General features: G+C 57.0%; 7 protein-coding genes across 25 annotated transcripts; 2 read left to right on the top strand and 5 right to left on the bottom strand.

Moving 5' to 3' along the window:
• Window positions 1-16,070: 16,070 nt before the first annotated feature.
• DIAPH1 (diaphanous related formin 1) lies at window positions 16,071-49,199 on the bottom strand. Of its 14 annotated transcripts, none has more exons than XM_086621697.1 (16): window positions 49,170-49,199; window positions 48,220-48,334; window positions 47,590-47,661; window positions 46,845-46,992; window positions 45,887-46,132; window positions 43,891-44,006; window positions 43,198-43,318; window positions 42,603-42,778; window positions 40,460-40,785; window positions 33,666-33,825; window positions 30,488-30,690; window positions 21,221-21,551; window positions 20,917-21,044; window positions 18,190-18,237; window positions 17,335-17,483; window positions 16,071-16,215 (listed from the first exon to the last, which is right to left on the bottom strand). In XM_086621697.1, exons 13-16 carry the CDS (start codon window positions 20,920-20,922, stop codon window positions 16,194-16,196), a joined length of 225 nt encoding a protein of 74 aa, XP_086477823.1. In that variant the 5' UTR covers window positions 20,923-21,044; window positions 21,221-21,551; window positions 30,488-30,690; window positions 33,666-33,825; window positions 40,460-40,785; window positions 42,603-42,778; window positions 43,198-43,318; window positions 43,891-44,006; window positions 45,887-46,132; window positions 46,845-46,992; window positions 47,590-47,661; window positions 48,220-48,334; window positions 49,170-49,199; the 3' UTR covers window positions 16,071-16,193. The 14 variants fall into 13 exon arrangements, 3 of the variants coding, with proteins under 3 accessions (XP_086477823.1, XP_086477822.1, XP_086477820.1); XR_015222598.1 differs by having other exon boundaries at window positions 30,488-30,640; window positions 45,872-46,132; XR_015222597.1 differs by having other exon boundaries at window positions 30,488-30,640.
• A 2,224-nt stretch (window positions 49,200-51,423) lies between these two features.
• HDAC3 (histone deacetylase 3) lies at window positions 51,424-67,457 on the bottom strand. 6 transcript variants are annotated; one of them, XR_015222611.1, is made up of 16 exons: window positions 67,395-67,457; window positions 67,189-67,271; window positions 61,151-61,293; window positions 59,676-59,757; window positions 58,856-58,912; window positions 58,704-58,759; window positions 55,883-56,016; window positions 55,524-55,604; window positions 55,361-55,434; window positions 54,772-54,836; window positions 54,335-54,424; window positions 54,160-54,218; window positions 53,660-53,739; window positions 53,114-53,271; window positions 51,977-52,832; window positions 51,424-51,543 (listed from the first exon to the last, which is right to left on the bottom strand). XR_015222611.1 is itself a non-coding variant. In XM_086621753.1 (15 exons), exons 1-15 carry the CDS (start codon window positions 67,447-67,449, stop codon window positions 52,763-52,765), a joined length of 1,287 nt encoding a protein of 428 aa, XP_086477879.1. In that variant the 5' UTR covers window positions 67,450-67,457; the 3' UTR covers window positions 51,552-52,762. The 6 variants fall into 6 exon arrangements, 2 of the variants coding, with proteins under 2 accessions (XP_086477879.1, XP_086477880.1); XR_015222613.1 differs by lacking the exon at window positions 51,424-51,543 and adding an exon at window positions 51,552-51,895; XR_015222612.1 differs by lacking the exon at window positions 51,424-51,543 and having other exon boundaries at window positions 51,552-52,617; window positions 52,700-52,832.
• Window positions 67,458-70,165: 2,708 nt separating this feature from the next.
• On the top strand, window positions 70,166-82,365 carry RELL2 (RELT like 2). Its single transcript, XM_086621664.1, has 7 exons — window positions 70,166-70,227; window positions 73,370-73,583; window positions 75,167-75,232; window positions 75,310-75,376; window positions 75,644-75,832; window positions 79,874-80,444; window positions 82,324-82,365. Exons 1-7 carry the CDS (start codon window positions 70,189-70,191, stop codon window positions 82,363-82,365), a joined length of 1,188 nt encoding a protein of 395 aa, XP_086477790.1. The 5' UTR covers window positions 70,166-70,188.
• A 1,355-nt stretch (window positions 82,366-83,720) lies between these two features.
• On the bottom strand, window positions 83,721-89,028 carry FCHSD1 (FCH and double SH3 domains 1). The gene is made up of 19 exons (XM_086621575.1): window positions 89,008-89,028; window positions 88,595-88,692; window positions 88,279-88,324; window positions 87,344-87,417; window positions 86,943-87,087; window positions 86,726-86,862; window positions 86,575-86,638; window positions 86,342-86,470; window positions 86,039-86,161; window positions 85,858-85,953; window positions 85,670-85,777; window positions 85,472-85,576; window positions 85,031-85,261; window positions 84,860-84,943; window positions 84,603-84,759; window positions 84,313-84,518; window positions 84,093-84,189; window positions 83,951-84,018; window positions 83,721-83,786 (listed from the first exon to the last, which is right to left on the bottom strand). Exons 1-19 carry the CDS (start codon window positions 89,026-89,028, stop codon window positions 83,721-83,723), a joined length of 2,055 nt encoding a protein of 684 aa, XP_086477701.1.
• Window positions 89,029-90,922: 1,894 nt separating this feature from the next.
• On the top strand, window positions 90,923-93,086 carry LOC104372408 (proteinase-activated receptor 3). Its single transcript, XM_086621756.1, has 2 exons — window positions 90,923-91,019; window positions 92,062-93,086. The coding sequence occupies exons 1-2, from the start codon at window positions 90,923-90,925 to the stop codon at window positions 93,084-93,086; spliced, it is 1,122 nt and encodes a 373-aa protein (XP_086477882.1).
• An 804-nt stretch (window positions 93,087-93,890) lies between these two features.
• Window positions 93,891-112,637, bottom strand: ARAP3 (ArfGAP with RhoGAP domain, ankyrin repeat and PH domain 3). Its single transcript, XM_086621840.1, has 33 exons — window positions 111,565-112,637; window positions 110,858-110,916; window positions 110,459-110,532; window positions 110,156-110,226; window positions 105,554-105,826; window positions 105,233-105,302; window positions 104,370-104,490; window positions 103,965-104,149; window positions 103,032-103,138; window positions 102,723-102,922; window positions 102,501-102,586; window positions 102,146-102,328; window positions 101,740-101,902; window positions 101,346-101,477; window positions 101,119-101,272; window positions 100,884-100,986; window positions 100,446-100,644; window positions 100,292-100,355; window positions 99,809-99,972; window positions 99,440-99,652; window positions 99,171-99,276; window positions 98,509-98,656; window positions 98,246-98,314; window positions 97,913-97,987; window positions 97,674-97,788; window positions 97,384-97,512; window positions 97,063-97,196; window positions 96,814-96,896; window positions 96,570-96,605; window positions 95,828-95,891; window positions 95,585-95,722; window positions 95,213-95,251; window positions 93,891-94,574 (listed from the first exon to the last, which is right to left on the bottom strand). The coding sequence occupies exons 1-33, from the start codon at window positions 112,635-112,637 to the stop codon at window positions 93,891-93,893; spliced, it is 5,514 nt and encodes a 1,837-aa protein (XP_086477966.1).
• A 7,787-nt stretch (window positions 112,638-120,424) lies between these two features.
• Window positions 120,425-125,203, bottom strand: LOC104373864 (START domain-containing protein 10). The gene is made up of 6 exons (XM_086621638.1): window positions 125,039-125,203; window positions 121,655-121,802; window positions 121,442-121,545; window positions 121,239-121,356; window positions 120,926-120,978; window positions 120,425-120,637 (listed from the first exon to the last, which is right to left on the bottom strand). Exons 1-6 carry the CDS (start codon window positions 125,201-125,203, stop codon window positions 120,425-120,427), a joined length of 801 nt encoding a protein of 266 aa, XP_086477764.1.
• Between the last annotated feature and the right edge of the window lie 9,120 nt (window positions 125,204-134,323).

Genomic DNA, 134,323 nt, shown 5'->3' with positions numbered 1-134,323 from the left:
TATATATATGCTTATATCCTTCTTATACCCGTATAGACCAACGTCGATGTGTTACACGCAAGTTTTATACTCTAATATTTATATTGCTTTTTTTTCTTTGGGGAAAAAAAAAATAATAAAATGGTTTCTTCTGAAGAAATGGTATTTTTTTTGATGGGAAGTGGGGTGAGGGCACAGGTGGGGACTGTCCATGCCGGTGCCACTGTGCCCGGGCTGTTGGTGGAGCGGGGGTGGTGGTTCAGCCCCAGCCTGGCTCTGGCATTGGGGCTGCTCTGGGGGCACCCCCGTCCTCGAGACCCCCAGGCAGGGGGTGACGTGGCTGTGGGTGACATCGGTGTGCTCCCGGCTGGCGTTTTTGGGGAAGGGCAGGACAGACCGTGGCACACCCCACCCAGGAGACCATGGTGTCTGTGGCTACAGCCCCGAGGAGATCCGGTTGCCCTTCCCCACCACTGCGAGGGCTCCGGTCACCCTTCCTCAATCCCAGGGGGATCCCATCACTCTTCCCCAATCCCGGGGGGATCTCATCACCCTTTCCCAGACCCAGAGGGAATCCGGTCACCCTTCCCCACCACCACTAAAGCTCCACTCTCCCTTCCCCAACCTGGGGTCATTCGCATCTCATGGTGCCCGGGCTCCCTTCTCTGCTCTTGGGGGGGTGGTGGGGGATGGTGGGGAGGTCAAGACAAGCCCCCCCCCCCCCCCCCCCCCCCCCCCCCCCTCCGTGGGGGGGGGTCTGATACGAGCCGGGGGAAGAAACATCCCATGACTCAGTGTCACAATTGCGGAGGGAAAAATAAGCAGCTGCTGCCCAGATGTGACGGGGAGGGGGGAGGGGGCGGGGGCAGAGCAGCCTCTGAGACAGATGAATGGACAGACACGGAGGGGGGGAGGGGCTGGTGTTCCCTCCTCCATTAGCAACTGCGCAGGGCACAGCCCACTCCCCCCCCCCCCCCCCCCCCCCCCCCCCCCCGCCCCCCGCATTCCCATCCTCCCCCCCCCCAGTGCCTCCATCCGGGCTGCAGCTCCGTGGCCCCCCCCCCCCCCCCCCCGAGGCTGCCCTCACACACGGCGACCACCACCCAACCCCCTCCCCCCCGCCCCTTGCAGACAAACAGACGCTCCCCAAATCCCTCTGCATCCCACAGAGACACCCCCCCCCCAAATTCTGCTGCACTCCCCCCAGACCCCTGGAAATCCCCGTGCACTTCTCACAGGGATCCCCCACCCAATCCCCCCAAAAATTCCCCTGCACCCCGCAGAGCCAACCCTCCCCCCCCCCCCCGGGACAGCCCTGCTCACATGCGTGTGCCCACACACACGTGTGCACATGGGAGGGGGTTCCAACCAGAGCACCCACCTTTGGGGCAGGAGGGCCAAGAGCACGGGGTGGGGGGAGTCATGGTGGTGACAGGACAGGGACGTGGTGCAGTGGGGGCCCCGTCACCCCGTGCCCGCTGTCCCCAGCTGCCATCCCTCGCATGACGGAGCACCCGGAGCACGTTGGGGCAGCTCCAGGGGGGGACAACGATGGGGATCGATCCCACTGACCGACCCACTGCCAACAGAGCCCAGGGCTGAGCACGTCCAGGTGCCACCCAGCACCTGCCCCAGTTGGGGCGACATGGTCCTAGGGCCATGGGCATTGCCACCCCCTTTGCCAGTGATGCCACCGGGCACCTGGAGCTGGGTGATGGGGGCTGCGGGTGGAAGAGAAGGGGATGGTCAAGCCAGCAGGTCCCTGGCCAGGTGATGGCCGCTGCTGGCAGGGAACAAAGGCTTTGTGGAGCTGCGGGTTACGGGTCTGGCTTTAGGAGCCTTCAGCTGGTTCCTTGAGCCCCATCGTGTCCCCAGCTGCTGGTGTCGGTGGGAGGGTGTGTATTTAATTCCATTTTATTTCTCCTCTCTGTTCCATTCAAATCACCCCAGGGCACCAAGGAACCCGGGAAGGGAAAGGGACGGAGACACAAACCTGGCCAATTAGTGCTGATGAAGGGAAGCCAGTCAGCTGTGCTAATTAACAGGGACACGTGGGAGCGGGAACATGTTCATCACAGGAGGTGAGCTGATGGAGGGCTGCCTGAGGAGATGAGGAGATGGGAAAAGGGTGGGGGGCAACAGAAACAGAGGCCAAGTCACAGCCCTGACAAAGGGGACGCAAAGAGGGTGACAAGATGGAGCCACTGGCAGCTGCTGGGGCTGAGTGACCATATCCTGTTCCAGGGAAGAGTGACGTGGCCTTGGAAAGGAGGGAACAATCCTGGATGTGGGATGGGAGTGGTTTCACCTCCAGCCATGATGGGGGCTGAGGGGCTTTGTGGCTGGAGTGGGACCATGTGCCTGGTGCTGGGGTGGGGGGGGGTTGAGTGCCTGTATCCCACCCTCCTTCCAAACCAGGTGTCCGTGGGGAGTGAGTGTGTATTCACCAGCAAACTTCCGAGGTGGCCCAGCTGGTGAGCAGACGGGGGACCGTGGGTGGGTGAGGGCCCGTGCTGGGATGCTCTGACCATCCCTCAACTGCCAGAGGGGCTCGTAACCTCTTCCACCCTGATCCCCTCCTGCTGCTCCTTTGCTCCACTTTTCTTCCTCCTCCATCTCCTTCTTTCCCTCTCCACATCAGGAGCAGCTCAGTACCTCTTCTCCCTCTCCCGCTGTCCCTTGTCACCCCCTCCAGGTACATCCGTGGCATGGGACCAGGGGAACCCCGGGCTGATCCACAGGCAGCTGAGCTGGAAGCCCTCGGTGGTGCAGGAACGGGTCACACTGGGGCTGGAGCCCCCATTGTTGGTTCCTGGGGATTGTCCCCAGCTCACTGCTGGCTCCTGGTGGGGCCGGAGCCTGCGGATGCTGTGAGCAGCGATGGCCTTGCATCACCAGGTCACAGGATCATTGTTCACAACAGTCCCTTTTTTTTTTTTTTTTTTGGCCAGTTGACCTTGAAAAACCAAAGCAAAACATCAGTGAAAACAAAACAAAAAAAAGGGAATGGAGCAAACCCAGTTTTCCGCTGGATTTGTGAGCTGAGCTGACCCGTCGTCGCTCAGTCGCGCCGAGGGCTGGGTGGGCAGCTGGTGTCCTGCCCGCTGACGTGCTCCTTGGCACCAGGCTGTGGTCACGAGCTGAGTCCCATCAGACAGTTCCTCCAGCCGTGACCTCACCCAGCAAAAAAAAAATAACCAAAAAAGCTGAATTTTTGCACAGCTTTCTGTCACCCACCCCTTTGGGATCCCCGAGGTCACCCTGGGTCTGACAAAGCCACTGGGAGCTGCAGGGTTAAACGGGGCTTTGTGCACGGAGCTGGATTTTGAGTCCGTCCTGAGCAGAAGAAACCCCAGGGAGCTGGTGGCAGCGGGTGGGGGGGCCTCTCCTCCCAGAAACACGTCAGCGGGGAGGGGAGCGGGTGCCATCGAAAGGAAATCTGGGGCTAGAAAAGGTCTAAAAGGGACTCGCTGTGGCGAGGAGAGCGGGTGTCCGTAGTGGGGTGGTGGCCCTGGGAAAACCCTTCCCGCAGCCCACGCCACCCAATTCCCCGCCACCCCCTCCCTGTAACATCCCCCCCACCCCGGGATTTTTTTCCCCCCGACGCAGCCGGCTCCTCTCCAGCCTCACATTCCCGGGTGCGAACGAAAGATGTTTCACCATCCTCCGTGTCCCTTCCTGCTCCATAAATCCACTTCCCACCACTTTGATTTATTGGTTTGTTGGGTTTTTTTTTAACAGCTTAAGACCAGCGTGCGGAGATGGAATAAAATTTGCCTTTTCCTGGCTGAAACCTTGTGCCTGTGGCGAAGGAGAGGGCGGAGGCAGGGCACTGCCTGCCCTTTGCCCGCCTCGCCGGGGCTGGGTGGCTGCCAGGAGCTCATCTGTCCTGCAGAAGAGCAGGACCAGCCACGTGCTGGGCTGCAGAAGACCAGGCGAAATAGGCAGAAGATTTGGGAAGATTTTGGGTTTTTGCCCTTTGCCTGACTTTGCAGTGGCCTTGGCCGTGCAGTGGCATGAGCTGCTTGGAACCCGCTCTGTCTGTTTGTCCGTCTGTTCTCCTCTCCGTGCTGGTGGAGCTCAGCCCCGGGGAGCCGACGGCAGCTGCGGCCAAGACCTGAAGTCATGGAGCTGGGGAGAGCGGAAGGGAAGGAGAGGAGATGCTGCGGGCACTGCTGTCCAGCCACAATGCGGCAGGAGGGGCTCAGCACCAAGGGGACACTGTTGTCCCCCCCGCTGGAGCCCACCCACTCTGCTGGAACTCACTGGGGGTGAGACCTGCCAGGGTGAAGGTCACCGAGGTGCTGGTAGAGGAGTCAGCCCATGCGGGTGGTCCCTGGGTCTGATGCTGTCTCTGCATTAGGGGACACCCCTCCACGGCCCCGGAGCGCCGTGCTGGCCCCCCTAAACCCATCCCAGGGAATCTCTGGGGACACACAGCCAGGTGTGTCGGAAAGCTGCTGTGCCTGGGGTGGGGAGGGGATTTTTGGCACCCTCTCCACTCCGACGAGCAGCGATCCTGAGCCAAACCACCCAGGGCTTTGCCAGGGCAGCTGGGAGCAGGAGGGTGACCAGAGACAGCCATGTTGGGGCATGTCCCCCTTTCAAGGGACAGGGACATGGGTGGCATGGTGCTGGGGACATCTCATAGGCTGCCAGCTTTGGACTGGGGAGCAGAGACACGGCCCAGGGACCTTCACTCCTGTCCCACATGGGATTTGAGGGGGGCCCTCCTGGGTGAACCCGGAGTGACGCAGCCCGGCTGGCACCGGGATGGGAAAGCAGCCAGCGAAGCCGTGCCAGAGGGAAAGGACCCCCCAGCGCTGCCCCGGCTCCTGAGGGCTTTGGGGAACAGCACCCACCACCCATCCTTGTGGCAGCTGCACATCTGGTCCCCAGCATGTGGATGGGTCCCAGGGGTGGCAGAGTGGGGACCTCAGGATCATCCCCATCATCTCCAGACCAGGTCATAGCTGGGGGGTCCCTGTGAGCTGCAAAGGGGCAACAAGGGGGGGCTTGGACCCCCTCCCTAAAGATAAACGGAGAAGGAGGGTCCTTGCTGCTGCAGAGGGAGACGGGCTGGGTGCCAGGGAGGGAGAGTGGCCAGACGGGAGGAGAGGAAGAGGAAGAGGCAGACAAAGGTGCTTTGTGCCTGGCAGCATCCGGGGTGGGGGAAGGGGGAGAAGGATCAGGGAGAAGGGTCTGCCGATGGCAGACAGGGGTCTGGGCTGGCTCCCTCTGACCCCACGGTCCCCAGAGCGGGGCGCGTGAGATAACAGTGCGGGAAGAAAATATTATCTTGTGCTGTTAATAAATAAAAAATTACTTCAAAACCCAGTGCTTAGTTATCTCTGGCCCCTCCTTTTCCAAGTTCTGTTCCAGGTTCTGCGTTACGATGTACACGTCAGCCCAGCGGCACGTGGAGGTAATTTAGAAATTAATAAATACACCGGGGGGGCCACGATCAGAGCACCCGGAGCCTGCGGCGCTACGTGGTGCTGGTGGGTTCCTCGTGGTGGCAGAGCCCAGCTGTCCTCCCCCACCGCTGCAGCTCCCCAGGACCGTGCAGCTCTTCTCCCCGCCGAAGCTCCCCGGTCTCTGCTGGCCCCCGCAGAGCTTTGGGGTGTCCCCACCCCAGAATTGGGCATCTCTGCAGCCCCCCAAGCCTGGCTTCCCTCCATCCCCCTGGTCCCTCCGGTCAGGCTCAGCGCCAGGTTTAGACAATTATTTGATCACAGCTCCTTTTTTTCCCCGTTTTTGCAGGACACCGCGGGCACATGGAGCCGTGGGGCAACCCAGGAGACCCCGCTCCCTGCCCCACTACCCCAGTTCGGGGCCTCCCGCTCCCCAATTAGCAACTTGCCATTGACGAGCTCATCAAAAGGCTGTTAAAAAAAATTAAAAAGAACTGAAATTTAACACAAACTAGGGCAATAATCAGGTCTCTGCCCTCATTTTGGAATCATTCCCGTAGTCCTCTGTGTGTCCATGTCTGCGGGGACCATCTCCCGAAAGCCCTGTGGAGCGAGCGCCATCCATCCATCCCCCACCCTCTGCAGCGACGGGCACACATCGAAGAGGAAAAGGGGCTGGGGAAGAGGCAGGGATATTTTGGGACACAAGCCTGGCTCATGGCCATGTCCCCCCAGGACTGAGCCTATGGGGGGACAGGGAATGAGGATGAGGAGGAGATGCTGGTGGCAGCTCACTGCAGCTGCTGCAATGTGCACTTGGCCCCAGGACGAGGAACATGGCCCGGGCTCGGTTGTCCACGTCTCTTGCCCTCGGCTCCAGCCTCCCACACAAGACCAGTTGCAAGGACAAACCTCCTCCTGCGTCACCAAGCCAGGGCCACCGGCACGTGGCAAAGCATTTGTCCCTCCGAAGGGGCCATCTGGGAGAGTGTCCTTCATCCCAGCAGGGACCTGCAGCCCGGCCCATTTCTGGCTGGGTCAACCTCTAAACTCAGCTGGTGGCCGGGCTGGTGCTGCTCAGCTGAGAGTGAGGGCAGGAGGACTCGTCCACAGGGTCACCAGGAGGGACACTGCTGGCACAGAGCTGCCACATGGCCACGGACGGCTTGAGTGGTGCGACCAGGGCTCTGCTTACTGTTTCATCCCCAGGGAATGTCCATCCATCACAGCAAGTATTTAGATAATAGCGGTGGCTCCAGTCCTCACCAGCTTCTCACCCACATGGATTTCAGCTTGGGTGATGTTTGGGCAGCGGGGACACCTCCATCGCCCAGACCCCGCTCACATCTAGGCTCTCAGGCGCCGGAACAGGTTTGCCTGTGTGGCCCGTGCGAACCTCATGAAGATCAACAAGGCCAAGTGCAAGGTCCTGCACGTGGGTCGGGGCAATCCCAAGCACAAGTACAGGCTGGGTGGAGAATGGATTGAGAGCAGCCCTGAGGAGAAGCACTTGGGGGTGTTGGTTCATGAGAAGCTCAACATGAGCCGGCACCGTGTGCTGGCAGCCCAGAAAGCCAACCGTGTCCTGGGCTGCATCCAAAGCAGCGTGGGCAGCAGGGCGAGGGAGGGGATTCTGCCCCTCTGCTCTGCTCTCCTGAGACCCCCTGCAGTGCTGCGTTCAGCTCTGGGGTCCCCAACACAAGAAGGACGTGGAGCTGCTGGAGCGGGTCCAGAGAAGGCCACGAAGATGATCCAAGGGCTGGAGCACCTCTGCTATGGAGACAGGCTGAGAGAGTTGGGGCTGTTCAGCCTGGAGAAGAGAAGGTTCCGGGGAGACCTTCCAGCAGCCTTCCAGGACCTGAAGGGGGCCTACAGGAAAGCTGGAGAGGGACTTTTTACAAGGGTGTGTAGTGACAGGACAAGGGGCAACGGATTTAAACTGAAAGAGGGGAGATCTAGATTGGATCTAAGGAAGAAATTTTCCACTCAGAGGGTGGTCAGGCACTGGCACAGGTTGCCCAGAGAAGCTGTGGCTGCCCCATCCCTGGAAGTGTTCAAGGCCAGGTTGGATGAGGCTTTGAGCAACCTGGTGTAGTGGAAGGTGTCCCTGCCCATAGCAGGGGGGTTGGAACTAGATCATCTTGAAGGTCCCTTCCAACCCAAACCGTTCTGTGATTCTACGAACAGGACTTCCAGCCTCCTCCTGGCACACGATGACAGCACCCAGCCCACCGCAGGCAGCCGCGACGTTACTCCAGCTCCCCAGCAGCCCACCCCAACCCAGACCAGGTCCCTGCAGCTCAGTGCTACAAGGCTCCAGGTTCATCTCTGCACCAGCAAAGTTACGAGATGGAGTCAAGATTACATTTTTGGACCAAAAATAACCTTTATTTCTCCATTTTTCATACATACAGGCTGCCAGGAGAACACAGTGCTCCCAGAGCATCACCTGCCACAGTTGCACAGCCATGAAAAAGGGCTTTACGTTAAGGAAAACACAAGCTCTCAGGTGAGGCTCCAGGCTGGCCCAGGTGCAGCTCACACATCCCCATTCCTCTTTCATTTTGCAGCTTTCCGAGGCTGCTGAACGCAGCCGTGGGTGTTTGGTTGCACAAAGGCAACTCCTGCCTGCCCTTCCCAGGGCAGAGCCCACCACCACCCTGACATGAGGGTGGCCCAGCTCTTGGCCCCCAGGGAGCCCTCCGACACCCCAGGCACCGAGAAGGCAGAGGGACCGATGCCTTAATTGTCCTCCCTGCCCCTTCTGACTCCCTCATCCCTTCCTGGAGTGGGATGGGAATGGGTCAAGCTTCTTCTTGACCACCACCCTTCTGGTGGGACACAAAACGCATCCGAAGTGGGGACTGGGCATCGTGCCCCACACAAAGAGCCCCGCCGAGCGCAGCCGCCACCGCCGCGAGGGGACCGGTGGCCATGCCACACGAAGGGACCGGTGGCCATGCCACGTGCCAGGCTGACCTGGCACAGGGGCACACACTCTCCTCGGCTCACCCCGCTTTTTATTCGTGCTTCCAACCCACGATGTGATAACAAGCCCCAGGAATGCCTGAAATGCTACGAAAAATAGCATTGTAGTATTATTGAATATAAAAGTGCATTAAAATGAAAAGCTGCAAAGGTTTGCCGTGACCCCAGGAGGGACCAGTGCTCCCAGCAGCGCTTGGGTGGGCCAGTAGGAAAGAGCCTGCCCTGCCTGCCTCCCAGCCATGCTGAAAGGCTCCCCCAGATCCCAGCTCGGCTCGTGCTGGCTCACCCCTCCCTGGGTGGGTCTCCCAGATCGCAGGGTGCCAACCTGCCTTCTTTCCGACAGCGTTCCCAGCCACCTTATTACTTTCTCCATCTTCCTGGTACCCCAGCTCCTATTTGGGTTGGGATCATCCCGCCTTTTCCTTTAGGGATGCAGCAACCACCAAGCTGTGTACTGGTCCCAGGTGATGCTGGGCTGTTATGGGTCACTCCATTACTTCAACATTACAAATATGTTCCTGAGAACAAGAAAACAACTCAACGCCTGGAAGCTGAAACTGGGGCAGAGCTGTCCCCGCTGTGGACTATCGCACCAAGAGCCAGCACCCTGCAAGACAAGACCTGGGGTCCCTGCTTTGGCACCCCAGCACCCAGCTACGTGGAGGGAGGGCTGTGGCTTTACCCCCTGGCCCTGCCGTTCTGCCCAGTCTGCTCCAACATGAGAACTGCAGCTGATGTTCCTCCTCCTCCCCTTGGCTCCTCGCCTTTGACCCTTCGGGTGTCTACAATGGCAGACCAAAGACTGGACAAGGAGAGCTAAAATGACACAAAAACTGGCACAAACGGCCCCAAGAGCAAGAAGGAAAATAAATTACCCTTCACAGCCATGCACAGATCCCAGAGTGAAACTTTTACTTACTGAAAGCTCTCGCAGGTCCAACTTTCTGCCTTTGTCCAGGGGCAACGTCTAGCTTGAGCAGCCGATGATCTCCATGATCTCCTCACCATCTCCTCCATCTCTTGTCATCTCGCTGGCTTCGGTGGTCTTGCCTGGTTCTGAAAACAAGGTAGTGTTAAAAACAGGGGGGAGAAGCACCTCCAGACCAGCTCTGGTGCAGACCACCTTCCTCGTGGGCAGCGGCTGGCTGGGCTGGAGGAGCTACCTGACCTCAGGACACTGGGGAACTGAGGAGTTCCCACCACGGGGTCCAGGGCTCCAAAAGGCACCACGTTAAGGGGTGAAGACAGCTGGAGGCCTGAACCCAACTCCAGACAGCAGGTGTAGCTCCCCAACCAGCAACACCGTCACCCAACTGGGACCCCACACCTCTGGACACAACCTCCTTAGGTGGCCTCTGTGCACCCCACGGGAGAGGACAGCGGTGGTGTGACGCAGGATGCTGCCCGCTGGGCTCTCGCAGGGGTGTGCCAGTGGATGATTACAGCCCCCCGGATCCCTCCCATGCTCCGCTCTTATCCCGATCACCCCGGCTTCGCCTTCCAGACGCAGCCGAGCGCCAGCATCCCAGTAACAGGACCCAGACAGCGTCTACCCTTAAGAAGCCTTTACAGCTCAAGGCCTGAGCTCATCCGGCTCCTGATGCCCCACTCCAGACCGCGGCCCCGAATCGGAGCGGCCACCAAGCACGGCCGGGCACCGGGGCAGCCGGTGGCCGGTGAGCGTGGCCAGCTGAGCACCGGCACCGGCTCCTGCCTTCGGTGCCTCTGAAGATGTATTTTTCTCATTGGGAGGGGGATGGCAGGAGGGAGGGGGAAGCAGCTCAGGAATATTAAAGCAGCAGCTGAATTAGTGCCCAGCCACTGCAGGCAGGAGAAATTAACTCTTTCAGGACCGAGAAGCTTCCACGCTGTCATCCCACCTCCTGAAATACCAAGGGCAGGCGCATGAAATCATGCGGAGATGAGCTACAGGCTCCCGTAGATGATTTAAAAGTCTTTTGGAGATGCTTTTAAATAACTACTGCAAGTCCAGTACCCCTCTCTCACCCTCTCCATGCCCTGGAGCACCCCTAAAACTACCCTTCCCCTCTCCTTGTCACATCGGCCTCTCCCTGCCCCACTGTCCAGCCACAGCCCCACGCCGTGTCCGTTTTGCCAGTGGGGTGGTGGGCAGGAGACATCATGTATAGGTCTGTCCTTCACCCCTCCTAAAGTAAAAAAGGCAAGAGGAAGGTGGGCTGTGCTCCAGAGACAGCACTTCTGCCTTGTGCATGGCATGTCTGACACACACAGATCACTGGAAGGGACCAAAAGCCTCCAAAGCCAGACACGGACCATGTCCCTTCCCCTTCCAGGTCTGCTGGCAACGCATCCCCTGCACAGTGGGTGTTTTTCAGCACTGGACCCCGGTGCGTGGGTGCTGCTGCTGGGGCTGGACCCCCTGGCCATCAGATTCGTGCTGCCGGGTTCCCCGAGAGCTGCTCTCCCATCTCAGGCCGGTGGCAATCTGGGAACCGAAGCATTTGGTTTGTGCAGCCAACACAGGCAGCACTCAGAGCTGCCAGGCTTTGTGCACTCATCCCCCCGGGGCTACGGCAGAAGGAGAAGGGGAAGGAGGAGGGGAAGAGATGTCCCCCCCCCCAGCTGCCAGCTGGACCGTAGCACAGCTAGAGAGAGCTGAAAGCAGGAGCCTGTCCTCAATGCGCTCCTTGTCTTCTTCATCCCTCAGCAAAGCCTCCTCTCCCCAACTCTGACCCAGCAGCCCCTTCTCCCCCCGGGCTCTTCCACATCCCCCAGCCTCTCTCCGGAGCCCCATCCCACAGAAGCTTGTCACTCTTCTGAGCAGAACCATCCTCTTCCCGCAGCCTCACTGTCCCCCCCAGCCAAATCTCTTCCCAACACCCTGCATGAAGCCAGCAGAACGCTCCCTCCCTCCTTCCAAACATTCCCTCACGCCCCCACCGACACTCATCTTTCTCATCCGGTGAAATTTTCTCACGTCCTCCCACCTTTTTCTTCCATAAATGTATTCGGTTGCTTTTTTTAATCCCTGTAAACCATCTGCAAGGTTCTATAAAGAGGCGGGCTCCGAAACTACAGCTTGGCATTCCAGCCTGCCCTTTCCATTCATTCAAGCTCTTGCCGAAGAGGCACAAACATCTCCAGTTTATCATTCCATATGCCTCCTTTGTGTCCCTGCTCTGGATTAAGAAGCCCCAGATCTACCCCAGTCATCGTTGCTGCCTCCCTCTGCACCTTATCTAGCTCAGCACCTCCCTCCTCGGGCAGGGGAACCAGAACTGCCGGCAGAATGACCCATTTAAACCGAAACAAAACAAAAAAAATCAACTGCTGTGGTTGCTTTTCCTTCCTCTCCTTCCTTTCCCAGGGATTTCTAGATCTCAGAGGGGGATTTTAGGTTTTAACTACTGCAGAGCACCCGGCTGGCATTGCCATGGACACCCTGTAAACCACCGTGTTTTGCTCCAAGTGGTCAGCTTGGAGCATCCCCCTGGCTCAAGGAGTCGAAAGGGAAAGGCACACAGGGCAAGACAACCCCCTTGAGATGCTTTAAGTCACCCGGCAGCCAGATGAGGTCCTGCTGCGGTTAGTCTTTGGGTTTTTCCTACTGAAATATTATCAGGAGTATTCCTGCAATTCACAGTCTTCCTGACGTCTTTTGTTTCCTGCCTTAGCCCCGTAAATAACAGGTTAGCAGTCATGGAGGAACCTCCTCTCTCATCCCATGGGACCTTAGCTGTTTTAGGAGACCACAAGAGATCATTTTGGAAAGCCAGGTGGGCTTTATCAACTGGCTTCTCATGACAGTCGTCAGGAAAACACCGGAGCTACCGAAAATTAACAGTAATTTGGGCAATGAGTATTTATGGCTTGACCAAAGGAAACCCAAGCCCAAAGCCGCTATTTTTGGTCAACCCTGGCAGATGTGACTTGAGGCTGCAGTGGCTCTGCAGAGGACTGGCAAGATGCTTTCAGAAAGACTTGGAAATGGCTTCTTCCTTCCACAGGAGACACAGATTTTTGTCGTGGTGTGACGAAAAGGCTGGAACTGGCAAAGGCTGGAACTTAACCCCTGCTCGGTTTGGGGTTAGCACCACGTGGGTCAAATACGAGCATCCTCCTTCCCACAGGCAACAGCCTGAGCAATGGGGTGAGGGCGAAGGTATCTACTCTGTGCCCCACAGCTTCATCCTGTTTGAGGAAGAGGAGTCCCCTCGCATCCAGCTCAACCCTCACTGTCTTTCCCTTGGATTCCGGGGCCGGCGGCGACGGCTTTGTGATTGATTTTCCGCCTTCCCTTCGCTGCGTGGTGAGGAGCAGATGGCACACGCCTGACGTCGAGGCGACAGAAAAGGACCCCGGTTGAGTCACTTGGACCACAAACCAATTCTGAATCATCTGGCTGAAGCTCCGAGGGTAGGATGAGCGTCGAGCCGGGCCGGAGGAGGACACTGAGCTATTGTGTGCGTGCTCTGCCGTGGTCCGCACGCCCTTCTCCATGAGCTGGCCGCAGCAGTCCCCTTTCGCTGACCTCGCTCCCCCACAACGGGTCCTTTAAGCTACTGAGCAGAAGCCTGGTGGCTTTTCCCATTCCTTTATGGTCTAGGGATGGAGCTGCTCATGGCTGAATAGATCCAGCTGCCTGGCCAGGAGGGGAGCCGGAGATCAGAGGTGACACGGCTCGCACGTTGAGCTCCTCGGCAGCCGTGACGGATGGAGAAACGTCCTGACAACCGGTGATGGAGAAGCACAATACGTCCCACTGGGAGAGCTCCTGGAGACCACAAAGCGCCAGGCAGGAGGCTCATGGGGAGGAGGACTTGGAGAAGCACCAGCCCCAAGGAGATCCTCTGCAAACACCGGCACTCGGAGCACCACGTGGCAATGCCAAAACCAGCACAGGCTCGGGACCTGGTGTGGGCAGCTCAGCCCACGCAGCCGCTCGCTCACTCCCTGCAGAGGGTGGGGGCAGAACGGGAAGGGTTAAAGCGAGAAAACTCGTGGGCTGAGATAAAGGCAGTTTAGTAGGTGAAGCAACAGCTAAAGCGGGCGAGCAAAGCAAAATAAGGAATTCATTCAGCGCTTCCCGCGGGCAGGCAGGTGTTCAGCCGCTTAGGGGCTGGTGGCATTTAAGTGCCCACGGGGGTTAAACCAGGACAGGCACCGTACTGAAATCACCTTCAGAAAAGGGCAAAAGAGGGGAAAACCTGGGGAGCAAGGAAAGGAAATACCTCAGCGAGAGGCAGAGTTTGGGCTCGCATGCCTGGGATACGCCCCCCCTGCTCTACCCCGACAAGGGGACCCCTCCTGGCCCTTGCACCCTGGGGGCAGCGACTCAGGGCCCCTTGTTCTTGCAGGTTTGGGAAGGGAAAGCCTCCCCCACCTCCAAGGGAAGCTGGGTCTGAAATGGCTGTGAAGGCAGTGAGCATCCCCCGGGGTTTTGATTACAGCTTCCTGCGACCAGAGCACACGGCGCTGCGCTGGGCAAGGGCCAGAGGGGCAAAACCAAGTCCGGGAGATGCCAATGGGACACAGGGCACCTCGTCTGTCGTGGTTTAGCCGGGCTGGCAACTAAATGCCAGGCAGCCGCTTGCTCATCCTCCCCCAGCCCCAGGGGATGGGAACAAAATTAAAGGGGAAAAGGGAAGGAAATCCGTGGGTTAAGAATGATTTAATAATAATAATAAATGAATGCATATATGTATAATAATATATACAAACAAGTGAGGCACAGCGTAACTGCTCACGAACCAGTGACCAAGGCCTGTCCTGTCCTGCTAAACGATCTCAAAACAGATAAGTGCCGACACCGCGATCCCAGATGAGCAAGAAACCCAAAAAATGAGAGAAAGCGTGCACACTGCGAGAGTCCAAAAGAGAGAATCCTCGGAATAGGGTCTCGGAAGGGCAAAGGCCCTTCTTCCCAGTCAACTTCCATCTCTATACTGGGCACAACACTGCATGATATGGAATACTTCATTGGCCAATTTAGCCCTCAATCCTAAGCCTAAATTCAAATCCTAAGGGGAGTCAATGTGCCCTTTTTCCTGGCCATGCTCCCCCCCAGCCCGTTGTGCTCCTGCACACTGGAAAAACATGGGAAGCTGAAAAGTCCTTGATGTCTCAGCACCAACCATAAACATCCGTGCGCTGTCAACATTCTTCTCATAGCAAATCCCAGACTAAATCCAAAACACAGAGCTCTTCTAGATGCTAAAAAGAACTAACTCTGTCCCAGCTGAAACCAGGACAGTCACCAACAGCCAAGGTGACGTATTAGAGCACACGTGGTGCCGTGGTCATACGTACCCACAGGTTTTGGGCTGCTGCCACCCACAGCCACAGTCCCATCACCTGTGGGGGATCACAGATGTCCTGCATGTCCAACAGCACCAAGACACGTCTGCCACGTGGACACCAGGCTGAGCAGGGTCCAACAGGACAGCAAGGCTACGCTAACCACGCGTTAGCCTTGGACTCAGCTGAGGCCAAAAGGCAGAACACCCCGTTACTTCAAACCCCTGCCCCTTTCTGCACGTAAAAGATGAGCAAACATCCCATCGCCACCGCAGGCTGTCGAAATCAAGTTGGAGATTTCTCTCCATGCTTCTCCTGACCCTCCTCCTCCTAAATTTGAGACAGAAAAGTTGAAGCTTCATCTCTACTCTGGTTTTCTGTTTCCAAACGCTTGGCTGAGATCATCCTCCCCCACCCTGCTGGTCTGGTCACTGGGCTTGCAGCCACTCCTGTGGCACTGATTTAGAGCCACGTGTCCTCCCTCCCACTTTGGGTCCTGTTTTTCTCTGTTTTCTTTTCCACCCTGAGCACATCATATCACCTCTACCCAGAAGCTCCCATACAGGGAACACTTTCAGCAGCACGTGAGCTGCTTTAACATCACTTCACACTGTTCTCCTCAAACCCCTGTCATTTCTGAGCCTGCTTCCAAGCTCTTCCAGACCCTCTTGATCTCTCTTCCTTGTGCCCCTAACATGGCACAAGCCCCTTCTCTCTCTCTTTTCCTGCAGCTGCTGGCACCTGGGGACATCTCCATATATTCCACTACCACCTCAACTCTTTCCATCCCTTTCTGGTAGAAGCATAACAGTCCTGTCTTGACCACACTCATGCACTTAAAAGGTACAATTCTGCTGCCTTAGCCTGGAAGACAACTTTTAGCAGGGCCTGTAGTGGTAGGAGAGGGGTAATGGTCTTAAACTAAAAGAGGGTAGGTAGAGACTAGGTATAAGGAAGAAATTTTTTATGATGAGGGTGGTGAAACACTGCCACAGGTTGCTCAGAGAGGTGGTAGATGCCCCATCCCTGGAAACATTCAAGGTCAGGTTGGACAGGGCTCTGAGCAACCCGATGTAGTTGAAGATGTCTCTGCTCACTGACAGGGGTTGAAGTAGGTGAGGTTTAAAGATCCCTTCCAACCTGAAGAAAAAGCCTGGTGTCCCAGCCCACGTCACTGGGAGGGAGAATGGACAATGGCAGGGGGGAAGTGAAAGGTGCTGTGTCAGCCAGCACAAATGGAGGGGTGCAGAAGTTATTCTGGATACAGATTACAAGGATGTAACATGCCAGCAACTGCAGCAATACCAGCTGGGTATGTGAACCATGCCATGGTTTCCCTGACAGCTGCGAGGAAGGAACAAACACCAAAAAGTAATAGTAGGCACCGTTTTTTCCTTCCCTTACCAGCCCTGGAGCTCCCTGCAGGAAGAAGCTCAGAGGTGGCACAGCCTGGAGAGCAGCACCCACCCTGCCACGCTCCTCCGCTCCAGCAGGACAGGCCACCAGACTGCAAAGCTTCCTGTAAACCATCCGTCATTCCGGCCCCGTTAGCCACCTGCAAAGAGAACACAGGACCCCGTGACATTCACGTGGCAGGAACAGGGAACGGAGCCCAGCAGCCGGACTCCTCCACGGAGGCTTTGTGAGCAACAGCCTCACGCCCTGCTCTGCTACAGAAAACAGCAGCTTTTGCCTCTTGTGTCATGGAAAGGGACAATAAATACTCCACGTCCCGTTCCTCCGCGTCTCTTGGGTATGGGGTAAAATCCAGCGGGACTTCACTCCGTACATGCTTTGAGGGAATGTTTGTCATGGGAATGATGGGGGGTGGGAAGGCATCCACCTCCCCCCACTCTGGATGGGAGGGAATGGATTAGGACCCAGCCTGCCTGGCAACACCTTCCTCCCAAGAGGAGGAGGGGGTGGGAATGGCTCCGCCAGGATTTTTGGGCACGTTGTCTAAAGCCTTTCACTTCCTCAGAGATCCCAGCTGTTGGGCTATTTGCTGCCGACGGAGGCCTCAGTGGCTCCTCCGCTGATCTCCCCCAGGGTCTTCTCCTGCTCTGCTCTGCTCAGTTGTCTCCATGCTCCTCTCCAATGAGCATCCCGGGTTGCTAACACCCCCATGCCCTCTAATCTCCCTTTCGCTCCCGTGATGGTGCTCAGGCCACTAAGGAGATTAGCCCGGGCTCGGCTGCTCGCCCTCCCTAGCAACAAGGATGTCACCCCTCGGGGAGCCACGTGCAGGGGTGACACATGTGGTGCCACCACCCCAGTGACAGCGCAGCTCCGGTGCCCTCTCCCGTCCAGCCACAGACCCAGAGGAGCTGCCCAGAGCCGCAGCACAGGATACATGCTGGGACTAGGAATTGGTAGGACGTTCCCCCCACCCATCCCAAGCTGGGAACCTGGGAGACCTGCTCCCATCCTCACCTGCTGTCCCCTCTTGTTTGGGTGGGAACCTCCCAAGCTCGGAAACAAGAGGGGCCAGGACATGGAGCCTCCCTGCATCACCCCCCCCCCCCCCCCCCCCCGCCCCCAGCTTTGTGCTCCAACAGCACAGCAGCGGATTTTTAAAAGGCCATTAACCCCCCGGTCCTAAATAAACCAGCACATTCCCTCTGCCTCTGCGGAGCCAGGCGGGGGTTGTGAGCTCCAGGCACAAATCACTCACCACAAGCCTTTCAGAGGAGCTTCCTGGGGCAGTTGGCTGCCCCGCACACCGGCCACCGGCACGGCACTGAGATGGTTAACGTTGAACGCAGGCACGGGCTCTCTGCAGATCTCCGTTTCCGTGACAACAACTCCTGATGAAACCCAGAGCTATAAAATCCCATTAAACATCTGTGAGAGCCTGCCCGTGCTGCCTGCACTGCCTGCGCCGGCTGCCACCTGCCGGCAAACCGCCCCCCCCCAGGCTGACCCACATCGCCCACGCCGGAGCAGTGCTGGTGGCACCCAGCACCCCAGAAACACGGCTGAGGGGAGAAGGGACAGCACCAGCATGTCGGAGGGAAGCCTGGGGCATGAAATTTGGCTATGAGACTTGGCTTTTGGGCTAGCGAAGGGAGCCTGCAAGGATTGAAGGTGGGGGCATACACCCCACAAGTCACCGGAGCTTTGGGGGGCTCCTAGGAGGGGCACAACACCCATCACTGTGACTTGGGCTGGCAGAGATAGTGCTCTTGGAGCAAACCAGTCCAAATTCACCCGTGAGGACTCTCAAAGTTCAGAGGGCTGGTTTGAGCGATGGCATTAAGCCACGGGCATCTACTAGGGCTTTCTAGTTTCTTAAACTTACCCATCCTGCTTGTGCCAAGCTCAAGTGGAGGGTCTGGGCTGCTGAGAAGGGTCTCTGAGAATGAGACAGGGTGGTGGCCCAACAGGGACTTCAGACTGGACTCAGCCCAAGCTGGACAATGGGACTGAGGAAGGATGTTGGGATGCTGGCAGTTGGGGTCCCTGCCTCACCTCTGTGCTTCATTTCCTCCCCTCCAGTTTTAGCTTCTAAACACCCTTTGTACTTTACCTGATTTGAGAAGTTCAGGCTTTTCCCTCTCCGTGCTTCCACCACCGCCTGCAATAGGAAAAGGCATCAGGAGAAGGTGAGCAGGGAGGTGCTACACGTTTAAGGTGATGCTCCTGATGGCAGAGCTCAACCGACGTGTTCCTGCTGTGGGTAAGAAAAGCAGCACTGAGTTTAGTCTGGTATCACACAAAGGGCTCTCTGGGTAGTGGGCAAACAGGGCTCTGGCACTCAGGAGATCCTAAGGAGTTACTACTCCTCATAGGGGATAAGCCACACCTACACAAACCAAGATGTAACCCTTATTATACAATCAGGCTCCTGCACCTGAAGCTGACTGCAGGAGTGCTCAGCTGCAGATATTTATTTGTTGGATCTTCCCCCCAGCTGTACCCCCAGTTTCTCCCCCCTGAGCTCCTGGGTTCAGACACGCAGAAGCTGCAGCTTTTCCTTCCATTTGCAAGTGCTGCTGAGTCACTTATATCCTGGGAAAAAGCCTCTCCTCTGCTTGGGGAAGGATGGGGCAGGAAGCAAGCAGGGAGCAAACTGTGCCTTCTTCATTCCTCCCCTCCCGCCCCATCATCTAAATCCATCGCTGGGTACGGGAGGGAAAACAGTCAGAGGGACTGGCAGCAGCAGGAGCCCTGGAAACTCTGGCATCTGTGGGAGTCAGGGGAATCCAAAGGGGCCACGGATGGAAAGCTGACACACAAAGAAAATACTCTTTTTGAGCTACAATCGCTGGCACAGCTGCTGGCCAGACCCCCTTCCGAAAGCTGAAACACACCAGCAAGGGGATGGAAACCATTAACTTGTTCGTTTGCATGATTTAACCGTTTCCATCTCCCTCTGCCCCTTGGATAAGCTCAGATTTCTTAAGATTTCCAGCACCCCGATGCTGCAGTGCCTGGGGCTCCCCCCATGCAGCAGCCAGGGGTTGGGAGAACCACTAACGGAGAAGACAGGGCTCCCTCTCCCCTCCTCCTCAAATGCTTTTAGAAGCAGCAGCCATGGGCGCCCGGCTTTTCTGCCGGAGTAGATGCCCAGGAAAGAAGCCAAACAGCACCCAGGAGAAAACCGGAGCGGTTTGACGCTCCTTTCAAAGCGCTGAGGCTCGGCAAGCCCACGGCCTCAGAAGGGAATAGGAAAAAACCCTAAAGTCTTGCAAACGAAGCAGCTGGCTGAAAAGTACGGGGTGATCCAGGAACGATGCTGAGGCAGGGTGGAGAGCTGGGACACAGCCCTGCTAGACACTGAGCATGCCTTCAGCGGGCTGGCTAGTTCTGCTGCGGCAAGCCAAGCCCTTGGGGCTCCTGGGCTCAGCGACAGCGAGGGTCTGCAGCCTCATCCGTGCGTGCTCTGGATCAGGACCACCTTGTCAGAGGCAGCGAAGCAGCAGGAGGGAGGGAGGGAGGAATGTGAGAGCTTGCAAAGCATCTCACTGCGGGAGTTCAAGCTGCCAGGAGGAGGAGATGCGTTTCAGGAAACGCGAAGAGGCAGGAAATCAAGGCAGAGGGACAGTAATTGAGTCCATATGTTGGAAGCAAAGAACACATCCGGTAGCAGAGAGGAGACCGAGGGAGAAAGCCCACGCTGGGGGGACAGCACTGGGCGCCTGCGGAGTCACGGCAACCTCCTGCACCGAGCAGAAGGTTGAATTCAGACTGGTCACGACTGCTGAGATGGGTCACTTGCTGCTGGCATGGGCTTTCAGGTCCTTGCCTACATGGACAGGAAGCTTCTGACCTTAATGCTAGTCACATCCTCACGTACCAATGCTGCAAAAAGGTGAAGGAAATGGCTGATTTATTATAAAGTGACAGATCTACACTCGTGTCCCTGAGCACCTATGGAGCTAGGAAGGAAAGTGGCCAAGAGTAACATCAGAACATGGTTTTGCAGTTCACTGGGCAGTGCCAGGAGTGATGCCAGGTCCGCTCTGCTCCCAGAAAGCCGTATGGCTTTGGTGCAGGGGTACCTGCTGCTGTAGGATTCACTCACTCAGAGGTAAAGGCACAGATGGGGCGATGAACGAGGAACCTGAGTCTGCACAAGCCATCGTGGGGCCACCCCACAGAGGTTATCCCGCTGGTTTGGGTACTCCCAGGTTCAGGCTACAGCGCCGGGAAAGCTCCTAAGGCTGTTTTTGGCCTCTCCTCCTCCCCCCTTTTAAAATACAATTGCAAAGAAATCCGAACCGTATGTGGTTGGAATAGAGGAGCTTAATGCCAGACTCCTGCACTAACAGAGCACAGCGTACCGGTTTGGGAAGGGAGGAGAAGAGCTCTGATGCCAATACCCTCCGGGTCTCCCAAGAAAACAAGGGAGGAGACGGAGCGCGGGACGACAGCTCTGCACGGCCGTACAGGCTTCTGGCGTGCCGTGCCAATCGCCGCATTTCATACGGGCAAAACGCCTCTCGAGAAGGCCCTCAGGTTTGGCACGGTCCTCTGCACCCTCGTCGGCTTTGCGCGTCGCCGAAGATGGGTTTGCTGGGACTTGGCCAACACTGAAGTGTAAAGCTCTGCAGGTAAATCCACAAATTGCTGCTCTCAAGACTTGTCCTCTCAGCACAGAAGGACAGTCATACCACCCACGCTGTCCCTGAGTCTCCATCCCTGGGAATCCAGCTCCAGAGCATTTCTCTTCACCTGTAGCTCTCCTTATCAGCAGGGCTTTGCATCCAGCCCAAAACTTCTGCTGTCACAAACACCCAATCGCACCCCATACCTGCATTCGTATCTGCCAGCGTGCTCTGTTGCTGTCACTCCTGGCATTCCTTCTCCACCTCCTCCTTGACCAGGTTTGCACAGCGTATCATCTGTTTCATGCTGCTTCTGATTCTCCGTGACAGCTTGCTGCAGAACAGGAGAAACAGCTGCTTAGGGGCTGCAGAATGGTTGGGTGGGGGGAAAAAATCCACACGAAAGCAGTTAAGTTCCCTCTTTGGAAGAGGGGGTGTAAGAAGCATGGCAGATCTGGGCAGTGAAGGAAACCCTAAAGAATTAAGAAGAGGAAAAGGCATCTTGCTCACCGGAAACCTATTTCTGAAGTTATTCAGTTCTATGAAGATGCTACCAAGAGTCATTTTCTGGGGGTCAAACAGAAAGTACTGGCCCAGTATCATACAGGGGTCCTCTGTGTTCGAGTACATCATTTGCAACTTCTCATACTGTGTCCTGGTATCCTTAAAAAAAAGCTGTGAAAGTCAAGGACCATAAACCAAACATCAGGTGGAAAACATCAGGCTGAGCAACGGAGCACAGAGTACTGCAACATTCTTCTCATCTGTGGTTCCTCTCCACTCAAAGGTTTCAGCAGTAGCACAGATGCCACCACCACCAGACCATGATGGTCTTCTCAGCCTGGAGAAGAGAAGGCTCTGGGGAGATTTCCAGCAGCCTTCTAGTACCTAAAGGGGCTACAAGAAAGCTGGAGAGGGGCTTTGGACAAGGGTGCGGAGTGACAGGTCAAGGGGCAATGGCTTTAAACTGAAAGAGAGGAGATTTAGAGTGGATATAAGGAAGAAATTTTTTACACTGAGGGTGGTGAGGCACTGGCACAGGTTGCCCAGAGAAGCTGTGGCTGCCCCATCCCTGGCAGTGTTCAAGGCCAGGTTGGATGGGGCTTTGAGCAACCTGATCTAGTGGAGAGTGTCCCTGCCCATGGCAGGGGGGTTGGAACTGGATGATCTTTGAGGTCCCTTCCAACCCAAACCATTCTGTGATTCTGTGATTCTAACTTTGCTGAGATGCATGAATCCCTTCTGCCATAGCTCACATCCAGTTGGAAACATTTTCTTCCTAAAACCAAAAGGATATTGTCTTTTTTTTTTTCCCCCACAAATTCATCGCACTCATCTGCGTTGGCCAGAAAGTTCTGAATGTTACATTGCACATTCAAAATCTGTCCTTTTGTTATGTTTAAGCTTTTCTTCAAGTTCTTAGCAGACATTAAAAGAAAAAATAAGACAACATAAAAATAGAGAAGGACATTCCTAAAATATTTGCTTTAAGCAGGAGCATAGTTTCTACTCTTCAACTGTCATCAGGACTCCAGACATAACCCCCAGAAAATGCCTTTGACCCCACTGCCAGAATTGGGGTTCACCCCTCGTTTAGACCCCAGCAAATCACCCCCGTGCACTGACAATGAACTGCTTCAGACAACACCTCGGTGCTCCCGGAGCCTCAGCAGCAGCAGATCTCCCAGAAAACACGGTCCTTGCTGCTCCTGGCTGGTGTGTGTGCTCAGCCCAAGGGCAAAACTGGCTCACACCTACTCTCACGGGTATCCCACAGGCAGATGGGAGAGCTCTGCGGTGTGAGCACAAACCAAACCAGCACCAAGGCTCTCCTGGTATTTTGGTATTGAGGGATACACACGACAGGAAAGGTCCGTGCGCTTTAACCAACTCCGGTCTCTAAAATGAGATAAAAAGGTGATTTCTTTGGACATGGCATTTAAAGCTGTTTAAAGACTGACAGCCCCAGAGAAGGGTGCGAAGATGCTGTGAAGCCACCTGCCCACTCCAGCGCAGCACAGCGGGGTCGGCTCAGCAGCTCCGGGACAAGGGATGGCACGGAGTTCTACTGGAGATGTTACTGTATGTTAGAAGAAGACTTATTAGCTGACAGTAAATATTAGACCAGGTAAGACAAAGAGCAGAGCACCAGGGGGAGCAGTCAGGTGTTTGGCAGAGAGCTTTCACCCTCTGTCGGAGGGACGGATACATCTGTGGTCCGCATCCTGCTGCTGCCTCTGGCTTTCCTTCCTCCCTGGATACTGACTCAGCCTTTTATCACAGGACAAAACAATGGGTATCCTTCCTTCCAGTCATCGCATCCGCTCGTCTCGTCCATGCTTCTTTCCTTCACCACCCTGTACAGTGGAGCCCCGGCTCTAACAGGAAAAAAAGTTTCTGCTGTATCCCCACAAATAAGGCATCTTTGGGATGCAGCCACGGACACAGCAATGAGCCCAAACTGTCTCCACTCAGGGCAGCTGAGATCCAAACCCCTGTTCCCCAGCCACAGCAAACATCTCACCTTCACTGGGATCACTTTGGAGCCCAGCACTTTGTGTCTTGGAGCTGGTCACGAGAAAAACTGGTCAGGAAACCAGGACTATAGAGAAGGCACCGAAAGGCCAGCCAGGGGGTATCTCCAGGTGCTGGAAACCCCCTGGGTGTATTTCCCAGCCACCTACATGCAGGTGGGCAGGAAATAAACCCAGAAGGTACTAAGCAGTTCCCCAGCTGCCCACAGAAAAGCACTTGCCTTGCAGAGAGCTGATTCCTCTAGTTCCATACCAACCTGCTCCAGAGTCCCCAGAGCTATCCCAGAGCAATCCCCCCACACTGGGTCCTGCTGTTAGCTGAAGAGATCGAACCCACGCACCGTATCGTGCTCAGGCCCACTCTACCAAGCCAAAAAATTAAATAATTAAGTCTTAGTGCCAGAGGCAGCAGGTAAGTGAGTAGGTGCAGGATGCTGCACGGCGCTTTCCTTGCCACCGCCAGCTCCTGCGTGTAAGATCAAACGCAGCCAGCATCAAAGCGACGCCCGCCGTCCCGCAGGCTTCAGACCTACCCAGCACTTGTCTCCTGCTGACCCGAGCCAGCGCCCAGCACAGCGACAAGCACAGAAATCAGCTGGGAGGAGAAGGCAGAAAGATGTGTTTAAACAGAGATAAAGGGATGCTTCCCGGGATGAGCACCCACCGAGTCTAAACGGACCCTCACCAAGCACATCTGTGTCACAGGGTCCTGCGGCGGCACAGGAACATCTCTGAGGCGGCTCGCTAGGTGAGACCTGCTGCTTTTTGGGCTCCTACACAACTGAACACACTGAAGAACAACTGCTTGTTATTTGTGCTGCTTCCCAACTTATTACAGCAACCAGAGTGATTCTCTGAACAGGTGGGTTCTGTCTCTGGAGCAGTTTTGCATTCAGATCCCATCCTCAGGCAAGCGATCGGGCAGGAGAATCACAGAATGGTTTGGGTTGGGAGGGACCTTCAAGACCATCTAGTTCCAACCCCCCTGCCATAGGCAGGGACACCTTCCACTACACCAGGTTGCTCAAAGCCCCATCCAACCTGGCCTTGAACACTGCCAGGGATGGGGCAGCCACAACTTCTCTGGACAACCTGTTCCAGTGCCTCACCACCCTCAGAGGGAAGAAATTCTTCCTAAGATCTAATCTAAATCCACTCTCTTTAGAAAACCTCAGACTGAGTGAAGGTTATCATGGCCAGGAATGGGCTTTGAAGGTTATTCAGGAGTAGAGGAGGAGGAGGAAGGAGACTAAGTTCAGGCTGAAGACACTGGACAGCTTACACACAACTGGGCACAGGAGATGCTTCCAGGAAGAGCATCAGCAAGGGCTGAGCGATGGCAGAGTCATCGTCCTTCCTGGAGAGGGTCCTTCTAAGCCCCGAGTGCACCTTAACTGTAAAGATGGTACTTGGATCAATAAAAGTAAAACAAAATTACAGGAACTGGCATTTCTGAGGTATTTCATCCTTCCTGTACTTCTCAAACTTTTATAGAGGTTCCAGCGTTAGGAACAAGATCAGATTTATTTTCCACTGCCCCGCTTCCGACAAGCGGCAGTGCTCTCATTTGAGGCCACGGTCTTAACTCCTCCTCGGTGCAGGATTCGACAGACCTGGGGTCCTGCTCTTCCCAGTCCCCACCTCGCTCTCTTCTTGCCCATTATCCCACAGCAAGGCTAAACGGGACTGGGAAAACTTAACGGTTCTGCTAAAGGAGGTTTTTTAGATCTGGAAATTCAAAGATTTCTTGCACTCACTGAATAAAGGGAAAAAAAAAACATATTTGTGATGAGAGTTTCCTACTGGCATTGCATGGCCAAATTTTTCTTTTTTTTTTTTTTTTTGAATTAAACGTGGCAGGAGAAAATGACTTATTCTGTTGGAGTTTTACCAGATGCTTTTGCATTTCAAACATCCGATCTCTCCTATGTGGACAACCCAGAGTTGTATGTCTTAAACAGGACAACCAAAGTCCTCTCAAGATGTTTTGGGAAGACAAATAAGGAGCTCTTAATGCTTCTTTTTAATTCCTGCCTTTAAAAAGAGCGAGGTGTGGGTGCGAAGCCAAGCAACCACACACTTTATGAAAGCTTGTACACAGGGAACAAGGACAGGGAGCACAGGTTTCCTAGAACACATCTAAGGATGGATACTGTGTGCATCTTAAAAATCCATCAAGTCCAAAATTTACTCATCTAGATTCTCCCCACTGCAAAGTGAGATGATAAAGGTGCCTTCTCTACAGGAGGAGAGAGTAAGTCTGTTTGGAAACTTAGGTAACAAAGCTGGTACTGGTCTAAGCAGTTAAAGCCATCAGTAGCTGTTTAACAAAACAAACAAACAAATTAAGCACAGAACTTAAATTCATCACTGTTTGGTCATCAGGATGCTAAAAACCATTATCAGGAAGCAGGATGAGGAAGAAAAGGAGACTACAGAAACAAAGGCCCTGCTGTTAGACAGGGTGTTTGGCAGATCGAGACCTTCTGGTGTTAATTACCCCGACAGCGTGTAAGGGGTCACAAAACCAGACCTAGACCTGAGACTAACCCTGAGCCCACACAGCCCTTAAGCCTCTCCCTTTTCTTCCCGAAATCATCTTTTCACTTACAGCCCAGGTCTGCCGTGCTGTGCGAAGCAGTGGGAAGCAATTAGAACAGAAGAGTTAATTACCACTGATGGGAAAGCTGATCTTCCTTTTCCTGCCCTGGCTTTGTGCTGTGAGCTGTAATCCGGCACCCAGGCCCTCGGTAGATAACAAAAGGAGACCAAGGTCATTAGAGCAACCACTAAACATCACCCCAGGATGGGCAGCACTAAGCTCAATGAGCAATTAGCGCTCCAAAATCTGCACCTAATCAAAGCCTGCTCTGATCAACACGCTCAGCCCAAGCACCGACAATGGGGAGATGGAGCAACACCTCAAGAATACAAAGAGTTGCTGTAGGAAAAGTAATTTGGGGGACTCTGCTGTACTGGAGAAAGTGCTAATTCAGAGAGAGTCCTGCAGTTTCTCGTCCCAGGTGGCCACTGGGGAGAGTTTTCACTTTCGCTTTTCTCTCTTCTTCCTTTTATTACCCCCCTCACCCTCAAAAAGGAAACTTTTACTGCTGTAGTTGATGTTTACCACTAGCACCAGACCCTGAGAATAAACCTGTGTGCACGTCAGCCTGTCCCGTCATCGTCTGTGCAACACTAGGCAGAGAAAATGCAGAGACGCTGCAGGGAGCGTGAAGCAGGAGGTGGAGTGGGGGCATCACACAAGGAACAAAACAGTGAAAATGCAATTTTTCTGTTAGGGGCAGATGCTGACGTGATCTCTGACTAGAGTAAGTCACTTACCAGAACCCCAAACTGTTCATGCTCTGCCAGAACTGCCTTTTTCTGAGTTCCCCCAGCTGTGGCAGCAGCTGGAGCAAGTTCTGCAAGAGAAGTGCACAAACCAGAGGGACAGAGCTGCCTGGACCTGCACCAGGGTGAAGTCCAAGAGATGCAGAGTACAAACAGCTCCCTGACTACATGCCTCTCCCATCCTTACACCAAAAGGCAGGTGCAGAAATGCACCACGCTAGCGCTCAGCACAGTCTCACCCAGCTCTAGGACTGCAGTCTTGATCTTTTCATAAGGCAAGTGGAAAAACCCCAGGAAAATATTGGCCAGGGCCCAGGGAGAAGCATGGGTCAAGTTTTAGGAACAACTCCCTGACGAGCACCAAAGAGAAGTGGTTTCTGACCTGGTCCTAATAGCAGAGGATTGTCCAAACTCAGTAACTGCCGCTCCTTCCCCTTTTTTCTTAAGAGGTTCTTTCTTCTCTCACCCTCCTGGTCTTTCTTTTCTGAGTACAGCAAACCCAGGAAAGCCATGAGCTGTCGAAGGAGTTATCCCTTGGGTGACCACGCAGCTTTTCTTTGTGCAACAGCTGACCAGAACCAGAACTGCCCTTCTGATCAGCACCAAAGCTCTGGCTGCTCCATGCAACATGTCTTTACAAAAGGGCAGGGAAAGATCAGAGCGCTGCTCTCCCTGGTGTTCACAGACACGGACACGGGCGACTCTTCCCACAAAGAGTGGGACGACCTCGCTAAAGACATCTATTGTCTGAAGCTTCTGCAGAGACTTCAGGCCCGACAATGTCCACCAGCACATCAAAGCTCAGTGCGAGACACAACACCGAAGGATTTGTGGAGCGATATGATGGGGAAGCAATTCAGGAGATGTGTTTGCAGGTTTGGTGCTGGAAGAGCGACTGAAAGATGCCCAGCACCGTCACAGTCCCTGGACTGTCCTGCCCTTTGTTAACTGTCCCCTCCTCAGCGTTGCACGGGGGTCAGGCTGTCACAGACACCCCCTTCTCTGGGAGCACAAACAAGCCCACCAACACTCCTGGGACTCCCACAGAGGAGCATGGAAAAGGTTTGCACCGACTGCCTCTGCCGGCTCCACGCCACGAGAGCGATGACTGAGGCATCCCACTGCTCGGATGCCTAAAAACTCACTGCTTCACTGCGGGCTGGAACAAGCAGGGGGGTCTGTGCCCATCCCAGGGTGACTACGAAAGCCAAGACACCCCTTCCTGCTGTACCCCAACCACGAGGAGGGGGAGAAGCAGCACAGAAGCCCAACCCTGACCAGCTCTGCCGGGCGCTCGCTCTCCGATACTGCGGGCGAGGGGGCTGCAGGAGCCCGTAGCACCCCCAGCGCCGTCCCCCACCCCGCTCACCAGTCCCCGAAGCACCACACTGCCCAGTAACAAGGCAGAGGAGGACGAGCATCCCTCCCTCGGAGCCGACCTATGGCCGTGCCGCTCCTCCGTGCCTCCTCCCGCAGCCGCGCTGACGCCCGGGGCCAGCGAGCAGCCAGCACGGCTGCCGCCGGCCCAGAAATCGCTGACCTATTTTCGTACGTGTGGGCAATGCACAAGATCACAAACAAAGGGCGCTTCAGCTTAGGGTATTTAAAGGAAAAGATACTCATCTAATTACCCCCAGAAACCACAGCGGCTCTTAGGACGTTTATTATCTTCCTGAGAAGGATCCTTGTGCACGGCTGTGGGAAGGAAAAAACAAACCCAGCGCAGAGCAGTTGGGTAAAAGTAAAACAAAAAGCTCCATTAAGCTGCAAAATCACATTTTTAGGAAAGCAACAAAAAGGGATGTAAGAACTGGAGAATAATCTGGGTCTAGGACTCGATAAGCACAAGAGCAACCAGGGCTCACCTACGGGGCAGGAACACATGTGTATAAAAAGGAGTGACTGAGCAGCCCCGCAGGGATGTCCCCCACCTCTCTGCCACCGATGGATGAGCTGCTGGTGGCAGACTCATCTAAAGAGACTTTCAACAAGTCAGCTTTCCCAGGGAATTTTGTTCCAAGATTGCTGACGGACTTGGGCGAAACAGCAAAGTATTTGATCCACAACCACAGGCAGGTTTTGGAGCTGGCAGCTTCAGCTGGTTTGAGGTTAGTTGAAAGCATTCACATCAGCTACCCTCTCCCTGCACGTACATGCAAGGGTGAGGATCTCAGGTATTGTGGCATCTGTTGGTCCAGAAGAAAACCCTTAAACCGCACTCTTTAGCCTGAAAAAGCCCCCAAGCAAACCCAGGAGCCCTACAGAGGTTCACAAAACACTCTCCTGCCTCGTGGAAGGCAGAGATGTGCTGTGCTCACCACAGAGCCAGAACCTGCAAAGAGGCAGCCACCAGGAGCGGATCACGGATGCACGAGTCCGTCTCCGAGCCCTCAGCATCTTTGTAGAGTTGGTTTAGCAAAATTCGCTGTTGGAGAAGGCTCCAACTCGCTTTGCCGGCTTGTTTCACAGCCTGGGTTGGGAAATGCCTGCTCCACTGCACGGCACGAAGGATGCAGTGACACAGAACACAAAACACGGTTCCTACAAACAGAGATGCTGACAATAGCTCCTCAATATCAGATGCCAGCAGCTCTCCTGGGGCTCTCAGCCACAGCTGGGAAAGGTGCCGCTGCCAGGATCCGTTGGTAACAAACCCGGGGCAACAAGCCCACCCCCCCACAATGTGCGCAGGCAGGAAGGCAAAAAAAGAGCAAGAATAGATCTCAGCTGCCTGAACAATGGAAACAGGAAAGTCCCTCTTGTCTGGGGAGCCCGGAGAAGAGCAGCTCTGCAGCAAAACCTCAGCTCCATCCCATTTCCAGGCAGGCTGCGGGGGCTGCTCAGCCTCCTATGGAGACAGGGGTTAAAAAAAAAAAAAAAAAATCAAAGCAATATTGCAGCTAGAGCATCCTGCGACAGTGAGGGAGGAGGGAGGGAAGGAGGGCACCATTCAGCCTTGGGAGCTGGCAAAGGGCGGGGGGGGGGCTCCAAGCACTATTTCATCTAAACCACCAGCTCTCTCTGCAGCCCCCCTCCCCAATTCCAGCATCCCCCCCTACAGAGCCCATCGCCCTGCATCCCCCTGGGTACAAGTTGGGGCTCGCTGCCTCCCTCCACCCCAGCCCTGGTGCCGAGAAAGCCGCCGCCACGCTTCGCCTCGGCACATCCTGCTCTCCTCCATCCTACTTCCCCCCTGCCCGCTTTCCAATCTTTTTATTTTCTGCGTCAGAAACATAAAATGGAGACTGCAGGGAAGGAAAACACTTCCCCTAAGATGGCTGAGGGAGAAGAAGGATTTGCACGGCGGTGCACGAGCACCCTCTGCTGCTGGATGAGCTGCTTGGGGGGGGGAAAACACCTCTCCAGCCTTGTTTCAGCCCCATAAGCTCCAGGCAGAAAAAGAAACTTCAACCAGCCCTTCCTGGGTCATTGAAATTATCATTATAGCCAAAATATTTGCTTAAAAGGCTTCAGCAGCCTTGTCACCTCCTGAGCACCCCTGGTTGCCTCTCCCCACCACCCCGTTTATATTCTGCTTTTCCTTTCTGTGTTACATTCACAATCCTTAGGAAAAGGACAGTATTTTATAATAAACTCAGCATATTTCACACATACAACTCCCCACAACTAATGTCGCCGCCCTCCACACTTATATATTTTTCTAGGTTTGAGAAAAGCACTAAATTTCATTTGTATTAAGTTCCACACCAGGGTGAGTGCCCAAACCTTGGTGTTACCTCTCGTGGGAATATGCCCAGGCCCAGGGATGGGAGAAAGGGCTGAAGATGGACATGGGGGGAGAAGCAGCACCCACCTCATGAGGGTGATCAGATGGTGTCCCTAGGAAAGGTTCAGAGACCAAACGGTACGTGCAAAACTAGTACAAGGATACCTTGCAAGTTGTTCCCTGAGCATCCGACTTCCAAGCCAGGAGTATGTCAGCACAGGGCCAAATCCAGCTGAATCTGAGGCTGGAATTCCCATGTGAATCTTGCAGGAAGTTTTTCCAGGATCAGTTCGAAAAGGTCCAAAAAGCATCACTTGGCTATGAGATGAAAAAAAAATAGATCCAGGATCTCAAGTCCTTTGCTGCAACTGAAACAAATGCAGAAGAGGATGAGGAAGAAAAGCAAGGAGTTTTAAAAAAAAAAAATAAAGACAGAGCAAAAGCATTTATATAGGTAACTGCAGATAAAATCCTAGTACCAAAGGATGAAATTCAGCCAGGAGCAGGGTGCCCAGCACACGTTTTGGCACTGTAACTGCACACATCCAGCCTGACAAGCACCAGTTCTGGGGTACCAGAGCTCACACGCCACAAAGTCACAAATAAAAGGTCCCACCGGCTACATAACTAACTACAAAAATACTTTAAAAGACCTTTTTTAGGATAGAATAGTCTTTTTTGTGGGATCAGGGCGAGGCTGACCCAGAGCTGGAGCTCTGCAGTGATGCTCCTGCTGCAGCAGCATGTCTGGGTGCAGACGGAGTGCCGGACACCGGGATGGGACACCCAGGGAGGCTTGATTTTATTACTGTCATTTCTACAGCTGCAAAAACTACAGGCACGTCCCCCTGCATGGCAGGAGACAAGCAGGGCTGGCACTGGGACGTTAGGGAGCTCGGCAGGGGGATCAGCATCACGGGTGCACCGAAGAGCGGGCATTTTCACAGCGCTGCCGCGTAGCAAGGGGTATCAAAAGCTGAAGTGCCAGACCACCCTCACCCCGTGAGCAACAGGGGACCAAAAATCATCACTTTGGGGCTACTAAACATGGGTGTATTCCCAGCACACCCTAAGTGACTCAGTCTGGGAGTGCTGGGAAAGCCTGAGTGAGACATCAGGGTGGATCCTGGCCTGGTAAGACGGTGCCACAGGGCAGGAGCGATGGAGACAGGCAGAGCTTGGTGGGAGTCCAGGACTGGGGTACACTGGCACTGCTGGGAAGCTGCCTGAGCCTCTAATGTCAGCAGGGAAGGGTGTTCAGGGGGTGCAGGAACACAAGAGCACTACACCAGCGTCACAGCACTGGCTCAGGGCACAGGGCAGGAATGGGGGGCAGTGGAGAGAAGTGGGCAGCCCCACACCAGAGGGATGGAGAAGGGCTTGCACAATGCTCCAGAGATCCCTGCTCCATTTAATAGCCCAAAACACTGCTAATCACTGCTCCTGCTCAAAAACTGCCTAATTAAGCCCCCAAAAGGCTGGTGATGCCGGCTGGGGGGCAAGCACTGCTTTTGTGTGCCAGGGCAGGTGACTCCTCCCTGCAACCTCCCCCTCCCCATTCCCCCCCAGCAGCAGATGGAGACCCCCTCCCAATTATAGTCTTGTCACAGGCAGCAAAAAAGAAAGACAAATCACCCAAAGAAGGCTGTCTGACAGGACAAAGGCTCCTTTAAATGGGAGCTGAGCTGGTTTTTTCCAAGTTCAGAGCGGGGACGGAGGGAGGGGGGCACAGCAGAAGGCGGGGGGTGGGGGGGCCCGGGTTGCCAGCAGTGCAGGGCAGGATGCGTGCGCAGCCAGCATTTCCTCTCTTTGTCTGGAAAAGGAGGTCACGGGGGGGGTGAGGGGGATATGGGGGGGATGCAGGGGAGGATGCGGGGGCTGCGTCAGCCCCACGTCAGAAAAGCAGCTGATCCCTTCTCCCAATCCCAATCCTCTGACCTCATCTCCAGGAACGGAGCCAACATGGCTCAACTGCGCACATCTGGCGGATGAAAACAGCACTGCAAGGGACCTGGAAATATTACCAGGCAGCAAGGGGATTCCAGTGAAAACCCCCCAATTTTCAAGGCCAGACAAGCCCCAAGACCTGACATTAAGGTGAAAAAAAATCCTAGGGCACCCCTGGCCCTAACCTGGGGTTCACCCAGGGGCCTCTCGAAGCTCAAATTGCAAATAAAATCACCCCCTGGTGCTGACACCCCAGTGCAAACATCAGGGATGCGTGCTGTGGGCACAGCCTGGCTCCCAGTACCTCCCAGTAAGCACCACACACCCGCAGAGAGCCCACCAGTAACACCCCAAGTGCTTCTTACAGTGGCAGCAGCCTGGCAGAAGCCCGGGATGGGCAGGAGCAGCACCCCCAGAGCTGGGCACACCCGTCACCCGCAGCACCCCTAAAAGCGAGCACTGGCAGTGCCAGCACCGACGGGGACACCAGCAGCTCCCTGTTCCCCAGGAGGCAGCCCTGGGTCACAGCCTGACCTCTTTTCTACCAGTCCTTACTTTTCTACAAGTCCTCTGTTAGAAAAGCCACCTCCACCTGACAAAACATCTGCACCAGGACGTCTGGTGCAGCTGAAGCAGCGCCTGGGCACTGGGTGGGTGTCCTGGGAATGGCACTGCGATGGCAGGGAATGTGCTGCTTGCCCTGAAGTGTAAGGAAAAGTCAATCCAAGACATAGGGGCAACACCATCGTCTATCATGAGATGAAAACGTCGACTGTTAAAACATGCAGCTGTGCTACAGAAAGGTTCTGAGCTGGTTGTGGTTCTTCTTTCCAAACTCTGACACATGTAGGTGGGAAACAGTGGGAACAAACACCCCCCAGAGCAGCCACCTGTACTTATAGACTGCATATGTGCGATGAGGAGTGACTTCTGTTTCTAGAAACTCCAGGGTACACACTCAAAACTCTCTCCTAGGGCATGATACGGGGAGTGGACACCCCACGTATTCTGCAGAGATGAAATAGTTCACAAGATTTAGGGAGAAAGGTCTCCCAACAGGTTCTGTCTCCTTTGAAAAGCAAATGAATGTCCAGTTTCCCACCAGCACTGCTCCCAGAGCCCTGCCAAAGTACACTGACACTGTTAGTACGTGTTCCCCAACACTGCTCCAGGAGGAACGAGGAAGTGGGAGCAGGGAGAAGGTTAACACATAACAGCCACCAGCTCCAACAAGGGAAATCCTGCCTTGATACAAGGAATTTTCACAAGGGTGGTTAAACATCAGAGAAGGGAGCCCAGCTATGTCTGGTGAGCTGGGGCAATTTCTGACCTTGAAGAGCCTCGAACTTGACTGCAAAAGGCCCTGAGCAATCTCTAACTTTCGGGTTAGCCTTACCTGGAGCAGGACGGAGGGACCCTTTGAATCCGAATCATTCTGCGACGCTGGAAGGACACTTGGTGAGCTCTCCTCATCCTCCTCAGCAGACGCTTTTGAACCAGGATTTACCAGCTCCCAGCTTTGTGGACAGACCTCTTCATTTTGTCTGAGGATATTCCTGAGCAAAAGAGAAAGAGAGAAGTTTCCATCTCTATTCACTGCTGTTTCTCAGCCAACGTTGGCACAATAGGTTGCTTGACAAAGAGAGAAGCTACAGCTGCAGAATCCTGAAGGCCTCTGCCTCACTGGAGAGAGGTGATGGAGCTGGGGACACTGGGCTGGAAAAGGAAAAGGGAGGGAGGTATTAGGTAGAGTAGACGTTTGTGCCAAGGATCTCTGCAGCAAGACATCTGTGAGCACAGGGGAGAATTGCCTCCCAGTATCCTGGAAATCTAAGGACACAATTAAGTGCATTTGTGAGCACCTTGAGGGTCCAGCAAACCAGCAACAGACATTTTGTGAGCTAATCCACACTGCTGGGCAGCATTTACAGGAAACCCCAAAGTTCCATTCTCAAGAGAAACTTTGCTTTGGGTCCACACAAGGGGTTCAGGACCCTGACCCTGAGCTGGGTGTATAAAGTCATAGAATCATGGAATGGTTTGGGTTGGAAGGGACCTCAAAGATCATCTAGTTCCAACCACCCTGCCACGGGCAGGGACACCCTCCACTGCACCAAAGCCTCATCCAACCTGGCCTTGAACACTTCCAGGGATGGGGCATCTACAACTTCTCTGAGCAACCTGTTCCAGTGCGTCACCACAACAGTCCCACTGTCTGTTAATGGTAGCTCACATTTCCATCTGTTAGGAGCGAAATACCTTTCTGGATCTGGCCTTTTGGAGCTAAGGAGTCACTGACTTCCAACAACACTCTGGATTTTATTAGATGGATAAGGAATTGGCTGGATGGCTGCACACAAAGAGTTAGTCAACAGCTCCATGTCCAAATGCAAACCAGTAGCGAGTTGTGTCCCTTGCGGGTCCATACTGGGACCTGTACTATTTAATATCTTCATCAGTAACATAAAACAGTGGGATTGAGTGCACCTGCAGCTTGGTCTCATCTGCAGACTTGCAGAGCTGTGCCGTTGATTTGCTTGAGGGAAGGGATGCCACCCAGAGGGATCAGGAGAGGCTGGAGGAACGGGCACATACGAACCTCAAGAAGTTCAACAAGGGCAAGTGCAAGGTCCTGCATGTGGGTTGGGGCAATCTCCAGTTTCAATACAGCCTGGGGATGAAGGGACTGAGAGCAGCCTGGTGGAGAAGGACTTGGGGGTACTGGCAGGTGAAAAGATTGACATGAGCCGGCACTGTGCGCTGGCAGCCCAGAAAGCCAACCGTGTCCTGGGCTGCATCACCAGCAGTGTGGCCAGCAGGTCGAGGGAGGGGATTCTCTCCCTCTACCCTGCTCTGGTGAGACCCCCCCTGGAGCACCGCATCCAGCTCTGGGGTCACCAGCACAAGGCAGACATGGACCTGTGAGAGCCTGTCCAGAGGAGGCCACGGAAATGGTCCGAGGGCTGGAGCACCTCTGCTATGGAGAGGGGCTGAGAGAGTTGGGGCTGTTCAGCCTGGAGAAGAGAAGGCTCCGGGGAGACCTTACTGAGGCATTTCAGTATATTAAGGGGGCATCTAAGAAAGATTGAGAGAGACTTTCTACCAGAGCCTGTTGTGGTAGGACAAGGGTTTTAAACTGAAAGAGGGGAAGGTTAGACTGGACATAAGGAAGAAATGTTTTACAATGAGGGTGGTGAGACACTAAAACAGGTTGCCCAGGGAAGCTGTAGAAGCCTCATCCCTGGAAGGGTTCAAGGTCAGGCTGGACAAGGCTTTGAGCATCTAATGGAAGATGTCCCTGCACATAAGGTTGGAAGGTTGGACTAGATGGACTGAAGGTCCCTCCAACCCAAACCATTCTATGGTCACTCAATATTACCACCTCCTGTCTCTCTACATGACACCTACCAGAAAAGAAAACAGAGAAACAGGAAGGGCCGTAAAGAGAAATCCTGCTGTCCCTGCAGCTGGTGCCACCACCGAGGCAGGTCCTGGGCCGTGGCCTTCAGCAGCCACAGGAGTCAGGGCTGGCCCTGGGGCAAAGCACCCAACAACAGCTTTTGTTTTCCTGGCACTGCAGGTGCTGCAGAGCCCATCCAGAGCACACGGGGGTCAGGGCCTCTCCAGATACCCCCGTCTCTGGCAGGCCAGCCGTGCTTCTTGAGGGCAGGAGGACAGCAGAGGACAACCAAGACATGCCACTGCTCACTCCCGACCCTTCATCTCTTCCCACAACACCCACATGTCCATCCACAGCCCTTACTGGTCCTACAGACACTCTGCCCCTGCAACATTCTCCAGGGACACCTTCTGCTCCCAGCACATCCCTCTGACATTGCCCAGACCTCAAGGAGGAAACAGAACGTGTTCCCTGGTGTCTGCCTGCTAAAGGGAAAAACCCTGAAGCTTCGAGGAAGGAGACAAAAGCACTTTTAAAGCAGAGTAACTGGAGAAAACGAGGCCACTGGAGAAAGCACCCAACCAGGGCAAACCCGAGCTCCTTCTCCAGAGAGCCCTGCCTGCAGCAGAAGCGGGGCAGAGACCAGGGCAGCTCCGGAGAACAAACTGCTCTCCCAGACCCATCCCCAAAGCAGGTAACGATCCCTCACCCGTGGGGTTGTTTGCTGCCAAGTTGTCCCTTGGCTCGGCACAAAGGGAGGCAGGTGGCTGTGAACCACTTCTCCGCTCCCCAAACCCTCAGTCCCTAAAAGGTCAGACAAGGGGAGGAGATGACCCCACCATGGCCGTGATGCACCTTGGCCCGGGAGTGGGACACCCGGCCTGGGCAGTGACGGTGCCTGAAGATGCCACAGGGAAATATTTCTCCTGGTGCCCTTGTCCTCCGAGGGGTGGGGAAGGTGGGAACATGGGTTTGGGGGGGGTGTGAAAGTCCCATGTGGCCAAGCAGCACACCCCAAAATCAGCCCCTGCCAGTGTCAGCCTGTGCTGGCAGCAGCTCCCCCTGCTCAGACCAACAGCCTGGGTGTCCTCTGTGGGGGAAACCAGGCATGGGACAGCACCCAGAGCACTCCTGCTAACTGGGCTGGAAAACATGCAGCGATGGCATTGCCAGGTCTGTTCCTAAAGGTCTGGTGGTCCATTTCGGCCAGGCTGCCCCGATGTCCTCTGAAACATCAGGTATGAGCTTCTGGGAGGAGCAGGACACCAGGTAAAAGCAGCCACTGATCTGCCCTGACGCCAATGCCACGTCTCAGGAGCACAATTTGCTACAGAAACGCTCCCCCCACTTCAGAACCGTGTCCCTCCCTGTCCCCTAACTCCATCTCCGGTCCCCGTCGCAGCTTTCTCCCCTCACTGCTCACTCAGGCTGGATACATTTGGCAACGCTGCACCTGGGTTTGCTCTGGGGAAGTAAGAGGGAGGGAAACTGAGGCAGGATGGAGCTGCAAAGGACCCATCTCAACGCAGCTGAGGACAGGGAGAGAGTCCATGGGAGACAGTCCCATTCCTTACAGAAGCAAAGGACAGGACAGAGCCCCAAAACAAGGACTTTTCCCATCCTGACTTCCCACTCACACATCTGGATGCACAAAACTTTTCCCAGCTAATCCTACACCTCCTGTGGAACAGCCTGAGGGCCAGGAAAAATTGCAGTCTGTTTAGTTAACTCTGGGTTCCTGCATTTTGGGGCTGGGTAGGGCTCAAGGCCTGGTACAGCTCTCAGCATGGGGGGCACAAGTCCACCCCACCATCTTCCACACCATCCCCAGCTCCAATTTGCTCAGCTGGCAGCAGACTGGGCTGAGGAGCAGCAGTGCCCGGCCTGCAGCTAATGCTGAGCCCAATTAATTAAAGATATGATGGGAAATGAAGGGAGATTTAACAGGCACAGACAGCAACGGGAGCTGGTGATGGCTGCTAAGGTAGGTGGCTTCTTGGAAAGCTGGAGAGAAGCTTTTTACCAGGGCCTGTTGTGACGGGATAAGGGTTGAAACTGAAAGAGGGGAGGGTTAGACTGGACACAAGGAAGAAATATTTTACAAGGAGGTGCTGAAGCACTGGAACAGGTTGCCCAGGGAAGTTGTGGTCACCCCATCCCTGGAAGTGTTCAAGGCCAGGTTCGATTTGGCTTAGAGAAACCTGGTGTAGTGGAAGGTGTCCCTGCCCATAGTGGAGGGGAGAGTTAAGTGGATCCTCTTTGAAGGTCCCTCCAACCCAAACCATTCTATGGTCACTCAATATTACCACCTCCTGCCTCTCTACATGACACCTACCAGAAAAGAAAACTGAGAAATACTGAAGGAACTTTATCCACAGGCTCTTTACCATGGAAAAAACCCAAGACTGAAAAGCATGGCATGCTCTTGAATGAAGTCTTTGGAGCAGCACACCTGAGGCTCACGCACCCCGGCTGCTCCCTGTGCCAACACAGCTGGGGCAGCACTGCCCCAGGGCACAGCTCAGCTCTGCAGGGTGGCAGCACTTACGGGCTCACACAAAACAGGAGAGAAAAGAGTTTCATGTCACTCTATGAGCAAGGAGGAAAGAAAATGAATTGCTCCCACGGAGGAAATCTCCGGGTGACGGGGCTGTTCTGCCGCTGGAGTCAGTGCGGAGAAAGGGCAGGGCCACCCTGGCCACAGCTCTGGTCGCCCAGCTGGCCACGCTCTCCGTGGCAGAGCATTTGCTGGGCCAGCGTGGAAGCTCACGCAGGAAAGGCCCGGACGTGCAGCAGCGGGCAAACTCTGCTCCCGGGCAGCGCGGTGACACTCGTGCCACAAACCTGCCTCTGACGGGCTCTGCAGGTGCTGCCTCGCGCTGGCACCCCCAGACCCCTCCGAGAGCACAGCAGGACTCTGCTCCCCCAAAAATCCACCGCCGCGACTGGAAGCTCACGCTGACACTCTGAAGCAGGGCTGCAAGCACAGGCTGCAGCAGGGACACAAAGCCTCCATCGTAACCAAGAGATCCATGTGCCACCTGGTGTCCCAAAGCAGCTCTGCACCGTCACCCCAGCTGCTGAGATACCGAGGTTGTCACCTGTCTAAAACGTAAATAAGAGCACCTTTGGGACAAGCAGCACCCTGCTCTGCTGCAGGAACACCGAGTGCCACCCTACCTGTCCCAAACACCCCGAGCTCCGAGTCCGGCAACACGGATCTCCAGGAAAGCCCTGAGTGTTTGCCTGCAGGCAGGTTCATTCTGTCCTGGTAGGAACCTGTTTGCCAGGCTCCCAAGTCCTATGGACACCTCAAACCATTAAACTTAGCTCAAAAAAACATAACAAGGACACTCAGAAAATATTAGAAAACAAAAGAAGAGGGGAAACACAAAGCAGGTCTTCCAAGACCAGCAGCAGAGTGAGGAGCTGCTGAGAAAAAAGCAGCAGGAAGGGCCGTAAAGAGAAATCCTGCTGTCCCTGCAGCTGGTGCCACCACCGAGGCAGGTCCTGGGCCGTGGCCTTCAGCAGCCACAGGAGTCAGGGCTGGCCACAACAATAGCCACACCCTTTGGAACAGGTTTCCCTGATAATCATGCAGTTCTCTTCTAATGACAGAGAAGAAAACCTGAAAGGCACTAAACTTGTCTCCCCTTCCACCATTTTAAGGAACATAAGGTCGGGGATGTCTGTGTGCATTGCTTTTCAAGCCCTTCTATCCATACATACATCCCCTCTATTGCACTGCTGCACTCTTAGGACGTAACGTAGTCCCAAATTCTGTCCTCAGGGCAGGGGCAAGGCCCCTCCAAAGCGCAGGGCCTGGAGCTGCAGGCAGAGCGAGGTGCAGAGAGCCCAGGGAAAGGAGTGCTCCATCTCCCCAACACGATGCGCACACACAGCACCCGGATCCTGCTGCTCTCCTGCCTCGTGCACAAAGGTGGGGAGATCCCTCCACAAATGCTTAGCAGTGAGAGAGATGTTACAGAGAGCACCCAGAGATGGGGGATGGAGAGCCCCAAACATCTACCTGGTAATGCAGGAGGAAGGAGAAGAGAGAAAACCAGTGAGAAAAGCAGTAATTGGCTGTACGCAGTGCCAAGTGGACATCTCTGCCAGGCAGCCTACTCTTAACACAACTGTTGGGACAGGAAATCAAGCATAAGGAAGAGGGACGGTGCAGAAGGAAAATGCACCCTGCCTGCAGCTAACCCAGCTCTACCTCACAGGCTGCTCGTGAGTCACACCAAGATGCAGGCATCTTAGCCAGGAGATCTCTCCCTTCCCTCATAGATAAAGAGGATTTCATCATCTGGAAGAGCCTTCAGGTCTTCACAGAATGGTCTGGGTTGGAAGGGACCTCAAAGATCATCCAGTTCCAACCCCCCTGCCATGATTCATGAGATCTTACTAAGGACCGTCAGCTTATTAAGCCAGTTTACACAGGAGAGACACTTCATGTCAATGATGAAGACCCTCCAGTCCACCAGAGCCTTCAAGGGTGGCAGAGGAAAGCACATGCCAGTATGCTGCAAGCTGGGCCTCCTGCATGGTCTCTGGAGGACCAAGCACTTCAGGTCCCCGTGTGCTCTGCCCTGCCCTCTCTGCAGGCAAAGGCAAAGACGAAATCACCTCCTTCTACAAAAAAGTGGATTTTCTACAGAGTACAGAAAGCAGGGCCATGAAACCCCTCACCCAGGGTGGTGCAAGGAGATGAGACACAAGGGGAGGGATGAGCTTACTGGTGTGAAAAAACAAGTGTACTGTGGCCTTTAAAATGTAGGTCCTACCTTTTGATCTTCACCGTTGTACAGCTGGCTGAGAATCTTCTTTGGAGACGATCCCCATGGAAGCAGCAGAGGTGCACAGGCTCTCCCAAATCCAAAGCCAAGGGCAGGAGGTGCAATACCCATTGCAGGTGGAGGCGGTGGGATGTCAGAACAACCGAGGAGCAGAGGAGCTGGTGGGATGTCTCCAGAAACGGTCCCTGGTAGTGGATGGGTGGTAGTGGCTGGATGTTCCCTGTGGTACCTGGAAGCAAAGTTGCAGGCAGGGGAGAAAAACGCGAAGCTGTTTCCCTCTTGGTGTCTTCAAGCTCTTCTTTCAGCCTCTCCACCTAAAGCACAAAAAAGAACATGCTGGAGGTCAGTCCACGCCCAGTTGCCCAGAGCAAACAGGGTACCACCCTGAAGTATGTCCCAAATGATCAGGTCTATCTCAAAGCTCCATCCTTTCCCTCACAAGATGCTGCCAACTTCCCTTGTCAATAAAAAAAAGCAGAAGGCAGCATAACAGGTGACCTGTACGATCGTTTGGGGACTTGACGCCCTCCTCAAGTGAATACATGAGTTCCTTGGTGATCTACGTCCTTGAATATCAAACAGGGTGCTAGAGACACAGCGTGGCATGGAAAGGAAACTCCAATTCTCTGCACTAGCTGCTAATCCCAGGGTCAGGGAGGATAAAAAGGGAAGAAAGCGTGTGGACCTGTAGGACAGCCAAAGCCTGTGCTCTGTGGTGCACCCACACCACCGTCAGCCTGTAGCCCTCCCTGTCTGACACCTTGGAGATCTCAACAGACCTTCTTAGTGCCACACAACCCCTTTTCACCATGTGCCCTCCTCTCCTCTCTCAGCTTTTGGCATCAGGCAGTACAAACCCGGTGAGATAAAATCTCTTGCCCACAGTATCCAGCATCTCAGACAGGAGAGGTGTCCCCTGGTCAGCTCAACCCTGCCTCGTGACGGGGGAGAGGCAGAGCAGGAGCTGCCACAACCAACTGCCCAGTCTCAAGTAGTCCAAGAACTACAGCAAAATTAGCTGAACATTTCCCTCTCTGCAATCTGTGCTTTCTCTTCTTGTCGAAGGTAAACAGCCAGAGGGAGAAAGCTCAATAATGGAGACGTTTTTCTTCCTCTCCTCCATCAGAGGAGCTGCTTATAAAAGTATGTAGTCACCAAGAAAGGGATTTCTACAGAGCTTTGATTTCAAGACCATTTGTTTTGTATAAACAATTGCAAGAAGCTTTATCTTGCTGTCTGTTATTTTTCTCAGGGGTAAAGAACTCAATGTTTTTTTAAAAAATAACCACTGTGCATTTTCTATTCTATCAGATAAAGGACTTTGGAGCAGAAATGTCCACATCCAAATCAAGTTTCCTTAACTGGTTGCTCTTTGTTCCCCAGAGAGCAAAGCCAAGAACACACAGGCTGCCTGGGCTTCAGGCAGAGCACGGCACTCGGCGCAGCAAGCGGAGACTGCTTGAACCGAGGACGTCAGCTAACACTGGGCATCCTGAAAAACCACAATCACAACATTTCTCCTTTTTCCTTCACCACACTTCTTGTTAACACAGAAAAAGCAACTCTGAGAATAAGCTTGTCGACTTCTGGGGGGAGTCTGTGAGTCCAGGGAAAAGCCAAGACACTCTAGGGTCAGTCCCACATACGCCAGGTCTCTCCAGGGCAGATCTGGGGGATGCTGAGCTGAAAGAAGCATGCAAGGGGAACGCTGGACAAAGTACAGGAGGAAAGATTCAAGGCAGATCCCTCTATCAGTGTTAAATCTAGGATTCAAACCTCTTCAGAGCACAGCAAAACACCAGAGCTGCCTGTGGAGCAGAAGAGCAGGACAACAATTGGCGCAAGGACAATCCTGCTGGCTTCAGGTCTACGGATCCCCCTGAGAGAAAAAGCAGCAGGGAGCACCCAGAAGCAGCACCAGTGTCATTCAGCCTCTTCACCTTTCTCCTCTCTCCACCTGTTTAAGCAAAAGTGGCTCAGAGCCTCCTGAGGGCACTTCCCAAATTTGTTTCTCCTCCTTCCAATGTCACCTTTGTCTGGAGAGGGACAGAGCAATTTGAGGAGAACACAGTCTCTGACCTGCTGTAACCCATCCCCAACTCATCAGCCCGTGTCTCAGCCCAACATGGACCTCCTCACTCAGATGGGAGACTTTGCTTGCCAGCTCCTGCTTCTCTGCAGTCATCTGCTGCTTCTCCACGTCCAGCATCTCCTTCCCACCACGTGCATCAAGTAGTTTCTCCTCAAAGTCCCTTTTTGTCTTCGCTTCAACCTGCAGCTCCTCCGTGCAGTCAGTTCCGAGTCCAGCTGCAGAGGCAACAAACAGGGCTGAGCAGGGATGTGTAAGGAGCAGGTGTGTCTATAGGGATGAGGGGGAGCTTCCTTGCTTTTCCTAAAAAGCTCTCGATACTTCAGCCACCCAGTCCTCACGCAGTACTCCAGTCACAATCAGAGAGGAGGATTCATGCCTCTGCCTAACCCAGGAGGCCAAAAAAACCTCCTAACAGCCCATCTCCAGTCCGGCGGCGTTGGCCCCAAGTTTCCCAAGGCACACGTTCACACTGGAACACAAGAAGTGACACCTTTCTTGCTGGGAAAGATTCACTACAGATCTGGCCCGGTCTGGAGGCAGCTGCTCGCACCGCTGGGATGGGAATGGCATTTTTCAATTCCACCCCATCACAGCTTCCATTATTTCCTGCCAGACCGAAACTGTGGGGGACTACCTGACTGCCTGCGAGCTCAAGAGGTAGGGGAGCCCCACGCCCACAGCTCAAATAAACCTTTGTCTCCAGTTCCACCACTCTGCTTCAAATTTCTTCACCTTGGTTTTATCAATCGAGGTCTCTGAAAAGAAAAGGAAGGGAAATACAATTAAGAAAAGCACTGGTGGAAAGACCCTCCCCTTTTCCTTTTCCAAAACATCCCAGAAGCCTCATGATGCCCCATGCCACTCACTGCAAGGCCCTTGCTGGAGAAACCCCATCTGCCCACCATCTGCTACTGCAGAACCTCTGCCTGAAGACTGATGTGCTCTTCTTTTAGGAAAGACACCATGGGATAATGGTTTCTTCTGGAAGCTGCTGTCAATATAAAGCACTGAATCCTGGTAGCACTCCCCACCCAAACACAGCACGGGTGGAATCTCTGTGCCCAAGCAACAGGAGATGTGCTCCAAATGGAGCAGTGAAGCTCTCCCTCGATCCCCATCCCACCTGCAGGGGTGGGACAGGAGTGGGTGTGCTGAAAACGAACACCATAAGACGGCTCAGCTCAAGGAAAAACATGGAGAGAAGGAAGCAAGAAACTCTGATGGCCAACAGCTCCAGTGAGTACAGGGATGAAGTAACAGGGTTTGCTGTAGGACCATGACCTGATGGGGCTGGTTCAGTTGAGCTATAATCAGCGAAAGCACTTACCTGTCACTGCTCAGGGTTCACACCAAGGTGCCTGCACTTGAGGTCGGGGTCAGCTCCATTCTTGTACACCATGACTGGGGGAGATACATTCATCAACCAGCTTATAATAGCGAGGTCTGCAGCAGAAGATGACAAAGCAACAAAGCATTAACATTCCTGCAAGCAGCCAGGTTCAAATAAGGAAAGGTCTCACAATGAAGTATTTGACCTAGATTTTTCATAGACATGCCCAAGGGTAACTTTTCAAGATTTCAGAGAACATGAACGAGGAAAACGTGGAATGGCTTCTTCACACAGGACAAGCAAGCAAGGTAGGACCTCTCCAGGGAGAGGGAGAGTGAACGGGAGGAACAACAGAGGTTTAAACCCATGAATTGTAGAGGTATGGAAGGGATGGGGAGGATTCTGCTGTTCACCCTCTATTGAAACCAGACTGGGGCCATCCTGCAAGATCAAGAATTGGGTTCAAAAAAACCAAGAGTTTTGAATAGGAGTTGGACTCCATGATCCTCATGGGTACCTTTCAATTTGAGATATTCTATGATAGGAGCAGGGAGCTCTTCACATGATGGGCAGGGAAGCTAAGGCTCTCCTGCCCTGGATCTTAGAGATGCTCAGAGATGACACAGCTTCAAGGAGGGATCAGGCAGGTTTATGGAAAATAAATCCACTCAGGGTTACCAGGTACATTGAAACTACACCTGACTCAAACAGTCTTGGAGCAACATGAACTTGGAAGCCAGAAGATGCCTCTCCAGGCACCAGGTTTTGGTCACTGTCACAGGCAGGATACAGGACTGGACATTCAAGGAGACCAAGTAATCAAATATTTAGTCTGAACCTCTACGTTAAGTTCTTTTAAACAACAAGCTTGCTTTTTAGGTCTCTCATTTCTCAAAGTCTCTGACAGAAGCAATAAAACATCAAGAGATCAACAGCGAGTAGACTCTATAGCAGTCAACCCTCAGCTTTCCCAGTTCTGAAAGTCAACTTCTTTCAAAATGGAGAGCATAAACCAGAAACGTAAAAAATCCACAATAATCTGACCACAGGAAGTCGTGGACTCTGCAACCATTTGCAAGGAAGCACACAAATAACTAGATACAAAAGGAGCTTGTTCTACACACAGACCTGCTGGATTACGCCCTTGGTGCATTTAAGCACAGTGGTAGACATATGGAGAGGGTACATGTATAGACACAGAAAAGAAAGGGATATGTAAATATTAACTTTTTCATTTATTTTGGAACTAATTTCATGTAACTTCAACCTTTCAACAACCCTTCAGGTGAGCACCACCTTCTGCACAGGGATTTCCCTGAGGATCCGCTGCATGATACTTCTTCTTTCCCTTCTTTCCCCTAAAAATACTATAGTCTTACAAGCCTTCCTCACAACTGAAAAGAGTAAAGACACAAAAAAAGGAGCCACAGCAGCTGTGAAAACCAGAAAGCAACGCTGCAATTCGTGAAAGAGCCTTTTGGCAAAGCCGTGCTCTCCAGCCCAGTATCTTCTGGCACCAAGGTCATCTCACAAAATTGGAGTTTATTTTTCGGATTTTAACACCTCCTCAGACAGAACACACTGACTCTCTGCTAGTTTTCTCTCTTGCAAAGAGACATTTTTAAAAATATTGAGAAATATCCAAAACATCCACTATGCATCAAGGTTTCCTTTATAGTAAAAACTTTAGTTTGAGTAAAAAAGAGCATCTGCAGGAACTTTTGGAAAGTTGTATTAAAAGAAAAGATTCCATTGCTAGCTCCACAAGTCCATGGTTCCCTCGTTCCTGTAAAACCAAGCTATGGAAGTTGGTCAAATGGTGAAAAAAAGGGACAGCTGACTCTTTATTACAATTTTAGGTTGGCTTAATTACTGCCTGATCAACCACTTCCCTGAAGGCTTCCTGCAAGGCTCCAATGAGCGACCAAACCAAGAACTGTGGTGTGACATGCTACCACCAGTAAGGTTTGACACTTACTGTCTAGGCACGTACATTTCTTTCAACTTCTCCAAAAGACTCTGTTTTATGCCCTGTTTCAACTTCAGAAGCTTCTGAAATTTGTATTTAGAAGTCAGGTTGGAGTCATCGCATTGCAGAGCCTGGTGATGCCAGTGTGGAGGAGGCAGCGAAGGTCAGGAATACTCACAGGACGCAGGTAACAGCACCCCACCTCCCCCAGACCATCACGTCCTTCTCCATCAGAGGCTGCTGCTCCTCCTCGCTCAGGTTCATCTCCAGCTGTTGAAGAAAAGCATTTCAGTTTTTAAACACCCACACTCATGGAGTGAGCAAGTTCAGCAAGCAAAGCAGCATTTCCAACACAAGCTATTACTAAAGTGTGGTGGTAAACACGACTACTATTAAACTTACCTAATACCCATCGGATTTTAGTCTAATTAGAAAGCTAAAATCTACTTTGAGAGAAATAAGAGATGTGGCTCTACCCAAAACCTGCTCTCAGTCCATTGAGGCAAGTTTATTTTTCTCTTTTCCCTAAACCCTGTCCTAAACAAATTACTCCTCCAAAGCTGTTTCCCAGGTTTCAAAGAAAGGAACATGCAGTAGTTCACCTGCTATCAAAAAACCCCCCCAAAAAAAACCCCAAAAGGTACTCAGAGCTAGGAATGGAAAATATTTACAAAACGCTGTAAAGGCAAATTAACCAAATAGCACATGTTAACAGGAAAATCTAGGAGCACAATTAGAAAGCAAAATTGTCCTCAGCAACTCAGCCTCCACCAAGGACCACAAACCCTGAGGCTGACCATGGCTGGTAAATGAGTTTTCCTGCCCCCAACGCCTCTCAGTAGCCCATCCTGAGGTCAAGAAAAGAAAAAGCAACACACTTCAAAGACATACAGCTCCAGTCAAAGGTAATTTTTGACTTCTGTAAACAAACTGGCCTGGCCAGTTGTAATACTTGCTTATACAAGACACTGATTTCACCCACCTCCATCCAGAAAAAGTTTTGTCCTGCTGAGCAAGCGTGGAGTCTTGTGGACTAACCAGGGCATCGGTTTGTACAATTATCCGTGGCTCTGGAGCTGCCCAAAGGCACTCGTGCTCTTGCTGCTGCAGGTTCTTGCTCTGTGTGGGCACTAAGGAAGCCATTTCTGGTTATTTAAACTGGTAAAGCACAGCAGAGCATCCTGTTTATGACCTGCTAGAAGTTATCCCCCAGGCAGAGCAGGAACAAGGGTAGAGCTTGTATATTTAAGAGGCATTTGAGTTGCATTACCTATGCTAAACATTTCACTAGGCTGGAGCTGAACTTCTAACTCCTGGGTAGGAATCCTACAGATTTCCTTTACTTTTGTCCATAAAACACTACCTAATTTACAGACAGAAATCCAAAGACCTACAATAAGCTTTTTAAATGGAGCACAGCAAATAAAAAGCAATTAAACAAACTCAGAACACCCCAGGTGAAGCCCTGAGGCACTAAAGATGAATGAAATGTCTCCCTTCAGTCCAAGCCAAATAAAAGGGACAAGAAGAACAACAAGAAGGATGACAGAGGGTGACACCAGGGCCAGTAAGGGCTGCTGGGAATGAATGTACCCCTTGAGGCTTGCACAGCTCCCCAAGTCCCCCAGCCCCTCATCTCTGCCTTGTGTGGCTGGAGAAAAGGAGCATCACCCAGCAGAGACACCTGCTATAGGAAAAAATGCATTTTTAACATGCTTAAAACACACCTTTCCCCATCATTGACGTGACCTAACAGGGCTACATCTTGGCTGGAAGAGCTTGAGTTGGTTTTCCACGTCCTGAAAAACAAAACGAGAGAAGAGGGGAACCTGCCTTCCAACCCTCATTAGGCTGTAGGGAGCAGAAACAGAAAAATCCTCCCCAAGGCAGGAGTCGTGGCTCACATCAGAGGTAAACCAAGGCAGCACCATTTGTGTCTGCGTGCTGTCAGGAAAGTTTACTCTCTAATTGTTACTGGTTGTCCAATCCAACAGGGTCAGGGACTGGGAGAGAGATTTTACCATCTCAATGACACAGTCTAGAACCAATAAAGGCCACAGCACTCCCAAAATCCTCCACAAGCCATCCGAGTTCAGGAGTTGGGATCCTTGGAGAAGGAAAATAAATCATAACAATGCCAGCAGCAAAGAGAAAACTTTGAGATTGAGAGATTTGAGATTTTCTCACTAATGAACAGGCTGAACGGGAGACTAGAGAAGGAGATAAGAAGTGAATATTTCTTCCCCCTCCTTAGAGGGGACAAAGCTTTAATGGTCAGCGCTGCCTGGAAAATCAGCAGCTTCCAAACAGGCTCATTAACCCCAAAAGCCCAGGGACAGCACAAAGAAACCACAGACCTGCACCCAGGACTCTGCTCGGTCCCCACTGTGGTTTGCCTCTTCACTTTCCACGACAGAGGAGATATGAAAGGCTTTGGGTTACACATGGGGGTGTCTGTCCATCCCCTAAAACCTGGAAAGAACCAGCATTACTCGGTTATCTAAACACACAAGTGTAACTTCACGCGCTCCCCACGCTCCCAGCAGCATTTTGGGGTCGTTATGAGCTCACGGGGGCAGATTACCACCCCTTCCACCAGCCAGCTGCTGTGATGGAAGCCCAAACACCTCCTGCTCTGGCTTTTGGGGTGTAAAGGGCCTCGGGAAGCCAGGCTGAGACATGAACCCAAACCACCCAAGGTCGAGGGCTCAATTCCCTAAATCTGGAGTCTCCTGGCAAATGCAAAATTAAAGAGTAGGAATGAAAACACACTATTTTTTTTTTTTTTTTTCAGAAAGAAAAGTGGCGTATCAGAAAGGTGCATCAAGCACCTAAGGAGCTAACCTAAACCTAAACTAACCCCCAAAACAGCACAATAAACGTTTTCACCTCGATCAGCAAGAATTTAGGGGTTAAAAACCCCAAGCTGTTGTTAACTCCCCTAAAAGCAGGAAGCACAAGAGGAGCCAGGATCACCCGGCGCTGCCTCCTCCCTCGGGTCTTCACTGCTGCCAGCCAGAGGGGCAGCGCTGGGGGACATGGCAAAAAACAAGGGAAAAAACTAGGAAGAGAGGGAAAAACTCCCACTCTAGCACCCAAAAATCATTTTCACCCACCCCTGGCCCCCACTGCCCACTCATTGCTGCAACTCAGGGCACTCCTGCACCCTAGAAAGTGCTTCATTGGGCAAGTAGGTGCTCTCAGCTGTCTCCCACTGGTAATTAAACCAGCCCTCACCTAATTTCCACTGGCACCAGCCCATCCATCCTCTGATGAGCCAAGAACAAACCAAACATGGACGAATTACCTTGGATGGAGACCAAAGGACGCAGGGAAATTCCGTCAGTGGTCGCAAAAGCATCCCTCCGACTCACGGAGACAGGGAGCATGCATGAAAACATGTAAAGTTATGGGGAAATAGCTTAAATACATATAGGAATTCCTGGAAATGTTATGAACACACATAGGTATCACAAATAAAAGCTTTGGAATTTAAGCCTTAGACAGGCACGTTCGGAGGAATTATCTCCCGTGCCTCCAGCGCTGCAGTAAAGAATACCTGCCATCAAAAACTTCAAAATGAGTCTTAGAGGGTTTTTTTTTCTGCCAGCTTTTACGGTTTCAGAGCAGCCTACCAGTTATTTGGCATCAGCTACGGCTGGCGACCCAGCAGCCAGGAGGTGCAGGTTTGTCACCTTCTCTGGGACACCTAGGTTGGTGCAGGGGGGTTTTGGGGTCGCCCTGGTCTTACACCAGCACCAGGCGTCCACAACCAGGGATAAACAGTGGGCTAGCGTGCTCCAGCAGCCCTGAAAATACCGGATAGTAGTGCACGTTTTCTTATTTTTGACAGCTCTGCTGCAGTGCAACAATATGATTATAAGGGGAAAAAAAAGGTAAGTATCTCTGAAGACTGAACTTGTTTTCCAAAAACCAAAACAAACTCAACTCTTAGAAACCCAGGTAAGATGATAATCCGTATTTCCAGGTAAAATGATAATCTGTATCCAGCCCTGTTTTCAAAACACAGGGCAGAGCAAGGCTCTGAAAAGAAGAAGCTGGGGCAGCGCTGAGAGGAAGAACTGCCTGGGAGGGTTGCAAGGTAAGGTCAGTCCCACTTCCCAGGTAAGAGAGAATTACAAGGGGAGGAATTCTCTTTTTTATCCCCAAAAAGCAAACACTGCCTGCAGCCTGGATTCTCCCTGTCCATCGGTTTTGCTGCAGGGGGTGATGACAGCAGCAGAGGGAACACGCCAGCTCTGACACCAGGTGAGATGGCAAGCCAGAACCAAACAAGTTTATCTTCTCTTCGGACACAAGCGTTTCTTTTTCACAAGCCTGGCCAGTCGCTGGAGCAGCATTTTGTGTCTTCTGATTTCCAAAGAACGTTTTCTCGGCTCCAGAATGCCAGAAACAAATACAGCTGCCCAGAACACGGCCCACCTAGCGCAGCGCCCGCTCTGCAGCAGCCAAATTGCAGAGCAAAGCAAACGCAGGAAGGGTACAAGCAGAGGATGAGCACACAGCAGCACTTCTCCCCAGTACTCACCCACTCCCCAGCCACTTGCACCCAGAGTGTCTTTGTATTAACCACCTTGATTTTTTTTTTTTTTTTTTAATCCCCAGTCCCTTTTTGAAACCACATTCACAATGCCTGGTGGCAAATGCTTGCATGGCTCAACCAGGTGTGTGCAAAGCAACCTCCTCCTCCTGCGCTTGGGAGCTTCATCTGATGCTCCTCTAGTATCTAAATATTTGGAGAAACCCTGTCACTTGTGGTTTTATAAACCTCACAAATCCTTTCCCAGTTCAAATTCTCTCTTCCCAGCTGAAAAATCCTCGTCCATTGAGTCATTCCTCACACAGGGGCTGTGCTATACCTTCGATCATCCTTCTCCACACCTGAACTCTTACCACATCTTATTTTTCCGGGCATCTAGTGGGAGTAACACTGACTTACTGCCTGCTTCCCAGTGTAGTTACACGAACTGCAGTTCACTTGTGGTCAAGCTTTAAATCCTCCCCACAAAGCTGAAGCCTTGGGCTGGCGGTTGTGTAAATGTCCTACCAGGTACAGGCATCACCTGTGAACACATCAACAGATCTGGGCAAGTTGGTGTCTCCCTCCTGCCCTCACCTCCCACGTTAAGATACCTTCAGTTCAATACTTCTTTTTACTTTCTCTCTCTCTCTCAGCTTTCCGCAGGTTTATTGGCGGAGACTGGACCCGAGAGGAACGTCAATCCACACATGCCAGCATGAGCTTGTTTGATAAAGGTTTTGTCCTGGACCTGGGCAGGGGGAGTGAAGAGGGAGATAGCGGCAGGTCTAAAAATGAAGGAAAAATAGTCACTAGCATGAGCTTTAGGAAAGTGAGACTGCAAAGAGCAGACTCTTGTGGAAACTGCGACTCAAGGAAACTACGATACTTAAAAACCCATGAAGGTTTCTTGAATCAACTCTGCAGCTTCCTACAAAGCTTTTACTGGAATCAGAGGCATGGGCAGGGGTGGCCACCAGCCCACCTGTCCTCTTGTAAGGGAATTCAGGGCACTCTCCTCATTGTGAAAACTCACCAGGCGTATTTTGAGGAGCTGAATGCCCTCCATTCATTCAGATACTGGAGGACACTACCCTGCCAGGGATGACACGCTTGTTCTTAATCCTTGGGAGGACAGGAGCTAAAAAGGTGTGAGCATTAAACAGACAAACAACAGGTCAGGTAAGAAAAATACTGCCTCTTCATTTAATGTTTAAAGACATCAGTAAACAAACAGAACAGTACAGAGGCTAAACCCCTCCCGCCTCCCCAAAGGGCAAACTCCCAACCACGACAGGTACCAGGCGACGCCTCGGGAGAAGGAGCAGCAAAGTTTGGGATTTGAGGGACGGCCAAGAGAAATCTCTGCTGTGTGAGGGTGAGATGCCAAGACTCGGAGGAAGCAGCTTCCCTCACCCACGAGCAGAACGATGTCTCCTGGGACAGCCAAGAGGGAATGGTTTCCACGCCGAGTGAGCAGCCCAAATCTCTTGCTAACACACAGAAGGGCCATGTGTGAACTTGGAAAACAGCTGGAAGCTACATGAGAGGTGCAAGACACACTATGTACTGACCTGGGCAGCCAAACCTCTGTTCCACAGTGATTTTAGCCTCTTGAAGAATAAAAAACCCAGGGAAGTTAGGTCCAACTGGGCAAAGTGTTGCCGTACTTGTTTGTGAACGCAAAACCGAGTATGGGGGGGGCACTGAACAAAACTATGCTCTGCATACATTCTTCCATCCTGCTCCATCAAGCTGCTCCCTTCTCCAGGGACACTCCTGATCCTTATCCCACAATTGGCCTCGTCTTCTCAAACAGTTTTCCTTGAGCTGTGGAGCATCGGATGGTTAGAAGGGACACCAGGAAGCAACTGTCAGTGCAGGCTTCAGAGGACAGTCGACTGGGTACCTGAGCGGAGGGCTGGGGAGAGCAGGATGTATCAGGTGTTGCTGCTGAAGAGAGGCAGAGATCGTAGGCACAACCGTTCCCGCTCCCACCTTGCTGGCAGAAGCCTGCACGGGGATTACAGGCAGTGATGGAACCAGCACGGGCCAGGCTCTGAAGGCAGTGGTGCAGCTGCCGGCCAGTACACAGCACAGACGCGAACGCCACTTGGATTTCCATTTCCCAGAGCAGTGACAGCTGGAACCGTGACACGTGGTGGAAATGAAGGAACACATTTCACTGCTCTCTGCCTCTCCAGGTAGCAGAAGCCTGCAGGGGTGGTGTTTCTGCTGCCACTGCACGCAGTCAAATACGAGGGGAGGGCTGACTGGCTTCTATGTGGCCCAGTTACCTGTTCCAAGCACCCATGTCCAATATGGGACCCCCCACAGTCCAGAGCCCCGCACCGGAGCCCTCAGATCTCAACATCACTCTCTTTGTCGTTATCGTGGTCACCGTCATAAAATTCGTTGGCAGCTTCAGGCCTGGGGAAAAGACAATCACCGTCAGCGAGGAGAGCCCTGGCACCCTTGGGGCCAAAGAAGAATGCCTAGGTCACACTGCCGAAGGTCAGAAGATGCCCTGCACCCAAACACCCATGAAATGTTATGTGAGGAGACCACAGATGTCTAGAGAGAGGCTCCTTGGATAAAAACAGAGACTCAGAAGTGGTTTCATATCTGTTCTAGGAAAGTCTCCAGCATATCACGTGCCCATCCTAGCGGGACAGAAGGAAAGCCCGTTTCTCCAGAACGAGATCTGGTACCTGCTGTAGTTTTCCTCAGAGCCTCTTTCCTCTGGATCAGGCTCATCTGTGCGATCGTAGCTGAGCAAGTCAGAAGGGACATCATGGATCTGCACGCTGGGAGCATGGTTCAGCATTTTCAGATTCTCAAATATCGTCTGCCTGATCTGATCCAAGTACTGCACAGAAAAAACAGAGGGATCACCAGAGTGAGATCTGGCAGCCTCCACGGAGCCACAACTGTCAGCACCACTACCTGCCTGCATCACCTATGTGGCAGCCATGAGAAACAAATTTGTGCAAAAAGCTATTCATCAGGAGGTGGGAGAGTTAATTCAATCACTGAGACTCAAAAGAGCACAGAAAACAGTAAGACAACCCAGCACAGTTCTCAAATGCCATGAGACTTTCTGACATCCCAGAAGAAAAGTCCTGCTTGTTTTTTGCCAGTTTTCTGCCTCGCAAGAATTCCTCGCCTGGGCTCTACCTGGTTTCGCAGGACAGAGCATCAACCACAGGGTGCTGGAAGCAGGCAGCTGATGTTGCAACAAGGCTGCGAGCCCTCACCTGCCTGGAGTTCTGATTTTCAATCCTCGTACTGACGTCAGGATGAAGGGTGAAGTCTGGAGCGAAGTATTCGAAGTACTCTGTGATGGAACGAGCAAGAGTTACAGCTCGGAGGCAAGGGAGCCAGCCTGCCCTGCTCTGCAGAGAGCAGAGCTCGCCCTCCCACCATGCTAGGAGTGACCAGACCCTAAAAAGCACAGTGATGTACAGCTCTGCAAACGCAAGGAATGACACAAAACAACAGAATGAGCAAAAGTAACGCTCAGGTCACTGAATAGGAAACGATCCAAATGACATGCCACAGTCAGGGTGTGTCTGCCCAGCAAAGTCTGACAGTGGGTGGGGAGGGGAAGACTAAGACCATCTCATAGATCAGAAAGTGCTGTCACTTTGGCCCTGGTCTTATCTCTAGTCAATGCAGAATAGAAGTGCTAATTCTTCAGTTGATATAACAAACACTTTAGCTCAGCTAATGAGGAAAAACCAGAACTCCAACTCACCGCTGTACGGGAGCTCTTCGCTAATCGCTTCATCTACAAGCAACGATGTTTCGTAAGTCCTGAAAACAGGGAATGAGATGAGCTCAGTCCAAAGAAAACTACATGGTACACGCAGGGACAAAGCCCACAGCAATTGCTCAACCAGTGACCTTCAAAAAGCAGAGAAGAGACTCACCAGCATCGTGCCACATTGCGGACTGTGTAACCACCTCCTCCCAGTACCAGCAAGGGGATGTTGAAGCTCTTTACATACTCCACGCACTCCCTAGAAATCCCAAACAAAAAAAACATCAGAGCTGTTAACTGCAGCACACGTTCATGCATCAGAAATGCCACCATGCACCCAAACACCACCACGGCTGGTGTGATACACCTGGAGTTCAGGGCCTCCACCCAGGGAGCCTGGACCATGCGCTACCGCGAACCGCTAGGGTGCAGCGCCTTGACCCCCCTCCTGTCATGCAAGAGTTAAAAAACCCCAAAAAAACTGCTGGTGCTGCTGGAAGGCTGAACACAGAGCTCAAGTCTCACAGCAGACGACTCATCAGAGCCCTTCAGACTCCAGGACAGTCTTTCAAACAACCTGCTCTGCCCCAGCCTGGCTGTACTCACCCATGTCCTCTTATACTGAGGTTAAAACAACCCAAACGGTCGCACCCCAGGGAATCGGCACCGCACTGGGGAACAGAAAAAGAACAACTGAGTTTTGGCTACGGAAGCACGGCTTTCCAGGCACACATCAGCATCCCCACCCCTTGGCCACTCGCATTCCCCAGAGGGGACAGAGAGCAGCTCGGTTAGGACACACCAAGCCTGATCCCCTGGGAAGAGAAGGTAACCCACTGATAGCAGCCCCCTCCAACCTACAGCCTCGGGAAGGGATGGATATGGGAAGGGATGGATATGGGAAGGGATGGATATGGGAAGGGATGGATATGGGAAGGGATGGATATGGGAAGGGATGGATATGGGAAGGGATGGATATGGGAAGGGATGGATATGGGAAGGGATGGATATGGGAAGGGATGGATATGGGAAGGGATGGATATGGGAAGGGATGGATATGGGAAGGGATGGATATGGGAAGGGATGGATATGGGAAGGGATGGATATGGGAAGGGATGGATATGGGAAGGGATGGATATGGGAAGGGATGGATATGGGAAGGGATGGATATGTGCACGGAGGTTTGCTTTCTTACCTGCAGTACTATGCAGGTGGGCTGATAGTAATCTACCACCTGGTTAATGACTGGCTGGAAGAGGTGTTTATAACCTTTGGAGAGAAAGATAAGATTTGTCACAGCTCTGGAGCAGAAGGAGGAGCAAACGCCTGGGCAAGGGGAAAGGGCAGGGAGCACCTACTTTGGTCATCGATGCCATCTCGCAGAGGCACGTTGAGACAGTAGTAACGACCACTCTCTGCACCAACTTCATACATGTCACCTGGCCAGGGAAAAACAGGACAGTCACAACAGCTCTGAGGCTTCAGAGGTGTGGAAAGGCCAGATCTGGTCGGGGTTGAGATCACTTAACCTAGTTAGGATCCCTCTGTCTCACAAATAACGATACTTGTGTTCCTCTCTAATTGCTTTTCCATGTCCTTTCTTCCATTGTTTCTCCCTGCAGCCCTCGTTCTGTGATTTTAAACTTTTATACTCCAGCAGAGCTTTCAGAGGATTCTGAAACGAGGCCAGGCTCACACTGTAAGGGAAAATACATACCTGTCCCAGGAAAGAAATAGTTCCCATATTTATGGAATGACACTGTCATGACACGGTCCGTCAAATAGAAAGCCTCCTGCACACCGTCTCCGTGATGGATGTCGATATCAATATACAGAACACGTGGGTGGTATCTATGGAATACAGGAGGAAAAGCACCATTATTGCCTGCACCACACCCGATCTCACTGTTCCCCACGTCTCAGTAACACCTGGTGCTCTGAAAACCACCACCGACATCTACCTGCAAGGCCGCTTGCCGAAAGTTCTCACCTCTTCCACCTGAGGCACATCGAATGGGTTAGAAACAGGACACTTGTATCCAGTCAAACATGCCTCACCACTAAAATGTTTTCTTCTGATGTGCTTACAGAATCACAGAATGGTTTGGGTTGGAAGGGGTCTTGAAGATCATCTAGTTCCAACCCCTCAAAGCCTCATCTAACACTTCCAGCCGTGAGGCCTCCACAACTTCTCTGGGCAATCTGTTCCAGCGTTTCACTACCCTCATTGTAAAAAATTTCTTCCTTAGATCTAATGAAATCTCCCCTCTTTCAGTTTAAAGTAATTGACCCTTGTCCTGTCACTTCAGGCCCTTGTCCAAAGCCCCTCTCCAGCTCTCCTGTAGGTCCCCTTTAGATAACAGAAGGCTGCTAGAAGGTTTCCAGGCTGAACAACCCCAACTCTCCCAGCTTGGAAATAGATACTGGAATAAAAGGTTTTCAGATGGGGCCAGAAACGCCTTGGAAAGCAGATGATGAAGAAAACCTATTTTAACCACCTGGGTGTTAGAAAGTTGCATGTTTTTGTTTCCTCTACAAGCAACATGCTGTTAGTTAATATTTAGGAGCGTCACCGATTTTTAATGGCATCAGGAAATGAAAGGTAAGCTAGCCAAAGAGGAGGTAGGAACACTTAATTCCTCCATGTACCAGACTACTGGCAGCACTATGTTCCAGCTGGCTAGCACCAAGAACACCAGGCTGGAGTCAATTTACTGGAGAAGAAACTTGCTGGGTCACAAAGACAGAGGGTGAAGAAGGGGAGATCATCACAAGTAAATGCATTGGGGTAATGGTCAAAGCTGATGTGCTGTCGAACACTGGAGACATGGCCCTAAGCCATCCTTGCCCATCAGCTCTACTGCTGTCTGCTCGGCTGGAGAGAACTTCTCCAACTTTTTATAAGGAAATACTGCATCTGGCCAGTCCACAAAGAACAGGGAATCTGGCACCCATGCCAAAACCCAAGGGGACTGGGGAGGGACCTGAAAAACCATGACAACATTGAAACAGAGAGGAAGAGCACATGGTTTGTGCCATCTGCCTCGGAACCATGGCTTTAAGCCTGTCTGCAGTGACCTGATCAAACTAGCTGATGGTGCTGACCTGTGCTAATGAGCAGATCAGTACCTTGCCTCAGTCTCCCAAGACAGACATAAACAATTTAAGACAGCCCAGATTATTCATCCCATAGACAGCTGACAGCAAGGAGAAAAGGTGGATGCATATACACAGCCCTTGCACACTGGTAAGGTGCACAGCCACCACAGTACTCTCACAGTGGGAAGTAAATTCATGTATGCAGCCACCTGTTGCAGAAATCATAGAATCACAGAATGGTTTGGGTTGGAAGGGACCTCAAAGATCACCTAGTTCCAACCCCCCTGCCATGGGCAGGGACACCTTCCACTACACCAGGTTGCTCAAAGCCTCATCCAACCTGGCCTTGAACACTTCCAGGGATGGGCAGCCACAACTTCTCTGGGCAACCTGTTCCAGTGCCTCACCACCCTCAGTGTAAAAAATTTCTTCCTTATATCTAACCTAAATCTGCCCTCTTTCAGTTTAAATCCATTGCCCCTTGTCCTGTCACTACACACCCTTGTAAAAAGTCCCTCTCCAGCTTTCCTGTAGGCTCCCTTGGTTCCTCAAAACAGGGAACAAAAGAGCAGGGATATATTATAATCTCCCATGATGGGTAACTGGGCTGTATTTGAAGCCTCTGGCATATGGGACTTGTGAGACTAGAAAATGGGTGCGCAGGGACACACAGTGACGACCTGAGGTTCCAAACACAGGGCAGGGGAGACTGGCAGAGAGGAAAGAGGTACAAGAAAGCCCACTATCTCCCATAAACCTGACTTTGAGAGTGAGTATGCTTGCCACCAGTCATGTAACTTTGTCTGGTCAACCCCAAATCTTTTTTAATTCCATAAAATCTTATCTCAGATTCAGCGACATGGAGGGCATTTGAGAGTACAGAAAAAAAAATAAAAATCACAGATTAATCCAAGAAATAGAAGGTACTTCAGTAACTCTTCCTCCCATTCTGAATTTATTTTTCATTTTCTAAAATGAAAAAAAAACAACAAACCCTGACCTTTTCTACTCAAAGCAAGTGTCCTTTGATCATCCATGTGTTCCTCAAGTCCTGTTCTTAAGCCACTCGAGCAAATCATGAAAGATTCGAGTCATTTAACTGTCTCCAGTCAGCCATAATTTGTGTTTACCTACAAAAGGCTCACTGTGGCAAAAACACCAAGGCTCAGGAGACCCTGAAATGAGTATTTCACAGATGGATGAGAAAGGGAATTGAAGAACTCTTCTGTGTCCCTTAAGCTGCACGCCACAAAACTGGAGTCAGACGTTGCAATTCTCAAGCTCCCCTAAAGAGGCGAGGCCAAAAACCCCAAGTTTTTGGCTTTCCCTGGACTCTAGAAAGGTAAACGAGGTGTGGAAACAGAGAGGGAGAACAGTGAAGCAGCAGAGGGAAGCCATGCACCGGCCAGGACAGTGCTGCACTCGCCCCATGTCCTTACTTGAGCAGCTCCAGGATGCCAATAACTATGTCGTTGACGTAACAGAACCCAGAAGCCTGCAAGACAGAGAAAACCAAAGAGCATTACAAAGGGATCAACACAGAGCCTTGGCCTCAAAAAACAAGGAGAAGTGCACGGGTTTGCCTCGTTACCTCGAACTTTTTGGCATGATGCAGGCCCCCTGCCCAGTTTATTGCAATATCACAGATCTAAGAAAGAAAAGTTAAGTCAGTTTAAGGTGACAATGTGGTAACAACCACCTTGCACCCACTTCCCCAGCGCACCCGCTTCAACCTGCCCAGCACTGCGGCACACAAACACCCTTCTGTCCTTTCCTTCTCTTACAGAGGCCTTTCAGAATCTCTGTCTTGCTTGTTAGCCCAGACAATGGTTTTGGTTAATTGTGTCCTTACTGGATCGGTCCTGTGCGCTGCATTCCCTGTTAGACCAGAAAAGATCATCCCCCACCTCCACTGCTGCCCCTCCAGCCAGCAGGCAGAGCTCCTGGCACACACAGTTTGTTCCTGTACTTGTTCTTCACACTCATTTGACCTTTCTCAGGTCTCCAAAAGACTCAAACCTCTGTAGCTTTTTTTTGCCACCCTCCCAAGAGACCCTCTTCTTCAGACCCTCTGTGGAACCTCATTTAACACATTTCCATAGCAGAGACCTAGCAGCAATCTTGAGGTCTCCCAGCAGCTGGTTCATGGAAGACTCTGGGTTTGCTCTGTGGAACTGAGAGTACTTTGTGACTTTAGTACATGCAGCATCCTGTGACTCCATCTGGCTTAAACACCTACTAAACAGTTATGGTCTCAGGCTTCACAGCCCTACGGCGCCAGGTATTTACACTGCAAAGCAGCAGTGCTTGCTGTGTTGTTTTACAACACACATCCATGAGGTTCTCCTTAAATTGCCAACCAGCTGGCTTCAGCCTGTGTTTCAAAGAGATAAGCGTATCAGCTCAGTTACCTTGTTGTTCAGCTGTGTTGCTCCCTGCAGGGAGGCCCCAGTATAGCGAGAGCAAAATTCAAAGAGGCCTGGAAACACTGGGCTGAAAAGAAAAAGAAACCATGATTCAAACACAGAACAACTTCTCGTTCCTCCCCCTTTTTCCAGAGTAAAGCCAGGAACAAAACTGTCCAGGGACATTACCTGAGCAAGATCAAAACTCATTCTCTGTGAAAGAGTTAATTTGGGATCACTCTGACCCTGCTCATAACACACTGAGTACCAGCGGGCAAGCAGTCTGGCTGCAAACACAATGGGAAACTCAGTGAATTTGATAACAGTTACCAAAACTTCCAAACTAGTCCTGAAAAGGCTCCCCTGCTCCCAACGTGCGCCAGCATCCGTCCCACAGCCCTGCTGACACGTGCCCAGAGCTAGGACGTGCATCAGGACAGGGGAGGACTGGTCTGCTCTGCACTATCTCTCCCTTGGCTCTGTCTGGAAGATCCTGCTCCCCTCCTGCTTCCCAGCACACAGCCCAGCATGTGATATGCTGCAGCTGGAGATGGATGCTGCCCTTAAGACAGCACTGAGGTCTGATCCATCCCACCAAGCAGAGCCAGCCCTGGCACCAGGAGAACACAGAGACCCAGGACATGGAGCCCCTGTGTCACCAGCTCGCTCACCACGTCACGAATTACATACATGGACAAGCAACAGCTTAAAGACTGTGGTTTCTTTTTTTCCCCCCCTTTTATTTCCAATAAGAAGATGGTTTCTGATCATCAGAGCAGCAAGGACACAGAACAGTCTTCTGATTCTCAGCCTACATACTAAAAACCAGGCTATCCTAATACCTGCTTGGAATAACACTGTTTTCTAGCCAACGTAACTCCTCCCGTGCCAGTACAGCTTTCCCCTCCACAGAATACCTAAGGACATTCTCCTCTCTGACAGCCCTTACAACCCTCAACCAGTCAAGACATACTGGTACCTCCTCAGTCACCACAGCGCCCTTCCACACGTTTCTTTCAAGTTTCATCTCTCATGAATGAAAGACTGGAATGGAATATTCTCAATAAGATCTCACGTAGTTTTGTACAGAGGCATGAGTATCTCTTTAGTTCTACCTGAAAATCAGGCTCTCAAAGCTGTCTTGAATTCAACACGCACATATTAAGGTAGATAAATTGACAGGCAATTATTTAAAAAAATAGTTAGCATGTTCGAGAAGAGCTGGAGGCTCTGCAAGAACAAGCAGAGACACAGTCTCTAACCCAACAAGCTCACAGCCTAACCATAGACCTAAAAAGGAGGACTGCAAGATCAAGAGAAAGGAATCAAGGAAGTTCCAGTAACATACACAAGAGGGACACACACCTCATTCTGGTTAAAATCAAATAAGAAACGGGACATTCGAAAAGAGCTCTGTGGACACGAGCAGTGCAGGACCACCCTTTCCGACTGCGGGTTCACGGGAGGCACAGGGCACTCACCAGTCATCGCCCACGTTGAAGGCGTTGAGGCTCTTGGTGAATCCCTGCATGTTGTTGGGGCTCACCCTCTGCAGGAAGTCTATGTAGTCCTCGGAGTGGAACCGGCACATGTCATGCTGGGATGCCTGGTACGGTTTGAAAACCTTCAAGAGAGAATCACAGAACGGTTTGGGTTGGAAGGGACCTCAAAGATCATCTAGTCCCAACCCCCCCGCCATGGGCAGGGACACCTTCCACTACACCAAGTTGCCCAAAGCCCCATCCAACCTGGCCTTGAACACCTCCAGGCAAGACTTATTTCCCATCCAAACTCACAGTTGCTTTGGCTGTAAGAAACCTCTAGCTCACTGACAAACGACCTGCACAAGGTCTATCAAAAAAACGTTCCAACACATCAGCTTCCTGACATTCGTGGTCATTTAAATTCAACAAGTTGCTCCACAAAGCCTGATTTTTCAAGCTGATTTTTCTTTCAGCCATAAAATCCTCTCCTGCCTCATAATAACTGCAGCTCTTGCCACACACTCTCTGATCCCTTCCTTTCCTGGTGCACACCCTGTCCTCCTTGGGCAAGCCAGCAGAATCAAACAGCTGAGCTCAAACTACAGCTTTTTCTTCACTGGGGGACACTATTCCCTTCCCAGCCACCAGCCTTCACACCATTTTAAGACCTTGATATAGGGCTGGTTTCGTTGGCTCTGTCACCTTTGCCTGTAACGGGCTGATAGGTTCCAAAGTTATTTGGGAAAAGCTCACAGACAGACGGAAGAGTTGCCTAAGATTTGTTTCCTTTGGAAAACCGGCAAAAAAAAACAGTCAGGGAACTGGATGGATTCAAATTAAAGATCTTGTGACAACATATGGTTGCCAGTTTGGCACTTAATGCACATCCCTCAATATACAAGAAGTTAAAAATTCGCACCGCGTCCCTGGTAAGAGGAAATTAAAGCTGCACTGAAACCTTTCTTGTGCTTCCCAATTTCTCTTAATTAAAGCACGCGCTTTACAGAAAAAGCGGAGCATGAAGGAAAAAAAAAAAAAGATGCACGAGCTTGTGTCCAAAGGGAAAAGTTATCAGGGCAACTGCACCAACGTGCCTGTTTCCTGGGCTACGTGGGAAATGTTCATTTTCAGAGACATTTTCGGAAACATAACATTCCCTAACACACACGTCACCTCCTTTCCTGACTTCATCCACATGTGCTGTGGTGTTTTCCACACGGATCTGTGGGGTTTGGTGTTTCTCTGCTGCCTCCAACAACTCAGACGAGGAGGATGAGGTGACTCACAAGCACAAATCATTAGTGCAGCTGCTCTGGGCGAAGGCAAGACCTGTTCCCCACGAGGGCTCTGCACAGGTACCTCCCAGGCATCCAGACGGCGGATCAAACCAAACAAGACCAAAAAAATTGCTACAGAGCTGTCATGGAGAAGAAATAGCTCTCACAGGATATCCAGAGGCTCCCCTGGACAGCAAAAAGTAGGGATGTGAGATTTGAAACAGAAAAGAGGGGAAAAAAAAAAAGACCCAAAGCTTCAAGGCTGACTCAGCTGCTGGTAGAAGAAGCCACCTGCCTCCTTCCACCCCTCGCCCTGCTCCCAGCGATCCCACCCACCTTCCCAAGCAAGCTCTGGCACTCAGCCCCCTCTGTTCGCTGCCTGGTTTTGCTGAATCCGCAGAAAACCGTCTCGGCTTTTATTGAGCTGCACCAGTCCAGGGATGCAACAGCTCCCAGCAGCACAAGAAAGGCAGCGGGAAGAGGCAGAGGAGCAGGGAAGGTGAGAAGCAGGACAAGCTCTTCCCATCCGGCGACGCCGAGCCCAGCGTTCCCGCGCACCGCTGCCACGGATAAGCTGGGAAAGCCACGAAGATGATAAGAGGGCTGGAGCACCTTTCCTATGAGGACAGGCTGAAAGAGTTGGGGCTGTTCAGCCTGGAGAAGAGGAGGCTCCGGGGTGACCTTATAGCGGTCTTCCAGTACCTCAAGGGGGCCTACAAGAAAGATGGGGAGAGGCTGTTCAGGAGGGCCTGTTGTGATAGAACAAGGGGTAATGGTTTTAAAATAGAGGGAGGTAGATTCAGGTTGGATATTAGGAAAAAATTTTTTACCATGAGAGTTGTAGAACACTGGAACAGGTTGCCCAGAGAGGTGGTGGATGCTCCATCCCTGGAGACGTTCAAGGCCAGGTTGGATGAGGCCCTGAGCAACCTGATCTAGTTGGAGATATCCCTGTTCCTTGCAGGGGGGTTGGACTAGATGACCTTTGAAGGTCCCTTCCAGCCCTAACGATTCTATGATTCTATGAAAGGCACAAAGAGGCGAACCCGGCTCGGCAGGACAGCGGCCTTTTGTTTGGAGGAGGCAGAGAGGGGACACGAGGCTGGAACCACAACACAAAGCTAACAGGACCTTTCAGAGTCGCCACCGACCGTAATCTCCGCTTTTATTTGCTTGGAACTTTGCTGGTCAGGATGAAGGTTCCTCTGCGGTTTTCAGCTTCACGAAGGAAAAGATAACCCTCCAAAAAAAGGGTTTCAAGACTAAAAAATGTGGCAAAGTGTACAGCTCTGCCTCCTGCCTCATTCCGACGTGGATTTGACGTTTAGAAGCGTTATGGCAGAACACGCTTTTTGCCCTTTCTGCAAGAAAACTCCCCGAACTCTAGGGAAGGCATTCACAGAAGTCCATATATTTACAGTAAAACTCTGGAAAATAAACTCTGCAAAGACCCCACGTGCCCCCAGCGTCCTCCAGCTACATCACCCCGTGAGCACAACAGCAGGTCACGGCGGCCGGATGTCATTTTACTAGGGAATTACATCCATTACGCAGGGAAGCTTTTCTCACGTTTAAACATTCCAAATTATTTTTATCTATCACATCAAGTAACTGTTCCACCGGTCCATTTCAGCACCTTCCTTCGCAAATCGGTGGCGTGCTTTAGTTTTGGGACAGCTTATTTTATTCTCTCTCCCCACAGAGGGGGATGCTCTGGCAGGGGAAGGGCTGGAACTTGAACTTGAGCCCGTGGCAAACGCCAGGAGCTTGTACAGCCCTAGAGATGACAACAAAGTCATGCAGCGTGGATGGGCAGGTACAAAGCAGCCGAGATCTGGCTTTTCCCTTTTCCCCACTTGTATCCATTTGGCTGTTCAGATTTTGACCTAAAAAAAGTAAAAAGCAGGAAAACTGCATTGCTAGCACGACTGCAAGAGGTTTTTTTGCATCTTGTCCTGCTCATATAGCAGAGAGGACACTGTGAACGTGTCAAAATGAAAACCCCTGGTCTAATCCTGCTCACTTGTGCTCACAGCGACACAACTTTGCGTTTAACGGCGCCCGACTCTCAAGTGCTTGAGAAGTGCCCTTTAAGGACAGGCTTTCTTCAGTATCACAACATCTAAACATCGAATCAAGTCTTCGAGGGCGCAGGCAAAGCTGGTTGTAACTTTGCTGAAGGTCTAACGGTGGGGATGGGGGAGGCTGGGAAGCTAATTGGAGTCTGGAGAAGGGCCTGGGATAGACGGAGAGGGACTGGAATTTGCACGTTTCTGTCCAACAGCTCTGCACGATCACTGTGTTTTCACGATGGCTCATGGTTTATGATGTGAAAACACATTGCTGAGACAAGACAATCACACTTTCTTCTCTGCGGCCTCAAAACGAGCCCAATTCTATTACCAGTTACTCACAATCATCTACACCTGCAAGCCCCAATCTACGATCGGGTTCTACAGGGATTCTGAGAGCAAACGCCTTCGAGTAACCTCGAGCTCAGGCTCATGAGTAAGAGGGGAAGCAGCTGGTTTGCAGAGCGTCACACGGGGCAGAGCCAGACTGCAGAAGGGTGAGGAACGCACATGCGATGCACGAGCGTGAAGAGGAAGGACAGGGGAAAGTCACAACATCCCTCGCAGATCACAGCCATGATGGTTGCGTGTCCTTCTTCCACCTCCCCTCGCTGTTTGCTGGCTTCACACGACGATGCCTGTGACAGAAGTGCATTTCACCTTTTTTATAGAATCTCAGAATCATGGAATGGTTTAGGTTGGAAGGGGCCTCAAAAATCATCTAGTTCCAAGCCCCCTGCCATGGGCAGGGACACCCTCCACTACACCAGGTTGCCCAAAGCCTCATCCAACCTGGCCTTGAACACTTCCAGGGATGGGGCAGCCACAGCTTCTCTGGGCAACCTGTGTCAGTGCCTCACCACCCTCAGAGTGAAAAATTTCTTCCTTATATCTAATCTAAATCTCCCCTCTTTCAGTTTAAAGCCATTGCCCCTTGTCCTGTCACTACACACCCTCGTAAAAAGTCCCTCTCCAGCTTTCCTGTAGGCCCTTTAGGTACTGGAAGGCTGCAATAAGATCACCCCGGAGCCTTCTCTTCTCCAGGCTGAACAGCCCCAACTCTCCCAGCCTGTCTCCATAGCAGAGGTGCTCCAGCCCTCGCATCATCTTCGTGGCCTCCTCTGGACCTGCTCCAGCAGCTCCATGTCCGTTTTGTGTTGGGGACCCCAGAGCTGAACGCAGTATTCCAGGCGGAGTCTCACAAGAGCAGAGCAGAGGGGCAGAATCCCCTCCCTAGCCCTGCTGCCCACGCTGCTTTGGATGCAGCCCAGGACACGGTTGGCTTTCTGGGCTGCCAGTGCACATCGCACATCAATTCCCATGAAAAGACACTGTAAATGCACGTATGTCCGTATATGTACATGCATAAACACATCCATCCATGAACATAAACCCAGAGGTGGCTGCAGTTGCAGCCCACAACGTTCAGAATAACATTCTGGGTAGGGGCCTCTCCCCAGGGCACATCAAGCAGATCACAGACTGTAGAGACAATAGGCAGCAGCTACACCTGGCCTCTGGATCAGATATCACACCCTGGAACCGCACCAGCCAGCCCAGGAATTAAATCGCTCAACGGTCTGCATCAGCTTGGACGCAATCCCACCGCACCGAAAGCAAGAATAAGCCAACAGGAGACAAAACGAGTTGCCCAAAGCGATCAGCAGCTGCAGGTGGCATGGTCTGCCTGGCAAAACGGGCAAAGGCTATCCCAAAAGGGGCAGAACAGTAGGAGACTTTTACCATTCTGACCTTGGTCTTGCATCGTGAGGCATTAAGTTACATGCCCTGCACTCCCATGAGCTTCTCACTCGCTCTGTGCTGCAAGAACAGGCAGAAAAGCAAATGAGGATTCTAGGGAAAGGAGCACGGTTCAATCCTGTTTGCACCAAGTGAAACAAAACACCCCAAAAGAGGGGTACCACACATTCGTGGTGCTCTTCCACGACCCTCAAACTAGTTCATTTGTTGAAAGGTGAAGACTGAACTTTTCTTTTGATTATTGCTGTGTGCTGATCACGTTTTATCAAGTCTAGACCAACCAAATTTCAGGAAGAGGGAAAACCTAACGGTAACTTCAGGGCACTGGACTAGACTGTTTGAGCTGGTTGGGCAACAAAGATTTTGCTGAACGGGTTGGACAATCCCTGATCAGGTACGAGATGGGATGAGTGAACCCCATCAAGGTGAACTAGCGAGGGTGGTTTTTCTTTTCAGCTTTTCTATTCCCTGACGACACAGTCCACAGCGGTCACCGGGTCCTTCCCAAGAAGCAGCTACAGACACAGGAAAGTCACGCACGGTCCGTGGCGTCGCTTCCGCAGCTCCTGGCACGCGGAATTTTGAACAAGACACCAACAACCAACGTCGGTGCCTTTCCCTTAGAGCTTGGATCAGCTCCGGATGGTATGGAGGAGGGGGGGGGGCTCAGGTTGATACGCACACCTGAGGCTGCAACACGCGGAACTCCGTCACCTGCTGTGCCAGACGCGGAGCTGCAGCGGGAGCAGCGACGCAGCGAAGCTCTGCTGAGCCTCCTAAGCCTGAACGCGGTGGCCACGACGGGCGCCAGCCGGGCAGCGCCCGGCTCTCCAGCACCTTTTGGACGTGCCGAAGCCTACGGGCACCCTGCCCGCCCGCAGGCGCCTCCCGCCGCTCCCTCTGCCCCCGGAGAAGCGCCGCTTACGATCATTTTCTTGTAGAGCCCGTAGTGCAGGACCAGGCTGTGGGTCAGCGCCAGGCGGTGCGGCTTCATGGGGTGCCCCGCTCCTGCAAGGGAAGCGACAGCGGCAGTCACCGGCGGGAACCGCCCGCCCGCCCGCCGCCCCCGGGGCCGCCGCTCCCTACCCCGCCAGCCATACCCCCGCCCCGAGCCGCCGCCGCCGCCCGCACCGTAGTGGAAGTTGCCCACGTCCGGGTCGTAGAAATAGGCCACGGTCTTCGCCATGGCGGAGAGGCCGGGACCGCCGCCGCGCGCTCCCGCCTACGTCATCACGCCGCGACGGCGCCTTGAGCCGACGTCTGCCCGGGCGCCGCCGGCAGAGATGGGCGGGGCCGGGGGCGGGGCCGGGGCGAGGGGCGGGGCCGGGGGCGGGGCCATCGTCGCCGCGGCGTCCGCGCGGTCCCTGCGCCGGCACCGCGCACCCCGTCTGCCCCCACTTAGTCCCGGCTGATCCCAGTTCCCCGCTGGATTCTATCCGTAGCCCTACAGCTGCCCCCCAGGCACCCCCAGCTGCCTCAAGTTACTCCCAAGTGAACCCAGTTACTCCCAGCTGATCCCAGTTCCCCACCAGATTCTTTTCTGTAGCCATACAGTTGCCCCCCGGCACACCCAGCGGCTCCCCAGTTACCCCCACTTGCCTCCCAGCCATCCCCAGATGCCCCCAGTCATTCCTGGCTGCCCACAGTTCCCTCAAGTTGCATCCCAGTCTTCCCCTTTGCTGCTCCTTACCTACCCCTAGCTGTTTCCAGTTGCTCCCAGCATCTCCCAGTTGCCCGCTGGATTCTCTCCCATAACCCTACATCCTCTGTGCAATCACCATCAGCTGCCCTCAGTCACCCCTTGCTGCCCCCCAGGCACACCCAGCTACTGCATTTTACTCTCAAGTGAACCCAGTTACTCCCAGCTGATCCCAGTTCCCCACTAGATTCTCTTCTGTAGCCCTACAGCTGCCCCCAGGCATCCCCAGCTGCTCCCCAGTTACCCCCACTTGCCTCCTAGTCACCCCTTGCTTCCCCCTAGGCACCCCCAGCTACCCCAATTTACTCCCAAGTGAACCCAGTTACTTCCAGCTGGCCCCAGTTCCTCCCAGCTGATCCCAGTTCCCCACTGGATTCTCTTCTGTAGCCCTAGAGCCGCCCCCAGGCACCCCTAGCTGCTCACCAGTTACCCCCACTCACCCCCCGATCATCCCCAGTCTCTCCCAGTGACCCCCCAGCTGCTGCAGCCCACCCACTGAGGGCACGGGGACAGGGTAGCGGGGTCCCCATGGGGCACCCACACTTTACTGGGACTCATCCCCTTCTGGGGAGCAGTCCCTGGAGCTGTGAGGGATGGGGACCACCGCTGCCAGCTGTCACCTGGCCAAGCAGCCCTCCCAGGTCCCATCCTGCCAGGGTGCAGGTCCTCCCCGCTGCTGGCAGCCTTCGAAAACAACCCGCCGGCATTGGCAGGGAACAGGGACAGGGAGGCACCACCACGCAGGTGGAGAACAAAAGCCGGGTGGAAAATTGCCATGTATGAAAAAGCAGTCGTGGGGAACGGGGGGAAAACCCCGGAACTTCACCCGGAGCTGGCGAGGGACGGGGACGGGGCGGTGCTGCGGGTGACGCCAGTGGCAAAAATCTGTTCCCTGTGGGCTGGGAAGAAGAAAGGATGAAAGGAGCAGGTAGTCCTGCCCAAAGGCTCGGAAAATAAATTGGCTGAAATCAGCACTTGGCAAGGGCCTGTTCCTGCCAGTCCCCTGCCCGATGGCTTCCCGCGGGCAGGAGGCTGGGTGCGACGGATGCTGTGCTGGGTGAAGGCTGCCCGAACCACCTGCAACGAAAAGGGGTCTCAGAGAGGAGCGGGCAAAGGGCAAGCACCCCCAAGGGGCACACCAAGAGCGGCTGAGGATGGACACCACGGCAGGTTGGCACCGGGATGTTCCCCGGCTTCTCAGCGACGGGATTTTTCTGCTGGGTAATAAACACGTGGGAGGGAAACCCAAGGGGAGCTTTGCGTGTGCCTGGCGTGGGATGGGGCCGGAGGGGTGGGATGGCGTTTTGGGTGCTGTGCTGGGGTGCAACCAGGCGAGAGAACTTTTGGCAAGGCACGATTAACTTGTAGGATTGGTGCTTCTGGCTGGGTCTGCCGCTTATTACGGGGACGCTGCTCCCTCTGTGCCGCTCCTCGGGCCCTCTGGAGCTGTTCCCCTTTAGGATGTCAGCTCCCGAGCCCGGAGCGAGGATGCTTTGGGGGACACTGGGACTCTCTGGCCATGACCCCACAGGACACAGCGAAGGTTGGGGACACTCAGAGCCGCGATCCCCGGCACCGTGAGCCTTGAGTCCAGCACCCCCTCACCTTAAACAAACAGACTTGTAACGTGCTGAACAACACGGGTGCAGCAGCGAGCGCGCGGAACGCGCTGACGTCTCGCCGGGGGCTGCTCACTCGGCATGACGATCGCCCGGCCGCCGCTCCGCAAGGTGCTGCCGCCAGATAGTGCCCGGCCGAGGCCACCGGCGCCTGGCTGGGGGAAAAGAGCCAGGAGGGGAGAAACGAGTCGTTGCCTCGAGCGGAGTTTGGCTGGAGGGTTTGCCAGCTGAGCGTGCCCTCTGGAAACCCATCGCCGCTCCGGTTGTCTTCACGGGTCTCGGAGCGGTGCAAAGAATGTGTCCAAGTGGGATATTTTTAGATGCTCTTTGTGCTTAAAACCACTCTAGGGAAGGTTTAAAAAACTTAAATAAGGGCTTAAGATTTAGGGAGATGTTTGACACGATGGGATGGAGCATTTCTGCAGAGATGATGGTGATTTTTGGGCTGAGCATCGTAGCGGAGACCCCCAGGAGGAGCCTACGGGGGGGACTGCCGGAGCCGGGCGATCTGGCCCGTTTAGCTGCCACGTGGACCATCGGCCGGGCCGGGGCGGATGATCTCCCGAGCGGGCACGTTCGCATTGTTCGCGGGGTGACGTCTGTCGTAATGGCTGTGGAGGAGGCGTGGGAAGAGAGCGGACGAGAGGTAACGTGGCGATACGCTGGGACCGGAGCCGGCTGCGCGACGGGGGACGGTGCTGACCCTCCACCCTCTGCTTGGTTGCTCTGTCCCCTCCCTCCCCAGCCACCTCTTGGCACGGTGGCTTAAAATTTAAGGGCTTCCAGGCAATGTCATGAGAAGGGCTGAAGCTTCCAAGGTCTCCCCAGGATTCATGCCCGTACGTGTGCTGCCTGCCCCAGAGCTCTGGCCGGGTGGCTGTTGTGTCCTGGCTCGCGCTGCCTTGGCTGGTGGGATCATGCAGGACCGGGACAGGAGCTGGGATGGGGTCAGGAGGGGACGGAGGACGCAGAGCCCAGCCCACAGCCATGTTGGCACCTCCCCGGCTTAGCACCATGTGGGAACCATCCCCACGGGCCAGGATGGGCACAGCCAACCTGTCCAGGAGGGAGAGCTCAGCTGCGTGGCTTCACGCCTGCCATGCTGGCTGGTCTCAGGGCAGAGAGGAGCTGCGGTGTCTTTTTTGGGTCACCTGTGAGGCACCGCGTGTGACAAGGCTCATGGTTTGTCTGTGAAAGTGCTAACGAGGTCCCGTAGCAGGATGAGGATGGAGCAGCCCAGAGAGACGCTGAGGCTGGGGATGGTGGGAGCAGGATGGAGACCAGGGGTACACGATGCCCGGGGGCAGCATCGGCAGGAGGAATGTGCTCAGCTGGGATAACCCAGCTGTGGAGTCAGGTGGGAGCAGCTGGACAGCAGCGGAGCCCCCTCCTCATCCCGGTTCACCCCACTTAAGGCCAGGATTTGTCCCCAGGCGAGCTGCTGCGCCGTGCTCCCTCTCCCGGTCCTGCTTCCCCCTGGGTCATGGAAGCGCTTCGACACCAGAGGCTGTGGGAAAATGGGAATCTTCCCTCAAAATAGGGAGGGCTGAGTGACTTGAGCTCGTTTCGCCTGGCGGGGCTGAAGGCTGGAAGGGGGGTAGGGTACAGCAATGAGTTGGGTGGGCGGGAATGCCCGGAGGAGAAAGAGCGATTTATTGTGCAGAACAGCGTGCGTGGGCAGGAGGAAAACGGGAATAAGCTCACCATGACTGCATCCCCTCGGGGCTCTGCAGAAACCCAGACCTGTGAGATCCCCCCACTTCGAAGAAACAAGGGCAAGGAATAAACCTCTTGACCAGCAGAGACTCGCATGATGTTGCAGCTTGCTGGCCCAGCATCAGGAGACCTCGTCTCTCCTGCAGCCTTCTCAATGCACGGCAGGAGCAGTAAGTCTTGCTGTCCATGGTCTTTTCTTGCCATAGTTCATCCGTCTTAGGGTCAGTCTCCCTGCCAGGACAGCAGACAGATGGGTGGCACCTGTGATGCGGTGACCTCCTGAAGTCACGGTGATGGAGGAGACACCTGGGCTCCTGAGAGCTGACTCTTGGTCACTTGTGGAGAGGGACAGGAGCTCTCATCGTCTCATAGTTGAAAGCCTGGAGGAGTTGCAGGTTGCCTCACGGCAACAGAGCACGGTGGGATAACTCCTACAAAAGAATATTTATATAAACAGTTCAGCAGAGATGGGGTGGGAGGGATTTCTAGGGTTGCCTCTGCGTCTCAGGGTCCGGGTGGAGAACTGGCGAAGGACAGAGAGGAGCAAGCCTAATTTGCAGTAGCAAAGGAGATTTGGGAGAAGCCTCTCAGAGTGAGGATAATGTGGTAAGAGATGGAGAAGGAGGTCATGGAACTGCCACAGGCTGGACATTTGGAATGGCTTATCCATCCCTTGTTCAGACAGGAGGGAGAGACGGTTGGCCCGGGGAAGGGCATGGAGCTACGAGGTCTCTCGAGGCTCCTGAGGCTCCTTTTCCACCATCTCCTCGGTGCTGTGTTCATTGCATGGGTGTCTGCACCCCTCTCCCCCCAGCACACGCTGGTGTGGGACCAGTCCCGGTCTCGCTGAGACCCACTTCCACCCCTCTGCCCTCCCACCGCCACGGCTCATCGCCCTAAAAATCGCCGAGCGCTTCGGAAAGGAAGGTGCCAGGGGAAATGGGGGCTGGCTCGCATGCGGGTGGCGTTATTCGCCCCGGGGCGGGCAGCAGCTTGCCAGCTCCGGCTTCCCCGAGCGGCACTCCCGTGTGCTCCCCGCTGCAGCTGCCGGCGTTTCCCCGAGCTTCTCTCTCCACCTTCCTCCGCTGAAACCGCTTCGGAGAGATTTTTCCGGGGTCGGGACAAACGAGTGCTCTTGCTGGCAGACAGCGGCAGGCTGCCGCCGCAGCCAGAAGCAGCTTGGCTCCTTCCCGAGGAAGGAAAGCAGCCGGGAAGCGGAGGGCCGGAGGATGCTCGCCGCGGTCCCCAGCCGCGGGGATGCGGGGTTGCTAGGAGGCAGGTGAAGGTGAAGAGGAGAGCGCTGCGCAAGACCGCAGGCCCAGGTACCGCCGCAGCAGCGGAGCCAGGAACGGCTCGGGGAGACTCTTCCTACGCCGGGAAGCGGAGCCGGCGAGCGAGCGGCCGAGCCTTGAACCCCCAAGGAGGGAGCTGGGAAAACCCAGGGGAGCCGGGGCGGAGGGAGCGAGCTCAGCTCTGCGGCCGGACGATGCGGGAGCTGCCGTCCGGCTCGGCCCTCCGCCAGCCCGGCTACCGCCGCTCCCTGCCTGCCCTGCCTTTGCCTTTGCTTTTCCCTTTTCCTTTCCCTTTGCCGGCGGAGGCCCTCGGCCGTGAGTAGCGAGGGATGCGGGGGGAGCGGGTTGGCGCGGTGAGGATGCTCATCCTCCCGCAAGGGCGAGCGGGGTGATGCCGCGCGCCGCGGAGGCCGGGGGACCGGTGCCCTTGGGAAGCCACTTGGAAGGGATGGGGGAGCGCCGCAGCCCGGGGCCGGGCGGGCCCGCGGGGATGCAGCCGCCACCGCTGCCCTTGGGATGCCTCCCGGAGGGTGCGTACGGGGCAGCAGTGTCCTTGGGAGACCGAGCCGAGCCGCCTCCTCCAGCCTGTCCTCTCGTCCGTGGGTCCCCGGCCACACCGGACCTTGCGGGGAGAGAGATGAGCCCTTGGCAGCCTACTCTGAGCTGGGAGCTGGCTCTAGCCCAAGGAGGACGGGAGGAAGAGGAGGAGGAGGATGGATACTGGGAGCCTGGAGGGGAGTGAGCACCAGGGTCTCTGATCCGCCTTTCCCCTTCTCCTAGATCCGCATGTCAGACCAGAACAGCACCGACGATGGGGAGTCAGACCCCCAGCACAGCCTGTCTATGGTCTTCCTCCTCGTCCTCGTCTTCTTCATCATGGGACTGGTGGGTTTCCTGATCTGCCATGTCCTGAAGAAGAAGGGCTACCGGTGCCGGACTTTCCGGGACGAGCTCGACCCAGATAACAAAGATGTGCTGGCGGAGCTCCAGGCCAGTGAGTGCTGGGTTGGGGCTTGGGTGCTGCCTTTCACCCACTGCTGACCAGTGCTCCTCAAACACACTGCGGGGACGTGGGTTGGGGGTGGGAGGGTCACCCATCACGTGCCGCTGGGTTGGGAAAAAGGGATGGGGTGGTGAGAGCAGCTCGGTGCTCCCCGGGGATTGGGAGCGTGTGGCCTGGAGAGCCCTCTGATCTGCCGGCTGGGGAAGGCTGGTGGTGCCAGGGAGGTGGGAATCAGCGTCTGGCCTTTCCCAAAGCAGCACTATCACCAAAAGATAATTTCATGAAGAGCCAAGACCTGCTGAATCCCAGCACCTGAATTATAACCCACACTCTGCAAGGAAAGCGTCCCCCAGCTGAGGCACGAGCTGTCCCTCTGCCCCTTTGGCGTTAGGGGGGCTGGCACGGGGCTGGCATGGTGTTTACTAAAAGTCACGTCCTCTTCTAGTACCTGCTGTGCTCATGGCAGGCCAGAGGAATAGGGGTGTTTCCCTGCGATCTTTGCCCCTAAAGGGGACCTTTAGGGTTTTTTCCACCACTTCAGGCCATCGTAGGCAGCTCTCGAGTCGCAGGACTGAGAAGTCAGCGCAGCATCGAGCGTGGGCGCGAGCCGGAGCTTGGTCCAGGCAAGCTCTGTCACTTAGTGTTCTCATGAGCCTCTGCTGAAACGGAGAGAATGCATTCCTCTGGCTGCTTCCTTGCCTGAAAACAGTCGAATGGCGCTGCACAACTTCTCCAGCTCTTCTGTGCCACCGTCAGCCCTCGGGTGTCCTTGGATATGCTCCTCTGGCTTCAATAACTTGGCTGCACATGACATGGAGACAACGTCTGAACCTTCCAGGACTGGCTTTGCCCACTGGAGTTGCCAGAGCCCAGGGGAACTGAAGGGCAACATCTCAGTGGACTTCCAGGAGGGCAGCGGTGGCCCCTGACTGCTCTTTGAGGCAGCTGCCTACCAGACCACAGCTCTGACCTGCTCACAGGAACGTACAACACCACAGACGGAGCTGAAGGTCCAGCCAGCCAAGCCTCCTGCATCCAACAGTGGCCAGAAGCAGGTTGCGATGAATGCTGGAGATGGATATCACAACGGAGCGGACGCTGAGCCAAGTTTCCCCAGCATACTCTTTGAAGCTTCAAACAGCGTGTAGCTCTGGGGCTTTCTCCATCACAGATGGTTTCTCCATATTTAACAGGCCCCAGTTGGTTTCTTTTCTGTGAACTTGTCCCATTCACCCTTAGAGACTTTTAGCACCTGCAGCATCCCATGTCCAGGGGCTCCAGGACTGGACCGTCCCCACCAGGAGCCTTCTCCTTCAACTTGTTTCAAACTCCTTTCACGTGATGCTCCCCGGTTCTGAAGGAGCAGCACAACCCCCTCCTCCCTGCACACATGGCTGCTGTTTGAGCCATTTCTTTTCCAGGGTGAGGAATCTGGTGTTCCCCAGGGGCTTCCTGGCATGGTGGGGGACACAAAGCTGCTCCAACCTCTCTGTTGACGTGGCTGCTCCCGGGGACGGGACCAGTGAGCTGCGTGTCTGAATCCCAGCCCTCAGTGCCACGTTTTCTCTTTTCAGATGAAGAGGACGAGCTGAACGAGGACACCGTGGAGAAGATTGTGAGATGTATCATCCAAAATGAAGGTGAGCGTTTTCTAGGGCTGACCCGAAGGCTTGCTGACTGCTTTGGCTGACACTTTCCCTTTTTCCTTTCTCTTTAGCAAATGCGGAGGCCCTCAAGGAGATGTTGGGGGACAATGAAGGGGACATCCCAGTGCCAGTGCCCAGGTGAGAGAAGCCTACACCAGCTTGTGGCTCTTGCAGAGTAAGGGAGAAGCAAGCCTCTTTCCAGCTTGTTATAGAGCATCTTCCCAACAAGAAGTCCTGTTCCCCCGGCGGTTGTGATGACTGTCACCCCACTGCCAAGGGGAATAGCCCTTCCTCATTCCTGTCTTCACAGGAGGTCCCCTACAGAGCTGCTGCTTCTAAGGGCTTGCTGCAGTGAGGCTGCACCAAGGTTGGGAAGTGACCTGTCATGTCCTTCTCCTATTGCAGCCTTTGTCCCCACCGTAACAGCCAGGATGGGGGCCCACCACATCACCACACGGTGCATCTGGGCTCCACGCAGGCCCCCTGCATCCACTGCAGCAAGAGGAAGAGGCACCCACTGCATCGGCAAGGACGGTCCAAGGATGGCAAAGGCAGGATGCACCCTGGAGAAACCACCGTCTTCTCAGTGGGCAGGTACTTAAACGAGCTTTGCCAGACATGGCCTCTATGCTCTTCTCAGCTCCCTTATTCCCTTCCTCACTTGCCCCACACCAGGTGCTCTCTTGCTCTTCTCCGTTTAGATGCCCCTGTAGTAGCTCTGCAGTTGGGACTCCTGAGGACTCAGGTGCCTCATGCACTTGGAAATGCCGTGGTGCTTGGCAGGCCATGACGTGCTGGTGGCTTCTCTCCTCCTTCTCCAGGAGGGTGACTCAAGCCTGGCTTGTCCTGCTGACTCAGTTGCTGGGCAGAGCCCCAGATCCACGTCCTTTCAAAGCCTGCTGTCCCAGCTACATGTGAGTGGGGCCTTTGCTGCCCCAAAGGGGGTGCGACCCCAGTTTTAGGGATCTCATTAGGAAGGGGAGGAGGTGACAGCAAGTCCCAGGTGCAAGTTACCAGCCAGCACCTTCAGAATGAAAGGCTGGCTATGCTTCTCCAGGTCTTTGCCTCCAATGATGACTGTAATTAGATGCCACGGGAGGAATATAAGAGTAGGGGAGTGCACCCAACACTTCCCACAAATACTCTTCCAGTCCCCACCTGGTCTCACCTCAAGGGACTTCCTGAGCTGCCTGCCTGTGGTCTGTGTAGTCAGTGACCTTCAGTACGGTCTGCAGGCTTGCCCAGGTCACCCCATTCTCCAGCAGAAATGTTTAGTGTGCATGAGACCTTTAGCAAGATCTTCCAGAGCTCAGCTCCCTACTGTCTTGGTGACCGGGACAGGGTGACAAGCAACTGCTGGTCCCTGGGTGGCCACCCTGGCGAGACACAAAACTCTACTGTGCTCAGATCCTGCAGCTGGTCTTCATTCAGGACCTAAGCCTTGATGAAGCTCCATGTTGTGATCCAGAGAGACAGTCCTTTCATTGTGATGTTGAGCCAGAGTGGGCATCAGGGGGCGTGGGTTTTTCCACCATCAGAGCTAGTAGGGAGGTGAACTGGGGGCTTTATGGGGAGCTGGTAAAGGGGAGAGACACGCTGGACCTCCCCATGCTGAACTCTAGCTAAGATCATAGTATCATAGAATGGTTTGGGTTGGAAGGGAGATTAAAGATCATCTAGTTCTAACCCCCCCTGCCATGGGCATGGACACCTTCCACTACACCAGTTTGCTCAAAGCCTCATCCAGCCTGGCCTTGAACACTTCCAGGGATGGGGCAGCCACAGAAACTAACAGCTTCTGGCTTCCCCTTTGCCCGTTGCTGTCAGCTGCCCTTGGTTTGAAGGGTGGTGTCTGGTCAGTCAGATCTCTGCACAGTTGCATATTTGTAGCTTATCTCATTCCCTGGCTGGTACCCAGCTCCATCCACCCCTCTGTGTCCTTCATCCATGCTCTTCTCAGTCTCCTCTCACTCTCCTCTGAGTGCTGGAGAAAGTGGTCTTCTTTCCTAGAGGCACCTTCCCTCACATCTTGGTCTTCTCTCTTTATCTGTGTTAATATTCCATGCCACACCAGCCTTCTCCAGAGGACAGACATTACATTTCCCCAAGGTTATTTTTCAAAAGCTTCCACTTCCTGAATCTCTTTGGTATGAGGTCCAACTGCAAAGGCACCTGTGTGCCCATAAGGTACAAAACTACCTCCAAATTCTGGTTCTTGTTGCCATGCTGGCCCCTTTGCTCTTTCAGATCCTGGATGACTTTTCTGGGACTACCCATGCTGCGTCTTCTTTACTACGAATATCTTGATCACACAAAGTACCTTGATTTATGACTGATCCACCTCTTCAGTTGAGATCCTCAGGTCTAAGTTCGTCTCCTTCTTTTGCTGTCACTTTAGTCTTGGACACAGTGGTTGAGAGTCCAGCCCCCTTCCCCATCACCTAGAGTTCATTGACAGATTCTGGTCCACAGCTGGTAGGCACAGGCTCATCGCTGAAGGAGACGAAAGGAGTGAGCTTAGTGGAGGTCCACCAAGATCGTCAGGGGCTGGAGAATGTGGCACATGAGGAGCTGCTGAGGGAAAGGGGTTTGTTTAGCTTGGAGATGTGTAAGGGTGGGATCTAATTGCTCTCTAAAACTACTCAACAGGGTGGGGGGAGTTTAAATGAAGATGGAGCTGGACTTTTCTCAGAGGTGCGTGGGGAAGTTGCAAAAAGAGAAATTCAGATAAGACACAGGAAAAACTGATTCACCCTGAAATGGTGCAGCCCTGGGACAGGGCCCAGAGGAGCGGAGGGATCTCCATCCTTGGAGATTTCCAAAACCTGACTTGTCAGGGCCCTGGGCAACCTGATTGAGGGTGGAAATTGGCCCAGTTTTGAGCAGACAGTTGGACTGGAGACCTCCTGAGGGCTTTTCCCACCTGAATTATTCTATATTTCTGAGGTAATCAGGGTTATATGATCTGAACTCATATCATTGAATGATCTGCCAGTTATCTTAGGGCTTTCCCTAAACCAGTTGCTGTCAGTGGCAGAGCTCATCCACCAAAGCATCTGCATCCGACCTTCTGTCCTTAGCTCCATCAGTGTGTCATGTCCTACTGAGTCAAATGCCCTAACGATGCTGACTAGGCAGACAGCCAACGCTCTCCTGCCTTTCCTCTCACCATCTGGAGATTGGTTACGCTACCTCTTGTGCCCCCTCCAGTCCGATCCCTGCCTGCTCCTTTGAACCCATTCCCGGCTCTTCTAGGCTGACGTTGCTCAATGGTGTCACTGAGAAACGATCCTGCTGCTCGTGCCTCCTGCCTGTCCCTCTTTGGGACTGGGATGTTGTCTGGTCTTCCCGAATCGCAGCACTGGTGCCTTGTCTCCAGATATCTGGATAGACCTGAAAGCTCACATTTGCTGACCTGAGCAGTCCTGTGGGTACCTCATCTGGAGCTGGAGCATTTCTCTTTTTGACCCTTCCCATTACGAGCTGCGATGCTGAGGGGTCTGTACTGTCCACAGACTGTTGCCTGGTCCTCAGTCTGGCCAGTGGTCTCCACCTCTGGCATCTCACTTATCTCTTGGACCTTTTTTTTCACTTTCTTCCTTCAGGATGGCCCTACTGCTGTTTTGCTTGACCTTTGGGTCTTCCTCTTTCAACCCCAGCAGTGCTTGAACTTTGCTGCTGAAATGGTATTTTGCCCTGACACTGACTCGCAGCTGAACCTCAGCAGAGCCAGGACTGTCTGCAGCTTCTCCACGTGTGACCTAAGCACAGAGAAAGCAGTTGCTGGGTGAGAAACGGGCTGCATGAAGTCTTTGTGGTGGGATCAGCGTTCTTTGGCTGATGGACATCAGCTCACCACAGAAGAGATTTCCCTTCTGCTGGTCCAGCATTGCTTACAAAGAGAAATCACAGCATTAGTCACAACCAGCTCACCTGCAATTTAGACTTTTAGGCTTTGCTGACACATTACCCCTCACAAATCCCAACGTTATGGTAGATCTCTAACTTCTCTCTTCTCCCCAGGTGCAATATTGCATCACCTCTGATTATAAACACACCCTTTGTGGGTGTCAGACCAACATCTGCAGATGTTCTCCTGCCTATCCTGGAGCTCTCAGCTGTTAGCTGGTAGATGGTGGAGCCTCGGTGAACCACCTAGGTACTGAAAACTCGGTTCCCCTGATGGTGGTCGGTCACTGGGCGCAACATCCATGTGACTCTGCCTGACCGTCCCTTTGTCATCAGGCTCAGCCAGTTTTCATCTCGCCTGCCTGAATCGACACCTGAGTTCTTGTACAAGCTCATCCAGGTTGTATCTCAGAGCATTTCCAAGAGCTGTGACCCATCTTGCTGTAGGGAGGACAGGCTGGCAGGGTCTGCACCGGCCAACATCTGGATCGAGCTTTTCTTCCTTCTCTTTTGATTTGTTTTTGCCAAAAATGAAGGGAAAAACAGGGTCAGGTCAGTGGGGGGCATGGCTAGAGTGGGGGTCAGTGGTGCTGAATGGGTCTGAAAGGTTGGAGATCAGCACCAATCCATCAAAAAGAGAGGAGATCCGAGGCTGGAGGTGCGGGCAAGCTGGAAATACAGCTGGGAGAGAGGAGAGAAGGGATTTTGATCCTACCCCTGTTCCAGGTTTCGTGTCACTCACATCGGGAAGAAACCCACTTTCCACGAGCAGCAGGACGGTCCCCTGCCCGACGGCAGCCGGGAGCCCAGCACGGAGGAGCTGGAGCACAGCAGTGACCGGCTCCAGCGGGAGCGGGCTCGCAACGGGACTGTCCCCGTGGGTGGCCTGCAGAACGGAGCCATCCAGAAGGGTGCCCAGAGCAGCAAAGGTGGGGAGCAGAGCCACTCCACCACCCCAGCCCCGAACACACCAGCCAGCTCCGGCACTCGCGACAGCAGACGGGCAGGCAAGAGGTCCGGCATGGCGGGCTCGCTGCAGGATGCCGGCACCGCTCCCGGGAGCGCAAGCCGTCAGCGGAAACTCCTAAGCCATCGGGTGCTGGGAGGGTCGAGTCCCAGCATCCCGGGTGAGCTGGTGCAGGAAGGAACCAGCATCTGCCTGGAGGAGACCGGACTGGGGTCGGCAGATGAAGTGTCGGATATTCACGGGAGCCTGAGTCTGCACGAACAGGCTGATGACTTGGGAAGAGACGACAGCAGCAGAAAACAGCCCGGAGTGGAGGACATGGGGCAGCAGGTAGGTTCCTCCTCTTCCTCATCCCCATGCAGTCCCCTGGGCTGGGGGAGCTTGAAGGGTTGTGGCACAGCTCCCCACCTCCTGCTGCCGACAAGATCAACCAGCCTGAGCCGAGGCTTGCGCCCGGCTGACTGCGCCATGGGACCTGCCCCGACCTGCCCACCCTGTTTCTCCTTATCTCTTTTTAATTGTGTTTTCCCATCCATTTCCTAACGTCTGGGGCACGCGGAGTCACCGTGACACTTCCCACCCTGCTGGTACCCACACTGCCAGGGAAAAGGCAGGTCACTAGTTGGCTTGGGTGGGAGATGCTGCAGACCCGCTGCCAGCTGCCCCTTGGGCAAGGGATGCACTTTCCTTTGCGGTTGGGCTCTTTGGGGACATCCATTGGGATCATTTTTTCTTGACCCAGGGGAGCTCCGCCACTGCACGTAGCTTGGTCTCCCCAAAACCGTAGCCTCGCTGCAGTGCCGGGGCTCAACATGGCCAGCAACCTACAGGCAGGGCTAGATGCCTCCAGGAGCCTTTTTTGCCTGGGAGTCTAGGAAATGGTGAAGCCAACTGGTCATTTCTTGGTTGTTTCCTGCTCTGAAGAGGCTGATGCTGGCTGTGCTCAGAGAGGAGTACAGCCCACCCCAGCAGGAGCTCCCAGCACCCTGGTATCTCCCAACCTTCCCACCCCACCACCTTGCTGGAGGTCCTAGAGAGCTCCAGGGCAGCACTGGTGAGGACACCGTTTGCTTGGCCATCGATGGCTCCCGATTTGGGGGATTAGCTCCCTGCCACTGCCTCCGGGCTTACCTGGAGCAAACGATGGTGTCGGTGGTGGCAGCAGACACCCAACGTGTTTGCTCACTCATGGTTCTGCAGTTGGGGAAAGACGATTTTCCTGGAAGGGGGCTGGGGGAAGGGAGAAGGGAGAAGGCACCTGGTGCGATGTCACCCCACCGGGGCTGCCTGTGTTGAGCAGCCCCAAGACCCATCCTCGGCTCGCCCCGCAAAACCAGTATTGGGGCACACCTGGCAAAGCCCTTGGAAGAAAAAGGAAGGAAATAACCCAGGTGAAAATCCAGCTGTGCTTCAAAGCCAGGGATGTTCCTTGGGGCCAGCTCTGCTGGAGCTCTATGGGTCAGGCACAGCAGGAGCCCTCGGCAGGGAGGTGGGATGGGGCAGGGCTGGGTTAGCGTGAGAGATCCCAGGGAAAGGTGTCCAGCTGAACGTAGGCTAAGGACAAAGCAGGAACCCGCCGTGTTTATTCAGTTTTCCTCTTCACTTTCTGGTGGCCTGGATGGAAGGTTTGAGTCATTTTGTGGAGAAGGGCAGCCCAAGACAACGAAGCAGGACAGAGCTGATGGGCTGTAGTCCTTCTCCAGAGATCTGGAGAGGTGGTGACAGGTCCTCCTTCCTCCCATTGCCTTGGGTGACGGCTATGGTACCTCTGACTGCTGGGGAAGCAGTTACGTGCAGGGCAAGCCCAGGGACATAGTCATTTTTCTCCTCTTTGACCACCTCTGTGGTGCCAGGCTCTTGCTCAGACCCTGCCCCAGGCTTTGGCATGTCGCTTTGGTGTGCTCCAGGGCACGGGGTCCCAGGAGAACGCGGATGGGACCTCACGGGGACGTTTGTCACCAAGCCCTGGCACCACTCGGACACTCCCTCATTCCCTAGGTCCCAGCTGGGACCACCACGAGGGTGGTGCTGCTGCCCAACATGTCCTGCAGGTGACGGAGATGGGCAGAGAGATGGTGTTTGAACTGTAGTCAGCTCCTGGACATTTAGCGGGGTTCTGGCCACTGGTCCACAGGTCCAGTGGAGACCCAGCCTCCCCTCCCCAGCACCCCTCTCCTGCTGACATCCACATCCCTCCTCCATCCCACAGGAGCCCAGTGCCGTGGTCCAGGACCGAGGAGCAACTGTGTGATGTGAGTGCTCACCCCCAGCGCCCGGGGCCGCGGCCGGGGTGGGGTGGGGAGGCACCAGCAGCGTCCCTGTCCTGCTGGGTCTGGTGATGGAAACAGGGTGAACCCCTTCTCCAGGAGGGTCAGTTCTCAATGCATCACGTCAAGGTCCTCTTGCCCGCGTGCCCAGCGATGCCGGTGGGCAGCCGTGCCAGCTTCGGGGCCAGGACACCCCGATGGCAGTAGGTGGGGGATGCCACAGCCATGAGGATGAGCCCCATCCTGCCCCTCTCCCTGCAGCTCCTCTCTGCTTCCAGCTGGAGCATGGATGGAAGGCACGTGGTCCCCGGCCCCCACGCCAGGCTGGGGGCTCTGCTGTGGGGGGATCGCGGGGCAGCCGGCCCCAGGCGAGCAGCTACGCTTGGCATGGCCGGAGCGACGCGCCAACATTACGGACAACCGCGCTCGGTGCTGGACCTCATCCCATTGGCAATAGGTACCCAACTCCCACCCACAGCACCCACTCCAGAGACCCACCCCCCACCCTGGGGGACCCTCGGGGCTGGCGGGGGCAGGACGGCACCCAGTCCCCGCTGCCCACCCGATCCCCGCAGCCCCCTGGCACTGGGGGAAGGATGCATCAGATAGGGCTGCAGCGAGGGGCAGGGACTGAGATAGCAGCTCAAGCCCCCCAGGATGGGGGGCAGCACCCCCCAAACCCCTCTGGCACGTTCACCACAGAGCACAGCCCGCCCGGGCACCCCTGCCATGCCGAGCGCTCATGGGCACGAATCCTGCACCGGCGAGGGACCCTGCAGGTCCCCAGGAGATGCTGGCGGAGGGAGGAGCCTCCAGCCCTGTTCTGACACAGGAAGGGCCGGAAGCCGGCCCTGGGTGCAGGATAAGACCCCGGCTGGGCCAGCGGGCAGGCCTGGTGCCCGCAGCGAGCTTTGGTGTGTACCCGCACTGTACATAGACAAGCAAAAACCATTAAAGCTGCTGAACCCCTCGGCAGAGTTAACTGGATTTATTGGGGCACAGCCCCCAACTGCCTGGGGATGGGGGGCAGGCAGGACCCCGGAGCTGAGCACCCACCCAGGGACCCAGGGCTGCACTGGGGGTGCCTGGAAAGTGCCAGGCAGAAGGCGAGAGCTGGGTGAGACTAGGCACGGCCGTGGCACTGAGCACCCCAATAAAAGGGGCTGCCAGGATGCCCCGGGCACTATCAGGATGCCAGCGGCGCTGGGCAGGATATGGCCCCCGGAGAGACCAGCTCGGGGCGTGGGGCAGCACCAGCCCCAGGATGGCAGCCTGTGGGGGTTTGCTCGGACGAAGCTTTTCGGGGAGCAGGGAGGGACGGGGGTGGGCAGCCGCGGGGTCAGCTGAAGCGCAGCTCGGGGTCAGGCTCGGGGGCTCTGCCAGGCGGCGGAGGGGGCGCGCGGAGCTGCCGGGAGAGGAGAAGAGATGCCGTGTGGACACGCTGAGGCTGCTCACCCCACTCCAGCCCCCCCACCCAAAGCACACGGGTGCCACCGTCCCCCGTTACAGGACAGCTGGGGGCAGGTTTTGGGGTTGCAGGGGGCACAGCGTGGCTGTGATGGGGCTTACCGGCCGGAGGCGGGTGGCTGCCAGGTCTGGAGAGCTCTGCCCACTGCCTGTGCCATCCTGCCTGCAACCTGGAAGGGTCTGGTGGCTCAGCTCAGCTCTGCGTGGCCCCCCCCCGGTTCCCCCGGTTCCCCCCAGCACTCACCTCCCAGGGGGGTTTCGGGAGAGGGGCTGGGGGCCAGGCTGGCCCCGGGTACGAGGCCGGGAGGGGAGAAGGGCGGTGGGGATGGCGATGGCAGCTCCTGGGAAGACAGGGAAGAGAGGTGGGAACGGTGGCAAGGGGGTCTTCCCACCAGCAGCCATGGCACGAGATTGGGGGGGCTGCCCCACGCTGATGGGACGCAGCGACCCTCCCCACCACCGACCTGCCCAGCTGGCCCCTGGCCCCCGGTGAGCTCCTCCACTACCAGGGAGGGGAAGACGCCGACGCGGCCGTCGAAGTCGCCCGTCCAGAAGCCGTCGTCCACCTCGCCAGGGGCACGGGGCAGCACCCGGATGATGGCCCCCTCGGGGAAGCTCAGCTCCTCGGGGCTCTGCCCCTCGTAGTCGTACAGGGCTCGCACCAGCCAGGCTGTGGAGAGGATGGGGCCAGCAGCTCAGCACCCTTTGGGGACCCATCCCCTCCCCGGGGTGGGGGTGACGCCCCAGCACCCACCTCCGGGCTCCAGCACCAGCTCCGCAGCCATGATGCTCGAGAGCTGCCGGTGCAACGCAGAGGGTCCCGGGGTGCCGTCCCCAGCCCCCTGCTCACTGCCCAGGGACAGCAGGTACTTTTCGGGGATGTAGCCGACCTGGCCTGCCTTGTTCCGAGCCTGAGGGGGGCAAAAACTGCGTGACTGTCCCGGTCCCCACCCTGGGGACCTCTGAAACGTGTCCCATCCAGCATGGAGGGGGTGCTCAGCCCACTCCCACCTTCACCCACTCCTCCGCGTCCCCATCCTCGATGACCTCCAGCTCCTCGCCCTGGGTGATGGACAGCTCGTCTGCCCGGCAGCCCTGCATGGGACAGAGGACAACGTGGCACGGAGGCTGAGGGTGGTGGACTGGGCAGGCAGCAGGAGGGGCAGGCACCCATGGGTGTACCTGGTACCCGAAGATCACCCGGCAGGTGTAGGGGTAGGTGCGGGCAGTGGGGCCGGGCTCATCGTCCTCCTCTGCCTCGTCACTGTCCTCGTAGTCGTCGAACTCGGCCGGATCCAGCCCTGCGGGCACCTCCTCGCCCGCCCCCACCATGGCTCCCGCCAGCCAAGCGTCCACGTCCAGCCCCGCTGCCCGCAGCAGCGCCAGCCGTGCCTCCGCCTTCACCCGGCTCACCTGGGGGGGACACACATTGGCAACGTCTACGGGGACACCCACGGCGTGGAGGGGACACAGCCCAGCCAGCCCCAGTGCCTCTCGTCCCCAGCGCGGTTGCCGCAGTGGCAGAGCACCCCAAGCCACCGCACCCCTCTGTCCCTGCGTGTCCCCCTCTCTGGGGGTGACAAACCTCGAGGCCACCCCGAGTCTCCTTCCTGCGGGACGCACCTCTGCCTTCCGGATGTTTTCCCTCGCTTCTTCCATCCGCCGCTCCACGGCGGTTGCCTCCGCCTCCGGGACCTGCTGCCGCCTGGCCTCCAGCTGCTGCAGTGCCTGGGTGGGCACCCACAGGTCAGCGGGGAGCTGGGTAGGGGGAAAGGGAAGGGGAAGCCCCCACCGTACTCCGTGGTGAAGGATGGCACCCACCTCCTCGCTGTGAGCCTTGTTCTTGCGGTCCCGGGCCACCCGCGTGGCCCAGCGCCGTGCCTCCTTCTCCAGGCTGGCCCCGTCGTCTCCGGGCGGCAGCAGGCACACCTGGGCAAGGACACGGTGGCTGAGAAGGGAGTGCCCGTGCAGATACCCACAGATGTAATGTTCCTCCCCCCACCACTTACCTCCTCCACCCCGGCGAGCTGGAAGCGCTGCTCGGGGGCCAGGGAGAAGGCAGGATGGTCCTGCAGGAAGAGGAGAAGGTCCTGCTCCCGGCACACCTGCACAAGAAGAGCAACGTGGGGCCGGGGGGGCTCACTCATACCCTTCTGCCCCCCTCCCCGGTGCCGGGACGGGTGCCGTTACCCGTGCGGATGCCTCTACGACGCCCTGGAACCAGTCCCGCGTGGCGCGGCAGGTCTCCGCCTCGGTCCGGCTGGCCGCCGCCAAGTGCTCCCGCAGCCGCTCGTAGAGGTCACCGTCCAGTGCCTGGGGGAAAGTGGGTGGGAAACCCCCCCCTGGCACTGCCCATAGACCCCTTGGGAGCATCCCTGACCCCCCAGCCCTATCCCTGCACCCTCTCCCTGCTGCATCCTCTCGCAGCGGCACTGGGGAGACGCTTCTTGCAGGACCCCGGGGAGGGAATGTGGGGGTCCGGGCAGCTCCTACCTGCATGGCAGCGGGCAGCTCCACGCGCCGGTAATGCTCCAAGTGGGCAGCGGCAGACACCAGGGCGAAGCCGTATTCGTTCTGCACCCCCGCCAGCTGCCTCGAGTGCTCGGCCAGCCGTGCGGAGAACTGCGGGGATGGGGGGAGCAGGGCTTGGTGACAGGGTGGGGGCCACCATGTCGGGTCCCCCTGCACCTCTGTGCTCAGGGATGCTGCCACCTCCAGCTCCTGACCTTGGCACTGAGTTTTTGCAGGCTGGCCTTAGTGTGAAATATCCGCCGGTCGCTTTTTCGGAGCCTGGGGAGGATGGAGGTGGGGGGGGGAGATGTGAGACCACCCCGCAGCCATGGCAGCCACCCCATGCCCACTGTCACCTCTGCTCACCGAGCCTCCACGTCAGCTGCCTTGTCCTTGGCCACCTCGCTGCTCCGCTGCAGGTGGGTGAACTGCTTCTTCGCCTTGTCCAGCTCCTTCACCGTCTCCAGCAGCTCCGCCTGCGCCTTCTGCAGCCGCTCGATGCCCTGCGGGGAGCGTCAGCCCAAGGAGGGGGGACAGGTGTCCCCACTGCCCGGGCACAGGGCACATGTCCTTGTTCCAGTACCTTCTTGAGCATCCGCTCCTTGGAGAGGCGAGCAGTCCGGGTGGCCTCCGCGGCGAGGCTGCGGTAGCTCTCCGAGGCAGTGACACGGACCTGCCCGGCGTGCACGGTCCCCTCGATGATGCCCTTCCAGACAGCGACCGCGCTCCTGCGCGGGGGTTAAGCCAGGGCAGGGTACTCTCCTGCCTCCCTGCCAGCTTTTGGGGATGCCCGGGGCCAGCCAGCACCCTCAGCCCCTGCGGTGCCCTCCAAGTTGGGTACCGCATCCTTGGGGACATCCCACCCAGGGCCGCATCCCCAGGACACCCAAATCCTGGTTGGCATTTGGCATCACCCAGCTGGGAGGGCCACAGATAGGTGCAGCCAGCCCCAGCCCCATGTCCCTGTCCCGGTCCCCAGCCCACCTCGAGTCGCTGGCCTCGCCGCGGCCCCGCTGCCAGTCTCTCTTCACAAACTGGCTCGCCAGCCTCTGCAGCGCCTGCGGACAGACCCGTCAGCAACCCTGCCGGGCACCCCAGCACCCCAGCCTCCTGCTGCGGGGCTGAAATTGGGCTCCCCCACACTGGCTGCCCACCCCGTGGGTGTCCCCAGAGCAGGGACACCCTCCTCCCACAGTGGTTCGGTGTCAGCAGGGACCCCCTCATGCTCCCTGCGGGAAAACCTTTTTGGGGAGCAGCCACCACCACAAGAGGCCCCCCCCACTGTAGCTTTTGGGACTGGAGGCCAGGAAGGGGACACCAGCGAGGGACACCGGCTGCAGAGGCAGAGTAGAGGAGCCCCCAGGAAAGCCAAGTGCAGCATGACCCCACCCTGGGAGGACAGTCCCCCCAGCCCAGGGTGGGAAGGGGGCAGTGGGGCAGGGTGGCACCGGGCCGTCAGCAGGGGAGAGGTGAGCGGGAAGAGCATCTCTGCTGCAGGGTGTCCCCAAGGGATGCTGCAGGGACGTCTCACGGAGCAAAACCCAGCTCTGACATTTAAGAGCAGAGCCCTGCGATGACCCAGCAGACAGCAGAGTCGGGCGGTTTCCTCCCCCCGCCAAGGTTTTCCCTCCAGAGCCCCAAAACACCCGAGGTTCAGGCCATGCTGTGCTCAGCAGAACAGCCCAGTGGGTGCCTTAACATGGCCGGTGTGTCTCCCCCCCAGCACGGAAAATGCTGATCCCATCCGTCACTGGCCTCCGTGACCGGCACGGAGCAGCTCAGCTCATTTCCGATGCTGCTGCCCATCGCCTGCGCGGGGCCGTGCCCTGCTCTGTGACACCTCGCGTGAGAAGGACAGGGCTCGGCGCTCATGGTCCCCCCCAAGACCATCGGTCCCCAAACCGGTGGCACCTCCTTACCTGCCCGTACTCCCTGTCGATGGCTGCCCTCTGCTTGCTGTAGGACCTGCAAGGAGACAATGCACACAGGGCAGGCGAGGACCCACGCAGTGGGGGCAGGGATGGGCTACCCTCACCATCACCCCCCACCCTGCCACCACCCCGCACCTGGATGTCCCCATCTGGCCATCCCGGCGGGTGATGGAGCCCATGACCTCGAGGCTCCAGGCTCAAGGTGAGCCGTGCCTGGCGCGCTGCCCCCCCCGCCATGGGTGGGATGAGCTGGCCGGTCTCAGCTCGTGGGGAGGGTGGGGTGGGACACGGGTGGGGACCCTACCTGATGTCCTCCAGCAGCTCGGTGTCCCGCTGCTGCTTGCCCTGCAGGGCCGAGAGCTGCTCGAGGAGGTGGACCCGCACCTCCTGGGTGAGCTTCACCTGCGGAACGGCACCGCTCAGCACCCGGGGACCGCTGAGCCCCCGGCCGGGCTGGGAGGCGGCGGGGGGTTGCGCTGCTCCCGCCGGCCCCGGCCCCGGCCCCCACGGCCCCCCCGCCCCGGGCTGTCACTGCGGGTGCCGCTGGCCACCGCCCAGCCGCGGGCTCGCCTCCCCAGCCCCGATCCCCGATGGCGGGCTCGCCTCCCGATCCCCGCTGCGGGACCCGGCCCCGGTCCGCCGGTTCCGCCGGAGGAGCCGGTCCCACTTCCCCGGTCCCGATCGCTCGTCTCGGTGCTCTCCCGGCCCCGCACTCACCTTGCGTGGCGGCGGCTGCATCGCTGCGCTCGCTCCGCCACCGCCACCGCCACCGCCACCGCCACCGCCACCGCTCCCGCTCCCGGTGCGCGGCCGCCCCGCCGCCACCCGCGTGTGCGGAGCCCGGAACTGCCGGGACCGGCCCCGCCCCCCGCGCGGCCCCGCCCAATCCCGGGTGACCGGCCCCCGGTAAGCACCGCCCCTCCGACGCAACGTCATGGCCTCCGGCCCGCCCCTTTTCCCGGCAAGCCACGCCCCGCGTTGCGCGAGCCCCTCCCACCGCGCCAGACAAGCCCCGCCCCCCGCCGTGCTCCGCGCGCCGCCTAGTGGTCGGTGCTGCACGTGCCGCCGGAGCGCTGGGACACGGGGATACGCGGACAGGGGGACACAGGGACATGGGGACGGGGGACACGGGGATGGGGGACATGGGGACACAGGGACACAGGGACAGGGGGACATGAGGACAGGGGGACACAGGGACACGGGGACAGGGGGACAGGGAGATACAGGGACACAGGGACAGAGGGACATGGGGACAGGGGAACGGGGGGACAGAGGGACAGGGGGAAATGGGGACACAGGGACACGGAGACATGAGGACAGGGGGACACAGGGACATGGGGACAGGGAGATACAGGGACACAGGGACAGAGGGACAGGGGGACATGGGGACAGGGGAACGGGGGGACGGAGGGACAGGGGGACATGGGGACACAGGGACACAAGGACACGGTGAGACAGGGAGATGGGGAGGTGGAGACAGAGAGACATGGGGACACAGGGACACAAGGGCACAGTGAGATAAGGAGATGGGGACACAGGGACAGAGGGACATGGGGAGATGCGGAGGTGGGGCACACATAGGGAGATGGGGACATGGGGAGACGGGGACATGGGGATGAAGGGAAATGGGGAGACTGGGACACAAGGAGAGAGGGGGCACGGATATGGGGACATGGGGACATGGGTAGACAGGGACATAGAGACATGGAGAGTAGCGGGGCACGGGGACACCAGGAGTGCTGAGGCCCCATCCTGGGTCGTGGGGACACACAGGGCACTGGTTCTGGGATGTGGCGACACAGCGGGTGCTGGAGCACTGGTTCTGGGGCACGGGGGGATGTGGGACGCCGGGGCGCTGGTCCTGGAGCACTGGTTCTGGGGCACAGTGGGATGTGGGATGCCGAGGCGCTGGTCCTGGAGTACGGGGACTTGTGGGGTCCCACGTCACATGGAGGGTGCACTCCCCTTCATGCTCTCTCCCTGGCGTTTTTGGGGCCGGTGGCACCTGTCCTGGTTCCCCTGCCACGTGTCGGGCTGCGGCACCAGCTCTGTTGTTCCCTCTGCTGTGGTGGCATGTGGGGCAAACGGCCCAGGTGCCACCCAGCACCCACTTTGGTGGCAGAAAGGGGACAGCAGAATGGGACAAGGCAGGGCGGCCCCATCCGCAGGGTGACACTGGCTTGTCAGCCTGACCAAGGTGATGGATCCCTGGGGATGTCTGGTCCTGGCAAGGTTGGGCAGGTGAGGTGCCCTGTACCCCCAAGGTGCTGCAGTGGGGCAGGGACACGTGTGGGTCACCACCAGCTTTCGATGGCCGCCTTACGCCTGCGGTCTCCTCCTCGCAGCCGAGCCATTGCGTGCCGGCGGCAGGAAACAACCGCGGCCTCAGTGACGTCCCTCGGGTGCTCGGTGGCGGCGGCAGCCGGCGGTCACCTCGCGCTCTCCGCCTTCCGTCTGTCTCCTTGGCCCGCGGGGATGTGGGCAGCCCCCGGCGTGTGACGAGGACGAGAAAGAGGAAGGGTGTCAGCGGGGAGGGGGCTGGTGCCCGTCCCGTCACGGTGACGCACGGCGTGGCCAGCGCTGCCCGTGGCATCTGTGCGGACCCAGCTTGCGCAGAGGCCACCCTGCGGAGATGTCCCGGCCGGTGTCTTCGCTCGGTCCCGCTGCTGCCTGCGTCACCCTCCTGCTCGGCTGCGCCTGCCTCGGCTCCACCACCCAACCCTCCCCAAGTAAGTGCCGTGGTGGGTCTGGGGTGGGATGGGGCAGGGCAGGGACACCTTGCTGGGACACCCCGACATCGCGCCCCGTGACTTTGGAGGGGACAGCTGGATGTCATGGTGGAATCTCGAGGCACTGCCCTGCTGCCTTCCCTGCGTGTCCACGCTGAAAATCCAAGTGAAGCCCGGAAGCCCTGCCACCCCTTCCCCTTCTGGCGCCGAAAATCAGGTTACTCCTCTCATAACCTGGATTTTCTCCTGCCCCCTGGATGCGGGAGAGGTGGCAGAGGTTGGGGGAAACCTGTTCGATGTAACCGGGGCCCCCCGGGACTGAGTGTCCCGGGGACCACCTGGACGGAGCTTTGGGAGCTGAAGGGGACGTGCAGAGGAGCAGAGATTTTTGAGCAAGCCAGAAAAGGGGATTTGATCCGGAGTTGTTTGCCTGGCGTGCCGGGACCTTCCTGTTCTTCGCTTTTGTTCTGAGCACGCCGCGAAAAGCCTCTGACCGCAGGAAGACGGCGAAGCCCGCGCAGCCCTGGCTGTGGTGGGGGGCTGGCTGGAAGGAGGAGGAGGAGGAGGAGGCAGGAGCCCCTATGGGAGAACATCTCCCATCCCTGGTGGCCATATCCTGACCCTGTCCTGGCGTGGGTTTCCTGTTCCCCCTCTGGTCCCGTTGCGTTGCAGGGGACCGTTGTCTGGGCTCGGTAGGAAAAGGGATGTCGGCAGAGCCGCGCATCCCCGCAGCGGTGCGTGGGAGCGGAGCCCGTCTGGGCTGCGGTCAGGGCACCCGACCGGGCTGGCACCACTGTGGTGGCACTGCCGGGCAAGCGGCGTGGCGGGCGCAGGACGTGGCGCAGCTCCGAGCGGCGAGGGCGGAGGGATGTTAGGGGGTCCTGCGTCCCGAGCTGCCCCTGCCATGGGGCAGGGAGTCGCCAGCTCCTGTGTTTGCCAAAGGCTTTGCAGGGAGGGGTGATGGCTCCTGCGTGGGTCCCAAGTGGGAAGGGGCGGTGGGAGGGGGCTCTTGGCCAAGCCTGATGCCTTGTGTCCTTCGCAGTGCGCGGCAAAGGGAGAGTCCTGATCTCCCTCACTCCCCAAGAAGAAGTCACGTGCCCAGGGGCCTCTGTGGAAGCTTCTCTCAACAGCACCCTCACCACTCGCCTTCTCCCTGCCCTCTACTCCGTGGTCCTGCTTGTGGGGCTGCCAGCCAACGCTCTGGCCTGCTGGGTCCTGGTGACCAATTTCAGGAGATGTTCCAGCACCCTCTTCCTGCTCAACCTGGCCATTGCAGACCTGCTCTTTGTCCTCCTGCTGCCTTTCAAGATCTCCTACCACCTCTTGGGCAATCACTGGCTCTTTGGGGACCACCTGTGCCGCGCCATGGTGGCCGCCTTCTACGGGAACATGTACAGCTCCATCCTCTTTCTCACCTGCATCGGCCTGGAGCGCTACATCTCTGTGGTGCACCCATTCCTGTGGAAGGGGTCCAGCTGGGCATGGGCCAAGGCGGGCGTCTGCGCAGGCATCTGGTTGGTGGTGGGGCTGGGCATGAGCCCTCTGCTTTTGCGCCCCCAGATAAGTCACATCTCAAGCCTGAACATCACAACGTGCCATGATGTTCTAGGGAAGGATGACCACGTGTTCCTCGTCCACTATTTCCTCTCCCTGGTGGGACTGGGCTTTGGCTTGCCCTTCGTGCTCATGACCATCTCCTACAGCTGCATCCTGGCACGGCTGCTGGCCAAGGGGAGACGCTATGCACAGGTGGTGCGTGTCCTGGCCCTGGTCCTCCTAGTCTTCATCCTCTGCTTCACCCCCAGCAACGTGCTGCTGTTCATCCACTGCATGCTGGAGGCCACGGGGTGCCACAACACCACCTACATCTGGTACACCCTGGCACTGGTGCTCGCTGCCTTCAACAACTGCTTTGATCCCTTCGTCTACTTCTACATGTCCCAAGATTTTCGGGGCTGGGTCCGGCGTGCAGGCAGCTGCTGCCCAGGGGGGTTGAAGAGCTTGGTGGGGAGGTCCTCGGAGAAGATAGCCTTGCCCTTGAGGTCCAGCGAGCAGAGACAGCTGTAGGCAGGGCTAGAGGGGCACCGGGCTGTGACCTCCCACCCTGGAGAAGGGAGATGCTGTAGGTCAGTGCCCAGGACGAAGGGGTGCGCTACCCAGACAGTGCCATCCCAGGCTGGCAGCAGGCTCCTGCAGAAAATCCCGCCTGGACCAGAGCTTTGCTGGGACTTTACCCATTTCACAGTTCTTCTGCAGGACTTCCAGGTACGACCTGTCCCCAGCACGCTGCCGGCCCAACACTGCTGACGCTACCCCCCGTCCCGTGGGTCCCCTGACCAGGTTCCTTACCCTGGCACCCCGACTCCCCGCATCCCTCACCGCTCTTCCTGCAGTAACCGAACCCTCCAGAGTACAAATAAACCTTTATTTCTCCCTGCTGATGGAAGGAGGAGGTATAAATAGCCCAGCTGAGCAGGAGCCGTCCTCCATCGCCAGGACCACGCGCCGGGCACACATGGCCAGCCCTGCTCCTGTTGACCCCCTCCTCCCCCAAAAATATGCCCCGGTAGATGCCAGAAGGGAAATGGAGGATGGATGGATGGATGGATGGATGGATGCTGCCCCACAGGCCCAGCACTGGGGAAGGGACATCGTGCCATGTCACCCTGTGCTGGCAGGCACTGCACACCCCCCCCGCCCGACACCGTGCCGTGCTGCCGAAACGCGCGGGCAGCCTTTTATTTTCCCTTTTAATCGCTTCCTGTGGCACTGGGCCCAACGGCAGATGCGAGACCACTGCCCCTCAGCATCCTGGTCCTCACTAAGTCCCCTGGTCCCCACCAGTCCCTGCCTCCCAGCCCGGATCCAGGGTCAGGAGGAGAAGGAGGGCACGGGCTCCCCGTTGTGGGAGCGTGGGGTACCCATCGTCGCCGCCACCGGGCACGACTTGACCCCCAGGTCAGTGGCCGTCCCTTCGGCACAACGGGTCACGTCACCGGCTGGCCTGACCCCGGTGCCCTGGCCCTCGCTCTTCCTCAGGATGACGCTGCTGAGCTCCTGGATGAGTTTGTCGTTGATGGGCGAGGGAGGCTGCATGTGCCTCTTCTTGGGGGTCTCCAGGGAGGTCTCTGGGCTGGCACTGCTCCCCGGTGTGGCCACCTGGTGCCAGTCACTAGCCAGCGCCAGGGAAGGCTCCACGTTTCTCTCCAGAGAGGCCGTTTTGGTGGGTCTGAGCCCCTGGGCTGGAGCTTTGTCGCTCTCCAGGTTCAAGCCCCTTTCGAGGGACAGGGCTTTGGTGACGGAAGGACCTGCCACGCTCTGGGCCGGGCTGGCGGGCAACGAGGAGCGCAGTGCCGTGGCCGGGGGCTGCTCGGGGAACGGGGCTGGCTTCTTGGACCTGTCCACGGGGGGCACGGCCGACAGGTCTGCCAGCAGCCCCCGCTCCAGATCCAGCGCAGCCAACTCAGGGAAGTTGCCCACCTCCTCGTAGACAGGATCGGTGTCTGCCTCCTTCTCCTGCTGCTCCTCCAGGGAGTCCTGGTGCATCTTCATGGGCTGGGGGAAGGAGGGTGAGTCAGGGTGAGGGGCACTGACCGCACCACTCAGCCGTACCCCTCCGTCCCCAATTCCCGGCACTCGGATGCTGCCCGGGTAGCCTTGTCCCCTTGCTGTGGGGTTGATGCCCGCATGGGACCCACCCTCCATCAGGTCTCTTTGCTTGGGCACTGCTGCCCTTTTTTCCCCCATCACTCGCAGAGGGGAAGCGTTTCGGTTCTTGCCGAGGCACGGTCCATGCCACCAGCCCAGTGTCCCTTGGCAAAGGCAGTCTGAGGCGGGTAGGGCAGATGGGTGCCCATGCAGAGCACAAAGCCAGGTGAGGTGAGGTTCAACCAGGTGGCCCCCACCGAAATACCCTGATGACGAGGAGGACCTAAACCTACGTTCAGCCCCTCTGGGCAATTCAGGGCCCAATGGGAGAGGTGCTGGGAGCTGGGCTGGACCATTGTGGTCTTGCTTGCGTACACCGGGACCATACAGGGACCCCCCCAGCCCAGGGTGTGGGACACACAGAGCAATGGGCACCCCCTCCTCTGCCACACGGCGTGGGCAGGATGGCCCGGGCACATCTCCGAGCACAGGTGGGCACAGTGCAAAGCCAGCGACGGACGCACTCCAGGCGTGTGGGTACTTACAAAGAACATGGACAAAGTCCTTCGCGTGTGCAGGCGGCGCTGGAAACAGAGGAGACAGGCGGAGGTAAGCACGTGGCAGCGCGGAGCAGGGCCACGGATGCCTCGGCAGGCAGAGGACTGGCAGCGGGGCACAGCACCCCGTGTGCCCGCACGGCCCTGCGCGCACGGAGAGCTGCCACGGACACGGGCGCGAGCACAGCATGCAGCACGCACACACCGCCGAGCGCAGGACACACACCCAAAGCATCCACGGATGCCAGGCGGCGTGCACCCACCTCCGGGGTCACGGGCTGGGCGCGCGCATGGATTGGGTGCATGGATCTGGGTGGGGGCAGGAGCACCCGCGGGCAGGGGTAGCTGTGGGGGCTTTACCAGGGTCTGGTTGGCAGAGAGCATGGTGGTGTCAGTGCTGTCCCCATGCAGGGGCACCAGCGGCATGGTACCGAACTTCTGCTTGGCGAGGTCGGAGGAGGAACGCCGGCGCATGATCACGGGGCGCAGGTCATCGTGCTGTGCACATGGACAGGGTGTGGAGAGGGGAGGTCACGTCAGGCTGCCCTGCCAGCCCCCCTCTCATTCCATCCCAACTGGGAGGCACTGCCAGCCTGCACCCACCTGAGCCTTGAGGATGCTGGTGGTCCAGTCCCACAGCTCAGCCTGCCCCGAGCACACCAGGTACCTGCAGAGGAGTCAGCTGAGAAGCTGCCAGGGAGCAGGGCCAGCAGGACCCACGTCCCTTGTCACCTTGCCCGCGAGCTCCGGGGCAGTCAGGCACAACTACACCCACTGGGGCTGCACCACCAAAACTCTCTGCGTGCCCAAAGTGCCGCTTCCAGGCAAGGCGAGAGCTTGTCAGGCACCCACGAGGCACCTGGGCTCAGCTGTCACCCTTAGAAGAACATCTCAACCCCATGTCGGGGCAGGCAACGTGCTCATCAGCGGTGCCAGGGATAATGGGAACAGGATCAGCAGGATGCACGGGTGCACCTGGGCACCCAGGGGTGCAGGGGCACTCGGTGTTGGATGCACGGGGACGCAGAGCAGCACTGGGTGAAGGCTGGCAGGCAGCACAGCCGTGCGGGTGGCATGCACACCCAGGCAGGGTGGACAGGTCCCTCTGGAGCCCGGTGCTTGGAGGATGCATCTCCCAGGGTGTGGATGGAGAGGTAAGGAAGGGTGTGTGGTACGGAGGTGGATTGCCCCTGGAGCCTGGCCCCCACCTTGTGCCAGGGAGCACGTGGCCCCACTGCTCCGTCCCTCCGGTGCCCCAGCTCTGCCCTGGTGTCCCACTCCCACTAAAATTGGAGACAGGTCTCAAAGCCCCCCTGGCCCCAGGACTGCAGGGGCAGATACTCACAGCTGCTGCTTGTCCAGGGTCAATGTGAAACCCCACCTGGGGAAAGCAAGAGACAGGCCATGGGGCGGCATCGCCAAGCTCCCACAGCCCAGGGTCTGTGGGGGGCTGAGCTCGCCCCTTGGGCCAAGGCTTGTCATGGTTTTGGGTTCTGGCAGGGCTTGGCATGGTCCCAGTGGCTCGGTTTGTGTGCTGGGTGCAGGGGGTGAGGACTGAGGGATGCATGGCCGGGGAAGGTCCCACTTACTGGGCTGGTGGCTTCAGCTTCTTCCTAATGCCCATGTAAACCTTGGCTGCATCCAGGGGCCACTCGCGCTCCGGCTTGGCACTCTGGGGAAGGAGATCCATCGGGTCAGCCTAGCTTGGTGCCAACCTCCCTGCCAGAAGGACAGCCACCACCATGCCACCGCTGTCCCCCACTCCACCCCCTCCCCGCCTCTCCTCCCGCCCTCGAGGTGCTGGTCCATCCCCGCAGCATCCCCCGGGGTCGGGGTACCCTCTTCTCCTTGAGCAGCAGCAGCCTCCGGTCCCGGATGACGAAGTAGCGCTCCTGAAACTTGTTCCCCAGCAGCTTGGGGGGCTCCTCACGACATTTCAGCAGCCCACACTTGGGGGTCTCACGCTTGATGCCTGCCCAGTGCGGGGAGACGGGGGTCAGGGGGGCTGGGAGCATGTGAGGGTGGCTTGGGTATTGCAAGGGGACCCCACCGTGGGTCTCAGGGACGTGTTCCCAGTGGCTGCAGGGCACGGGGAAGGTCGGGCAGAGCTGTCCCTCTCTGGGGACACGAAGGGCTGGGACCCTTTGTGATGGCCTTACCTGTGAAGAGACAGCTGCCCTCGCCAATGGGGACCTTCCTCACCAGCAGATACGCGGTGCTGGGCTCCGGGAGCTTGCACCACTGCAAAGCTTGCTCCAACACCTTCTCCTTGGGGTGTAGGGGCCGCTCTGGGGAGGCAGGGACACTCTTACTATTGTGTCCCCTTCCCCGTGCCAGTCCCCATCCCCTGTGCCACCAGCAGCAAGCCAGCCTCCTGTACCCCACACCTCTTCCTCACCAGCACAGCCATGCCGAGAGCATCCCTCCGTGCCATCCCCACCATGCTCACCCAACTCCCCGTTCTCCAGGGCCTCGAAAGTCAGCCAGATGTCCAGGCTGGCCGCGACATTGCGCATCTCCAGCACATGGTTGGTGAGCTCCTCTGCCGTCATCGTGGGGGACACCTGGGGCCGGACACACGAGGAGGTGTGGTGGGTGGTGGCAGGATGGGTGCCAGGGACAGGCTGTGCCAGGAGCCTGCATCCCTCTGCCCTTCTTCCTCCGGCACGGCCCTCCTTTGGGACTCACCTTCAGGGTGACGCAGCAGTCGGGCAGCTTCTGCTCCAGGTAAACCTCGATGATGAGGTCCCCTGCCTGTGAGAGCTGGGGGAAGAGTGGGTGGCATTGGTGCTGTGCTGACATGGGTGCTGTGCCCATTCCCTCTCCCCAGGACTGGAGGTGGTGTCCCGGGAGCTGGGGCTGCTTCTCCCCTGGGCAGGAGCCACAAGGTGATGGGAAAAGGGGAGACGTGGGGGAAGGTTCTTCCCCAAATATCTGGTGGGGGACAGCGGGGACCCAGGGCAGTCCCACCAGCCCAGAGGTCCCTGACGTGATGGGGTCCGGCAAGCACATCCCTAATACCTGGGTGTCCTTCCAGGTGGTGATCAGACTGTTCTCCAGATCCATCTGGGATACCTGGTCCTCGTCAATCTGTGGGAGGAAGGGTGCACGGGGTGAGAAGGGAGACACATGGAGTCAACGTGGAGTGGGGTATGGCTTGAAGACACATGGCCAGGCTGGAGGGATGTCGGAGGGGGGCAGAGGTGGGCAGTATGGGGGGACACAAGGGGAGATGAACAAAGCCAGCATGGAGAGAGCTGGCAAGACCCCTGCAGGGAGCTTACATTGAAGATGCTGACATAGTTGTCAATGAGGTCTTCCATCACCTTGACCTCGTGCTCCCCTTTGCCATCGGTCTGGAAGAGGCTGGGTGCGAAGAGCAGTGACAGGTTCTTGGTGCTCATCTGGTTGAGGTCTGCACATTTCTGCACCCTGGGATAAGGAGGATAGAGGTGAGGGGCTGGTCCCACTCCGGATGGGGTTTTGGCCCCAGCCACCCTCCTCTACCTCATACAAACTCTCCTGAAAACCAGCTTGTTTTTCCCCAGCTCCCCAGCAGTGAGAACTTCAAGCTGGGCCATTCCTGTTTGAGGACTTCCATCTGCCATCAAACCAGACAACGGCCTCACCTCACACTCTGCGTTAGGGCTGGGAATTTGGTTTCTTCCCTCTTTTTTGGACACTGGGTGAAGTTTACATCCTACAGTGAGGCGTCCCCCACTCCCAAACCTCCTGTCACTCCCCCTTGCTGCAGGACAACTTTGGGAATGTTTGAGGCGTTCCAGAGGAGCATGCTCCAACAAACCACAGCACCAGGTAGGGGGCTGGTGGGGCAGGGCACGGGCACTGGGCTTTTCCTGGCTCACAGGGATGGAAGCCACACTGCTGGTTGACCTTGGGGACCCCATCTGGACCAGGGGACCCAGCAGGGAGGTGGCCCACTGACCGATAGAGATGCCCGATCAGGGCAGCCAAGGTCTTGTGGTTGAGGCGAGGCAGGCGATGGATGAGCTCCTTGTACCGCTCCAGGCGCTGGGGCTTCGAGGAGATTTCTGGAGGGAGGGAAATGAGTCGTGGACCATTTCTGAGTCCGGTGGACGCAGAGGTGACATGGCACCAGGGCTGGTACCAGGACTGCATCCTGAGGGACACCAGCCCCAGGGGGTCCCTGGAAGACAGCCCAGCATGGGAGCAGGGGTTGGGTGAAGGAGGTACCTGCAGCCTCCTTCCACTGTGGGTGCAGCTCCAGGGTGAAGACGGGGTCCTCGAGCTCACGGAAGAACCTCTTCAGCACATCGGTGACGTCCTCGATGAAGTTGTCGTTGATGCGCAGCTTGACGTTGCGGGCGTCCCGCCGAAACTCCTCCATCAGTACCTTGATCCGGGACTTGGCTCCGTTCTTGCGGTAAATCCCCTCGTGCCGCAGCCCTGGGACAGGGACACGGAGTCATGGGGGCCCGATCCTGCCCAGAGATTCCCCAACGGGGCTGATGCCCTGAGAGAGGTGCCTCCTGCCCGCGCCCCTCGGCTACCTCATGCGTGCCGGAGGATGCTCCGGCCGTGCCGCCGCCACACCGGCCTCACCGTACTGCGTGATGAAGGCGATGCAGCTGTCCACGATGATGGGGATGTCCCCCCGGCTCAGCTGCTGGTCCCGCAGCGCGTTACCCCGGCCACCCGCCGACGCCTGGATGTCAGCGTACCACGCCGCCGAGTCCGCCCGCGACAAGCCCTGCAGGTAAAACGTCCTGAGAACGACAAGGGCAGAGAAGAGGGAATGAAGGTTGCTGGGGGGTGTGGGTTACGCCCTCCTGCCCATACGTACGGCCTGGCTCTGGCACACAGAGCCAGGCACAGCCAGGCTGAGCCGAGAGACACTCTACTCCAGCCAGAGACCCCGGGCTGGGTGACTTTCTATAAGCCCCTTTGGCCACAGCCCTGTTGTCCCAGTAGCATCCTCACCACGGGTTTGGGATCAGCATTGCCCTGCACGTCAGTGCGTTTGCCCCGGGCAGCCCGCTGAGCTCGCTTGGCACATTCCCCATCCTTCCCGCGGCCAGGACTCACCTTCCCATCTCCACCAGGATCACCAGCTCCTTCTTCTCCGGGGTCTCTGTGGAGGGAACCAGACCTGCATTGGGGTGACAAATACAGGGGTCAGAGATACGTACGGCCACCCACCACACGGTGCCTTGTCCCCGGGCTGTGACATGGCACTCACTGAGCTCCTGCAGCCGCCGGAGGTTGATGCTGTCCTCAGCCTCGTCCTCCTCGGCGGGGCAGATGAAGAGGTGGGCTTTCTGCAGGACGAAGAAGGCCCGCTGCCACCGCTCGGGGTTGAGCATGCACTTGTAGCGCAGCTGGCCCACGCGCTGGAACTCGTAGCCCAGCAGGCAGTGACAGCTCACGGGTGTGAACCACTGTGGGACGGAGCAAGAGACGAGCCGGGTAAAGACACGGCTCCATCCCCGAGTGCAGACCCCCACGAGGATGGGGGCAGGTTGCTGGGGAGGACGGGACCCCCTGCAAAAGGGAAGGAGGGCGCTTGCCACAGAGGATGAAGAACGTGGGGAGCTGGGAGGAATCACGACAGGGAAGTGGGGACAGAGCCCAGGGACCCACCAGTGGGCACAGGGTGCTGGGGCTGGGGCTGGCTCACCTTGCCGATGGCGCTGGCCCAGGCTTGCAGCGTCTTGGGCCCGTCGGTTCCCAGCTGCTGCACTTTTTCCCCGGTGAGGAAGAGTTCGAGGGTGAAGTGAAACCTGCAAAGGGTGAACCAGCCCATGAAGGGCAGCACCCTCACCCCGAACCTGCACCCAGGGCCAGACTAGACCATTGCACCAAGCAGGGAGCAACGCCCGTCCTTGCCCTTTCTGGGCACGAAATGGGGGTACCTTTCAGCTGAGCCAGGGCTGGCGAGCGCCTGGGCTCTGCTCACGCCCAGGGAGATGAGGTCCCCGCTCTCGATGTGACCCAGGACCTCGGTGCATTTCTCCGTCTCGAAGAAGAGCAGGGCCCTCTCCAGGGAGCACCACGTGCGCTGGAAGTCTGCAGGACCAGGGTGTCAGTGGCACCGGGGTGGGCACCCCACCGGCTGCCCTCCTGCGCTCCCCGTGCTTACCCTCTTTGCTCTTCTTGGCACCCGGGAGCCTGGGGGGGGCCATGGCGCGGTACAGGTACCCGCTGTGCGTCACTGGCTGCTTGATCTCATTGTAGACGTCCTCCGGACCCGGCTGCCGTGCACAGGGGCTCCCTGCGGGGAACGGTGCTGAGAGCAGGATGGGAGCAGGCACCCACCAAAGTGTGGGTGCCAGGGGCTCGGGGAGACCTCACTCATGCAGGTGCAGGAGAGGGGATGTGCCAGGTTTCCTGAAAAGGGGCTCCAGAGGAACCCACTGCCCCGCCCCATCCCAAAAGAGGGGTGCAATGGGGCAGATGAGTCCCACAGGGCAGGGGCAATGGGGTGGAGGAAGCCTCCCCATCATAACCAGATGGGACTCGAGGGTCCTCGTTACCTGAACGGTTCCTGGCCCTTTTGCTCTCCGGTCCCCACCAAAGGTCGGCCCCAGAGGCCACCTCGCAGGCCGTGGGGTCAGCTGCCATCCCAGTCTCTGAGGATGAGAAGAACTGCAGGACGGTCTTGAGCAGGGCTGGTCCTGCCACTGCAGCACACAGTGCCTGGGATGAGACAGGAGCCTTTAGGGACCTCTTCCTGGATCCTGGAGACCCCCAGCCCGCTGCCAGGGGTGCTCAAAGGCAGGCAAAGTGGGACACAACCTCCCACCTGAGCCCCTGGGACTGCCTGGCGCAGGGGTGCAGGAGCACATAGCCAAGCATGAGGGTGTTGGCATCTCAGACCTAGGGCTCTGGAGTGGTTCCCAGCACCCCAGCATCCTGCCTGCACCCCGAGGTGGTCCCTACCTGAAGCACATCCTCCTGACTGGTGTAGTGGGGATGGGGCAGGCGGTACCGACCCTCTCGGTACTTGCGGGAGATGAAGTCCCGTCTCTGCTCGGCACTGGCATCCGGTTTGAGGGCTTCGGTGGCGGGGAGGTGAGCAGCCCAGAAACGGTTGGCTCGGTCATTTCCCAGCATGATGAAGAGCTGTAGAAGAGTCCCATGGTCACGGCGAGCACCGGGGCCAGCCGGGAGGACCAGGATGCCTGGTGTCCCTGCATCCCAGGGGAGACCGTGGGGCTGCTGCCCAGTCTGGGGAAGCAGCCTGGCCCCTGAGCGTGCCATGCCAGCCCCAGTGCCCTGCCCTGAGTGCCTCTACCTGTACGATTTCGTTGGACCAGACGCTGGTGTCGAGCTTCAGGCTTTGCACCTTGGAAATGTTGGAGCCCAGGCTGCGGTGCTGCCCTGTGGGGAGTAGGAGAGTGAGAACCCCTCCATCCTGCCAGGGGAACCCACACCCCAGCCAGCACCCTGCCTGCCCAGGCAAGCTCAGCCCACCCACCCCAGACCCCCATGTGCCCCCCCAGGGAGATGTACTGGCCTGCACACTGCTTGCAGATGACCACGCACAGGTTGATGGATGCCCAGTCGGGACTCTGAGCCCAGCAGTCCGCACAGTATTTGTTGGCTTTGTTGGACCAGATCTTCTCCGCCACCTCGTAGTCGTAGAGCATCTCGGCGATGGCCTCCTGCAGGGCCTCCATCCACTCCCGCTTCTCCCGCTCCGACTCCGCCACGAAGCTACGAGCATCGGCACAATCAAAACTCAGGGGCCTGGAGCAACCAGCACCTGGGTCCGGCACCCGGCTGCTCTTCCCTGCACCTCGTCCCACCCGGATACCCGGGATACCTGAATATTTTGGAGGGGGTGACGAGCTCGAAGCTGCGGTTCTTGGCTTCGCGGATGGTGCAGCCGCGCATCTCAATCAAGCAGATGCCGATGCCCATTTTAAAGAACTGCAATTCGGAGTGACACCGGTGTTGGCTCTGCAGTACCATGGTCGTGGTGGCCACACCACCCCGGACATGCCTGTGATGCTGGGGCTGGAGCCAGGGAGCTGTGCCTGGTACCCCCCACTCCCATCACTGCTCTGCTTGGACCTGTCACATCTCTCAGCCATCCCCCATGGGCAGCCATAAAGCGTTCAGCGAGTACATTCTGCCTTAAAATGAACGGCAAGTTCTGCCCACAGCTCCCAAAACCCGGCCGTTCAAATCCCTCTGGTTTGGAGATGTGAGTCCACGTGGAGCCAGGCACATTCCTAAAGCAAGTATGGGCTTGAGCAAAACCCACAGAGGTTGGACGCTGCTCAAGCGCCCACCAAGCAACCTGGGAATGAGGTGACTGGGAGAAAAAGAAGGGTGCTGAGAAAATCCAGCAGGCAGGAGGTGGGGATTCCCGCGGGTTGGCGGGTTGGCAGAGACCTGCGTCTCAGCAGGTTTCCTGGTGATTCTGTGGTCATTGATCCACCTGTCCTATGATGGACTGGGACATTTCGGTGCGACTAGACCTAAGTGCCGGGCCGAGATGAAGATAACTGGGTGATGGCGAGGAGATCAGGAGGGGGAATCTGCTCCTGGCAGTCCCTGCATCTCCAAGTCCAGGCTCCTGCTACAACTGCCCTGTGCAGGATCTCCAGCTCCACCGTTCCTTTTCTTCTGCCCATCCTTTTCCTCTCTGCCTTCCCTTTGGCATAGACCCTGGCTAAGCTCTCTCCATTGCCCTCACCCCCACCCACCATTAGCCCTCTGTGCCAGTGGAGTGTCTGGTCTGGCCACGAACCTGCTCGCTCTTGTACAGCCACATCTCGGGCAGGCTCAGGGCTGCGAACACCTTGGACTTCTGGCCCTTCAGCTCCAGGGTGCCGGACTTCTGGCAGTGAGCCGTGTTGGCGGGCCGGGGCTGGGACCCCACCAAACGCTGGTCTATCACCTTCTGCAGTGTGGAGCACCACTCGTTCCTCTGGGCTGGGGACCGGGCATAAAGGAACGGGTCTGAGCCCTTCCCAGCAGCCCTGGCATGGAGCAGAGCACCCGGCAGGCATGGCAGGGGAGAGGTCCCCTTGCTCATCAAGTCCAGATGTTTTGGGGATGGGGTGAGAGCTGCTCCCGGGATGCTCTGGCTGGAGGAGGGAGGCAGGGACAGTTCCCTGGGGACTGGTGGGTCCTGGCCCGGGTCTTCACTTACCCTCGTTCTCAGCACGGAAGACGAAGATCCGGTGGCTGGTGAAGACCTGGAACTTGTTGTCCTTGGTGGAGCGAGCCGTCTTGATCACGGACAGCGGGATCACCCCTTTGGGGTAAGGCTCCTGGAACGAGCCCCAAGGCAGGGCTACCCACTTTTGCCCTTCCTGTGGGCCACCTCCATAACCTGGCCACCCCCATAACCTGGCCACCCCAGTACCTGCCTTGCTGGGCACACTGGTGCCATAACCACATGGGTGAGGGGATGTGGCAGGGATGCCCGCGAGCTCCTGCAATAGTGGCTGCTCTGGGGTCACGCATGGTACCTGTTTCTGCATGGGTGCCACCAGCGTGGTGCCAGCCCAGCCCAGCCCAGCCCAGCCCCGTGGAAGGATGAGAGGATCTGGGACAGGAAAGGGTTGTTGACTCATCCCATGCACCGAACCCACAGTGCTACCACCCACAGCGAGAAAAGCTCCTCCACCCAGCACATCCTCCACAGCCCCCAGGTGCTCAGCTGGGCGCTGCCAAGGGGACACCCGTGGCCGGGCAGGAGCTGAGGATTCGGGTAGGGATGAGTCCGTGACTGGGACCCAGAGATCCCTCATTTGCAGTCTGCCCCAGGGCTTGTGAGCCAGCAGGACCCCCCTTGCAAAGGGACCCTCGCCACCCTGGGCTTCCTACAGCATGAGGCTGTGTTCAGAGCCCCCCGGGCACGGGGGCCACGGCTGCGCCATCCTGGTGATGGTAAAGGAGTGTGTCTCCTCACAGAAGGACAAGAGGAGACCAAGGGGATATGGCAGCTCACGCGAGCCTAAGTGGCATGGTGCGGCCACCCCACCCTGCCCACATCCTGCCCCTTCGTACCTTCTCGCTGCTGAAGTACATCAGGTTCTTCCCGTCGAAACGGACGTAGCGCCTCTGGAAGACATAGTTCCTGTTGGGATGGCAGAAAAAGAGGGCTGTTGGGAAGGGGATGACCTCCTAGAGGACCCCACATCTGCTCTCAGACCCCCCCTTTCCCCCAAGGATGGCTGCACAGAGACCCGTGCAGCATGGCTGGGGCACCCAAGTGGGTCCTCCTGTGAGGAGGTCCTGCTGCCCCACTAGCATGGTGGCCAGTGTGCCCACCTCACCAGCCTTGCCCAAGGGGGCTTTACCTATGGGGACCATCCCCCAGCTGGACACGTACCCTGTGGGGAGAGCTTGTCCAGCCAACCACTGAGCATGGTGGGTCGGGGCTCAGTGAGCGACGTGAAGCTGGCATAAGGGGAGATGGTGAGGTCATCCAGGACCTCATCTGGGTAGAGATGGGCTGGCAGGCTGAATGGGGCACCCTCGGCCCGCGGTGCCTCCACGGTGGAGTACCCCTCCGTGTCGTTCTGGACGATGCGGTCGATGAGCCGGGACCGGGTCTCCTTGTCCTCGCTCCTTCCCTCACCACTGCACTCGCTGCTCGTCCTGTGAGAAACGGGGCCGTGATAGAGCCCGATTGCAGCAGCACAGCTGCTCCTCATGAGGGGTCCTGGTCAATGCCATCCCATTATGGGATGTCTCACACTGCTCCTGGCCCCATCCTGAGTGACATGGGTGTTTGCATCTCCATGAGCAGGGTGGGACAAGGGCTCAGCGCTCATGAGCCGAGTGAGCTCACCAGCAGCCCGAGGCTTAACCAATGATAGCAAGGCTCGGAGGAGCTGGCAAGATGGGCTTCCCCACCTTGAGTAATACCACATGGGCCATCATGCATCTCCAAACCCCTGGCATCCCCTCCTTCCCCTCTTCACTCCACAGGCAGCAAACCAGGCAGCTCCCCAGTCCCACGTCCTGCTCCCTGCTCTACACCCACCCCAGCTACCTCCTCACCAGGGGTCTCAGCCTGTCCCCTCCCTCTACCCCTCCAACATTCATGGCACCAGGAAGGTCCTTCTGCCATGACACCCTCTCGCTTGCTCTTGTGTCCACCCGAAACGTTTTGCAAAGGGATTGGGATGGACAGACGGGCCGGTGGAGCTCCTGCATCCGTCTCCTTTTCTTGGGAAGCCATGCTAAAACCCCAGCCAGGCCTGGGGAGACTATCCAGCCATAACAATAAAAGGAAATAATAAAAATAAACTGCTAAGCCTGCCCCTTCCCCTCAGCCTTCTCAGCCAGATGTTTTCCTTTCCCCGAAACGAAACGAAGAATGAAGGAAAGGCTCCAAGAAAGTCAACAAGGATGGTCCAAGCCCTGTCATAGCTTCTATCTGAGGAGCACCTGAACAAGCTGGGCATCTCCAGTGGGGAAAAGGTGAGCAATGGGGGCAGGTTTCTGAAGTCGTGAGCAGCATGAGGAGGGCAGAAAGATGTCTCCTGGCCACCACTGCTTCGGTCAGAGGAGCTGGGTGATGTCAAAGCCAGCAGGAGCAAGGTGCAGAACCAGATGGGAAAGAAGCTGCTGACCTGTGGGACTTCTTGCCATGGGATGTTGTAGAAGGAGAAATATATGGAGGAGAAACTCACTGGGGGGGTAGTGAATATGAGAAACCACCTCCAGTACAAGTCCATGTGCTAGAAATGCTTTTGGACCAGCAGAATGACCCCAAACACCTCCCCTCAACATAAATTCTTCAAGCACGTGGTTTCGAGCGCTCTGGATCGTAGGAGCCAAGGCAGTGCACGGATGCATGCTTTGACCCTGAACAGGCACCTCACGAGGCCATCAGACGTCAGATGTCCCCGAACCATGTGGGACAGAAGAAAGACCTGAAGTCTGCCTGGGAGGATGTTGGGCTGGAGCCACCCGGGCTAGGGGTCAGCTCCGGAGAAGTGGGATGGCGTATGGGGCTGAGGAGGTGGGTGGAGAGGGAAGATGGCCTGTTTGGCTCCAGTGTCTGCAAGAAGGACAAGAAATGGCCATGGGTGGCTTGGAGGCTCAGAGCACAATGAGAATTGCTATTTAATTTGGAAAACAGAGCCTTGGCAGGGTGATTCATCTGGTTGGAGTACCAGCCCGGAGTCCAGCTTCTTCAGGAGAGACTGGCCAGGGAGCGGGGTGGCTGGAGGACTCCGTACGTCATAGGCGGACATCAGCCTTGAGTGTTAGAGCCAAGTGGGAGACAGACCTGCTGAATGGGTCAGAGCAAGAGAAAAAGGGGAAAAATCCATGACAGCCCCTTCCTGCGCTGTGATTTACAGCTGCTGACACCACAAAGAGCTGGAGGATGAGTAGCATCTGGCAGGGACAAACAAAGCCCTTGGCCCAGCCAGAGTGGGGTCTCTAAGCATCCCAGAAGCATGCCAAGACCCTGGGCAACTCCCAGGTCTGCCCCTGAGGACAGGGTTGGTGGAGGAAGTCTTCAAGCAACAAGTCTGCAAAGGCCAAGTCATCTCCCTTCTCTGCTGGTGTCAGGCTGTGAAGACAACTAACCTTGGGGCCAAATGAATCCCCAGGGCAAGGAGAAGGTATTTCCAGGTCAGCAGAGCCTGGAGGGTGATGCCTGAGGTGCAGCGAGTTGGGGCATTCTCAGCCTGTCAGTGCTCACATGGGAGAGTTGGTGGAAGATGGAGGACAGGTGATGAAAGAAAGGGATCTGCTGGTGGTGAGGGGATCAAGGAGCTGCTGATGGATCTGGTTACTTCAACTGGAAGTCATGGGCCAATCAACCTGCGAGTGGGCACCTGGAGGTAGGTAGGGAGATAAGGAACAAGCTGTCAAGGACACATTATTCCCAGTATTTCTTTTCCTGCAGGGAAGGTGCCTTGAGGTGTGGGGAGAAGCAGTCCAGGTAAGCATCTCCCTGAGGATCATCTCATTGTGGGTCTTGATGCAAACCAGGACAGGGTCCACCATCCTCACCATGATGTCTGACGAGTCGCTGTCTGACGGTCCCCCGAGCTCCATGGGGTGACACAAGCACTGCTGTGCCACTGTCTGTCTCCTGCCTCCTGGGACTGATGTCTGAAGCAGGGCAGATGCTGTCCTCCACACCAGCATTTCAGAGGATGGAGCATCACCAGCTTGGATAAAGGTGCTCAGCGTCAGAGTGGGCGAATCCCACCCTACGCTCCAGGCTCTGCTGAACCCTCAGAGACCCAGCTCCCAGTTTTAAGGGGAATTTCATATTCCACGGGGATCGTGGTCAGGCTGGTGGGGCTGGTCTCGAGAGGAAAGCGTTGGAGCAGCTGGCTAGCGGGGTCCATGAGCACAATGCAAAAGGTCTTCAAAGGCTTTTCTGTCTCTTGTTCAACTCTCCACACCCCAACCACCTCAGTGGAGAGGCTCCTCACTCCTCAGTGGAGTTTTTTTTCTCCCATCTCAGGCTGGGAGAAAAAAACCTGTGAGCCGCTGCCTCTGACACTGCTGACGGTCGCATCGTGTCTCTTCTCAACAAGGCCAGGCTGAAAAGTCCCTGGTGGGTCCAGGGCTAAAAGTGCCTGGCTGATGTCCACAGGATGCTTGGATCTCAGGTCCCTGGAAGATGCTGGATGGAGACCATAGATTCATAGATTTCTAGGTTGGAAAAGACCTTAGAGATCATCGAGTCCAACCGTCCCTAATCCCCATTAAACCGTATCGCTAAGTAGATCATCCACCCTATTCTTAAACACATCCAGGGATGGGGACTCAACCACCTCCCTGGGCAGCCTATTCCAGTGACTGACAACCCTTTCAGAGAAGAAATACTTCCTAACATCCAACCTGAATCTGCCCTGACTAAGTTTACACCCATTTCCTCTTGTTCTATCACCCATCACTAATGTAAAGAGCCCTTCCCCCACCTCCCCACCATCCCTTCTCAAGTATTTGAGAATGAAGGAAAGGCTCCAAGAAAGTCAACAAGAATGGTCCAAGCCCTGTCATAGCTTCTATCTGAGGAGCACCTGAGCAAGCTGGCCATCTCCAGTGGGGAAAGGGTGAGCGATGGGGGCAGGTTTCTGAAGTCGTGAGCAGCATGAGGAGGGCAGAAAGACGTCTCCTGGCCACCACTGTTCACCATAACCCATGAACTGCTGGTTCAGAGGCTCTATGGTTCTCATCTGGTTGCAACATCTGGCTGATTGTGAGGCTGGCTCAGGCCATGCTGCAGTGACTGCCACCCAGAGCAGGAGATGGGCTGGACCGACCAACACCGGAGCCAAAAAGGCAGGGACACGGGGATGCACTGCCTGGCAAGGCCACGGGCAGAGCTGAAGGACACGGAGCTGCAGCTCGCCTCCTCCTCTCTAAGCAACACAGGAAAAGGAACCCTCCCCGTCCGAAATGGGAAGAGCAGCTTTCCTTCCTCTTTCTGAGATGCTATCAGGAGTTATGGAACGTTCAGTTCAAACGCATTTTAAAGGTGCCCCTCACAATCGCACCGTCCACCACGGCATGACAGATCTGCCAATGCTGATCTGACGGTGCTGGAGCCTTTGTGGGGGTCACACATTCCTTCATCTGGAGCTCAGAGCCATCCCAGTTCTGAGCAATCCCTGGCCCCCGTGGTGTTCCCCTGCTCCCAGCAGCCAAATCCAGGCTCTGCCTAGTGCGCAGGTGCCCCGGTGCCACTGGCACTGCCCTAATTGTGCCCCCAGAGCACCTGTTGGCAAATACTGTACCCCCGAGGGCCACCCACCAGCACGGCTCCTTCTCATCTCTGAGCCCATCGGCTCTTCTTGAGGCTGCTGATCTGATCCCAGATGCTTCTGATCTGTTCTATGGTGGAGGAAAAGCCCCCCCTACATCTCAGGTGGTCCCCAGGGGTGTCCCCTGTCCCCCTGGCATGCAAGCTCCAGATCCCGAGCCCAGCTTGGAGGAGGTGATGCCTACCTGCACTCTTCTCGCTCCAGGTCCAGCTCAGACAGCGCCTCATAGCTCTGATCGGAGGAGATGCCAGCACCCTGGGAGGAGACATTGGTGACATCTCCTCTCCCCTCTGTCCTCTCCCCATCCCAGACCTCCTCAAACTGCCTGGCCCACTGCGCGGGGGGGCTCAGCCTGCGACCCCCACCCCAGCAGTGATGCTCAGCCAGGCACCACAGTCTCACCAGCTGCAGCTCCTTCCTTTGCAGCAGCTGGTGGGACTCCGAGTGGTGGCAGGGGACAGCCACCATCCCCCCGGTCTCCTCTCACCTTCTGCTCCTGGGATGGGGCTACGTGCCCAAAGATGGTCTTGCTGTAGGGGCTGACGGGCTGCTCGCCAACCTCTGCGGGCAGAGATGTGGGAAGGAAAGGCAGTCAGCCGTGCCTGCTGCAGGGCAGCCACTGGCCAGCACTGCCAACCCTGGAGGGGGACCTCCAAACCGAGCCCACCACAGCACACCCCAACATCCAGAGCATCTGGCACAACAGAGGTGCCAGCCCAAATACGTGTGGGGCTGAGCCCTGCCTTGGCTTGGGGCCGCCCCGGTCCCCGAGCGAGGCAGGAGCATGGGGTAGGACCCAGGGGAAAGGCAGGGTGTGCGGGTGTCCCCCTCGCCCCCCATCCTTGGGGACACTGGGATGTCACGGCTGAGCACTGGGGGCTCTCACCTGGCTTGACGGTGGGTCTCTGCGGGATGGGGGGCAAACCCCCGCCGGGCCACCCGGGACTGCTGCAAAACAGGAGGGGGGTCACTGCGGCTGCGGTGGGGACGGAGTGGGAGCCTGTGGGGTTTTTCCATCCTGTTTTCCCATCTTATATGGGCTGGAGGTTGTGCCCGACCGGGGTTGAGCCTGGATCTGTCCCTTGAGATGTGCAGCATTCCCTCCCTGCTCCCAGTGCCTCCCTAGCTCCCTTCTCCTCCCCACCCCAGGACCTGCTGGGCTGCATCTCCTGGGGCTGCTGGGCATTTCCCATCCCAGCTCATCCCTCCCCTAACATCTCCCACCTTCCTCCCAGCATGACCCAGCTCCGGAGCCCTCACTCAGCCACTCCCTGACCATGGCCAGGACCCCCAGCCCTGCTGCCTGAGGAGGGCAGAGGATTGGCAGCAGCTTCTCCCCCCAAGCAGAACGAGCCATTTGGGGGGGTCCAGGCCCAGCCTGTCCACTCGGAGGGATCTCAGCTGCCCTGCGGGATCACTCTATGCAGAGCCTGGGGATGGCACAGAGCAGGTGGTGCCTTTGCCAGCACCCAGACACAGGCAGGGCCAGGCGGGGGCTGGGGTCCTGGGGGTGGGGAGACTCTTTGGATCCTCATCTCTGGCTGCTCTGCACCCCCCCTCCACTCCCTGGGGCAAGGGAAAGCATCTCCTTACTCAGGCTTGTCTTCCGGCTGGGTCAGCTCCTGCAGGGACAGAGCCGGGCGCTGACCCTGGGGACCATCCTCCCCTCCCGAGTCCTCAGCAGATGCTGGCGGGGGCTTGAGTCCTTCATAGATGACGTTGGACACCATCTCCAGCCTGCCCTGCCCTGAGCCTGGCTGCGGGGCTGCCCTGGGGCACGGCGAGCGCTCTCTCCTGGCTGGGGCGGCTGCAGCGGGCAGGGGAGGGTTGGACACAGGGTGACCCTCTGGCACGTTCCCAGGGCTGGGCTCAGCTGCTGGGACCCTCTGGCTGTGTCGTGGTGGAACAGATGGGATGGACGGGGCGGATTTCTCCAATGTCTCCAGGGTTTGTCCATGATCCGGAGCTGGAGGGGGCTGTGTCTCCTCCCGCGTGCTCTCCCGTGCTCGCAGCCGGGATACTCCCATGCCCATGGCCACAGCTGCCCCTGGGCCAGCCGATGGTGCTGGCCTGGGCTCTGGGCTCTCCAAATCTGTGGAGCTCTCCCCTGGCACAAACCCCTCCAGTACCACAAAGGCTGCAGGTGCCCTGTCGCTGACTGGGCCGTGTGTCGGTACCGTGGTGCGTGCTGGTGGCACGGGCACCAAGCCCTGCTCCGGCTTTGAGCGAGGGAAAACCGTCCTCGGCTTCGGAACCGGCTTCACAAGGGGAGGAGCAGGGTCCTTCTCCAGAGGAGATGCCTGGCTGGGTGCAGTGACACGCTGCTGCGTCCCAAAGGCGTCAGTAGCCCCTCCTGGCTCTGCTTTCATGGCATTCTCGCCCGCCTGGGGGTCATCCAGGACCTCAGTGGCTTGGAGATGGTTGTCTCCTGCTGTGAGTCCTCCCCGGGACTGACCGAGCATCCGTGTCTGCTGCGCCAAGTTCAGGATCCTTTTGCGGTGCCCGGTGGCAGTGATGCCAATCTGCTGCAGCTGGTCACCGTCCAGTGAGATGGCATCTCTGGCCACGTGGTACCCGTGCTGCTTGAAGACATCCCGGTACCTTTCCAGGTGGATGGTAGCCAGCCAGTCTGCAATATCGGAGTCAGGACCGCACGGGGAGCTCATGGCCCTGGGGTGCCTCTGCAACGGATGCTCAGCCCATCATCTGTGGAAGAAGGAGAGAAAGGGAGTGAGGAGGCAGCAGGAAGGGATGGGGGGCACGGATCCCGTGGGTGGGAGTCCAGGATGCTCCCGGAGGTCCCTCTGTCTCACCGCTCTCCCTGGAGCTGCTCTCCTCCCAGCCCAAGAAGCCATCATCCTGTTGTTCCTCAGCCCCAAGCCTCTCTGCTCCTCCCCGGAGCTGCTGGATCCTGGCCCTGCTTTGTCGGTGAGGCCGTGACCTGAGCCCAGACAGGAACCGAGTGGCCGGGGGCTGATGGGGGAGCGGGTGGGCGAGCAGACGCCGGGCGCTGGGGCACCCTGGGATCCGCTGTGTGTGGGGCTGCGTGGGAGGAGAACGAGAGCCGGTGTGGGCAGGGGGGTGTCCAGGCAGAGGGGGCTGCCCGAGGCGGATAACGAGGGGGGAGCAGCTGGGCCCCTCCCAGGGGATGAGCTCCTGTGCTGGCTAGCTCGGGGAGGGCTCTGCGGCCGGAAGGGCCAGACCATAATCTCTCTCGCTGCTGGCGGGGGCATGGGAGAGGTCAGCATGACTCACGGGCAAGCGGAGGGGGGACAACCTCCCACCCACCCCCAGCTGGGACGGGCCCCTGCGCACCCCACCGCCAGCACCCGCGGCACGAGACCGAGCGGCATGGCTGGGGGCTCACGCTCAGCGTGGTGCCCGCATGCCAGAGCCCGCTCCGCCAGGGACCCCCATCCCCAAATTCTTTGCTGGCACAGCCCCAGGACAGAGCCGAGGGCTCTCTGCGGAGCGCTGAGGACCTTTTTCCCATGAATCATGCTGCTCCGTACTAAACCATCTGTGCTGACTCTGCTGCCACTGGGTCTTTTTTCCAGTTCCTCCATTTCCCGCTATTGTTCGGCGCAGGCTTCCTTCCTGCTGCCTGCACGCTCCCACGCATCCCCTGCCCCATCCCGCGGGATCTGTGTCCCGACCTGCTGAGGGGCAGCCGGACCAGAGTCTCGGCTCCACGAGCCCCCGCGCCCCCATGCTGGCATCTGCCCGCCGCTGCCTGCGTGGGCAAGGGTTGCATGAGCGGCACGGGGAAATGCGGGCAGGCTGGTGTGCTGCCAGAGCTGGTGGTATCCCTGGGAGCAGATGGCTGGGGGGATGCTGTCAGCAAGCACTCAGGAATGGCATAGGTGTCCGCTGACACGCATGGGTGGGCGTGTGCCCGACCCCCCGTGTTTGTGTGCAGGGGGCTCACTGGTGTGCGTCCAGGAGGGACAGTCAGGGCTGAGAATCTGGGAGAGCAGGGCATGGGGAGCGGGGCATGGGGACATGGCAGCTGGAAGGCTGCCTGTTGATGTACGACCTACAAAAATGGCAGGGCGGGGGGGTACAGAAGTTGATGTCCCAGTCCCGGTGTGGGCTGGGTGTCTCTGCCACAGTGATAAAGGGCTCTACCCACTTCTGCTCAGCAGCCTGCTGCTGAAATGGGGCAATTTCCCCCTTTCTTGTGCCCATATCGCCTGAGGGATCTGTGGCTGCCTCTGCCCACCCTGCCTGGGCCTTCAGCAGGCAGCTTCCTGCGGGCACCTGCCTCCCTGTGCCCGGGCAGCAGGCACCGGGGCCGTGCCAGGCGCTGGGCTGTGGGATGGCCCTGGGGCAGGGGGCAGTGGCACTTCACAGGGAGCCGGACACCGGTCCCTGTCCCTGCAAACCCACGCGGACCCGCCGGTGCGGTGGGCACGGATTGCCCCACTCCTGCCCCTTCCACTCACCCCCTGTCCCCAAGTCTGGCCTGTCCGTCCGTCCGTCCGTCCCCTCGGGGTGGTCCCTCACCTCCGGCCCCGCAGCGCGGTCTGCGGCCCCCCGGGGCCGGCTCCGGCGGAGCAGCGCGGTGCCGGTGCCGCTGCGGGCTCCAGGGCTGCCCGGCTCCGGGCTCCAGCGTGATGCCAAAGCGTCCCCGGCGGGCACAGGGCTCGGCCCGCGGGCGGGAACTGCTCCGGGGGCAGGCAGGCTTCGCAGCACCCAGCCCGCACCTCCCACTGCCGGTCCCTCCTCCGGACCAGCCCTCCGGTCCCCAGCCCTGTCCCACCCTCCCTGTCCTGCCCCTTCCCTGCCCGTGTCCTGCCCCTCAGCCAGCCTTCGGGGGCTGCCCCCCACCCTCCTTGCTCACCCCCACCCTCCTTGCTCACCCCTTCGTGCTCCTTCTCTCTCCTTCCCATTGAGGGTCCTGCTCCCCACCACGAGCTCTCCGACATGCACCGCCATGGGGAGACCGGGATACCCTGAGACCTGCACCCCAAGGGAGAGCTTTGAATTTCCTGGGTGCCTTCGGCTCTATCTGCTGTTTCTGCCTCTGGCTGCAGGCAAGAGGAGATGGACATTCCCTGTATTCACCAGCACTGGTGCTGGGCGCAGGTGCTGGGTGGGTGCTGCCAAATAGCAGAAAACGGGCTGAAACGAGGGGATTCTAGAGGGCTGGCGCTGGTTGGATGAAATGTTGGGAACCCAAAAAGCAGCCCTGTGCTGCAGGGATGCTGGGGATGCGGCACCCCATCCAGCTGCGCGTGCCCTGTGCCAAGGGGGACGGGGAGTGAGCTGGGGGGCAGGAAGGCAGCGGGGTTTGGGTGGCAGGGGGAGGTCGGGAGGGTTTATCTCCTGAAAGGACCCACTTGTGCTTTCACCACTGGCCGACCTGGCTGCCTTTAACATAATATTTTTTGCAAGAGCCCCAGCTGGGCTGGCAGTTAGTCCGGCTCCGCTGTTACCCAACCTTGCACACAGGATGTCCGAGGCTGATATCTCACAACGTCCTTCAGCCCTTCTCTGCTCCTGATGGCCAGGATGATAACTGCTCCCTGCCCTGTGAGCCTCCAGCTCCTTGGGGACTCCCTTGGTCCAACTCAGGCTGGTCTTCACCTGCCCCAACGATGTCCCCAAAAGCCATTACAGGGGGCTGGTGGCAGTGGGAGCCTCTGATGTGGCAGGACCACCCCGTACAAGTCTCTGTGTGTGCAGATAGGTGTGGAAAGGCAGCTTCTCCTTATTGCAGGCTCACTCCTACAAAGCAGAAGCAGAACTCAGCACGAGCCCAGCGTGGCTTTCCCCTTCCTCTCCCTTCCCTGCCAGCTGCTCCGGCAGTGGGTGACACGTCCCCAGGGCTGGGGACGATGCTGGTGGCCCCTTGGACCACCCTGTAAGTGGGGCACGGAGACAGGGTGTGCGAGGACCCTCTGTACCTGCACCGCGGACTGTGCCATCCCGCTGGGCTCCTGCCTCTGCCTCCTGGAGGAAGCTGTTTGGTTAAGCATAAGCACCACCACTCATGGGAAGGCTGCTGAGATCTGCAGCGTGAGCGGCTGGAGGGGCAGAGGAAAGTGTGCTGGTAGCGTTGGTGGCAGCCGGCACGCCATGGTTTCCATCCTGCTGTGCTGGAGACGTTAGCACTGGTGAAGCACGCTCCTGCGTGGGGTCAGATCCTGGCCCACCGCTGTTTGGCACCCTGCGGTGTGTCTGTAGACCCCTCCTAACTGCTGCCGGGAGCGGTGCTCCTCCCTGCCTGCTGGGAGGGCAGAGATGGGCTGCTGGGGACGATAATGTTGTCCAAGGGCAGAAGGGACACCGTGGGACATCCCCGGAGTCACAAGTCATGGTCCCAGCTGGTGTCCTTGCATGACCAAGAGCAGGGTCCAGCCCACACAACCCACATCCTGCTGGATGCTGACGTGACAGTTTGGTGCAGGAAACCTTCCCCCTGGCTCCTTTCTCCCTCGACAATCACCTAAGTGCCATAATTGGGGCTCAGTTCCCCTGGTGGTGGGAAGCCCTCTGCTCAAGTACCTCTGCTGAGCCCCAGCACCTGGTACCCAACGGGAGCTGCCCCTTCCCAGAGCCCAGCTGTGAGGACAGCCTGAGCTGGGGCATCCCCCAGCCATGGGGACCACTCTGGAGCTCAGAGGGCAGCAGGGCTCAGCAGAGTGTCGGGGCACCGGCACAGCACTGGCAGCCGCAACGTGTGTGCTGCGGCTGGGTTGTTTCCTCAGGGCTTCCTATCAGCCCACTTTCTGCAGGGGAGGTTTCAAAGCCTCCGCTCGATCTCTCTGGTGTCTACCAACCTGCTGACGCAATCTATATTTAGACAGCAGCCTCCTCGGGCCGAGGCAAAGAGCCCGGTCATGTCTACAGGTTTGCACAGCAGGAAGGTCTTGTCTCCTCCCTGGAGGAGGTAGATGGGCAGGAGTGGAAAACAACCCTCAGGCTGGGGGATTGAGCTTCGTGAAGATGCTGGGAAGGGTTGCAGGAAACAAAGATCAAAGTGAAGGTTAGATCCTTTCAGCACGTTGGCCTGTGCAGTCCTTCCCCTTTCCAGGCAGCACCCGTGATGACACTGTCCTTCAAGGTTGAAATGTCTAGCTGCCCATCCATCCATCCATCCATGCATCCATCATTCATCTATCCACCCACTCATTCTTCCCTCCATTCATTTTTCCCTTCCTCCTTCCACCCATTCCCTCCCTCCACCCATTCCCTCCCTCCTTCCATCCCTCCCTCCCTCCCTCCCTCCCTCAATCCATCCCTAGCCATCAACCTTTGCTGCACCCTGGGGCAGCCTTTCTTCTACCTTCAGCCCTACCAATGCTGGATCATGCTGGGAGGTGAGTGCGGTGATGGTGGGATCACCTCTTGGGAGCAGGACAGGGTGAAGGACACTCAGGGCTCGTACCAGACAGCTGGAAAATGTGGGGTTGGGAGTGGGTCTGGAGGGTTTGCCAGGGCACAGCAGAGAGCCAAGCCCCTGGAAGAGCTTGGTGGTGGGAAGCTGGAGGCTGTTGGGCCTGGAAACCTGCTGGACCTCTCCAGGCAAGAGCCCTGCTGAAGGCCAGTCCTGAGATAAGATGGGGGCTGCTGGGGGGGCTCCCTGCTGGACTCAGTGTCCTGGTGTGGGACACTTGGGCTGCCCAAGACCTATCCATGAGCTCAGGAGATGCAAAGCATGAGAGCCTGGGGACGGGGTCACATCCTCCCAGACCCGGGGCACGTTTGGTGCTGGGGGCACCGTAGTGGGTTGCAGCAGTTGTGTGCAGGCAGGGCAAGGGGGCCCACGCCACGCTCCCCCTGCCCCCCCTCCAAGGGCTGACATCACTGCCTCCGAGCTAATCTCTCATCCAGCAGCAGCTTCCCGTTTCCTTTCCAATCTGTGCTCCTGGGGCGGCTCCTCTCCACTCAGGGCCAGGCAGGAAGAGACGTCCAGCCGGTATCTTGGCTGTGGGCCACCTGCTCCCCCACTCGAGGGGGTCCTGTTCCCCCACACCTTGCCTGCCCCCTCCCTCGCTCAGGTGGTGGGGGGATGCCGGCGCACGGCTCCTTTCCTGTTTGTGCTACAGGAAACCCAGCGGTGACACACCAGTCAGTAAGAAAATGCCATACTGGGGCTCCTGGCACCCCATGGGGTCCGGGGCAGCCCCCCCCACCCCAGCAGGTCAGAGTGATGCTGAGGGCCAGGAGCTCTGCCACAGCCCAGTGCCGGATGCAGACCAGTGGTCCTGCCACCCCAGTGGTCCTCATCCTCCCTGTACGCTGGATGCCACCGCTGTCCTGGCAATTTTAGGCTGAGATGTCACAACCTTCCCCGGGGCTGGCTGGGGAGCAGGGACCTCCCTGGCGGCCTCTTGGTGCTCGCACCTACTTAGGGGTGGCTATAAATAGCCCCCGCAGCAGAGCCGCAGCCCGGCTGCTGCAGAGAAACATCCGGGCAACCAGAAGAGACGCGGCTGCTTCCCGCAGTGCCGAGGCTGCGTGGGGTGGTCTTCACCCTGGGGGCTCGGGGTGCCAGTGGGCTCTGCCCCATCAGGGCAGCACCCAGGGGTGTTTCTCCCCCTTGCTCTGGCCACATTTCCCTGCTCAGGTCTGCCACGGTTATTGCAAAGTGGTTTTGGGGCAATTTGGGGCTGGGATGTGTCTTTCCCCAGGTAAATCCTCCCTGGCACAGGTGTCCTCTGACATGGTGGGAGCAGCATGGCACAGGGAGGGACGAGCCCCGCGCGCTCCGCGGGGGCAGCCTGCACATGTCCTGCCCTTGGCTTTTCCACATTTTTTCCCTGCAGAAGCGGCTTCTCACCCTTGCTCGGCTTGTGCAACCAGCCCAGCTGCAAACCGTGGGAGGTGGCCGCCTCGGTGGCCAGGACCTCCTCTCCCCCCCCCAGCACTGTCTTGCAGCCGGACACGCAGGTGCAGTGTCCCATCGGAGCGGTGCGGGGGACATACATGACCTAACGGGCTGGCTAAAGGGGGACACTGAGCATCCGTGCCCGGGATGCTGGGGTGGGCATCCAGATGAACCAGGGAGGAGAAGCACAAGGTTTGGGAGAAGCAAGTACAGGGAAGCAGCACTCACAGCTCTGGGTGGGATCACAGAGGGTTGGGGCAACCAGGGAGCGTGAGGCTGGGTGGGTCAGAGGGTCCCCAAAAGCCACCACGGCAGGTGGCTTTGGGCAGGCTGCAAGCCCTGGGTGCTGCCAGGGGGTCGTCCCCCACCACAGCCTGGGCAGAGCTGTGGCTGGGAGAGGGGCTACCACTTCCTGGCCACGTCCCTTCGTCTTTACCTCGTCAGGACGGGTTGAGCACCGTCAGCAGTGACGGCCCCGTTGGCGTTGTCCTTCCGCGGACCAGGCTTACACCCAGCCAGGGCAGGAGCCCAGCAGCTGCCTCGGAGTGTAGGGGGAAGAACAGCTGGATGGAAAATCCAGCATTGGCCAGTGTATTCCCCCAGCGGTGTCCGTCCGTCTGTCTGTCTAGACGAACTTCCCGTTGTCCGGTGGAAGCTGCCCCGGTGCCCACGCACGCTCACCCGCCTCTCCTGCCCCACCACTGGCCGCCTCGCTCCCTGCCGAGGGGCACCCCTGGGTGCTGGGACTGCACGGCTGGGCTGACCCTGCCATCTGACCAAGGACCTGGTGGGGTGGGCTCGGTGCCAGGGCCCTCGCTGCCCGGTGCCAGCCCAAAGCTCTCTCGCACACACACTGACCCCTTTATTGTTGCGCCAGAAACCACAGCAGCAGCGAAGGCCGAGAGGGGGGGACAGAGGCTGCCTGAGACCCCGCCGACAGGACAAGCCCCCCCAAACACTACCTGGGGAGGGGGTCCCCAGAGCCAGCTGGGCTAAAGCCAGCCTGAAGACGTGAGCCTGATGCCCAGGAGAGGACCTGGGAGGGCTCCCTGAGATGAGGAGGGGGGTTGTCACACGAAGCCTGGGAGGGCTTGGTGGGCTTGGGAGGGTCCAACCTGACTGATTATGGGGCTGGCAGAGCCCGACCACGGGCCAGAGAGGGTCAGTCCAAGCCCTGTGCTACTGCAAGCCTGGGCAGGACCCCCATAGACCCCCCAGCTTCTGGACCTTTGAGGGACACCCCTAGAAGGTCTTACAGCAGCAAAGGAATATCCTGGTGCCAGGAAAGCTCCTACCGCCCCTCTTGCCCTGCCCAGCCTCTCCTCAGGGCACACACTCCCACTGCCAGTTCTACCTCCTGCGTGGGGGCATCTCCATGGGCCACCATGGGTGCAGGGGGCACCAGGGTGCCCGTTCTCCCTCTTTCCAGCACCTGTGCTGCAGGTTTCCATGGGACAGCATCCTGCTGCCTGGGTGGGGAGGGGGTGTCTATGAGGAAGGAGTTGGAGAGCAGATGTGACTATTGGGGAGGAAGGGGGTCAAATTCTCACCCATGCCCCCCGGCTGCCAAGCCCCTTTCACAAGGGGGTCCCTCCGTGAGAGGGCTATGATGAAGGCTCAGGCCTCGTGGTCGCTGGTGCTCAGGTGGTCCTCGGGCAGCCCCGTCTCGTCGATGTTCTCCAGCGAGTCGGCGTGCTGCACTGAGAGCTCGGCCAGGCTGACACTGGGCAGCGTGTTCTGCTCCGGGTACACCCAGGGCTTGTACCCAGGGTCGTGCTTGCGTTTCCACTCCGGGTACTTCAGCCCAGCCTTGTAGATCTTCTTCATCGCCTGCGGGCAGAGGGGGTCCAGCCCGTCATGGTGCCCCAAGACCCCAGTGGGGATGGAGCCATCCTGTCTGTGGGCACAGCTCCCAGCTCCCCCACTGCTTACTTTCTGGAGGTGCTGGCAGGGGATGGGGGCCTGACCCAGACCACACAGCCCCAGCAGTGTGCTCAGCACCCATTCTGTGAGCCCCGGGCCACCCAGCACCCATCCTGCCCATACCTCGGGGGCTGCTTGGGGGTGGTTCACCCCTGATGCCCGCGCATCCCACCTCTGACCGCGCACCCCGCTTACCTTCGGTGCCACGAACTGGGAGACACGGTTCACCACCCACTTCGGCAGCGACCCTGCAAGAGCCCAAAGCCCCATCACTCAGCCAGTCTGGGCCAGCCCTGGAGGAGGCACCATGAACCAGCAGTACTTTGTTGCCAGACTGGGACCCCCAGGGCTGATGGCACCCATGCTGTGCCCTGGGAGAGGACCCCCTTCTTCCTGGGGTTGTCCTCGTTTCCCAATGCCCTTTGGACCTCTGGGTGATGGAGAACCAGGGTGGGTGAGCTCTGGGGGTACAACGGGAGCCATCCTCGAGAAGGCACGCTGCACTCACCACGAGGGTCCACCTGGGTGAGATAATAGAGGACGCAGGCGCCGGCACCGTTCGCCTTGATCAGGTAACCGGTCTGGAGGGACACGGCCCTCACAAAATCCTTCCGGGGTGGGTATTTCTGCAGAGAGATGCCATGCAGCTCAGAGCCTGCCCGTGGGACCAGCAAGCACCTCTGCCAGGGCTGGGGCCGGCCGGGGGCTCACCGGGTGCTTGACACTGTAGTTGATGATCATGTAGTCATTGCCCAGGGGCAGCCAGGAGCGCAGGGTGACGAAATCCCGGTTCTTCAGTGGGCTTGGGCATTTCCCTGCGGACAGACCCTGTTACACCCCAATCCATTGTCCCCATGGCCCCACACCCATGGACAGGGCTGTGGGGTCAGGGTTGGGGGTCTCCAGGGGCTGGGGGCTGCTCACAGGAGTAGTATCCCACATCAGCGTTAACGGTCAGGCGCCCGATGTCGTAGGTCTCGATCATGTTGGAGTCCCATTTCTTGCGGTAGCGGGTGTCGTGCAGCACGTCGTAGAGGGTCTCGGCAGGGACGTCCTTGCAGGAGATGCGAGTCTGTGGGGACACGTGCAGTGGGGCAGGGGGCAGCACCCACCCCAGCTGTGCCCATCTGGGTGGGAGGACTTTCGGCTGCTGCCGTGTGCGGTGGTGTGCCCCCGTGTTCCACGTGTGCCGTGGAGGATGCTCTGCACCCACGATGCAGGGCATGTCACCGCTTCCGGACAGCCCGGCAGGAGCCACCAGCACCCCCATTGCACAGTGGAAGGGCAGGAGGGCAGTGGGGGTAGAAGGTCTCTCTGCCCTCAAATGGAGATGCCCAGTTGTGTGGGCTCTGGCGCCTGGATACCCTGAGCCCAGCCCTTTTCCCTCACCCCGTGATCCTGCAGGTCAAGCAAAGGGATGCTCCTGCCCCACCACGATGCTCTTGGGCACGGGGTCCGGGCCAAGAAGGTTGGTGGGGCCCCGGCTGTAATCGGAGCCGTGGAGCTGCCCAACTGTGCTGGCGAGTGCATTATTGATGAAGCTGGCCGCCCTGCTCCTCTCAATGCCGGGAGGAAGGAGATGTCATCTGCTCCTCATTAGAGGCCTTGCATCTTTGATGAGGTGCTCAGCAGTGCCGTGTAACTGGAGACGGCCCTCTGAACGTGGCAGGTCCCATCAATCTCAGGCAAGCTTTCCCCGATGGCCTGGGTGATGGTTTCTGCCCGGTGTAATGGACTCGTGCCCAGGACAGGCTTGGAGATGTGCTGTGCTCCCTGGGGCACCATGTAGGAGAGTGTGGGAGCACCCATCCCCCTCCTCCTGCTATCCCTCCCCATCCACCCCCTCCCAGCTGGGTCTGGAGGTGCTGCTGCTGCAGGGATGCCTCCAGTCAGAGGTGGAGCTCATGGTCCTCCTGGGGTCCTGGAATCTCTGGTTAGCACAGTGGGACCATGGCAGCCTTGCACCCCCAAAATCACCTACTGAAGCCTGTCCACCATCCCTCTCCAGGCACGGATGGACAGAGGCAACAGCTGCAGCAGGGGCAGCAGGCAGTCAGCTGGGATGGGGAAAGCAGAGAGCCCCAAACCCCCCCATCCACAGCGAATTCAGGTGGAAAAAATCCAAAGCTCCAACTGCTCAGGGACTCTCTAGGTTACACCTGCATTAATGGAAAGGCTGATGCTCTTCTGACCCTCAGCCTGTGCAGCTCGGCTCTCCTGCCCAGACTGGGTGGCATCTTCCATCCCACGTTTCGGGAAGGGTCTCTGGGCAGTGCTAACCCCCGCACCATGCCCAGGTCCTCTCTAGAGCAGGGAAAAACCACATCAAAGAGATATTGGTTACAATAAACCAGGCTGGGCAATGCTGCTCAGACCCCCTCCCGAACCTACTTGAGGTCCCCTCTCTGTGGGGCTCGGTGGTGGCAAAGGGGGATATAAGTGCATCCCCTCTGCTGGGCTGAGCTTGTTTGAACTTGGCTGGACTTCACAAGGTTCCTATCGGCCTGTCCAGGTCACGCCGAGCAGCAGCCTTGTCTCCAGCACTTCGAACGCTCTTCACACTTCAGTGCTGCCTGCAGATCCCATCATCCCAGGAACAGGGTGGGACCCAGCAACTGACCACCCCCTGGGCTCTGCACTGCTGGCCACCATGGCTATAAGCCACCATGGCTATAAGCCACCACGGCTATAAGCCACCACTTCTCCAGGCAACATCTCACCATGTGGCGATGAGGAGACTACGGGAAACCTGTCCAAGGCTTTACTAAAGTCAAAGTACAAGACTTTCACTGTTCTCCCCGTACCCAACCAGCCAGTTCTCTCATTGCAGGAGGCAATCAGGCTGGTCAAGCATCATTTGACCTTGGCAGGTCCCTGCTGCTGTTGCCATTGCCCTTGTCCTTCCAGACATGTCTTCCAGGAGAATGTTCTCCCAGGGATGGAGGTGACAGCAACACATAGTGCCCTGGAGCATCTTTCCTGCCCTTCTAGAAGATGGATGTGACTTTTACTTCTTCCCGGTTATCAGGGACTTCCTGCAGTCACTAGGACTTTTCAAAGAGACATTGGCCAGCCCCCTCAGCACCCTCGGGTGAATTCTGTCTGCTCCTGTGGACTCATGAATGTCCAACTGGCTTCAGCACTCCCTGATGCCAGCCCAGAAGCTCTTCCCTGGCAAGGCGGCGTGTATCACGGCAACACCTCTGCAGAGAGCGCCGCTCCTCCTCCTCACCTTGGCCTTGAAGGACCTTCATCCACGGCAGCATTGCTCTCATTGTGTGCCCAGCTCCTCCTTGCGTCTCCCCAGCTGCATGCGCTGGTGTGCAGGTACCCAAGATGAGCTGCCAGTTACTCTATGTTCAGGAGACCGGTGCCAGCACCTCCTCCAGCGTACCGTACCCCAGGTGCCTCCTCACCACCTCCCCATGCCTTCCCTGCTCTTCAGCTCATAGGAACCCTTCCCTGACACTCTTAGCTGAAAGCTCCCTTTATCAGGTTGGCTGTCCTGTAGGTAAGATGCTCTGGTCCAACTTTCTTAGGTGGATCCCACCCCTATCCAGCAGTCCTGATCCTCGGTGGCCAGAAAAGCCAAAGCCCTCCGCGTGACACCAGCCATGGAGCCAAGCACTGACCAGCAGGATGGTCTCCGTGATGGAGCTCCCATACCTCTTGCCCCCAGCACCCTGTAACCCCTCTTGATGTACTCAGGGTCACCTGGCAGTGTCACTGGTGCTGTATAGATGAGCAACAAGGTGTAGCAGCCTGAAGGATGGTTGAACCTCACTAGTCCCTCTGCAGCATCCCAGATCCAGCCCCTGGCAAGTAACAAACCTCCCGAGACAGCACACGAGGGCTCTTAGACTCTCTGGGATGCTCATCCAACGAGAATGAGAGGTGATGTGGCCCAGGATGGTGTAGCCAGGGGAGAGGCGCCAGGGGGGCACCCCTCCAGCCTGTCTTATGCCCAGGGGCTCCCGGCAAGGCCATCTCCATGATGTAATCGATCCCAGGGCCTTCCTGCCTGTGTCTGGATCAAGGACAGCTGCAACGTGAGCCCACATGCGTGCATGCATGACGGGATGCTGCAGCGGGCAACCCGGCAGGTCGAGCACCTCAAGCCACGGGGCAGCTGGGGAAGCACCTCCAGGGGACTAACCCCACCAACCCTGGCATTCGGGGCAGAAACAGCCCCAGGCAGGCTGGACTGGGGTGCTGCGCACCCCCAGGATGGGCCAGCACCCCAGGGACCCTCAGGAGCGGGTGGGCACGCAGCTGGGGCAGGGAAGGGCTGGTGGTCCGTCTGCTTACCTTGATTTTCTGCACGGTGCAGCTTTCCTCCTGGCCCTGGCTCCACACGGTCACGCCAGCCTTGTTGTAGCGACAGTGCCAGCCCTCCTGGCTCTCGCACTGATCCCTGAAGGAGCTGAAGTCGGAGTCGTCTGGGATGTAAACCATCTCCCCTCCTCTGGACATGAGGCTGGGCTGGCAGAGCCAGGGCGCGGGCACGGGCTGCGGGCAGGCTCCTTCTGCCTCACCCTCCTGGGAAACCTGCCTCTGCCCTTCAGCTCTGCCTTGCAGGGCACCAGCTGCAGCTCACATCATCCTCCGAGCCCCGAGCCTGTGCCCTCGGAGCGGGCACCGGCCGCCCAGGCACACCGGGGACGAGCGGAGACCTCCAGCCACCTTGGCCGGGCTGCGCCGCGCGGAGCAGCGGGGAGGAAGGCTCCTTCCCTGCAGTCGCTATCGCAGCTGCCGGGAGCTCGGATGTCTTCCTCGGCTGCTCCGCCGGGATCACGTTTCTCTCCAGCGGGCTGTCGGGCTCCTCTATTATTCAGCAGGTAGCAGCGGGCAGGTGGCTCGGCTTTCAGGGCAGAGCTGCCCCCGGCCCCCGGAGCCCCCCGTCGCCGCCGACCCTGCTCTCCCCTCGCTGGCACGCTGGCAATCTCTGTGCCTGACTTTGCGGCACCGGCTCGATGGCGGGATCAGCTGATCACCTGCCCGGAGCAGCGGCCAGGCCTGCCGGCAGCGCGGCGGAAGCGATGCGGGGATGCGGGCCAAGGCGCATCTTGGCGTGCCTGGGATGGGGCCGCGGTCCAGTGCACAGGACCTTGGTTGTCAAGGCAGCCTGGGGCTCTGGGGCGTGGGGAAGGGAAAGAATTCACAGATGGGGAGGTTGCCCCTCACTGGGCTTGCAGGATCCTGGTGATGCCGGTGGGAAGGGATCCCTGGGGGTCTCTAGCCCACCCCCCCCCCACCCCTTGGAGTAGGAACACTGCCAGCACAGGGTAAGGTCATCTGTGGCTTTACCCAGCTGTGTCTTGGAGGATAGACTTGCCCCGCCTCCTTGGTGGCATGTCCCACAGATGCACCACATTCCTAGGAAAAAAAAAATAATTCCTACTGTCCAACCTGGAGCTGCCATTAATGTCCTTTGTGCTACCAAGGCGGTGTGGCTCTGTCGCCTTTGCATCTGCCCTCCAGGTAGCTGCACGATGCTGGTAGATCCCAATCCACTCCTTTTGTGACCCCAGCCCTGCCAGCGGCATCTGCCGGTCCCTCTCCAGCTCCTCCATCTCTCCCTGAACTGGGGGGCCAGTCTGGGCACAGCACCCAGTTGCGGGTTCCCAGGTGCTGTGCGGGGAGGACAACCCCTTCTCTCAGACTGCCAATCACACTCCTTCTCATGTTGCCTAGGATGGAGCCTGCCCCATTTTTTCAGCCTCTTAGAATCATAGAGTCACAGAACGGTTTGGGTTGGAAGGGACCTCAAAGATCATCTAGTTCCAACCCCCCTGCCATGGGCAGGGACACCCTCCACTACACCAGGTTGCTCAAAGCCTCATCTAACCTGGACTTGAACACTTCCAGGGATGGGGCAGCCACAGCTTCTCTGGGCAACCTGTGCCAGCGCCTCACGACTCTCAGAGGGAAGAATTTCTTCCTTAGATCCCATCGAAATCTCCCCTCTTTCAGTTGAAAGCCATTGCCCCGTGTCCTGTCACTACACACCCTTGTCCAAAGCCCCTCTCCAGCTTTCTTGTAGCCCCTTTAGGTACTGGAAGGCTGCTAGAAGGTCTCCCCGGAGCCTTCTCTTCTCCAGGCTGAACAGCCCCAACTCTCTCAGCCTGTCTCCATAGCAGAGGTGCTCCAGCCCTCAGATCATCTTCGTGGCCTCCTCTGGACCCGCTCCAACAGCTCCATGTCCTTCTTGTATTGGGGCCCCCAGACCTGAATGCAGCACTGCAGGGTGGGTCTCACGAGAGCAGAGTAGAGAGGCAGAATCCTCTCCCTTGACCTGCTGCCCACACTCTTGTCCAGGACCTTGTCTGGCACCTTGTCCCAGGTCCTTTCACTGGGTCCCTGCTTAGCCCCTCAGTCCCCAGTCTGGATGAAACCTGGGGTTATCTGGCCCGTCTTGTTGATGTCCGCAAGGCTCTGTTGACCTGAACTTTGAGTTTCTTGGGGTCCACCTGGGCTGAGGCTCTGCTATTGGCTGCACATCTGTTCCCCCTAGCTCAGCCTCACCTGCAAAGCAAGGGTGCGGTTGTCTTCTCATCCAACCCTCTGATGAGGATGGGGAACGCAGCCCCAGTACTGACCCTGGGGTACCCCACCTGAGACCAGCTGGCATCAAGGCATGGACAAAAACTCGTGGAAAGGAGAGCAGGGAGAAAGCTGAAGAGCTGGAGCTGCTTGCAAAGTCTTGCCTGAGGAGGAAGGCTGCCTGAAGCTGCCCGCACCGTAGCATGGTGGGTGGGCAACCGCTCCTCCATGCAGACTGGCTGGTCATGGAGCTGCGCGTTCCGCAACTCGGGCTGCTCTGGGTGCAGTGGCTGTCTGCTGGCCAGGCAGAGCTGCCAAGCGTCACGCTTGGCTAAAGAGCTGCTGCAGAGGGTAAGGAGAGGCAGGTCCCGAGTTGGGGACGATGCAGAGGAAAGACCTTGGGGTGGCCTTGAGGCTGTGGAGCAGGGAGCTGGTGAGGCCAGAGAGATTTATGGTGTCTATCACCAATGCTGTAGTGTCCTTCGGGGTGCACAGGAGCGTGTGGGAGCGTATGCACACCTACGTGTCCACGTGCAAGCGGGTGCAGTCACTCCGGTCCCTGCAAGAGCCAGACACAGCCTGAAGAGCCCATGGGGGGGGGTGCGTGGGGAAGGTGGGACCTGAGCCTGGGGCTTTGTGGCTCCCAAGAATGTCCATGGGGTGAAGGAAGGGAGGATGCTGCAGTCCTGGGGATAGAGGAGCTCAGACCAGCCACCTAGGAAGGAGCAGACTGTCTGTCCAGCATCACTGAAGCAGGAACCAGACCTGCCTGGTCGCATTTCTCTTTGCACCTGAGGGACAGGAGCATTTCTCTGCCCAGTGGGTCAGGCTGGAAACCTGAACAGAAAGTGCTTTCTTCTCTTCTGAAGCAGCTCTAGGGGTCAACGTTCAAGCTGGACAACAGTGCAGCCACCCAATAGCTCACTGGTCACCATCACATGTCCCCTGAAAGCCATCAGCTGAGCTGAGGTGGGTTCCCATGACTCATTGGCCCTTGCAAGCACTCTGTGCCCTCCCAAGTGAGAAATACAGCATCAGGAGAGAGGCTCGTCCTTCACAAGGTTTTCCATCTCTGGGATGCTCTCCCAGGGTGCTGCTGAGATGTCTGTCTGCTCCGAGCACAGAGGGTCCTGCTCTTGGTCATACATTGACACTGTGGGGGATGACATGGAGGACCATCCTGCCAGCATCCCTTGGCATCCCTGCATGCCTCATGGCCACCAGCTTCATGAGCAGGGACCTCTCCAGAGCCTGGTAGGGCCAGGGCATGCAGGGGGTCCTGGTTAGGGTACAACAAGAAGGAACCAGCTCCCATCCCGTCCTAACAAAGACTTTCTGGTCCCTTCCTCCTCCTCCTCCTTCCATTTTCCAGGTCAAATTTCTAAACTCTCCAAGTATATTTACAGACTCCTGAGCCAGGATGTGGGATTTACACACCAGGAGTAGAGTTGCAGGGCTTTGTGTGTGGGTGTTCATGGCTCCAGTAACAAGCTTGAATGCCTCAGCAGGACGAGCTTCCAGCCTCTCCAGAGCTGGAGAAGAGCATCCAATCCCCTCTGCAGCGACCGCTCCCGCTCCTCTGAGAATCAGCTTTGAAAGGCTTTGCAAATTGAAATGAAAAACGTTTTTCCTACAGAAAATAGTTGTGCTTTGGCTTTCTGCGAACAGCAGCGCTGGCTCCCCTCTCATCCTTGTTCCACCAGGGTTTATCTCCTGGGGAATGAACAACAGAGTTAGGAGGAAAAGCTAGAGATGGGGGCTGAGAGTTTCCTGGCCAGGAGAAACCCAACTGGAGCAGTTAGGAAGGGTTACAGCCCCCAACTCTGGGACTAGGAGATGGTGGCTGGGAGGTGAAGATCTTCCCAGGATGGGTGCAGGAAAGTGTTAAGACCCTCAGAGACATCAAGTCATGGTAGCTCTGGCCAGGCTGCCTCCCCTTTGACAGACACAGTGAGAAGCAGGAAAGCCAGGGAAAAGCAAGATCCTGGCCCTGGTGTGGTGCAAGGCATGAAACACCCTGGGGGTGCAGGGAGGGCTCTGGGGAGACCCCAGAGCTCCAGGCCTGCAGGGACCCTGGGATGCCCAGTGTGGTCCCAGAGTCCCAGGACTTCAGGGACTACCCTAGGGCCCCAGGAAGACCCCAGAGCCCTAGTGACACCAGAGCCCTGGGGCTGCAGGAAGCCCTGGGGCCCCAATGAGACCCCAAAGCCATAGAGCCCCCCAGGGTCCTGGTGAGACAACAAAGCCCCAGAGCTGTAGGGACCACCAGGGTCCTGGTAAGACCTCAGAGCCCCAGAGCTGTAGGGACCCCCAGGGTCCTGGTAAGACCTCAGAGCCCCAGAGCTGTAGGGACCCCCAGGGTCCTGGTGAGACCTCAGAGCCCCAGAGCTGTAGGGACCTCCAGTGCCCTGGTGAGACCCCAGAGCCCTGGGACTGCAGGGACTCCTGCAGCCATGTGCCCACCCAACCCAACCAAATTAAAACCCAGCTGCAGCTCCCTCGGGCAGTACCACCTCGGGCAACGTCTCCCCACATAGGTGATATCTTCATGCCAGGGCCTGTTGCTCACCAGCCTGGGCTGCAGCACCAAGGACACTGTTGCATCTTCCACAGCCAGGAGGAAATGGCCTGCCTCTTGTAGGCAGGATCGGTACCTTGAGTTGATTAGTTAATTAGTTCATTATCTTCAACTCAATCCAGCTGGCTAATAATGATTGGATGCCATAAGGGCCACCGTGCCCGGGGAACCCTCTCGGGGCTGTGCCCCTCACCCGGCCTGTGCAATCTGGTGGTCGCCCACTGGGTGTCACACGTGCTCCACGGACGACGGCGACAGGGACTTGGCCAGCACCGGGGAGAGATCAGGGAACGGGAGAAGAGAGAGGAGCAGGGCCGTGGCTCCGGAGGGGACACCCACCAGCCCACGATGTGCCCCCCTGCTCCGCGCCGGTGCCACCAGCTCGCCCACGGAGGTGGAGCTGGTGGCCGGGGCTGTTTCTGACCTGGGTCCCCCACCCCGGTGCTTGACCGGTGCCGGCTGCTCCCCTAAATGCCCTCCCAGGGTGGCATCATTCGCTCCCGCTGCCCCCGGTGTCCCCCGCTGCTCTGAGCTGCTTAGTGGCACCCCGGGGACCGCCCCGTCTCGCCAGCTCGAGGCTGAGGATTTGGGATGATTTGCAGCTCGGTTTCAGGCTCGCTGGGTACTGGGTATTACTGGACCCAGTTAAAGGGCCCCAGGACAGTGGGAGCACGATGCTCTCAGTGCCAGGGAGCGCAGAGAGGGGACCACCTCCATAAATTTTGCCATTAAGTGGAGGATGGGATGAAGCCCCAGAAAGTCTCCTCATAGAATCATAGAATGGTTAGGGCTGGAAGGGACCTTCAAAGGTCATCTAGTCCAACCCCCCTGCAAGGAACAGGGATATCTCCAACTAGATCAGGTTGCTCAGGGCCTCGTCCAACCTGGCCTTGAACATCTCCAGGGATGGAGCATCCACCACCTCTCTGGGCAACCTGTTCCAGTGTTCTACAACTCTCATGGTAAAAAATGTTTTCCTCATATCCAATCTGAATCTACCTCCCTCTATTTTAAATCCATTACCCCTTGTCCTATCACAACAGGCCTTCCTGAACAGCCTCTCCCCATCTTTCCTGTAGGCCCCCTTGAGGTACTGGAAGACCGCTATAAGGTCACCCCGGAGCCTCCTCTTCTCCAGGCTGAACAGCCCCAACTCTTTCAGCCTGTCCTCATAGGAAAGGTGCTCCAGCCCTCTTATCATCTTCGTGGCCCTCCTCTGGACCCTCTCCAACTGGTCCATGTCCTTCTTATGTTGGGGACTCCAGAACTGGACGCAATACTCCAGGTGAGGTCTCACGAGGGCAGAGTAGAGGGGGAGAATCACCTCCCTCGACCTGCTGGCCACGCTCCTCTTGATGCAGCCCAGGATACAGTTGGCTTTCTGGGCCGCAAGAGCACATTGCTGGCTCATATTGAGCTTCGCGTCCACCAGTACTCCCAAGTCCTTCTCCTCAGGGCTGCTCTCGATCCATTCACCACCCAGTCTGTATTTGTGCCTGGGATTGCCACGACCCAGATGTAGGACCTTGCATTTGGCCTGGTTGAACTTCATGAGGTTGACACGGGCCCACCTCTTCCTCCTTGCTCCTACCCTGTGCTGCTGTCGCATCCTTCCTGCTCCTGGCGGGGTCCAAAAAGCTGAGCCCACCCACAGTGGCCTCCTTGGCCACTCGCAACCCTCCTGGAGATGGGGACAGGGCAGGATCAGCATTGGCACCCTGCACCTGGAGACCACCCGCTCCTGTACTTCTTCTGCCACTCTGGGAGCTTCTGGTGTCAAGGAGAAGTGCAGGGGGGGTCATGCTCCCTCCACACCCCCTTGAAGGCTGGGACCCAGCACAGCTGGGGTATCCAGCCCTGCTGGTTCCTTTCCCAGTCCCCAGGGCAGGGACACGGTCCCATCTCTGGCACTGTTTCCCAGGGAGTCGGGCAGAGGACAGCACCAACTCCCCCAGACAGTGGCAGGGTGTGGAGTCCAGGGCATTCCACGCTGGCAAAATATAGTGGCATCAATGGCAAAGCACGAGTGAGGGCGGGGAAGGCTGTCAGGCATGTTCCCAAAGGCTGGCACAGGGGCACGGAGGGGTGGGGGTTCCCTACTCGCTCATGCCATGAGTTTTGGCCTCAGCTTTGCTGTCAGGGAGCCCAGCGAAGGGCAATGCGTGGGGGGCGCTCCCTGGGGTGCAGAGAGTAGGTCCCACAGCAGATCTGCCCCGTTGCAGATGGGTCAGGAGGTCCTCTGGGGGACGTGACTCCATATATCTCCTGAGTGTCCATGTACCCACTCCTTGGTGTCCTCCTACAACTGGGGTCGTGCCAGGGCAGGGTCCTGTCTCCAAGATATTCCTCCAGTTACACGCGTCCCATGTATCCATGTAACACGTCTACACAGGACACCGCGCAGTGACACGTGTCCGTGTGATGCGCAGCACGGAAATGGCAGCACGCTGCACACGTGATGCAGAGCCACGTGTGGACACGGCTGTGGAGCAGTGATGCATCCATGGGATCCTGCAACACCCATGGACATCCAGAAACCTGTGACTCCTCCACCCAACCCGAGGCACCACAGAAGCCATCACTGACACAGACACCACACAGCAACGACATGTCTGGACACGCGTGTCAGCCACCCGCGTGTGCCCATCCTGCCAGGACACACATTGCAGCACATGCAGCTGGTGAGACACGCACCCCCCAGCTCGGCAGCACACCGGCTGGGAGTCTGGGGCAGCCCACAGGTGCTGAGCACCCTCCCACCCACGCACACACGTGTGCACACGCACACAGAACGCTGCAAACGTGCTCTGTACGTGTGCAGACACACGCGTGTGCACTACAGCTACTTCAACGTGTATCTTGATGCCCCATGGTTGCCAGGCCAGGGCTTGTTTGCACAGAGCCCCAGCCGGGCATCAGGGTGATTTAAAAGGACTGTGAAAAATGTAGTTATTTTTTCCCCCTTTCAGCTGCAAGTCAATACTCGGGGAAGGATGTTTAATTATCTTCGTCATCCTCCTAAATCTCTTTATGAGAGGGTTTGGCTGCAAATCTCCACATCGTTTCAAAGTTATTGGCTAGCGTGGTGCACAGGGGCACAGCAAATTAGCTGGTCTGAGCAGGCGTGGGTGCCCAGGACCAGTCAGGATTCAGGGGACATAGGATGGACCTCCTGCATCACAAGGTCCATCCTCCTGTCTGTGGTATGGCACCCTCAAAACAGCCTTGCTGCCCTCTCCCCAGCCCTGGGGACACTCTCCCTGGAGCCAGGGCTGCGGTTACAAGGTGTCCAGCACCCCCATCCCCATGACTGGATGGATCCCCAGTCTCACCCACGGCTAAGGAGTGGGCCATGATGGGCTGAGTCATCTGCACATCTAAGATGCCGGGTCCACCCAGGTGCTCTGAGCCCCCCCAAACTCCCGAGCCCTCCGCCTCGCACCTCCTTGAAGGCTGACGGGGGAGCGGGTGGGTGCACCGAGCCCCACCATGGCTGGATCCAGGGGGTGCTGCCATCCCTGGGGCAGGAGATACCCAGCCTGTCGGCGCAGGGCTGGGTGCTGCAGGGCGGGTGGCTGCGGGACGGATGCCCTGGTTTGGCTGGGACAGAGATAGTTTTTCTCCTTAGCAGCCAGAAGAGCCCTGTGTTTTGGATTTAGTCTGGGATTTGCTGTGAGAATGTTGACAGCGCACTGATGGTTATGGTTGCTGCTGAGACAACCAGGACTTTCCAGCTTGCCGTGTTTTTTCCAGTGTGCAGGAGCACAACAGGCTGGGGGGAAGCATAGCTGGGACAAAGGGCCCACAACTCCCCTTATAATTTGAATTTAGTTTTAGGATTGAGGGCCAAATTGGCCAATGGAATATTCCATGTCATGCAGTGTCATGCCCAGTATATGGGTGAGGGCTGACCAGAAAGAATGGCTTTTGGTCTGCTGGGGGCTCTCACTCTTGGACTCTTGGAGTATTATCTCTGTCCAACTCTCTTTTCGGGCCTCTTGGTCATCCAGGATTGCGGTGTCGGGATTTATCTGTTTCAGGATTGTTAGTCTGGGATGGGATGGGCCTTGGTCCCCGGGTGGTGAGCAATTACACTGTGCATCACTTGCTTGTACCTATTATTATAATTGTACACATATATACATTCATACATTATTATTATTATTAAATAATTCTTATCTCAACCCACGAGTCTCCTTCCCTTTTCCCTTTTAATTTTCTTCCCCATCCCCTGGGGGTGGGGGAGGGTGAGCGAGTGGCTGCCTGGTCTTTAGTTGCCGGCCGGGCTAAACCACGACGCCAGTGAAGGCGCAGGGTGAACACTTCCATCCCTGAACTTCCATCAGGAATTTCCAAGGATGAACTTCCATCCCTGGCAGTGTTCAAGGCCAGGCTGGATGAGGCTTTGGGCAACCTGGTGTAGTGGAAGGTGTCCCTGCCCATGGCAGGGAGGTTGGAACTAGATGGTCTTA

The sequence above is a fragment of the Tauraco erythrolophus genome, chromosome 16 (genome assembly GCF_009769465.1).
Source record: "Tauraco erythrolophus isolate bTauEry1 chromosome 16, bTauEry1.pri, whole genome shotgun sequence".
Lineage (NCBI taxonomy): Eukaryota > Metazoa > Chordata > Aves > Musophagiformes > Musophagidae > Tauraco > Tauraco erythrolophus.
Note: the sequence above shows the minus strand (reverse complement) of the source record. Positions and strands in the feature narration are given on the sequence as shown.

Coding starts and splice junctions, on each gene's coding strand:
- DIAPH1 (XM_086621694.1), bottom strand. CDS start 42,680: ATGCTGGACGTGGAGAAGCAGCAGATGACTGCAGAGAAGCAGGAGCTG. Junction 40,786..42,602: donor TCTCCCATCTGAGTGAGGAG/GTCCATGTTGGG, acceptor TTTGTGCTTTAG/GTGGAGAGGCTGAAAGAAGA. Junction 30,641..33,665: donor GTCCCTCCGTCCTGCTCCAG/GTAAGGCTAACC, acceptor TTCATCTCATAG/CCAAGTGATGCTTTTTGGAC.
- HDAC3 (XM_086621753.1), bottom strand. CDS start 67,449: ATGGCGAAGACCGTGGCCTATTTCTACGACCCGGACGTGGGCAACTTC. Junction 55,605..55,882: donor CTATTTCTTTCCTGGGACAG/GTATGTATTTTC, acceptor TTCCCTGGCCAG/GTGACATGTATGAAGTTGGT. Junction 53,740..54,159: donor CGAAGAGCTCCCGTACAGCG/GTGAGTTGGAGT, acceptor GTTCCATCACAG/AGTACTTCGAATACTTCGCT.
- RELL2 (XM_086621664.1), top strand. CDS start 70,189: ATGGCTGTGGAGGAGGCGTGGGAAGAGAGCGGACGAGAG. Junction 70,228..73,369: donor GGGAAGAGAGCGGACGAGAG/GTAACGTGGCGA, acceptor CCCTTCTCCTAG/ATCCGCATGTCAGACCAGAA. Junction 73,584..75,166: donor GCTGGCGGAGCTCCAGGCCA/GTGAGTGCTGGG, acceptor TTCTCTTTTCAG/ATGAAGAGGACGAGCTGAAC.
- FCHSD1 (XM_086621575.1), bottom strand. CDS start 89,028: ATGCAGCCGCCGCCACGCAAG. Junction 84,019..84,092: donor TCCCGAAACCCCCCTGGGAG/GTGAGTGCTGGG, acceptor AGACCCTTCCAG/GTTGCAGGCAGGATGGCACA. Junction 83,787..83,950: donor CAGCCACCCGCCTCCGGCCG/GTAAGCCCCATC, acceptor CTCTCCCGGCAG/CTCCGCGCGCCCCCTCCGCC.
- LOC104372408 (XM_086621756.1), top strand. CDS start 90,923: ATGTCCCGGCCGGTGTCTTCGCTCGGTCCCGCTGCTGCCTGCGTCACC. Junction 91,020..92,061: donor CACCACCCAACCCTCCCCAA/GTAAGTGCCGTG, acceptor TGTCCTTCGCAG/TGCGCGGCAAAGGGAGAGTC.
- ARAP3 (XM_086621840.1), bottom strand. CDS start 112,637: ATGAGCTCCCCGTGCGGTCCTGACTCCGATATTGCAGACTGGCTGGCT. Junction 105,303..105,553: donor AAGCTCTCCCCACAGGGTAC/GTGTCCAGCTGG, acceptor CCATCCCAACAG/GAACTATGTCTTCCAGAGGC. Junction 99,277..99,439: donor ACAGTGGAAGGAGGCTGCAG/GTACCTCCTTCA, acceptor CCCTCCCTCCAG/AAATCTCCTCGAAGCCCCAG.
- LOC104373864 (XM_086621638.1), bottom strand. CDS start 125,203: ATGTCCAGAGGAGGGGAGATGGTTTACATCCCAGACGACTCCGACTTC. Junction 121,546..121,654: donor TGATGTGGGATACTACTCCT/GTGAGCAGCCCC, acceptor GTCTGTCCGCAG/GGAAATGCCCAAGCCCACTG. Junction 121,357..121,441: donor ACTACAGTGTCAAGCACCCG/GTGAGCCCCCGG, acceptor ATCTCTCTGCAG/AAATACCCACCCCGGAAGGA.